Here is a 119,924-nt window from a genome sequence, read left to right as displayed (position 1 = left end):
ATTTGGTGATAAAAACCTCAACTTACACAAAAACAAGAATATCCATTGGTAACAGAACAGCCCTGTACTAAAAATAAATCATAATTTCACAGATCAACTTTGTGACTGCCAATTTTTTATAAATCCAGATTCCAAAATCCCACACTGAAATCCAAACCATGTGTTGAGATACAAACAAGAGATCTTACTTAAGAAACAATACATGTAGCAAAGGTAAACGTTATCTCATCCAACCTTCCTTCAATGCATTAGTGACACTGAATAACCTTTAATCTGATCTGTGCAGGTCAAGAAAAAGCCAATCCCAGTTGACATTTGGCAAAAGGCAGGATGCACAGCCTGTTTGCCAGGGCTAAAATGAAGTGAGCTGTACTGACAACCACAACATATTGTATACTGAATCTCTTCACTTCCAGTGTCAGTATCTGAGTGTAGCTGAACATAGAGTAAACCTACTCAACTATGAATGGAAATCCTCCATAAAACTGTAATCTATATCAAGACTTCTTGTTTTTTTTTTCTGACTGCACCTAGAGTCAGATGGGTTCTTCTGTTTCTGGCTAAGTATCCCAAAATACAGGGTGAGGAGCTTAGATCACACATCCATGACTTTATTATAACAAGATGGAGCTAAAAAAGAAGTTCTATCTTTGTCTCTTTATCTCAGAGCAGGTCTAAGAAGAGCTCAGCTTGGTGATAGGAAGTCATCAGGTGTAGGTTAAAGATAGTAATCACCTGCCCTTTGTTAACGCCATCATCCATGAGACACAGACACTGACCAACATTGTCACCCTGGTGACTCACATGACAAGCCAAGATGTCAACGTCCGGGGTGATGACATTAAAAAGGTCAGTCTACGTGGAAACAGAATCTATCTTTTTTGTCTTTTGTTCTTAAAAGTTTTCTATCAACATTGTAGTACATATATATGTAAGGCCTTTATGTGGCGCCGTAATGCTGCCACAGAAATACACCAAAAATGAAGACGAGCATACTCATAAACCTTGTGCACTGAAGTGGGACTATGACATCATCCTTTTTCCATCCACAAAAAGTCAGGCGTGGTGTTGTGAGATTTTTTTTTCACTCTCTGACCCTTTCTCCAAAAATAGCATTTTAGGGCTCCCAGAGTGCCTGTTCAGTGTGGATAAAAAAGACGCTGATACAGTTTTAAAACAAACAAGCCAAAACATGTGGATTGTCCTAAACTCCTTGTGTATATGTATCCTCAAATGGAGGCAAGGCCGGCCCAAGCCTTTGTGGGGCCTGAAGCAGAATTTTATTTGGGTCCCTGCTCCCACCACCTATAAATTGCAGTTGTGTAATTTAAACCAAAGCAGTGTCACTGTTGTTGTTGTTTTTTTTACCTTAGAGGGCTTGCTGGTGATTAGGGCATCCCGAGCTGCCATTTAGTTTACTTATAAGAGAAAAGTACAAAATAAAAAGGTCACCATTGCCTATCCAGATTCAGTTTCCTGAGGGGTTTGTGGTTATAGATTTAAAGAGTTACCATAGAGTTGGTTGACTTGTACAATGTCCATGGTGGTCTGCAAGGGGGGGGATATCGCTAAACCTTTGGTGGATTTTATACATATACACACATATATGTATATATATCTATATATAGATATAGATATAGATATATATACATATATATCTATATATATATAGATATATATGTCCACAGATTGCTTGAGGATTCACTGGCCCTACTATATGTATGTTTAAAACAAAAACATGAATCTGTCAGTTATTTTAATAGCTCAGCATTGTATGCAAGATAACAGGTGTGTTTATGCACATTTATATCACTCTTTTTCATTTCCACAATTATATTTCAAATAAAATCAATTTGAAGAGCCTGTATTCATGATTATAATTGTTGATATTGACACTCATATCAGTTCACAAGGTATGTTTATAAATGGCAGTAGCACGGCCATGCGACTCACTGTGTCCCGCACTTGTTTAAAATAAAAACATGAATATATGAACCTGTGTATTGTTTGAATAGAATAGTGTTGAATGCACAAAACAATTTAAAACTATATATAGTCCATGCGCCTGCATTAGTTTGGGGGACCTTGGCCTGTAAAAAGAATAGTTGCTGGTATCAAAACATGTTATGGTAACCTTTTGTCAAAACTGATAGTCCTGTATGTGATCCTTGTATGTGTTATATCCCTTATAACACCAACAGCAACACAACATTATCATAGAAATGAGCCAGCGAGTTTACTACATAATTCATGTAATCACAGAGAGGATAAAGCAATCATGCATATAATCAGAAACAATAAATGATGGTGTCGGGCAGAAAGTAATAATCTATTTGATACTGAGATGTTTTCAGAGCCTCTAATTTGAAGTTTGAAAAGCCCTGCTATATCAGTTCCAACCTGTGACACTATTAGAAAACAAACAAACACAAAAAGTGGAAGAAAGAACGAACATTGATGCTGATAATGTTCAGCTGTGAACATAATCTGTGTGGCGGAGTTCCACATTTGGTCAGCAGGTGGCGGGAGAAGGCTGACGATACGCCACACCACTGACAATGAGGCATGCATTATGTAGCTGAAAATGTTTGTTGTGATGTGATAAAAGTATAGAAGTGTGTGGTTTCAGACTAAGTGTAAGTTTTCAGTAAATAACCACAATTCAACAAAAAATGCTTTTAGGTCTCAGAGGGATTCGTAAATTGAACTTATGTGTCATGAACCGCAACATAATGTCAGCAGGAAAGATGTTGCCTCGGAAAAACCTAGTCAGCAGCAAAGTCCAAAATGTAATAATAATAAGCATAATGATCATAATCCTCAAAACAGAGCTCTCTTTGACTTTGCTCAAATGCAATAATACTGCAACCACTGAAGAATGAAACAGTGGCTGTCATAATGCAGCAGTTTGGAGATGTGCATCTTTGTTGTCACTACAAGTTTGGTTACATAACGGACTAAATACACATAATTATACACACACACAAAAGCAGAGTTTCTAAGCCTTACAACAATAGCACCACGTTTAAATAATCTGCATATGTTTTGTCATAGTATAAAGGAACGGGATTTTCATCCAAAACTTTCTTTGGTAGAAGTTCAAGGACTGGAATGATGTTTTTTGTGCTCCACCATATCAATCTTTTTGACATTTTTTTTATTAATGTATTTTCTGCATCAAAAATACTGACCTGAATGGCAGTCAAATTACTTTCATGCCTTTCAGCCAGTCAGTCACTATCTGCATGCACGTCACGGCTGCTGCTGCTGCTGCTGCTGCAGAGCTTAGCTTGTCTGTCTGTCATATATGGATAGCAGCTGTTGGTGTAAAGCACATGAGTACCAGCAGGTGGCTCTGTCTCTTCCCTTTAAACTGTGACCCACATCACAGCACTTCTTCATGAGCATCCCTACTGTAAGGCTTTCCCTATGAATATATAAGATAATAGAGGACATATTTAGACTGTGAGTTATTGTCTTCTCTCATATATGAACAGTAACACATGTGGACGCATGCAGAGCTCGCCCAGTACATAAGAGGCCCAATGCTAGATGTTCTGTACCCAACAAGTCAGATGTGTGTGTGTCTGGACATAACCAAACCCATCTGACTGGGTTGCTCCGGTAACAACATAGGGATACCCATGAATGATCAAACACTGACAACAATCTATGCTTCCTGTTGTAGTTTGCAGGGTTAAATCTATGCCTCATCAGGACTCGGGCCTAATCTTGACACGTGGGTGGTTTGTCGTCACTCTCATGTCATTGCTTGTATAGAGTGCTGTTGTAGACATGTAAACATCCTCTCAGTGCATATATCTATGTCTATATCTATATCGACACAGTGTTAAAGCCCCTTCTCCTTTTGTATGCCAGGATTGGACGACCACCTTCATCTGTCCTTGGAACCAGTCACTGGCATATTCTATTTTTTTTTTATCATTAACTCCAAACTTAGGCTCCTTTCATTATGGATTTTAATTTTATTAAATGTCCCATTAGACTGAATGTCTGCACTGATGTGGGGAAACATCAGCTTTGAAAGCATTTACAAGAACAGATGGCAGTAAAGAGCTGGCATCACAGAATATTTGTAATTTGATGTTTTATATCATTCTGTGTTATATTTTTCTTTCAGATTAACCTACTTTTTTTTGTCTGTGCACATGTGTTATTTTGCTGAATTCTATACAATATTTATTCATGTCAATGAGGCGTTTGTTGTTCAGTAATTGTTTAGAATAATAACAATCTAAGAAGGAGAAGCAGCGTAGCATTAGCATTCCTTGTGCCAGATCACTCCTGTCTCTCAACGGCGTGTTTTCTTCTTGTTCTTTCTTCCTTTTGTGGTTGCATAACTGTCAGGTAGGTTTTTATATTATAATGATGTGCACGCTGCGTTTTTCTCCCCCTCCGCTCAAATCCAATCACACCCTCCCCCATCTCAAGTACAATTACGTGATGGGTGACGTTTCAGCGTGCGGAGGAGGGCGCTGGGCAGGGACCACTTGGACCAAAGAGGACTAAACGTTATTTCGTTTCATCGCAGAAACAACGCATTGACGGCAGCGGAGCAGGCTGGCGCCTCGCTGAAGCAGCCGAGCCCATTGTCTCCTTCAAACAGGGCAAGCACGGGAAAAAAAAAACAGCTTTGCCTCAAACTGCGGTGTTTGGCCAGTTAAGGAGTGTCCAAGTGCGAGTAGGCATTGCGGGAGAAAGAAGGGGGCCGTGGACAGATCTGGCCACTCCACGAAAAATGAATCACAGTCAAGTTTTCATAATATGAACAAGAGCCGCGTTGTGTTGCGTTGCAGTTGACGAACAACTATAGACGCGCGTGCTGCTGACCGTTTCCCACCGCAGCTGTTCGCGCGGACTTCTTTTGTTCGCGTCGCCCGAGTCTCCAAATTCTAGTGTGCACGTTTGTGTGTGAGCCGCCGCCGCCGCCGCTGTGAGAGAGTCACAGACAGTCGCTGCCGGAGAAGAAACGACCCGACATGAATTTCCAGTCCGGCGTCCCAGTGTCCGGTATCACGCAGCAGTCTCAACCAGCCATGCCCACTCCAGGCACCGTCCCCGCGCCCGTCCCAGTGCCCCAGTCCATCCCGTCCCAGTTCGGATCCGGATCGTCTGCGAGCTCAGGAGCCGGACAGTTCGGCTCGGGGACTGTTTCGGGCCAGACTGCACAAGCAGGCGGCCCAGCGGGCTCGCAGTTTGTTTTGTCCAACTCAGCGGCCATCAGAGCCGAGATCCACCGGTTCGAGTCTGTGCACCCGAACATTTACGCCATCTACGACCTGATCGAGCGCATCGATGACCTGGCCCTGCAGAACCAGATCCGAGAGCATGTAATCTCCATTGAAGGTGAGTAGAGGGGGGTGGGGGGAGGGGGGGGATCACACTGGACTTCCATTCATTTAGGATTTTGGGGACAGAGGGGGTGTTGTTTATACGTGTGTGTGTGTGTTTCCTCTCCTTTGATGCACACTTGGAAACATTGTCATCCATTGGTTCACAGCACAGTGTCAACAATCACACTTTGAGACTGGGGGGGCGGCGGTGTAGCAGAGCTCATTGTCCTGCTGGAGGATTGAATTGCCCCCCTGCTCTGCAGTGAAATGTTCAAATGCGGTCACAAGAAGCAGCCCGTGCAAATGTAATAATAAGCTCCCCTCTTTAAAGAAAAAACTGGTTCTGCTGCCTTTAGAGGCATCTGTTAAAAAGGATTTTGTTTTTCCATGTAACCCAGTGGAGTGAGAGACTGAGGTTCTTATTTCTTTTCTACCCATGTCTGTGAAAGAGGATTTACCAAAATGTCAAACGTTCCATCAAAGTATAGCACAGTGATCGCTGTAAAAAAAAAAGCCCCAATGCAGAGACACATTCACACTCACATTTGTAACACCAGGGACAAGACAAGACAAGAAGGAATGATGGCGTACCCCAAAGGGAGGACGTGATAGACTGTGTCAACAGACAAGTTCTTTTTCACGCTGGAAATCAAGTCTAAATGTTATCAGCAGCCCAAGGAAGAGTGACAGTGAATCACACAAGTGTGTGGAAAGCTACAACAGCCTGTTAAATCCAAGTGAGGGTGATGCACTGACTGACAAATGTGAGCGTCTTCAATTATGGTGGCAGTTTCTTAACATGTTTCTTCTCTGTGCTCCTCCTCACCCACACAGACAGAGAAGCCTATACCTGTCCATCAGAATGAGCATGGTCCTGACAAACTATTAACTGCTTTCAAATCGAAAAATAGCAGTTTGAAAATACAACGCAGTTAGTAAACTGCAAAGGGGCCACTATTTTATTTTGTGATATGATCTCCATGATCAAACACATGCATGTTAGGAACAAGTCATATCTTTAAGTTCTCAATTTTGCATTGTGATATAGTGTAGTTAAAGGCCCACTTCACCCCAAAAAATACAGGGTTTTTATTTTTACTAAATTGAGCTAAATGTCATTCCCACAACAACAGAGGACGTCAGGATTGAAAAAATAATGTACAATTGACAAAAAGTCGACATCATAGTCACTTCCTTTAAAGAAAATAAAAGCCCTGCACTGTGTTTCTGTCAATTTTATGAGTAAAAGATCTGAAAAAAAATCTAATAAATAAAGAAAAACCTGCTCAAATTGAATCTGTAATCAAATGTGAATTAAACAAACACAGCAGCATCATAATGATTTCAAAGTTTATTCTTTATTTGACCAATTGAAAGCACCCTTTAATATTTTATGCTGCTATGTGGTAATCCACATTTCAAATTTAACATGGTGGCTAGCATTGTTGCCTAACAGCAAGAAAGTCAGATCCCTATTCTCAGTTCGACCGAGAGCCTCGCTGTGTGTAGTTCACATGTTCTCTCCCTGTGTGTGTGTGTGTGTTCTCTCTGGGTACTCTGGCTTAGATTAGGTCAGTGCAGGTAGGTGCAGATTAGGTGAATTGGACACTCTAAATTGAGATGTAAGTGACATTTATTTTGTCTCTGTATGTTGGCCTTGCGATGGGTTGATTACCTGCTCAGGGTTTACTCTCCTTTCGCACCCTATGTCAGCTCCTTGTGACCTTTTATGTGGAGGAAAAAGTAGTAGAATATAAATGAATGAATGAATTAATGGAGCTGCAATATCGCAGGAACAAAAATCACAATTAGATTCCCAACATTGTAAAACACAAGTGCTTTGGATTTATTGTTTCTTGCATTTTCGCTCTGTTGTTTGTAGAGATTATGAGTTGACAGTGCAAGAGGGTTGGTGATAAGATCGAAGATAAAATGCTGTGTTATTGTTTGGTATTTGACTGCCAATTGTGAATTTAACAAAGTCTACACTTAGTATTTTGATCATCAATCCCTATGTTTAGTTTCTATGAAGACTTGACAGCAAACCAGTGGCAAAGATTCATAGTAAAATGTGTTGTTGACTCCATACGTCATTGAATCAGTAGCAACTGGAGAGATGGTTTCCTTGGAGACGTTTCACCTCTCTTCCGTGAACTGAAGAAGCCTCTTGGATGTGAGAGGTGAAACACCTTAGAGTTCAGTTGCTACTGATTCAGTGTCCTTTGACGTATGACCTGGATGAATGAGAGTCTACACGGACGTGTTGTTGTATCCTAACAAAATATTAACGTGTACAGTGTATTGATTGACACAAAGTGTGCATGCTTCCTGGTAAATGCAGATTTGTCATATTTCATGCTTATCGTCAGATCTAAAGATTGTCGTAGAGACTCTAGATCAGGGGTGTCAAACTCATTTTTGTTCAGGGGCCACATACAGCACAATTTGATCTCAAGGGGGCCGGACCATTAAAAATAGCAAAATAATAGAATAATAACCTATGAACAACAAGAACTCCTTTGTTTTTTTCTCCTTTTTTTTGCATTTAATGAAGGATAATTTTACAAAACATAAGTGCAATTTCAACAATATCATGCCTAAATTTACTATTTACACAGCACACTGGATCTATAAAGGCACAAAGATTTAGTCACGGGTATCTGGGGCATTTGACATTACATTTAGATTAGTGTGAAATTTTAACAAATTCATACTGTGGGCCGGATTGGACCCTCTGGCGGGCCGGTTCTGGCCCCCGGGCCGTATGTTTGACACCCCTGCTCTAGATAGTCTTTCCTCTGTGTGGAAGAAACTGAATATGCAAGCAGCATTGGTTATTTACCGGGATATCAGGCAGTGACGAGACCAACTGGGTAGTTTTGGGTGTTTTGAAGAGGTAGACTGGGACAAATCACAGCAGATCATAATAGTATTCTTGATATGAAAGTACAAGATCAGCATGTTTCCGTTTGAGTAAAGGATACATGTATTCATTTTCCCTCTGGTTCCCTTAGTTTAGTTGCATAATTTACTCGGTGAGGGCGGGCGTTTTGTTGGGATAACACTGGGGCCTTTTATGAGTTATTTCTTGGATATATTTTTTTATAAACAGAAAGGAGGTGGCTCATTTTATTCTCTTTTTTGGTTCTTCTGCCTCGGAGATGAGCAAACTCTTGACCATTGTCGGTGTTCTTCCACTGCAGTGTCACATACACTTGGAAAGCATGGCATACTATACTTTAAACGTTTTAATCTATTCTTTAACGTTGTTGTCATATCTATAGGCAACCCCTGCTCTATGCTACACAAATGGCATTCTGAGATTGACATTGACATTCCAGACAGCGGAGTTTTCACGACAGTGAACGCAATCTATGCTCTGTAACACAGAGACATGAATACGAGTGGGATATTTGATCGTCAGCTCACATAAGCATCATAATCGGAATAATTCAGAGCTGATTCACAGTGCGGTTCAGTAGTTGAAGGTGCTCGTCTCTCCGTCGTTGCATTCTTTGCTATTGAGTGTTGCACATGAAAAATCTGTGATTCCAAAGTGATGCTTCTGCCAAACTCAGTGCTCACTGTTGTTGTTTGAGAATTGATTTCCCTCAGAAGGCTGTCACATTTTGTTTGTCCTTGGTCGCCCTGGGCGTAAAAACAAAAAATGATGCCGTGGCATTATGTCCACACTTGCAGGCGTACTCAAAGTTCTAAACTGAAAAACAACCCGATTCAAGCCCAAAGCGTTGTTTTTGTGAATGAGTTTACGGCACTGCTAATGTGTTGAAGGTCAAGGTTGGGAAAATAGTTTTGAAGTGATATTCCTGTGCATGTACTGTATGTCAAAGGACGTTGGCGATATTATGGCGTGTATTGCATTAGCTGAAGTGCTGAAAAGCATTTTCTTATGTAAGTGTAACCTTAAGAGGCTGCAACAGGAGACTGGCCAACTCATCTTCCCCTGCACTAAAGAACTGCAGATCTGTTCCTCTTCAAACTTGCATCATTGCAGAGTCTGTTGCTAAGGAACCAGTAGCTCATGCGTTTATCTGAAAATGCTGAAGAGAGTGAATACAAATTACAGCCTTTACAAAATGAATTCCCATTGTTACTTGGGTCTCACTGTTGTTTTGTGTAGTAATAAGATCTATTTTATGACAATGACACACCATGCTGGTTTTTCCTATAGTTTTTATGTCTTTTCACTTGGTTAGACAAATCACAACACACGCTGACTCGTTTTTCTCTCTCCTTTCTTTTAAATAATGTACTAATAAGAGTAATAATGTTGGAATGACAAGGCCCACAACTGTGTAAGCAAAATGTCTGTGAGAGGTTTTCGAGAGGTGGACAGCAAGTGGATTGCTTAAGTACTTCAATAGACGTATATCGCTGCATTTTCACAATCCTGTACGTGCCCCAGGACAGATATTTACCTTTGAGTGCCTGTTGCACTCACATATTTTTATGAAATGCATTGAACACCGCACACTTAAGATGGCTGCTTCATTGTGACGTGCACACAGGCACACACCAGCCTTCCCATGCTGGAAAACCTGTGCCCACACTCTCTGCTAGTCTGTGTTGTGTTTTAATTCTCCAACACACCACTTTAATTATGAAAATACACTATGTGAGCATACTGTGAATTGAGTGACTAGTGAACAGGGTTCTGGGTCAGAGGATAATGCAGCACTGCAGGATGCGGTTGTTCAAAAATGTTTGGAATTCTCTTGACAATTTTTTCGAATAATGAAATTACCAAAAAGCAACTGAATTTGGGACTTTGGTTGTTGTCCAGTTTACCAGTTGAATAAAACAGCCTTGTGGATAAGAGAACCTTTACTGACATAATGCTACAGTGACTTGAAGATTTCCACCCAAGAAAATATCAATCTCTCAAAGTAACACCATTATCGCCAACGCTGAAGTGCAGTGGTGTAAATAGGCCGAGCAAAGACTTTTCACAGGAGGCAGATTTATCCCCAATGGGATCATTTGCTCTCTCATCGTCCTCCTCTTCCTCACATATACTTCACACACTAGTACAGCGACATTAGATGAAGATGGAGCGAGAGATAAAGTGCCTCTAATTGTTATTATTTTGTTATTTGCACTCCGGTCAAAACTCCTCAGCTCCACTTTGATCACATACCCTGGTATATATATGCAGTAGAACAGTATTTCTGATTTTTCTGAAGTACTCGTACCACAGTTTGAGATCCTCATCTATACTGCTAAAATATAAGGCTTAATTTTGAACAACCCGCTCGTATGTATTCGCAATAACAGTAAGAGAAAGAAATGGAGCCAAGAAACCAGAACATATTCACATTTAAGAAGCTAAAACAATCAGAAATCTTGTTTCAATCATGAATAAAAGCTTCAAACCTATTAATCGATTATCGAAATAGTTGACATTTAAATTAGTCATTGTTTCATAACCGATTCATCGAGTGATTGTTTCAGCTCTAATCTAAACGTGGCTATACTGAGAAACACGGAGTGCGAGTCATAGTTTGGATGCAACTGACGTTATGTCACACACTGCAGTTTTAAGTACATGTTTAGGAGTATTTGCTTATCCAATCAGGAGCCAGAACATGTCAAAGAGGCGGTCCTCTCTGTTCCTGAGGTAGATGCCTCTCTGTCAACAGAACATGTTTGAAAGGTGACATAAGGAGAGGGAGGGGAGTGATAATAGTAGCTGTCACAGCAGTTTTAATAGAGATAGTTAAGATATCCAAGCTGATATCCTGCAGTCATCTGGGACTGCACCACGCCCCTACTGCTTCTACAATAATTGGAAGTAGCAGATAGGTACATTTATTCACATGTGTGAATAAACATTATTTGGAGATTTGTTTTTACTTAATTAAAAAGTGAATCAGCGGACTGTGAACTCCAGTTGTAGAAAAGTAATTTGATTGGAGGGATGAAGAGAAAAATCCACATCGCTCAGATATGGACACAGCTGCAGAGACTGTATCTATATTATGATTCCAGTTATATTTTTAGCCATTCATTTCAAAGTGGAGGAGTGTTCAATTAAGGAGACTATGCCCTGGGAATAGTGTTCTTTGGTTCCGTTTGCATTGAAGTTCAGATTTTCTAGCCTGCTTTATATTCCTGTCAAACCCGTATGAAATCCTTCTAGTTTTCCGAGGACTTCGTGCAGACGGATGAATGACTAATGGGCGTTTGTGGGCATATGGCGCACAAATCTGCCCGTAGTGTGTGCCACGTATATTGCAAAGACCACAAACTGCATGGATCGGCATTCGACGAGGTCTTTTAGCCGCAAGATGTCATTGTACGCCGTCTACAGCTGGCGGCGATTTCAGGACTCTGACTCCTGTGTGTATTTTGCGGGGATTTCCTTGAGCCAAGTATTATGATGTCGCGTTGTTGTAATGTTATCATGTATCTTGAGTAATTACTGCATAAGCTCACCCTGGCATTCATGTCTACAACATGCAGTCCAATGTCAGAGCAAGGGCAGTCGCCTAAATCCACTGCTACTCAAGAGGGGTTCTCGGGATTTCAAGAAAGGACTAATAAGAACCACACAATGGGACTTTGTGTGCTCAAATGGCACTAGGGATGACACAGAGGGATACAAAAAGCACACAGATTGAAGCCTCACAGCTCTCTGTTGGCATTGTGTGGCATCTTTGCAGCTCCCTGGTACACACTGCATCTTCTCTTCTAGCCAAGGAGGACACGAGTGCTCATCTATCTGCTAATCACAAGCCAAGAGTTATGATAATGCATCTCCCTCTCTATAGCTGCTAAAGCACGATTCATTTCCTCGTGACCACAGAGATGTAAAATGGAAATATCTTAATTAACGCTGGTTTTATTGGCCCGCCTGCTGTAATCATACAGTTTTAAAGTCGCGGGACGTGATGGCAAATGTAGTTTTGAGTAGGGCTTCATCGATTAATTGATTTTTTTTTTTGTTTGTTTTAAAGTTTTTCCATCTTCTTAACTGTGAATATTTCTAGTTCATTTGCTACATGTACAAAATGACATGGTTTGTGGACAAACAAACTACTCGATTAATTGAGCAAATAATATAACAACAGACTAATCGACTATAATGGAATATAGGCTCTTACAGGGATGTGTGTGTGTGTGTTTAAACATAAACACTGGCCTTGTCAGGACCAGTTGTCCTCATGGAGACCTAAACCTGGCCCTGCAGGGTTAGGCATTAACTGTTTATAGTTAAGGATAGGGATAATGCTTTGTTTAGGCTGTTCAGAGGAATGGAAGGCAGTGCAGTGTCCTAAGACAAATAAATGCACAAATCTGTGTGTGCTTTTGATTCAGACCAAACTTAGTGAGGACATTTTTGCTGGTCCTTGCAACTTTAAAGGGCTTTTTGAGGGTTACCATTTGATTTTAGGGTTAGAATTGGGTGGAGTTAGGGTAAGGATAAGGTTAGGCTTGTAGTTATGATGTTAAGGTCTATAAGTGTCCTTACTGAGAACACTACAAGAATGTATGTGTGTGTGTTGAAGTTAGCTGGACTAGACAGTTGTCACTGAGGGCCATCTGTGTCAGTAGAATGCTGCCGCCACTTCTGGCGAAGGGAATCTCCACAATGTGCTCATTATACTGTATTTCCAAACTGTATCTGTGAATATGGATCAGAAAGTGTTGAAATGTCTGTCACAATCACCAGCTGTGTCGTCGTACGCGGTATGTCGATGTAAAATTCTCTTAATGTGGAATGCCTGTGTTTATGTACAGCAGAGTAGAGTAGCTCGCTGAGTATTTACTAGTTGTGTGTAGATCTTGTGCCCAAATAAAGCCTCAAACAAATGCATCTGTGAAGCATGGAGTAGGTCCAACCGTGGCCCGATTCCGCCTCCCCCCATTTTCTCATTATACTAATGCACTTCCCTGTAACATAGCATGAGGATTTGAGGAAAGGATGAACAGTTGGCAGCACTGCACTCTTTAAATGTGAGGAAAATGAAGGTTTTTTTCTTACCAATCAGCATGTTTCATGTGTCTGTTTTATGCATACAGAAAAGCTAACTGAGGGAAATTGTTGCAATGACAAAACTCCACATTTGAAGTGTTTTTAGGTTGTAGTTCACCAAGAAGTACTGAAGTTGCAACATTCATCTCCCTGTACGTAACAACAGCCAACCTTTGCTGCGTCTGAGATACGTGTGTTGATAGTAATACTTTTGTAAAGGTTGTTTCTTTCTGCTGCCTCAGTCCTTATGCCAAATTAAACTAGAATAAAATCTCCTGACTCTAGCTCTATCATTAATGCACAAACATGAGTGTTGTATTCTTATATAACTATTTCTGCACGCACACGCACATATACATATCTATATAGTGAGGAGCATGTATCTTAAATACAGCATTGAATCACAGGGATGCCACTATTGGCGCGGTGGTTTTCCATTACTATAGTTCCTCCACAACACGGATGGTGTCGTCCTAGCACGAAACTGCCGCTACGCTGTTTTACATGCGACACATACTAATGACGAGCAAAGAAGTTGTTTTCAGGTGTAAATGAATCATTAGAATCGGTTAATTAATAAGACAAGTTCAGTACTTCCTGCATGAGCAGAGCGGCAGACTCAGTCTGACACAGACACTGAAATGAAACACGACTGAACAGGTTGTGATTTGGCTCATGGTTTTAGTATCGGCTTGGAACCTTGCCAGAAGAGGTACCAGGTACGATTCCTAATGGAAAAGCAAAAATAAAAAGTGGTCAAATCGAGCCGAATCGTGCTGGAACGGTGTGTTGGAAAAGTGCCACACGGAATCATAGGGATGCCACTATGATGGCGCATATCTTAGACTAATGGACTTCAGGGATGCACTTCATCTTGGTAAATGACTGATCCATTTACTGAGGTGGAAAGAACTCCTTAGCTGTGTCTCAAAGGTCTACAGCCTTGTTGATGTGATGCACATGGATTAATCTGAACCCCGGAAATGTGCACGACTCTCCCACGTCATTTGCCCAAGCGGGTCCGACGATTATACTCTCCTTTTTTTTTTTTTTTTTTTTTTTTGTTAATTTCTTATTCTCTTGCTGTCAGACTCAGATTGCCTGTTGCCCCTCTGTGCTTTGCAGGGCAAGGGTCAGGTTTGCAGCCATGTTTAATCTCCGAGTGCGGCGTGTTGAGAAAACACTCTTCACATCAGCCTTACGTCACTTGTTTATTCTTGGGAGTGTGGTAGTAACAGATTCACACCAGCAAACAGGGTTTGCACTCGCCTGACTTTCAATAGACACCCTGTTTTGTGATTAGCACATCCAATTTTGCTCATCAGCAGCTACAGAATGCTCGTTACATCCCCACTGAAATATGTTTTAACGCCGGAGCCGACTCTTGGGTGTGGGTCAGCAGCAGAGGTGTTCCGAGCTGGTGAGCCGTGAACAGAGCCCTGGTCTGACGTAGCGGGGGGCTCGCGGGGTCATGGTGTCGTTTCTGCGTTAGCCCTGCTGTCCTCTCCCGACTGCAGCACCATAGCATTGGCTTATTGAATGTGACACTATCCTCGACAACAGAATGTCCTCCATTGTGCCATTAAACAAAGGCGCCCTCTCTCTCCCATTGATGCACAGCTAATTTTTTTCTTGTGTTCTGAATGGGGAGGGGAGGTGGTGAGCAGGTCAGATTTTTTTTTTTTCAAAGGGAATGTAGAGTATACTCATCCCTGTCTCTCATGAGCAGTATGTAGAGGGCTCCTGCTGCTGCTGCTGCTGTTGTCTGTTTGTTTTTGTAGTCTGATTGTTAATGGATAGTGTAGGGTAGTTAGTAGTGATCTAATGTTTCACTGAGTCATCACATTTTTGTTCATTTTGTATCGCTGCCTTTTCAATACAGGACGAGACAGAGGATTAGTGTTTTCCACAGAGATATAGGAAAATGGTCACAACGAGACTTTTCCCCATTTTGTTTTAAATGACCATGTGATGGATGGTAATGAGGCAGCATACAGCTTTATTTTATAGCATTCACCACAGTATTTTATAGTATTCACCACAGAATACAAGCAGAAATTAAGCTTTTCATGTTAAAGCTGGCAGAAAAAAGATATTTGTCAATTTTAAAACGTGATTGATTTATTTTAGCTATTTAAAAGTGCCACTAACATTAACCTGCTTGTTGTTTTACATGTAAAATATCAGTGATGATGATGTCATGTCTTGAAACGTCTTGTTTTGTCTGAATAGCAGTACAAAACCCCCAAAGATCTTCTGCCTAAACATAATTTGCATCATTTCCGCATGAAGTGTGTAATTTATGTTCATAATAACAAACTAAATTGAATACGTGGCTGTCATCATAATGGTATATATTATATAACTACTGTCGGCACTCTGCAAACAATAAGAACGTCAGACATGTCTCGCCTTATTTTATTTTATTTTTTTATGATTTTAAGACTAAATTAAATTTCCCATATAGGCTCAACTAAAATTGTGCATCCACCATGCCCTATGGTGGAAGTGCTCACATTTCCTGCCAGTGGGGTAGGGTTGGAAACAGATGGCTGCTGACAGAGGAAGGGGTTTGGAAAGCAGTGAGTGAGCAACAGATGGAAATGCGCATATGCCTCCAAGTCCCCTCAGCCTGCCAGCAGTCCCGTGACTAACTGTGGGAAGATTCTGGCCTCATCCAGGTTGGGCATGGACAGAGAATCATGGTAAAGACTAAAGTGTCCTTCCAATCGAAATGGTCTCTGGAAAACTCACATTGGGGCGGATTCATACTTTATTTAATTGGGACGAATAGATGATTGGTGGCAGTGTCTCAGCCTGGAAAACAGGAGTGTTTCTTTTTTAAAAATTACATTTAAAAAAGAAAAAAAGAAAAAAGGGTGACCTTGATTTGGTTGTGTTCTGTAGGAAAAATAAGCTGCAGTCACATTTTCTCCTCGAAGAGAAATACCTTACTAGGGGACTATTTTTGGCCCTTAAGGAGAACATTACTTTGTCTGAGTAAGACATGTGGCCCAGAGGCTATAGTGTATGACAGTGTACAGCAAGTTATAGCTTTGGTGTTTGAAGTATTTTGCTCATGCTCTTGGAGAGCCGTGTAATTGAGAACACTCGCCGTATTTAAAGGTTGTGGAAAATTGAATGTAATTCCCCGAGGAGCTTGGGCACGTGTCGCATTTATTTCTGCATCACTTTGTCCTCAAGGACGTGTTTGTTTCACGTCAGGTTGTTGCAGTTTTCAGGAAAGTTGCTTGTACTGAAGACCTGTGCTATTTGTATCTGCGTGTTACTACACCTTCCGGAGCGCCCTGGAAAAATCAGACCTCTGTGAGGAGAAAATCAGTTCACATTTTCTCTCGCGTCCACCAACCCAAGGGTGTATTTATAGTAGTTATTGCTACGTGTTTATGTAACACTTTCTCATTTGCTCCATCACTGGGCCGTGGATAGGAAATCTTCACTACATATTAGGGATGTCACTTTTTCCAAAAATCCAAACGTTTGAATGAATATTACATGATGTGCTATTCCTTTAAAGATAGTCACATTTTCCCTGCATGCATGCATGCACACACACACACACACAGACATAAAGACATTATGTATTATCACGCTTACGATTTGTCACATGAGGTTGATGTAAGAATTTCATTTTGAAGACGATACCCGCTGTCAGTCCCACCGCTTATTGACCTCTAAATGGGAACATCATTTACAAAATTGACATCATGTTCGATTGAAGGAGACCTGAAACTACCGATTGAGACCAATAACTCGGGAGGACACATGGATTTTTTTTCTTTATGTACGGTCTATGGGTTGAGCACTCGTCTGTGATGCCTCCTCTGCCACTTCACTCAGAGGAGCTAACAGATGAGCTACAAGGTGAATCTGCAGACCCACGATCCACATACTGCTTTTCAGATGCTCTGTTGTTGTGATTGTCCGCTCAGAACGGACGGTTTAGGTTGCTCGCGCCCTCCATTTTCACTGCAATGTTATCACAGTCTGGGTTTTATGATGTCGTGAGGGCATTCAAAGGTGGTTCGAAGGTCAACCTGCGCTCACAGCAACCTCTACTACTACTTCAGACTGTGATGGGGCTCCAGGCTGTACTAAAACAGGTTTTTTTTCCTTATTCTTCAGAGTTTATTTTCAGTGAACTGAGAACGGTTAAAGTACTGCCAACACGAGCTTGCTCAGAGTATGCCTCTTGTCAGTATAGTATGTTTAACATGTGCCAGCTGACTGTTATCACACAGATCCTACATTCCTTTTTGTAGGTGTCATTGTTTTGATGGTGTTTCGACATGTCCCCCCGGCCTTGTGTTTGCTGTCTTTTCACAGCTCAGGCAACATGCCAGGTGCTGCTTTCCCACCTTATTTTTTTAAAGCTGGTTTATTGGAAAATACATAGTCATCGTGGGAAAAGCAGATTTGCAGTGGACCGCTGGTTTTAATAAATTGACGAAAATGTTCGAATCAATCCTGAAGCATCTGTTCCTCGGCTCAACTCTGGATTAACTGTGATATTTTGGTCCCTTGCTTTGTGTGTATCATAAAACTTGTTTGTTGTGTTGAGACGATTTATACTGTGGGAATCATTAGAGAGGAAGTGAGTGTGACTCCCCTATTTGCTGTTTATACTGCTGTTTCCTGCTTTCTGTGACTGGAATAACCTTAAGTTGTTCCGCTGCTGAATCCCCTTGGTCATGACCCAGGACTGATGGAGTATGTGAACTGCATGCACAGCCCCTCTTGGAACACAGCGGTTGCCATTTTGGACCCGACATCTGAGGGCCTCTAATAGCACAGTGGGTTGCCTCCAAGCTGTAAAGATTCTTCCTTCCTGCAGCTTTCTTTATGGTTACTCTTTTTTTTTCTATTTGAATTTATATTTGTTTCCTTTGTGTAATCTATCAATAACAATGTGGAGCTTTAAATAGACCCCGCGATGAATAGACTTAACGGTGCATGGACCAGAATACTGCCAGTAATAAATAATGAAAAAAAACAAAACACGTAACTCGCAGTAAAAACTGTGGAACACAGTTTATTATTGTTAGTTTGAAGCACATGATTATTTGTGGTGAGCAATAATCATAAGGGTCCAAGGCTACATCCACATTAGCCCCTTTTTGTTTTTGTTTTTTTTAAAAAAGCATTAGTTCTGCTCCAGATACGGCGGCTGTCCCCACCGACCCACCATTTTAGACGTTTGAAAATACTGCCGTCTCCGTTTTAGTTTGAAAACTCCTGGGTAGTCTGGAAAGGCAAAAATTAGAGATCTTTGAAAACGATGACATGGTTACTCACGTTGACTTTCCTGATTGGTTCCTCTTGGTCACTATTCAAGTATCAGCTGTGACCGAAAAGATCCTTGAACTTTGGCTTTCAGTGTCTTCACTGTAGTAACAGAAATCCTTGATTTTACTTTTCACCTAGTGGTAACCGGGAGTGACATCAGCTTGAACGGTTTTGAATGAATATATGAATTGCAATACTATTTGTGATAGCAGAGGGATTGCTAATTATTCAAATTTTTATTCGAAAAACATATTAAAAAATGATTGCTGTGTGCAGATCTGTGAGAATCAAAGATGTTCTCTTCAGTCTGTAGAATAAGATGTGCACAGATCAAGACTATAATTCATCTCAAATTATGTATTGTTGCCTCCTGTGATTTGAAAATTGCAGTCGGCTTCGATAAAATTTAGATGACTTGTTCAGCCCTTGTCTGAACTTATTGAAGTCTTTGTGATTTGACTGGCACTGTTTTTAAGTTTTGTAACCAGATGTTCATAGACATCACCTGCAACCAGGCACCTATTGCTTTATCCTTAATTTTCCTCTTAATGGGAACATAATTTACTACATTGACAACCCTGAAACTAGGGATTTAGACCGTTAATTCCTCAGGAAAATGTTTGTTGACGGAAATCATTGGAGAAGTGGGCTCGTTTTCACATAGACCTCCATTCAAACAGTTCCTTTTGCAACCAGCACAGTCATTCCCTGGTGGCTATTCAGTTTATTCTTACTTCCTGGTTGGCCGAGTAAACCGGCAGACTGCATCCACTTTATACTATATGTGGTCTGTGCTTTTTAACATTGTTTTTTAAATAAAACTATAGGCAAACAAATGCAGAGGAGAGGATTGACTTCCTGTTTACACCAGCTTGTAGTCTACCTTGTCACAAGATTTCTGTGGCTTCTTATGCAGGGCTAAAATGCTCGCCTGGAAGCAAATTGAGTTTTCTCCCAGTTTTGAAATAAACACAAAGTATGGGTGTAGCTGTATGATTGTATGTCAGCCCTTTTATCTTCTTACTTATCTAAAGCAAATAAGGTTGATATCTATGCCTGTAGGGATCTTAATGGCTTATGTGAGGTCGCATTTGTCCTGTGTTACAAACGAAAGCCACACCACATTAGTCTTAGTGTCAGATGACGTAACCGAATAAACTCTTAACAAATTGTTTATAAGTGTTATTTGTTGGCTGCCAGTTAAGACCAATGTAACCATGGAGATTGAGAAGGAAAAAGGTTTTACCAGAATGCTAGATGTGTTTTCTTTTATTTTCTGCTTATTTTTAATTCAGTATTCATGGAATCAGACAGTGCTGCAAACTGAGTTGGTATGTGAACCAACACTGCGCTGTGCCCGTTTGATACTCGATATGTTAAATGTTTCACAGCGCTGCTTCTCAACGGCTCTGGTTTTGGACGATGATATTTTATTTTCCTCATTGAGGAGCCTGGCATCAAAAGTGCACCGTTCAGCAGCTTGACTGACTCTGCTCCGAAGATGAGTTCTCCCTCGAGTTTGTGTTTGTACACTGGAAAGAATTGCTGGGATTGAATAACCTATCTTTAAATTATAATGGAGGAATTATGACACTTGTGTTTCCACACTACTTCTACCTCCAGCCCCGAGCATGCTGTTAGACCCATTCTTTTGAGAAAATGGACCCGCTGTTGTCTCGAGATGCACCCCGCTGCTGCATTAACGTATAGAAAACCCTTTGTGTTCTTTTTTGAAAGACATTTACAACACACGTATCCCTGCAGTAAATCGGTATCCTCAGCGACGACGCTCTGTTGACTCGCAGCTCCGTGGCCGTATGTACTCGCACCGAGAATGTGTTTGAACGTGGCAATAACTTGCATTACAGATGTTTTTCCAGGGCCCCTTTGAAGGTATTCACACAACTAAATTGTGGCTTTTCACATATTTGGCTTCAAGAGACGTCAGCTCACAAAAGGGTATTGTTTCCTTTTTTTTTGTCGGAATCAGACATAAAATCTGGCTTTGGTTTGAAAAATTGGCGTATAATCGGTGTCCAAGCTAATTCAAAGCCACAGTTTGTCTGTTTAAACAATAACAAAAAAAATCTTCCTGTGGTCTCTCCATGCCAATAGGGCTTTTAGTAAATAGGGCCCTACCTTTAGTGGGCTGGCCAGTGAAAGCCTGGGCATGATTAGTGGTCCACTCTGAAGAAAATCCTTGCTTTTTCCACCAGGATTTTCACATGTCACATTTAGGATCAGGCCATCAGAAATGTAATCTATGTAAACAGCAAAAATCGTGCCTGAAAGGAGTTAGTACGAGAAGTGAACTGTTCTACTACTGCAGTGTACGTGCTCTGGCGATGCAGCTCCGCTTGAGCGTGGTGCAGCTCTGCTGGTGGATGGGTAGGCAGTGGCATATGTTATGTAACAGTTGTAGGTGGCTGGAGTTACTCTGCCTGAGTGTGTGTTTGCAGTGTGCATGTGGTGGTGATCTCTGGATGCTTTTATGCCCCCCCACACACACACACGCGGAGGCTTTTGCCCCTGACCTCGACATGTGAGTGATGATGGAGATGGATGTGTTGAGGGTTGTTGTGACTGTGCTGTTGGGGGAAGAGGTGGTGAAGATGTTGTGACAGAGCCTCAAGGAGAAGGTGTCAGGCACAGTCACGTTATAGATTTCTCAAGGATTATAACTATCTTTTTTTTTTTCGTCGTCTTGGTATCTCTGCAGCCTCTGTGCCGATTATTGACCTCATATCGCAGTGGCTGTTTGCCAAGACCTCTTTGTTTGCAGTTGGACAAGGACCATAGTGCCTTCTTTCTGTCAAAGACTGGCTCATATCTCATCAGATATGGCGTATTTCCACTGGCTCTACTCGCCTCGGCACGACACGGCACAATTAGGTTGCATTTCCACTACAAAAAAAGTACCTGCGTAATGTGGCAGTGACTAGTGATGTACACCAAACTTCTGTAGTTGTTAGAGATTAACCCACATTTTGAGGATTGTTAAGTGATTTACAGTTTGGCACTGTCCAGCTTGGTTTGCGTGTGGGACGTCACTTCCTGTGACGGCACTCTGGCCAGTCAGTGGCCGTCAGTCTGACCAAACCGTGCCATGCCAAGGCAAGGCGGGTAGAGCCGGTGAGAATGTGCCAATAGAGTACCCAGAGAGCAGGTCGACCAGAGGATGTCAGAGTAGGGCTGGGCGATACAGACCAAAACTGATATAGCGATATTTTTTGTTCAAATGGCGATATGCGATTTTATAACGATATTTTGAACAAAACGGGTTAGCTCGCTAGCTCACGGGTTGGCCGCTCAGCTGAGAGCTGAAACGGCTGATAGCTGAAACCTGGCGTCGAGTGTGTACAACAGAAACCCGGAGACCAGAGCCTTGGTGTCGGAATCGGTAAACAATGCGCCGCTGATGTGTTTTAAGTCCACTTGGAGCCGAACTCTGCGGCTAACCGCTGAGCGGCTAACAGCTGGTGCCGCAAAAAACTAGCGACAACAAACAGGCATTACGTCACCAGCTCAACTTTTATTTCGTATTAACGAGTAACGAAGACGGTTAAGATAATATTCTCTTTCTTGGCCACTGTCCGCCGCGTTTGGTGCGTAGCATGGGTGGGAGAACAAGGAGCGTGATTGAGTAGCTGAACCAGGCTTGTAGACTCAGAGAGAAGCGGTCAGCTTTATTAAATAGCGTTTGCAAGGCAACATAAAAATAATATATAATATACTGCTATGGCGATATTGTCTCAACTACATATCTCTTTCAAAAATATACCAGTATAATTCATTCAAAAAAGTTATTGAATACATTCAATAACCATCATTTCTATTTAATGTCACAGGGAGATAAAGCAGGCACTGCAGGAAAGTCATGGCAATGCTCTCATTGGATGGTTCCTGTCTGCAGTCGAACTTGCGGTGCACGGTATTATGGCACAATATATATAAGTATATAGGCTTTAGAATGTATTATTGGATGTCAACAAACGCACCAAGATCTCCTGATATGACGAATGAATGACTAAAACAGTAGGCTGAACAGGCTGCTACCTCCTTGACTTCTATGCTTGCACCCTCCCGTCTATTATTATTGTTGTTGTTTTGCCTAATGAAGACAATCTGTTGCGACACAAGTATGCAAAATATGATGTTAATTTCACTACAGAAGACACTAATGACCTCTCCAGTTGGCTACAGGGAAAATGTTGTTGTTTTTCATCAAGTTGGACTGAAATAGTTAATTGGTGAGTGGAATTACTCCTCAACCACTTTGATAATCACTTAAACATATATTATGTAAAGTTTTTATTGACAATATTTTGTTGAGAAGCATACTTAAATCTGCCAAAGGCATCATCCCCTTTATCCGTCTCTCCTATAACTTCTCAAAACAAACCCCTGTAAAATGTCAGAGTGTGGAAGACAATATTCAGAACTACTGTTTTTATTTTCATTTTAGTGTTTGTATTTGTCACTGATGGATCACGAATACTCACTGCCTACGAGTGCGTCCAACACTGTATCCAAACGCAATCAAACTTGGTTACTTTTGCTATTGTTTTGAAGACTCCTAGAGTAGAAATGACTAGAGGTGGGTGTGTGTGTTATATAATGAAATATTGTGATATTTTGCATGGTGGTATTAATGTTGTAAGTACTGTTTACAAGCATATCATTTTTAACTAGAATTTTTTGTGGATTAGCAAAAAAATTGTAATTTGACATTTCCGTCCACTAGATGGTGCCAAGTGCAACTCTCACTAGAGCTGTTGTCCAAGTATATTGCAAAATATATGAGGTCGCAACTACTCGGTATATCACAATATCATGATAATATCGTATTGTGATGTGAATATCGTGATAATATCGTATTGTAGTGTCTCTTGCAATCCCTGCTTTTGTATAATAAAACAATTCTTTAGCTTGAGCCTTTTATGTTAACATTAGCCAAAGGGCCTAGTTTTATAGAAGCCGCCCTCTTGTGCCGCCATGATTCTACAGTAACTCAAACAGAACAACCAGCCACAGCCACTTACGTGGAAGTGTATTCCTCAAACAAGAAAGAGCTTCTTTCCGGTATTAGATGCCTCTAATTCTTTCCCATTTGACCTTTTAGTTTTGTGTAAAAGTGTTCACATTGTTTTTTGGATACTTTGCAGTTCGCACTGAAGGTTGTATAAACTGCAATCTTGATCTCTGTAGAATTTTAGTGATGGCATTTCTTCGGCAGATTAATTATCAATCTAAACCCACCCATCACCTTACAGTATGTCATAGATTGAGTTTTATTCCACAGCTCGTTGGTGTTATTTTTGTGCTATGTGTAGGTCACAGTGAGCGTCTTAACCATTGCATCCACGTCAATGCCGGTGGAAGTGAAGAAGCTATTATATGATGCAGCATGTGAATTAAGTGGCATGGCAGTGACTCATTGAAAATTCAACGAGCTGCATATAACCGATGCTGAGCAATGCAACACCTCAGCCTGCACTGACTCAAGGGCAGAGATCGCTACTGCAAAGCCAAACATGGAGTGGTTTTGGATGGCTGTGAGTTATTGGACATGCCGTGGAACTGAGCACTATACACACACAGTAGTTTGTCCTCAACATGGAAGCAGTTTAGTTTGTGTGGTTGTTTCTACAGAGCTCCACTCCAACATCCTGGATCATTTGTCCTTGTCTCCATCTGGAGAAAATAACACCCACTCGTACCAAAATGCTTTGGATCCCATGTTTATGAAGACTTTTATGGAGCTGAATTAAATTTTATAGGACGTTACATAATGTTGGGAGCCTTGTAGGAGCTGCCCAATATCAATCATATTCTGTTTTCTTTCCACACGTGAAGCTGTTTTCCTGGTTCCTCCTCGACTGACACTATGTGGACGGACAAAATTGTCATGTTGTGTCAAAAGCTTAAAGGAATACTTCACCGATTTGCATTTAGCTTTGTATTACTGGAATTGAAAAATTGTGCTTCCTAACCTCAGTTCCCCCCTGAATTGAAAAATAACTTCATTATTTTCCCTGTTACGTGCCCACCAGTGACACTTGGTGCTGTTAGCATAACTGTAAGCAAAGATGGCGGACACCTTTAACATTCTGGGAATGAGTCCCCCTGCGAGTGGGTCTAAAAAGGGTGTAATTAGTGTTTCAAGTCTCGGACCAAGGCTCGGACCAAGTGTCACTGGTGGACACGTAATAAAAAAAACAATGAAGATATTTCTCGACTCAGGGGAAACTGAGGTTGGGGAGCACAATCTTTCAAAAATACTACCCCTATTCTAGTAATACAAAGCTAAATGCAAATCGGTGAAGTATTCCTTTAAGTTACAGTTTGAGTGCAGACACTAACTCTGAGTAAGTGTACACACTGTGCAGAATGAAGACGTTCCATCTACGTCTAAAATTTGATGGGAAAATGTCAAAGCACATGGTGATAAATTACACCCTGACGACGTTTGTTTGAGTTTTATGAATAATTCATTGCATATACTCGCATTATTCATCTCCTTTATTGACTTATCATTGATAGATTGCAGTGCCGTCCACAAACAGTCAACAAAATAATTAATTCTCAAAATATATTGATTGTGACACTTATTAAAACACGACACCTTCTGTTGCTGGTGGTTTAGTGAGGAGTTTTTTGTAAAAAAACAACACGTTGACAGCAAACTCTCATTAACGATCTATAGCGCTCTCATAATAGTTTATTGTTGTATATAGTAATATTTAAACTTGAATGATGAGTGACCTGCAAGGTTTTGGATTTGATCACAGGTTTCTGGATAATCGGCATGCTACTGCGTTAGTATATACACTGCATATAGGAAAATAGATTTAATTTATTCATAATGAAAGCCACTGTCTTATTGAGCCACCTTATGATGTCGGAAGTAATTTATCTCCGACTTAACGTGAATTAATTACTAATTGATTTCCATTCCTCTTTCCCTTCCCCTAACGCCCTCGCTGCCATCGGACCCACTTGATGAATTCCCAATAATGTGCAACTCTGTAGGTAAGTCACGCAAACACCTGACATTATGAACTGGCACTCGCGAGCATATTGTGATATATTGTTAAGTGGATGGTCGGTTAGCCAGCCACAGTGGACGGTGCTTCACCTTACCTCACCCTACCTCTGCTCTGTGGATCTTGAAGCAGTCAAATCATTGACATATTGCCCTTTTACCCTCGGCATTATTAACAGCCAGCTGTTAGATTGTATAAGTACCTGTGGACCAGTAAAGCTGTGCTTTGTGGCAACTACCATCTGGACAACGTGTGTGACAGCAGGTAAAGTGGGGGTCACTGGACTGAATAAGAAGTACTAAAATATTTGCGTTTCATTAACTCAAGTGCCCAAAGAGTTTTAACTTTCGGACTTAATGTAAGACCCTTGAATGAGCCAATCTACCCATAAGGCCTCTAATATGTTGACTTGGCTGATTCCACATTCTAATCTGTTGAGGGATAATGTGCAAATTGGGGGCAGTGATTATTACCCTTTGGTTTCTGTACTCAGTAGATTTCCACACACACAGTGTTATATATCTGACATGTGCACTAAGAAAGGAAAGGAACATATAGCCTAGAGTGGGATATAAGCAGGGCAGTAGTGATGACGTATTGAGGTCTAAGGAGCACAAATCCTCCTATCTTCTTCTGGAACATGGGGATAGCTCATCGTGATAACCAGCAGACAGGATCACAGATGGGTTTGCCATCCTCTCAGCTGGCCTACTTCCTTGCCTCTCTTCATACAAAACAATTTGTCCAATCCTCCTGTTCCTGTTCTCTTGCTAAGTCAGCCGTGTAATTATTGTGTACATTTTGGCCTTGCTACGGCGGAACACACTTGTCTTACTGCAGACATTCCTCAGGGTTGGCATCGGCGGTGGTGTCAGCGTCTGTGGTTGGAGCCCTGTGTGACATAAGTGACAGCACTATTCAAGTATAAGGAAGAAGAATGAAACAAAACTCCATTGATATGGATCTTTTTTTAAATGCAGTGATTCCACTCAATTCCATGTGTTTCTACAGTTTCAGGCATTTTCTAACCCCTGTAATATAAAAAATAGAACATAAATGCTAATATACATGCGAACAAAAGCAGCCATAGAAAGAAAATGATGAAATATATATCTATAGAATTATATATAGAATATAAAGTATTAAAAATATAATATACATGTACCACAGATACAAAGAGAATAAGAAATAAATTAGAATCCTGTGACCTTTACCAGTGCTGATTTCTTTTTTTACTGATATATTTGAATTGTTTTCTCTTTTTCCTGGCATTTGATAAAAGATAACAGTTTAACAATAACAAATGATGCACTTGATACACTAACGATCCAATTAACATTTGATGTCTGCACTGCACTGCACTTACATATTTTAAATAAAAATAATATACATACACAAATAACAAATAAGTTTGTCAAACAAACTTTTGGATGAAAAAAAAGAGTTTTAGTTCACCTTTATTAACTTTCTGTCAACATAAATGTGTACAACTCAAGAAGCTTAAACAATCGGAAATCTTTTTTCGTTTTAATCATGAAAAAAGCTTCAAACTGATGAATCGATTGTCAAAATAGTTGTCGATTAATTTAGTAATCGATTAATAATCGAGTAATTGTTTCAGCTCTAGTGTCTTGCAGGAAGTACTGAACGATTCTGTGAACAAATCTTTTTAATCAACTGTTTGTAATGATTCAGTTGCACTGAAAACAACTGCTTTACAAGTCAATAGTCACTAGTTTGGGTGTATCGTGTGAAAAATGAAGTCACAGCAGTTTCATGCAGCCGTGCTATGATGACCTCCTGGTACATTGTGGAGGTACTAAAGTAATGGAAAACAAACCAAACCGTGTAGAGTAGAGCTGTGCTGTACCGTGCCATGCGGTGCCGTGCCGGGACTGTATAGTGGAAAATCGCCAATACATTTGATCACAGGAGGCAGGACAATTTATAGAGTCTGTGGAAATAGAGCATCAGTTTATAGTCGCTTCTAACTTGAAAAAGAATTTGCCATGAATCATGAACTGATAAGTGCAAGATAGTAATTTGAGCGCGGACTCGGTCATCTGTCATAACTGAGCACTGTCCGGAGCTTATTTATATTTTCTGGCCTGTGTGGTACAACCATAAGCAATAATATTTGATTTAGTGACATGATTTACTTTTTGAAAATGGTCAAGAAAGAATCCAAAGTGTAAAAATTGTGAAATAATTTACAGTAGTTTTGTTTTACTGCACTGATTTATACTTGGTTGTCATGTGCAGTGTTTTATGGTTCTTATTAAATATATTCAGTCAAGAGGAATAAATCGTGTAGCTCTTATGTCGTGTTTTAACACTGGGATGCTTGGGGGCCTTGGTCTGATTCAAATGTTTTTTTTTTAAGGGGCTTTTAATGCAATTAGTCTTATTTTGACAAACATCATGATTGTTTTTTTTTTTTTGGTAAAAGCAGATGAAATATGAAGGGAAAATTATTCATCAGCCTTTTTTGCGCTTATTTTTCATCTCACATGTGTGCACAGGCTAATGCGTTGTGTCAGTCAGAAGCAACATTTTACAGACTGACAGTGATCCGTACAGTTGGGCTACATTTGTGGGCGCAGACTTAAAGCTCAGTTTGGCTCGTGCAGAAAGTATCTGACAAGCTTCATTGACATGGGTTGTGTAGATTTGTGCAGTGGTTGGCCACGTCAGCATCACCAAATGCACTAAAATCAAATTACTTTTGCGCGACAGACTCTGGTGATTTCGAGGCAACTTCTGTGACGTTGGGTTATACTGTATATAAATAACATTGACGATGTGATGTAACAGCTGCTCTCAGCCAATGCCTTAATCCCACATTAAACTCATCTTATTGTGAAATCCACCTATCATGCACTGATCTTCCTAGTTGTCTGTTTAGTGTTTGTATTAGTTAAGTCGAAATGGAAAGCGTAACACAAACTAAATCTAAATATCACTGTGTTGCAATTAAGTTAGATTTTGTGTTACACTTCAGGTACATATCAGTATCTATGAATAACAAATCAAGTCATGTAATAGTTCCCTATTCTAATGGTTGCAGTAATAGATCTGGGCCGCGAGTGCTCAGCAATGTAGAGAACACAAACATTGAGATTGTTGGCAAATTGTTGTGTGATATAGACTCCTTATTGTACATACCAATGAGATCAGACACTACACTAACTTCAAAGTGTCTGTGTGTGCACCTGGTGCGGGTCCCAGGCCCAGATAAATGCAGAGGGTCGTGTCGCAATCCCAAAGTTTATCCGACGTAAAATGAATGCCAAGCCAACAATGCAGAAAGGAACAGTACGCTGTCATGTCTCCTAATTGGGCGCAGCTAATAACTCAACACCTGTAATTACAAGTCAACGCATAAATCTCGTTTCGCTCCTCAAGCATTATTGCAGAAAATAACACAATATAGTTCAATGTACTGAGCTGCAAGTGTGGGTTTAGGTGATGCCTGTTGTTATGTGCTGTGCTTGACTAAAGCATCTGGTGATGGGAGACTTTTGTGATCCAAGAGACTCCAGTCTTTCTTTGCTTTCTTGGCTTTCACAGCCCTGTTTCTGCAATAACTGTATAATCAAAGACACACAGTAGGCGCACAGGCACAGGGAGTGTAGGAATCTCTCTCACCTCCACCTCGGAAGAGTTGCTCATGGGTTTTACAAAGTGAATGGAGACATGTAAGATCTATGCCATCACACTTATTCAATCAGGAGAATTGTAAATCGTCTGGTACAGTCAAAACAGTCGGCTGCTGCTCATCTCTTATTCCTCTTTGTCCTCCACTTTCCTCTCTCTTACGCCTTCCTTTATGCCATCTGGAGGAGGCTGTGAGATGCCGGTCTCGTTTGTCCTCCAGCACTGAGGATTTGTAACTGTTCTCCGCTTCTTAAGTGTATGAATATTGAAGACCAGAGAAAAGTCTTTTTTCCTTTGTCACATCGGCGCTGCTCTTCTTTATTTCGCTTCGAGACCATCATTTTTTTTTCGAGTTGCGAGAGTTGCTACTTTTCTTGTCTCATCAACTTTTCCAAATTAAGGGGGAAGCCTCCGACTCTGTGTTTCCTACTGTTTTCAAGCATTCCTTCAGCATCACATAGTTGGGTTTTGGCTGAAGCATCTTTTGAAAGACTTCCAAAAACTTTGAGAAAATAGAAGCTGATGCAACTCTTTCCACGCTAGTTGAATTTAGCATTTTCAGCCAGATGATTCGTTTTGCTGTTCTTGGAGTGTGAAATTCTCTCTCTCTCTCTCTCTCTCTCCATCTTTTGCCATCTCACATTCACTTTGCCAAACAATCTGTACCACTTTTTTTTTTCTTCTTACTCAGACAGAAATATTTCACCTCTATTTCTCAATCATTTTCTGCAACAAATATCTAATATCTAAAGGTAATTTTGCCCACATGTTTTTACCTATAGCAATGCTTTTTAGTGTATGTGTGTATATATATATATATATATATATATATATATATATATATATATATATATATATATATATATATATATATATATATATATATACACATAAACCTCCTGTGCAGTTATAAATAAATCCATATTTTGGAGCACACTGCTGTTGGTTCTGTTGCAGCCAGTTTCCATAATTTTTCTAATTAACATCTTCAGGAAAGAATTAGTGCCATCTAATGGTGAGACTGCAGATTAAAAAAAATGGAGGACTATGTGAAGTAGCAGTAGTAAATTCATTGATTTATGTGGCAAGCCTTTTCTTCAAATCGTGAAATGGATGCTCTGGTCTGTTTGCCCTTTCCAGGCTGCTGTAGAAACGTGGCGGCACAAGATGGCAGCATCAGTAAAGAAAGACTGATTCTAAAGCTAGGAAAACCAAATGATTTTCATTTTAAAGCAAATAGACACACTGAACTTTAACTGAAGCGTGGAGAACGCCGAGCATCTGGCCTCCGTGGCCATGCCTGGCATGTGATGGGAGGATGAGGAGGAGAATGGGACCGAGCCACCGGATGTGTAGTCAGCAACCAGTCATCAATCTCTTCCTGATCTGTCTGTTCACCCCCTGTTCATTACCATCTGGAGAGGATGCCAGGGACTGGCCTGGTGGCAGAATTAGACTCACAATCTTGGAGCGCGACCAGGCCATAGAGGAAAATCCTGGGGGGGAAAAGGCCTTTTTGCAGTTCACACTTGTCTGTGCTGCGTCCTCGCTCTGCGGTGTTGGCCAGCAGCCTGCGGTGCTGACGTAGGCTGCCCTGCCTCTCGACAAGACAACATCTAACTCATCTGGCATCCAAAACATGCCCATAAGAGCAAATCCCCTCATTGTGGATTAGTCACTGGCTGTAGACAAGCATCAGCTCTGGGTTTATCGGTAATCAAGCTGCACCATGGATCGATGCTGTTAAACCTTTGCTTTGTATAATCTTTGCTTTTGCAGGTTTCATTCAGCAGAATAAAGAGGGCTTTTCTCCCTTCTTCCCTTCTTTGCAATAAGCACCTCATTTAAAGCAGTTAAGGTCAAAGTCGAGGTAGAGGTGCCTGTTCTCTTTCTAAGCTCTATTCCTTGGAGAGCACCGAACTGCCGAGAGCTGTCTTTCTCCAGGTAATGAGAGCGCCAACCACCTAATAACTGCCTGCAAAAGTAATGAGCCCAAAGATGCACGGAGTATGTGTGCATGTGTTCCTATACTGCCTGCTGTATTGACTGTCATGTGCTTCTCTCTGGGGAACGGGCATATCAAGCAAAAATGGTAGCTGACAAGCATGGGATATTTTTTGACGCTTTTCTACTCGCTGTGAGCTACAGAAAGGGACATTTTGTCTCTGCCAGTGCGGCTGATGAGCATTAGGTGGAATTCGGGCTGCGTGGAGCAATAATTTAAGTTCACTCAGTGCACAACTGGTGCCAAAACATCTGATTATCTGCCTTTTCCTCACCTCTACCACTACCTCGACAAACTTGCCATAATATAGTGGAGGCTACTGCTTTGCTTTCACCTTTTTAAAAATCCTGTCAGCTCAGTGTTTCTGCAGCAGGAAGAAACAAGGACGGGGAGTTATAATTGGCTGTTTGAAGGGAATTGGATGTTCGTTGCCAGTGTGTGTGTGTATGTGTGTGTGTGTGTGTGTGTGTGTGTGTAAATAAACAAAGTGGCCTTGAATTAGAGCCACGACTCTCATCCCATGAAAGGAGCTCATCCTCACTGATGATCTGCCTGTGATGGATCAACCCCACCCCTGGGTCACAAACATGAGGGATCCTCCGGTGAAATCACGGATCAGTGAAGTCCAACATGACTTCCATATTTCACACACTGCTAGAATTTAGCAATAAGTGGCCTCAACGGAGACGACTGCAGCCAGGGTTTTTTTGTAACGCAGAAGTCACGTCACCGTAACTTTCACAACAGTCATTTATTTCTTTGGTTAACTGTTCATTGACACGCTCTGTATTTCACTTGCCAATATGAATCTGTAAATGGAGGCCAACGGCCATTTCTACACTGCCAGGAAAATAGTTTGAGTGAGCACTGCTAAATCTTTGGCCAAGGATTCGTCAAGTTTAAATATGGTGTTAAAAAAAATAATGATAATAATGAGCTCATAAAATAATGTCTACATGTGAGTTTGTAGTCGCAGAGGCTGCTTTTAAGTGACACAGGACTGTGGGTTGTAGTATTTTGAACTTGAGCTACATTTCTTTGCTCGACTCCACCTGCACTGTCATACCATTTTAAGATCTTACAGTTGACATGACATTCTGTGTAATGTCCTGCTCTGTAATTAGGAAAGCTGAGTCAGAAACACAGGTTTTACAATTGGGCTGCAGTCGCCCGGATTTGAGTTAGGAAACGCATTAGTTTTCTAATGGAAGTTTCATCAAACTAAGCGTTGTTCTGACCTGAGGGCTAAACCGTACCTGAGCATTCTAAATCCGCTACCTCCCCATTTAAACTCGTTTACCAGCAAAGTAGTGCATTTTGGGAAGAGTGCCCATCACATGACGAACATAAACACAACCCCGCCGGTGGGCAGATTTAGGCCACGTCCAGACGGAAATAGCGTGGAACGTAAAGGATCATTTTCTGTGCCGTTCGGGAAATATCTCCATACCCAGGGAACCCCCTGAAACGACTCAAAACGCTGTTGTACACATGCCTGCACTGTAAATTACACCAACAACAGAAGAAGATGCTGTCAACAACATTAGATATAATAACAGAAACGGAGACCGAATTAACCAACCGGGGAAAGGAAAGGAAACAATGCCGGTTTGTGTAAAAGTATGCGTAGTCACCTAAACCCGTTTCCTTGTGGACGGCCCCTTAGAGTACATGGATTTCCTTTTCCACACTGTTCTGTCGTGCAACTGCAGCCACAGTAATCAAGGCCTCGCATGCCACTGTGGATTTACACAACATGTGTGCGTATTGTTTGGTCGTGTAGTGGTTTGTAAGAAAAACAGAATGGAGCAATATGGTTTGTCCTCCCATAATGTATGGTTGGTTACTCGCTGTGGAAGCAAGGTTTTCTCTTCTGCCTCCCTCCCTCGCTCTCTCTCTCTCGCTCTCTCTCTCTCTCTCTCTCTGCAAGGGTGAACGTGGGCGGCTGTACAGAGCATGACAGCAGTGCTCTGTTGAATGTAGACTAGAAAGAAGGGAATAAAGAAACACAACACCCATGGAAACACTGAGGCAGTCTTGATAGAGGTGCCTGTTTGTCTTTAGGCTCGTGGGTTCGCAGCCGAGTCGAGTTGCGCCACCATCTTTTTGTGTTGACACTCCCACATTTAGAGAAAGGTTGATTGCACGACTTATTTATTTGGAAGGTAACGTCATTAATTCACGTCAATTTTGTATACCCCCCCCACCCCCCCCGTTGACAGTGTTGATTAATCATGGTTGTTATCTGTCTGTGTTCATGCCACAGGATGTTTATATTCTATACAAGTTTTGTTACCATGTTCGCCTTTATGTAAGCTTCCCCTTCCTTCCGTCGTCTGCACCACGCTGCGATTTGTGCAGCGAGGGGCTCGGCAACAGTGACACTGATGAGCACAGCATGATTCCCCCTGTGTGCTAGTGCTTCAGGGCGAGTTAGCCACACCCCCTTTGACAGAGTAATGGCATGGGTATATTCAACAGCAGCCGACTTGAACTGAATATTATTTGGGATTGTGTCCTCGGCTGCGTTTCTGTCTTCCCTCTAACGGCAGATTTCAATTTCAGATTTTCGATTTTCTCTAACGCTTGTTGAAAACGGCGCTGGTGTGTCGCATAACTGCACAGCGCTCTGGCCGCGTGACATGCTGAGTGACGAGTGACTGTGCAAAAATCAGTGGAGAGTAGATTAATATGTGGACGGCCTGCATGAAATGCATTTAAAATGAGCTGCTTCTGAATTATCTCCACAATAGGTCATTATATATGTAATATAAGGGGCAACCTTGTCAGTTTGGATTATGCCAGCGTCAATAATCAAATGTGTAGTTTTTATCTTGCAAGAATGCTTAAATGACCAGTACCAGTACTAAACATGGAAGTTGCACAGCCTCCAAAACACTGGTCTCCCTTCTTGCCATTTTCTAAAATCAGGATTTATAATTTGTTTTTGTCTGATGAATGACTTGGATCGTGTCTTTGGCTTGAATCTCTGCACATATTAATTGCTTTGTTGGAGGCGGCACGCAGTCACTGGAATGTAAATGATGAACTTTTTGGAATGATCTTCATCATTTCGAAAGACGAACATGGGAAGTTTTATTACTTGTCATCATCTGTCATTGCGACAGCAGACAGCAGCGTTACAGCTGCAGTGTCTGTGTTAAATCACACGTTTCATCCGGAGAGCGAAGAGTTAAAATGTGAGAACGGGGGGGGGGTTTGCTCACAGAGGGAGACGGGCAGATGTCGGGAAAGATTCATGAATGAATGGATGAATGGAGAATGAACTGTTCTGCAAGTAAAATGTAAAATAGAATTTGTCTTGACACTTAAACAGGCGCAAGGGTTTTTGAGGTTGCCTAGGCAACTGGTTGCCTGTGCGATGGATGGGCAAGTGGGTGTGGAGTCAACAGGGATTTTGTGGGCCGGTGAGAGTGGAGGCAGGCGATTGGTGCACGCCGCTCGCCGCATGGTGTTGCTGATGATGTGACAGCACTGTTGACCCTCGTCCATCTGCCTGTGAAATGAGCAGGGTCACAACAATGTGGCAGTCGGGGAGTCTTTGTGCCACGCGGCAGCTGGAAACTGACAGTGGTTTGTGAAAACACCACAGTCGGGGGAACACCTGGTGGCAGGATGTGTCCTTTGTTCAGCCCCGGATGATTTTTAGTTTATTGTCTCATGTACCTTGTTGTGTAGAAGGTCACGTCAAGCTTTTCAGATCACACTTTTTGGCACGAGGTTTAAAATCAGCATATTCCAGTGATCAGTGAGTGGACGATTTCAGAAGTTCTAGTTTCTCGAATATGAAGTCTTGCCTCTTGTTTTTATTGATGGCAAGTTATTATTTTATTCAATAATTGATGATTACTAATCAATCTCTTTAAATTAGTTGAAAATAAAGAAAATTACCCATTAAAACAAGTGGCCCAGGCAGAAGTAGGCAAATTGCTTGTTGTATTCAACCAACAGTCCAACACTTATAAATTCATTTCTCTGAAGAAGCTGTTTCCATCCCATATTTGAAAATGTTTTAATTAAAGAATGATCTAAATAGTTAACTTTGATGTTGAAGAGCTGTTGCCTTTTAATTTACAGAATATTTAATCCATTAATTAATACATTTTCACTGACCAGACTCCATATTTGAGATGCTGCACATGTAGTGTTCAGTATTTAAAGCCAAAGGTGAGGGACCTTGTGGTTTTTCTGTTCACATTACTCTACACTGGAACCGCACTGACGACCCCGCGGACCACACTGTGGTGTCTGTGCTGTGCAATGCCACAACAAGCAGGTACGTGGACACAACAAACCACCGTAGGTGCATTTATTAATGCATGGTTAATGTTGCAGCCATGAGCCTCATTAGCATTCCATGTAAACATTTAAACTGCCCAGTTTGTTTGCACTGGGTAGTGTCTGAGTTAATAGCTAATTATTTACATAAATTGACAGCCTCTTCTGCTGCAGTTTCCTTCTCAGCCAGTCACCTCCAGCCATTTTGTTCTTTCTTTGAGTGAGAGGCCGCTCAACAGATTCTACAGAGGACACGCAGTACGTGGGCCACTACCCCACTGATGAGCCTCTTATGTAATAACTGTCTTCCATCCTTTCTCTGCATGCAGGTGGTGGGTTGTTTACTGTGAGCACAGGCTGGTGGTGTCTACTTTTTGTATAGACATGGTTTATTGATTATAGTTTGTGTTGTGGATGTGTGCATAGGTTTAGAAAACATGGAACAATACTAACAAGAATTCAGGAAAATATTCATGTAATGTATATACACCAAAATCAGATTTGTAGCTGCAAATGGTTTTTGACAATGGCTTTAACTATTTAGCATTTTCAAACTGCAACAGTGACCCCCTGTGGTCATGCTCTGCCACTGCACATATTCCACCATCTTTTTTTTTTTTTTTTGACCTATGAGGTGAATCCCAGTTGACAGCGGAACAATGAAGGAGTTCCACCTCATCGGATTGAAGAGAGGCTACTAAAGAGTTTCTGCAGCAGATGACATTACCCAGGAGCACCTGGGGGCCAGAAATAGAGGGTCTCTTTACTGTTGTGTTACGCTTGTCTCTGCACGGTATACGTGGGCAGAGCTTATGTTAGGATTTAGATGAATCTCCAGCGTTTATTGTGTCAAGGCAGTACTCAGTTGTTGGCTAAAGTCAGATTAGCTGTTTGTTTACTCTGTGCAGCTGTCCCTTCTCCAGAGCCTCTGCACAGATGCTATTATTATAATATGTATTGGTTTTTATCTCTGGATCTAGCCCTGTCTATTTGGAAAAATTCCCCTTGTACGACGCGTCTTCGGTTGAGAGATCTGGGACAGTTGCAACATATTTGCCAAGCGATTTATTAAATGAGTCCTTTTTTTTTTTAATCTTTGCAGTGAAGTTAGTTCTGTTGGATTTGTTTCACAAGCCGAGTCCATGACTGTGACTGTTGCGTGGCCTCCAGCTACTCTTGAATATGTGTGATGACACAGATGCTCAGTGAGAGGTGGAAAGCACACCTGCATGGTCTTCGCCTTAGCCACACGTTAGTATCGTAAGACATAATCGCTCACTTTCTAACGCTCACACGTCAAGCTCAACGATTTCAGGTAAAATAGGGAATTGGCATTTTTCTAAAATATATTTGTAATATAATTGTTTAATTAAGTAATAGATTAATAATCCATTCATCAAATAATCATTGCAGCTAATTTCTGTATTGCATTTTCGCATTGAACACAGACCAATTAAAAATAAATGATTAAATTCCAGCCTGTGTTAATTGAAATTGAAATTTTTAGCCCTGCTTGCATCCATGAAGTTGATGACTTTACTCTCGAGTAAGTTCAACCTTATAAAAACTTGGATATTACTTCTCTGTGCTGTGGATCCATTACAGCATGAGTCATGGGTGGACCATTAGAAGAAATGGAGAAACCAATTGGATTACAGGAGACCGAGCGGCTTCTTACATGTGAAGTGGATAATTAGCAGCTCATTCTCCCACATATTCTTATTATTAGAATGAATATTAAAATAGCCTATATAGAGTTTATTCATGGCCATGGGATCCTAGCAAGTGGCGCAAGTTACTCAGTAGTCTCAGTAGTGTTATCTTCACGGCGAGTGTACATGTGTCATGACTCTAACTCTGTCTGTGTTCAAAGTAAAGTCTACGTGCGGCTGAGGAAGTAAAACTCCGTTGCAAATCTGGTCAAATCCTCGAGAGCGGCTGCTTATCTGTTAAGTATCTTACGAGCAAACACGAATTTACCTCCTCACACAGTTTACTCTGGAAATTACCACCGAGATTGACAACGCGTACAGGCTCTTATTTCTTCAAAAACTCAAATGTAGCCTCGTGGGTTTTCATTCATGGTGAGACATCAAATATAGATGCCCATAAAAAACCTTAACAAGAATAACTCCTATCTGCTACGGCAGCCGACTATAAAAGAACAGTTCCGTCACTGACAGACTCTCTGTCGCCCGCATTTACAACGAGGACTGAATTAATATCCGCCTGTTTGAAAGCTTCAGGCCCCACAAGTTCATCACTGGTTTAATTTATGCATTAGAATAAAAATCACTTTTGACTCTATCTGATCAGCGCTCTGCTGTAATGTATCAGGTAAGTGTGATGATCCTGAGGAGGATCAGTCACCACGACAGAAAGGCTTTGTCTTCCAGCGCACATTAGGGTTGAGGAGATTAGCACTTGACGTCACTTCAGGGATTAAACAAGTGATGTCACCTGAATACATGCGTGTAGATGCTGGTTAGGTGGTTATGAAATATGCCACCGTCTGAGATAAGTGACATTTAATGGAGCGATGTATCATCTGTCTACCTTTACTTTCAGTGATTGATATGAAACCTCTATTCTTGGCTTGTTTTAATTTAAAGTTAGGCAGTTATAGTTGCTTCCAGGGTCTTAAATCATCTGTTTGTACCTGTTTAATGGAACCCAGTGCATGGCCTCATACTGTATACCACCACAGAGCAATGTCATCAAAGTACATAGATTATTTTATTGTGACTCCAGTAATTTTGGATCATACAAAATCCCTCTTTTATAACTCGTCAGGTCACACTCGAATGATGACAATTTGGCCACAGAACTTATTCCTTTTTGAAGATTATAGTTTCTTTGCACAGGACGAGGCTGCTTCATGCCACTTAAACAGTGGTTCCAAGAAAACAGGGATGTTTTGGGTAAACGGAATTCTGGCATTTACCCATATCTTTTATTTTTTAAGTCTTTGTCAGTGTGTTCGTACTAGTCAACTATGTACAGAGCCACTTCCCTAAAATAAAACATCAGCTTGAGAAGATTCATGCTTCTTTTGTTCACTGCTTGGCTGGCCTTCAGGCAGTTCAGGCCTGACATATTGGATGCCTTTCTTGTTCGGAACAATACCATAAAAGGTGCCGTCATGAAAGTCTGCCGTGAGTGACAAATATCCGGAGTTTTGTACTGTCATTCATAAAGTTTTTTATTTTATTTTATTTTCTTTTCTTTATCAGCCCTCCAAATACAGCAGCTCTGTGTCTGACTAGACTCACGCACACCACACGGGAGATAAGAAAAGGGAGTCTGACATCGATATAATGCTGGCCATCCTGCAGCTGTCACGTTGCGATGGGGAGCATAACTGACACTGCCGCTGTGCTGATGATCTCATTGGCATGCAGCCGCATGAGCGACCAGGCAGCCCGCTTCAGATTCGATACAGTCGACGGCGGCCCCTGTTAGTCAAAAATAACAGCAGGTTACACGAGCCTTTTACCTTTTGATCCCCACACACCGACCTTGACTAACAACTGTTCAAACAGCCCACGTCAGAAGTGAGGTAAATCAGGCTGGGATCCCTGCGACTTTTGGTTTTCTTTTCGCTTTGCACCACGTGGTTTCTTTCCACCATCACAGTGAAGCTGTTGAGTGCTGTAGCACCTTTCAGCAGGTTCCCCCCGCCCCTCAAGTGCTCACACCTGTCTCCTCCTGCCAAGAATCCAGAAATAGTGCACTGCAGCAGTGTGTCTCTCTGAGGGGTGGGTATCCATGTGACCTCAAACTATAGTACCTACGGAGATGCACGCGTAAAAATAGCAGAACTGTCGACTTCTCCAAGTCGGGCATTGTGTGTGTGTGTGTGTGTGTGTTTGTGTGGGTGGAGTTGGGGGGGGCTTCCCCCTGAATTGCATTAATCTTGGAGTGACTGCAGTTATTTATCACACAGGATTACACAGAAGAAAATCACATTATGGAATCACATCTTCCCAGAAGGTGTGGGTGCAAATGAAGGCGGTGAATCTTAGTAGATTTTGAAGTGGCAGTAATTCGTAATGGTCTAGTTAAAGAACAGGTCTCCCCTTCTCCTGGGGATGCTGCTGATGCACTGTGCAGTAAGCACGAGGACGGTGGAGGGCCGTGGGCGGGTAGCACCAAGCGAATGGATGGAGAGAGACGCAGAAGGTGGGAGGAGGAGAACCTGGAGGAGATCATGTTATTGTGTAATTTCTGCTGCTAAGGATTGTTTTCCAGGAGCTGAAGGCCTAAATTCTCAGCTCATTTGGCTCCTCCTTTCACTTGGATTACTAAGTGTGTGTGAGTGTGAGTGTGGGCTCAAACACAATTGCAGTTGGCATGCATTACAGTGTAGGAGGTTATGACACTTTTAATCTCAAAGAGGTAGTAATGTAAAAAAATAAATGCACTGTACATGCTTCTGCATACAATGCACTTGCCATTAAAGTGCTTTGATTGAAGAGGTTTCTGCTAAATGAAATAAACTGGGCCCCAGCATGAGCATCTCAAGTGCAGCTTATTTCTCTTTTGAAAATCATTAAATGCTAATTCATTGCATTGAAATGTAATCTATTTGACTCGATGTCCTTTGCTACACATAATTGCATGACGTGAGTGCATCAGTATTGTGCTGACCCTGTGTTGCACACATTTCATCACTGAAAACTAAGAGGTGGTGGTGGCGACTGCACCATGTATTTGCTTCACGGTCTTAACTGTACTTCTATGGCAGGTGCATAGCGGGACACTCTCCACAGAGCTGCAGGAGTTATTAAAAAACTCTCTTTGGTACAACTGATATTCGCTACCATTAAATTGACTCTATTCTGACACCTCCCGTAGGGCGCGCTCCCCCCTGTCTAATAAAGATGGCTTGTCAGCATTTGGAAAAATTCAATCTCTCGGCTGGATGTAAGTGTGAGCAAGTTCTCTGTAGTGACGCAAAAAAAAAGAGTCCTTTGATTGATATCAGTTAATATAAATTCTGAGTACATTTTCTATTTTTGCCTCCAGGTTGAATACATAGCGCTCGTCTCCCCTGTTTTGATCTCGCTCACAAACTCTCGCCCCTCGTACGTTTTGCTTTGCTGATGTGGTGTGACGAAAGCGCTTCTTCTTTTTAAATAACCCATATTTCTGTGTCATTCTTTCACAAGAATCAGTTGTCAAAACCTGACTGCGGTAAAATATCAAAAGAAGATCACAGAAACTGCATATTCAGCACACTGCGGTGGCCTGCAGAGAATCTGATCTTCTCATCAGCAGTGTTGATGCTCTCACAAGAGGAAAAAAACTAGCACATTTTTTTTTCCATATTGTTGTATCCCCTCCCCTAATGTCTGCCATTTTCAGACTTGGGTGACATTATATCAAATTGCCTCCAGCAGGGCTCATTTCTCAAAAGCTAAATTGCAGAAAAAAAGGGCTCTGAGCATCCGACCATCGCTCAGTGTCGCCATGTCCTTTGTAATCACATTCAGGCATACCTTGACCTTTTGTCCATGCCTACGTCATCCAGGAGTGAAGCACGATGAGATATTTCCTCCTCCAAAGCACCTTGCACATACAGAATTATACGTCATAATGTTTAAGGGCACCTAAAAAAATCTCAAGGTGGATGACATGTAGCTGCTCAATGGCGACTTTGACAAATGTGAGTTGTTACAAAATGTCAGTAATTAGGTTACAGATGTGGGTGATGGGGGACAACCTCCATGTGTTATTCAACCTCTGGAGATGATGACTGAGCCTGTGTCTGGCTGAGAATATTCAAGTATTTATTACATATCTATCATTCGTGATAGACGTTTGTAGTGCTTACAAATGACGAGGTTTATGTTATTTATTTATTTATTTTCACAGTAAATTGGTGGAGGAAATCTGGACACAGCAATTTGAATATTTTGAAAGATATTTACCCCTCGGTCTTTTCCGTTTACACTATGCATCATTAATAACCGCTATTCCACCGTGCCTGTCGCACTCGCGGTCCCGTAACGCGAGCTGGTGGAGTGTGACATAATTGCCAGTCACCTGTTGAACTTAATCTCCCAGAGATGCTTCACAGAATGAGGTTTTCAAATTTTCATCAGTCACAGATATGCATAACAATTAATCTCCCGTTGAATACAGAATCTATGATGCGCCATTATCCTGGAGCCATTCTCTGTTGAAGGAGTGATTGCATAATGGCTTGCAGAAAGCCGGTGGCACTAGATCAGGGGAGGAACACTGAGTCTTATCACATAGTTTTATTTTGTAAACCCATGAACTGCATCACCTTGATGGAAATAAATAAAGACTCTGTTAGATCCGTCAGCAGCTGCTCCCGGTTCATGTTATTAGCACCGGTGGGGGGGAATGATGGTATTCTGGCTTTTTGTAAAATGGTGTTGTCAACTTCATAATGAAGCTCCCAGCCTTTTGTCTCAGCATGTATGGGCGTCACAGGCACGGAGACAAAGGATGTGGGAAATTACATGGGAGCTTGTGCCCAAACGTGTCGCTATTCTTGGCCTTCGTTTTCTAATTGGAATGAAAAAACCTTCGAAAGGTGTAAAAACCAGGACACCTGGACAGATTAAACAATATTGTAGATTCAGTGCTTCCTCTATGATGGACATACACTCACCCGGCACTGCATTAAGTACACATATTCACCTGTTTGTTGATATCTAATCAGCCAATCATATACAGCGGTGTCGAGCGTTGCCGAGCGGCATCGTAAGGCTGTTGCTTCGCTTTGGACCACAATGTCTGCTGTTCAACATTCCAGGCATCAGGACGAGTGTCAAATGAATCCGTCATAATCAAATCATGTTTATTATGTTTAGTTCAAACACAACACAGTCAACATGGAATACTACGACAAGGTTGTTATTACTGTTGTTGGGGTTTTTGGTCAGACAGGGTGCCCCCAACAGTGGTGGACTCGGGGGACATGGCATTAGCATCACTTTAGCAACATTAGCAACTCTTGCTACAGTCAGCCATGACATATACAGACTCTGCTAACGTTTAGCCTAGCGGCTGGTTAGCTATCATGCATAGCAATCGGTTGATTATTTTCACATTTAATCGAGTAATCGTTTAGTCCAGAAAACGTTAAAAAATGTTGATCAGTATTTGTCAAACCTGGAAAAGATGATGTTCTCGAATGTCTTGTTTTGTCCACAAACCATAATAATGATTTACTTTTAATAATTTCTTTGCTATTTGGAGCAAAGAAATTAAGAATATATTCACATTTAAGAAGCTGAAGCAATCAGAAATCGTGTTTTAATAAGGAAAAAAGCTTCAAACCGATTAAATCTAAATCTTATACTTTATTAATCCCCTTAGGGAAATTTGACCCATTCTAGAATTAGGAGCAGTAGGTTGCCACACTGAGTAGCACCCGGGGAGCAATGGAGATTGGGTACCTTGGTCAGGGGTACCCCAGCCCTCCAGTTACAAGCCAAGTTCCCTTTCCACTTGGCCACGGGCTGCCCCAAAATTATCAAAAGATTATCAAAATAGTTGACGATTAATTTAGTAATCGATTAATCGAGTAATTGCTGTAGTCAATGCAACACACGTGTGAGTCCACTCTTGCTACGCACTCATTTACACATGGATAAGACGACTTGCTGAAGGACAAACTGAGCATCAGAATGGAGGAAGAAAGGTGATTTTAAGGTTGTTGTTTGTGCCAGATGGGCTCGTCTGAGTATTTCACAAACATCTGATCTACTGGGATTTACACATGCAACCATCTCTAGGGTTTAAAGAGAATAATTTATAATAAAAAAAAAAAGAAAATATCCAGTGAGCTGCATTTCTCTGGGCACAAACGTGCCTTGTTGATGCCAGAGGTCACAGGAGTGTCCAGACTGGTTCAAAATGATAGAAAGGCAACAGTAACTCGAATACTTACTTGTTAAAACCATGTGCAGCAGACCGTCACTGACCGCACGACATGTTAAACCTTGAAAGCAGATGGGCTCCAGCAGCAGAAGACTACGCCGGACACTTAATGTCTAATGATGTGACTGGTGAGTTTGAACAACACATTCATCCAGAGCTTGCGTAGCTGTTCGTAGTTGCACCTAAAGAGCATCACAACCACCTCATACGGAAATACAATGGCACAAGTTACTTCACTACGTTGTAACATCAGTTTGCGGTTGACTGATGCTGTGACTGACGGTTCCATTTATTTTAACAAGTGCAAGAATAGATGCAAGACATACACGGGGTGCAGGAAGGCAGCTGAAAGCCAGATGGTGCGGGACATGTTACATATGTTATCATCTGAAGAATGAAATTGGAAAAAGAAAGTGATATATGATCACATGAGGGCTGCAGATAATGTTTTTAAATGTACAGTACAACACTTCCAACTAGGCTTTTCAGCCCTCAAAAGCCATTCTGTGAACTGATACAGACGCACAATGTAAAGGAGTTGCATTCAAATTGTGGGTTTCAAACTTTGCATCACTTCCACCCTCTCATAGATAACAATAGTCTGGTGCTTTATGTTGAAGGAGACCAATTACCGCATATTATAGCAATCACTGGCAATTATTTTCAGTGAAGTGATTCACCAAATCCAAGCATATTTTATCCCAGCTCCCCGAGGATGACCTTAAAAGAGGCCTCTCTGTGCTACTCTGTAATAATACCAAAAATAATACTGATACTGCTGCCACTCCTACATTAAAATAAAGATGACAGAGAGCGATACTACATCAAAGCTATTGCATAAAAGTGAGTCAAAGGCAGGTTTTAAAAGATGACACCAGAAGTGAGCGGGGGTTTGCTAAACTAATGTGTAGAGGAGGAGGAGGAGGAGGAGGACTGGGAGCTACCAGCCCACACAAACCCGCCTGTGAAAACTGTGCATCTATATGCGCAGCTTCCTCCTACCTTCTCTCACTGGTCATTTTGTCATCATCATCAAACCATTCTGTTGGCTTGGTTTCCCAGTCCATCCCCAAATCGCCGAAATTCACATTTTTCTTTTCCTTTCTCCCCCAGTGCACCTTGTATTTCTTCAGCTGAGACATCAAAGTCCTATAGTAACGTTCAACATGTGTTGTTGTGGTGGTTGTGATGGCTGCAAAAAGCACATCAGGAAGTCTAGATTGACACCTGTTTAATAACTTGTACACGTTCACTTCAGGCATCAAAACACAAACAACACTGACATTGATCCGTGGCACTGAATGTTTAGTATTATTTTCTGTCTGAGCAAAGTGGGAAGATAAGCAGTGAACATTTTGAATGTCAAAGATTTTAGTAAGAGGGCTGAATGTTTAATCTATGGCTCAAGATTGCCTTGCTTTCACCATCTCTCTCCCATTCACCGATGCTTTGCTTCTGTGTCTCTCACACACACATGCTATGTAAATGCAGAAGCTTTCTCTCAAAACCTGAATTTTACAGACAGAAGCGTCTGGAATTTTTCACAGCCTCCCACAGACGTCCTCGAACCTATCATTTTCTCTGCAGTGGAGCAATAGTGACGTATGCTTGTCGCTAGTGCAGCTGAATTTTAAAAAGCTCTACACCCACGCTCAGTACCACTACTGCAAGCCTAATTATCATAAACTTTCCTTGCTGTCTGTAGCCCTTCTGCCTCTGTGTACGAGTCTCCTGCCTTACTCATTTGCCAACATTAATTCAATGTCGATGCAGAAACAAGGGTGTGAAAGGGGCTTTTGGTAAATGTGTGTCTTTTGCTAAATTGGCAGGTCATTGTGTAATCACTGTTGCCGTGTAATCATCTGGGTGTGGGGGGAGAAAATCAAAGAACACGTTTTCATCTTTAGACCGCGTGTGTGTTTTGAGTGCAGTAATGTGTAAAGTGTTCATTGCACACACAGATGCACAGATTGTGTATCATACCCAAACTGTTTACATTTATGTCTGTAGTGGCATTTGGGTAGGCACGTTGTGTCGTGCATGTTTATTCCGGGTTTTCAGGAGCAATGGGTCCTGTGTGTGTGTTCCCTTATCACAACATTCAGATGCTTCTGGGGGAGTTCACTGTTTTTCAGACCTGTTTGTGTTGTTTGCGGGGAGCAACAGTAAGTGTTAATTATGCCTCAGAGAGCTGAATAGTCACGCCCCGGAAAACATCCATGTTCCAGAGGAACTTACAATTAACAGTGATAATTTATTCCCCCCATTTCCTTTAAGATGTAGTGACAGATTTTCTTTATTTTCGTCCTCGACGTGTTGCCAAAGTGGCATGATCTGGCAGGGAATACCTATAGTAGGTGATGTCAAACTAAGTTGCAAACCTCTGTATTGTTCGTAGATAATAATGCAGTACCAGCTGGCAGTCACTGTAACAGCCAATGTGGCTCAACATTAACTAATCACTAGATTCAATATCCGGAGGATGTTGGATTATTGAGGGACGTTTGGACCTTAAATTACGTTATAATAATTTGAGCACAATTAGAGCAGGGAATAAATGAAACAGTGCAGACATTTGTGGAGTCTTGTACCAATCTAATGATGATGATCTCACTGTGGCTTGATGGAGCCCTCTCCAATGCTTTAATGAGCATGTGGGAAACTTAGGCTCCCATCCTCGAACGTGTTCACCCTCCTTCAAATAAAGCGAACTGCAGCAAAACTGCTAGTCAATGAATTAAAAAAAAGTTCAAAACAAGCTTTCAGTAGATAGCGTGCATAACTATCAGTGATAACTGATTTTTTTTCAGTTCCTACGAATGTTCACATCTCCTTTTTTATACATGAACCAAGTCTCATCATGTAGTGTTTCCTTCTACTGTCTACCGAGAAGCATTTTTTGATAGCAACCAGCTATTATCAGAAAACCAGACGATGGCATCAGGAGTAATTTTGCTAATACGACTCAAGCCTCGGGCGGAATCTGGTACAGGGTCTATTAGCAGTTCAGTGCCCATGTGTCTCGTCCGTGATGACGCTGATCACAGTTTCTGACTCGGCCCCAGATCAGACATCTCCTCAAGCGAGGACTCTTTTCTGGAAGCTGTGAATGATTTTCTTCACCGTCTCCATGTTGGGCTTCCTGTGCCACAGATTTGCGCCGACGTGATGTTCACGTGGGGCTATATTTAAAAAGCACGACATCAATACCTGTGAAAATCATTTTGAGTCGTGACGTGTGTTTGTGCATGTGTGTGGAGCTTTGTTGGTGTGCTCAGCCTGTAGATGACACAAGAGTCTTTCTACGTGGTACTGGAGGGTGATGATGATGATGAATGCTAATCAAGGGTGAGCTGTGATGCTGTGGTGTCCGACAACAACCTCATGCCCGTCAATAATGCTGATTATTTTAGGTCGTCTAATGTTCCTGTCACTGTGTTTTCCTGAGGAAGTAAACTCGCCTTCATGAAAGCGTGTGCATATGTGCATGGCTGACTCATGTCCGAACACTGACTAAGGGTTTGTGGGCTTTACTCACGATGCATCATGAGATCTGTTAGACTAACACCAGAATTTGTCTTGCATAGTGTCTGTGGCCTTATATAAACACAGCAGTGTTGCCAGTTTGCCACGTCTGCTGTTGAGACTTATTGATCTTTGCTAATAGGTTTTCAAAAATGATCACAACCCCTGGAAATTGCCTAAGCCCCGGAGGTAATTGTCTCTTACTACAGTCGGTGGCTGCGGCATGACGACGTCTCAGTGTGGTGATTTCGTTTGGAAAGTTAGCTCAAACTCTGACATGAGCATTTTGCTTTTTGACAATACTTTAAAATGCAATCTTCAAATCAATGTGAAGCTTCTATCTGTTGAGTTTATTACATCAACTGAAATTGCAAATACTGTTGAATAACCAGTGCCCTCACAGAATTAGATACAGAAAATACGGAAAATGTAATTGGGTTTTTTCCAATAAAGCCATACAGTAGTGCCTGCCGTGAATTAGATTTGTGTGTTATTTCACGTAAGATAAAACAGGCTAAAAGTTTCTAGTCTTTTCTGATTTAGTTTAGATAAGCTCTGTAATAAGTTTTTTTTTCCTAAAATGAAACTTGAAAATAGTAGAGTATTTTATCATTTATATTTACTGACATGTTTAGATTGCTATTAGAGTTGACAATGATAAAAATATATGATGCCGTCTGTTTAAAAGTACCAGGTTATGTGTGAGGTGAGTGAAGTAAAGCTCATGTCAGAGCCTCATTGGCAAAACAACACTCATAACACTCGTGTTTGTCACAGCGATGCATGCAGGAGATAAATGTCATTCACTCGCAATCAGGCAGATGTGGAAACACACTCAGAGAAGGTGGCTGGTAATTCAGGAACCTCAAAACATGCTCATCCAGTTTTCTGAAAAACCCTCCCAGCTGCCATCAAGATACGGTTACAAGAGGGAGAAGCATTGAGCTGTGGGACAGAGGAGGAGAGAGAGGAGCACACAAGAGAAGCTCTGTTACCTGGTCAGCACTTTGAAAAACCCCAGGATTTACTACAGCCCAGGTTCCCTCTGGATCGAACCACAACAAAGACAACAGGATAGTGGTTTAACTTTAATCCTATGGGTGTTTCTCATGCAGGACATTGCTTAAACAACACCTGCATTATGAATTACCACAGAGGAAGCGACTCCAAGTGAACTGTGACACGTGGTTTCTCTGGGCCATTCCTGCTGTCCGTCCAGCAACTGGAGAGGTTTCTGCTGGTAACTACATTATCAGGTGTGCGTGGAAGACGCATCATGGCCACAGCGTGATACAACTGCCAAAACAGTGTTTTTTTGGAATCATGTTGGACAAAAGCTACAGAGGACTTACACGCTGGATGTGAGGGGAGATTTTCCCAGCAGTGCCTTTAAGAAAGAAGAGAACAAGGAAAAATGATAATAATTTGGAGCGATGTGATGTTTCAGGCACCCTGATGTTTTCCTTTTGAATTGTTTTGTGAGTCATGGAGAAGGCCCTGAGGTTGTAGGTAGACTATGTTGCTGTGCTTCGGGAGTCGTAGACGAAATCGACACCACCATATCCAGTGGAGCGAAAAGGACTGTTTGCTTGATGATGAGCCCCGTATTATTTCAAACCCCTGCTACCTGGATGAAGGTAAAAAAAAAACCCCCAGCAAAGTTGGCTTTGACGATGTAAAACTTGGAGTGAGTCCATCCTGACTGGTAACATTTCATACTCTCTCACTGATAAGAATCATCAGTGTTGTCGATTCATACATGTTTTGTGTTGTTATGCTGATAAGGACACAAGAGCAGCAGTGGGTATGAGATGGCAAATATCTTGATTCTGCCAGTTAAAAGTAATATTATTTTTGAGTGAGTGTGTTTTCTTTAGAGGGCTGTATGGTGTTTATTTTTCTTCATGAGAAAAAGTTTTTCTTTTTCAATCAATTGCTGTAGAATTCATCTTCTGGCACAAAGCTGCCGAGATGCTTGAAGCTTCATAGTTATACTGGATTTCTGACTGAATGACGACCTCGGTGGGGCAGCCTGTGTTTCCATTTTGCTCTTTACTCTTCACCAAAAGCTCTCATGAGCTTCAAAATTGTTGTATATAATACAAAAATATAATGATTGTATTTATTTTATATAAATGAATAATATCAACATAATCGAATATAATACAATAGCCATATATAGAGTGATTTTATGATTAGGGATGGTCTAAATTGGTATTAAGCTGCTCTGATGGAAAATTACCTATCTGAGTACCAGATAGGTAATTTTTTTTAACTTTTTGACCACAAGGGGGCAGTGTTTAAACTCTAACATCACTTAAATGAAAGCTGCAGTGCTGGGTGGAACAAAAGTAAAATCTGGCTTCAGTCAGTCACATGGTGCTCTTTATGATCCTGTTTATTAATGCATCATAAAGCATCTCACAAAGACTTGAAGTATCTCCCGTCACCATTAGATGCTCCACAGTCTATTGTGGACACACACTGAGAAGCTGAGATTGCATGGAAATTAATGTCCAACGCAGTGTACCATATTCTTTAACATTAACATTAACTACCAATGCTTAAAAAGAGAAATTACAGTTTGCTCACAATGAATAGCTGTCGGCCACTCTTGGAATGAAGTTTAAGCGCTCCCACATTGTGTAGGCTGTGGAGTGGGAGCCACAGGAAGCGTGGTATGTAGTAGTTGTGTGGAGACTCTCATATTACCAATGCAGGTTCCGTTTGTAGTCGTGCTCTCTTAGGTGCTGTGGTGAGAGGCAGGCTCTTTTGGTATTCATGTTTTCCCTTTACACAGTATCTGTACCATATAGTATGTGCCACCTAAACAGTCTTAGATCATTCAAATGTTTTATAATAAATGAATAAAATACTTGGCAATTGCTCTGTCATCTTCTTCCATTAAATGTGGTAAGATGTGTCCGTAAAGTGTGATTAAGTCATTTAATGGCTGCTGTGGATTGTAGTCTTCTTTTGTTGACTACAGCAATGTGTTATCAGCTCTGTTTTCTCATGACCTCATGTTCACTTTAGTCTGCTCATTTCTCTGGGGGCTTCTGGCAGCTCGGGACGGTGTATTCAATGCCTGTGGGATCCACTCCTTGTTTTCCATGTTTCCAGGGGGTTGGAAAGCAGCTGAAAGTTCAAACAGAGACACACTCCCTCATGCTCTGCATGGAAAGAGCTCAGAGATTAAGGGGTTTGTCTGCACTGCCAACAACAGGGATCGCTCACTGTTCGTAACTTGCCAGAAAGGAAGGGTTATTCCTTTTTCTTTTTTTTTTTGTAAAGTTGCAACTTTTGAAGCCATCACAGATTGGACTTTGTTGCAAAACATTCTGTGGATAACCCGTTTTTTTCCCATCTGCTTGTACGGGACAGGTAGAACAAAGTGTGGGGGGAATTACAGCTGTGTGAGTCTGCTGAGTAAAGGAGCCAGAGGATGCAGGTGCCAGCAAGGCTTTGCTTTAACTTCTTTGAAGTTTTTTTCCCATGTCAAAGGTGACGGATTATGCCTGGCATAGGAAGTTAGTTCTCCAATGAACGACTTCATGAGCTGAATCTCAACAACTTCCTGGCAGAATGTGAACATTTGCCCATGCTATGCGCTTGTATTAGTGTGTGAATAAGTGATGCATGTGTGAATTTGTTTGAGTGAAGTGCCATGCTATTCTTCAGCAGTGGGCCAGTGGATGCTACCCCAAGGAGTATAGCCATTGACCAGCTGCAGCAGCAGGGAAAAACAGCGTATCACATCTCTGTAATCCTGAAGGAAACACAGGGAGATGTACCGGTGTCCATGCTGGGAATGGGCCAGATCACCCGCACCCTGGTGGAGAGTTGCCAGCCGGGAGCAGAGGTAATGAGTTTAATGCCAATGGAGAGCAGCCCCAGGCTGGGCAGGGCGCAACAGGAGCTCAACAAGTGGCCATCCCTGAGCCGTACAGGTAGACCTGGGAGGCCAAGAGAAGAGGTTGTTGTGGAGGAGAATGAGGAGGAGTTGGAGGAGGTGGAGGGAAAAATGAGGACCGACAGGTTTTCAAAACAACTCGCCAAGAACTTGGGGAACTCCTCACAACAAGGAAGAGATGTGGTAGCGATAACTGCTCCGACAGGCACCCATGAGCAACGCAATCAGAGCTCAGCATCACACTCTGTCACTGTTCATGCCAGAGGGCTTGTGTTTGGAGAACATGGCACCATCTCGAGACACAGCACTCTACCGCGGGCTGTGTTGCGAAGACCACATCAAGATGTCACCTCACTCAGGAGGAGAACGGTGAGCATGTATGGCGACCCAGTCGACCCAAACATTTCTCAACCTGAACAAGAGAGACTGCTACGCAGGCCTAGAAGTGTTTGCATCCTGGCAGGCCCAGGCCCAGTCCTGGCGGCACCCCAGACCCTTAAACCCCTAAGGAGGGCCGGGGTATTGGAAAACAACTTGTACAGGAGCAGGAAGGCTGAACTGAGGGCAGTTGATGGGCTCAATCCTGTTGTGGCTCAGCGGCCTTTGGTCTCTGCTGACGTGACCCCCAGGGTCCGTCAGAAGAGCTGGAAGCCCAGGCCTGTCAGCATGACGGTGCTGGAGCTAAGAAAGAGGGGTTCTGATGATGAGATTGACAGCCAGAGGAGCAGCAGCCACACAGGGAGTGATGGAAGTTTTCTCAAAGGGAGCTTCCGTTGGAGGTTATTTGGTAAATCACCACAAGATAAGAGCAAAGAGAAGGACAGTGACAAAGATAATAAATCTTCTTCCAAATTCAGCAGAACTGATTCTCCAAAGAGTACACTTAGCAGTTTGCGAAGGAGCCTCAGTCTGCGAATCAGGAGGAATCGGCCCCGGGACAAGGTTACTTTAGGGTCTGAGGGGGAAAAAAAGGAGGGCTCTTGGACTAAAGATACTGTCGAGGAGACAACAATGCCTCCACGGCCTTTCTCGTACCTCACAGGGAGAATGCTTCCAAATTCTCATGAGCAAATAGAGGATGGGGGCATGCAATACATTCATTACCACAGGAGAGGGAAGGTCAAGGTAATGGAGGTACCTCTCTGTCCAACAAAACTGTCCTCCAAAACAGTTCTTGAAGAACCAAGCATATGGCAGCTCATAGCAAATCGTTTTAGGAGGAAGGAACAGCAACACATTGGCAAATGTGAGCCCCAGCAGTCACAGAGCAAAAACACTAGCCAGTATCCCTTGGCTGGTAATAATAAGTCACAGCTCATCACCATAGAGACTCTGGTAGACACTGACTCCCACAAAGGTCAAGGTAAGACTCACAAGATTTCTTCATTTATTTCTCTGCTCAGTTCTACATTTCAGCCCCTCATTCACTGCACAGAGAAACGAGGAAATGTGCTTTCTTTTCTTTTTTTCTCAAAGACCGACAGGCAAATGAAAAACACATGGGGAATTGTGAGTTTGGATGGTGTTCAAAAACGTCTGGATCCAGAGTCCTTCTGGAATTTCTATTTTGGGTGCTTTATTTCTCAGTGCTCTTTGTGTGTGAACCGCCTGTTTGTATGCACTTACACAGCAATTACTTGGTTTTACACAAGATTTTTGAACTTTAGTAAATGAGTAGGTCAATAAAGTAAACCAGTGACTGATAAGAATTTGTTATAATGGGTTTGTTTTACAGTGGTTTGGCTGTGGTATAGCACAGCCCCAGCGCTGTCTCTGTGTCACCCAGACACAGGACGCGAGAGTCTCTATAATGCTGTCTGTTGACTTCACAGTGATGCAGCTGAAAGCAATAGCATTAAAGCAGTTAGTGGCTGTAATGGGGATGCATTTGGCTCCCTAGCAGGGCTAAATTAAGAGGGCTTACATGCTATAATGATGGGGAGAAGGGAAGACGACTTAAGCGCCGTGTTTAAAGGTTAACTCTGACAGTGGGTCGTGTTTGTCCAATTGCCTGGAAGAGCAGCGAACTGCGAATATTTGTAACTCTGAATTAATAGCCGTGACGTGCTACGTTTTCTACGCTAAGCCCCGATTTTACGTCTTCAGGTGTGATGGCCTAATTAGTCGACTGTGACAACTTAAGTGTCATGTTACGTACGTGGTGCATTCACTCTCATTGAGCCAACCTTTGAACTACTACTGCAGATATGTAATCATCTCACTAACATAAAGCTTGTAATAGGTTTCTGAGGTCAAACCTGTTGGTGTCTATTTGTACTTGTGCATAACATGTTTCCAAGGATACCTGTTCCTTTGTGGGGGAGTTTCGTCACATTTCTCCCATTTATTCCACTGCAGCCAGCCAGTCAGGCACTAGGAATGTAGGTGTGCCGATCAGCCTGAGTAAAGTAAGGTGTTCAATGCCCTGGGTGGGACTTGGTGCCTGTTGCTACCTGCTTAAGTGTTTGCTCCTAAATTAAATCCAGAAAGCTGAAGCTCAGCCCTCCCACAACTTAACACATGCACTCACACACACATGTGCATGCACTCAGTTTAAATGTGTCCTGACTCCTCATGATAACATTGGGGGAAGGGCAGTAACAGGGTGAAGGGGGTTTGAGGTGTACAGACTGTGTCCCCACCCCCACCTGTGGATGAACAAAGCCACTCTGTTGTACTTGTGGAAGCATGAGTGATCAGTGAACTGAGTGGAGAGATGGGGGCTCTCTGTTTATCTGAGTTGAGAGAGAATGGTCAGGAGTGTTGTCACCTAGTGAAGATTGATGTGCTTAGGGGTTGAACACACAAGAACAAGTTAAGGAGAATCCGCAAAAGTTGTGTATCGTTTCAGGTTTTTATCCACACAAAACCAGCATTTTGGGAAATTGGTCCCAGAGTGAAAGACATCTTAAAACATTGTGTATACTTAAGTTTGGGAAAAAGATGATATCATAGCCCCACATCTCTCTTGCTCTTGCATTCGCCGTCGCTAGCTTCATCGTCGTTGTCCTCTTCTGCTGTTTGTTTGCTTAATGGTAACTTTAGTTTTCTTTCCTTTTCCTTTTCGTTCCCTTAGTTTATTCTGTCTCTGTAATAATTGTTTGAATATAGCCTCATATTAAAATTAAAAAAAACTCTTTGTACAGTACACAACACGCAGGCTTGGCATATGTACTGTACTACAGCATTGAGAGTTTTTTGCCAGAAAACTTTAACTATAATTTGGAATATACTAATTGCTTTCAAATAAAAATGTTATGGCCTTAAAATAAGGTTTTTTATATGGGAGCTCTGTTATGTGATGACCATCATATTTCCCTGACTCGCTTAGGAAAGGGACGGTTAGTGGAGGAGTCGTGTGTTTGTTACAGTCTGCAGTCTCATCACCATCACTAATTCTTACACACCATACCTTTACTATCCTAATATAATTTGTATTTAAGCATCTGCTACTGTAAAATCTCCTGTTGGGTACATGTTGTGTTTCAGCAGGTGAATAGAATAGAAACCACTATTACCACCAAGCCTACAAACTGTTAAATTAGTTGGGAGTTTGGATAGCGCTCTAATATTTGTTGGTGTCTGCAGCCCTGTCTTTAATTCATGGTTCATTGTTTCCATCAACATGCTCTCCTGCTCTGTTTTGTGTCGTGAGACAAGATAAGCTAAACCTGACACATTCCTCTCTAAGCTCCACAAATTGAGTCAATCAACCTGAGCATTGTCCTGCAAGATTTCTGTGAAAACCCAATTTGTGCAGCTCAGGTTAAATGAGGATGCTGTTTGAACCACAACGTCCAATTTATTTTCAGGGGAAGTAATCAATGCTTGTCAGCAGACAACACAAGGCTTTAAGAGCTTAAAGTAGGGCAGGCCATCCAGGCTGCATTAGACTGGCAAAGCACAACTATTTTTACCTTGTTTTGTGCTTATTGTTTTTCCTCACTTGCCTTCTTTGATAGGTATAATATAGCGATGATTTGGCACCCAGTGGAATAGATGTACAAGCGCAGACTGGATTCTTTGCTGTGTAAATTAGAGACCAATGAACAATAAGAAGATGCTAGGGGACCATTTTTGTGAACATGTGCGTGAAAAATGTATTCAGACATGGAATGTTGCTTGGTTGTGAGGTTAGGGAAGTAGAATTACTAATTGCCATCTAAAATCACACACTGTAATTTATGACGGTGGGAAAAGCACGGCTGGAAAGTCAGTCAGAGTTGGAGTGGAAGTTTCGACCTCAAGGTTGTCCTCTCTCATCTCAAAAACCACTTTAGATTCACTGCACATAGACATGCATGCATGTGTGTGAATGTGCCCACACTTAAATAACCATATGCGCCGGGTTTTTGCTCACATTGCATTTTCTTTTCTCATGAAACGGAATAAGTGGGTGGACGGGGAGGGTTGTGCTTCACTACCTTCAGTCTGAGCGGTCATATTTATCCGAGTAGACATGAGCAGTGAAGTGAAAAACCTGACAAACAAGCTGGCAGCACTGTTTTCCCCTCACAGAAACAAAGACACTGGTGTCCTCTGTAAGCATCACACATGCTGGGGCATTCAGTTTCTGTCGGCATTCTGGGACACAGGGATGTGGCGATGCTCATATTTAAAGAGTGACGTAACGCGGAGCACATGGATTCAATTTGGGCTAAAATTCACAGGCGACCAAAATGGTTGCACTGCAACTGCTCCAGTGATGGCACAAGTCATGCATGATGCCCTGTATTACAATATGTTAAGGCGTTGTTTGTGAAAGGAAACGCACAAGTTCTAAAACAGATTCAACAATGTGTGTGTTGGGTCCTGGATAATCTGTGTAGTGTAATCTGTGAGTTTTAATGTCCTTTAAAAGTGGTGCTCTTTTGGTAATTAAAGGAATCAGCAAAGAAGTAGTGCAGCATCTTTTAGTGACACATGTAGTTTTTTTGTCTGTTTTTGTGAATGAGTCCATCTGTGAAATTCTGTTTTTGAGGATTATAAAACATAAGAAAACATGTGGCTGTTTTTGTTTTCAAAATATGGATTCATTTATTTTATTTATCTTGTTTTTCAGCTCATTTGTTATATGTTAATGTCGGGGTTACCACAGCAACTAAAGCTAAAGACCGGATCCTTTCAATGTGTTTTTCAAATTGTTAGTTATGACTTTTTTTTTAAACCAACCTTCCAATTATGTAGAGAAAACTTCCCATAATGTAAATCTGAATGTGAATTGTCATGTTAAGTACAGAGAACACATGTCAGAATAATGGGACCTGAACACCAAAACAGGAAATCCGAGGAAATGAGGCATCGGATGAAGCTTCTGGAGATATCATCTCCAAGAGCTTTGACCTGTAGTCAGTTTCCTGCACTTAAGCACCGAGTCATATTGTGTGTCTTCGTTCATGTCTTGACATGTCACACCTGCGCTGAGAGAGCTCCTCATGAGGCACGTGTTGTTTAAACACTACTCTGCACAAAGCTCGGTGAAAGGCCCCTCTGTTTGGGAATCACTCTCCTCCTCTCCCTTAACAATTGAGATATCCAGAGCAACACAAAGCTCTCTGTGGATATAGAGGTCAAAAAAAAACAGGCAACATTTTGGCTCCACTTGTAAGTAAAGGAGGTTTTTGACTCAGATCTGCTTATCTATGAATCACATCTACTTTTAACACACATTGTCTTTGAGATAAATATAAACGTTATTTATAGTGACAGTGGTTACGTTGATGTTGTCATTCTTCCACAGTCGCAAAACCACTATTGCTGCAACAAAGAGGCTTACTGTAATGATGGGTCGCTGTTCGGGGATGAACACTTTAATTGTTATGGTTTGGACATCTGGGTGTGGATGGGGGTGGGGGGGGTGGCGGAGCTTTGCACACCTTGTTACCTGGAGACAGGGAGTCTACACTTGTGTATTAGAGAGATAGAATCTTCTTCATGGTGGGTTTGAACCCAAAACAGGAAGCTGGCCTTTGTTCTAATAGCTGTTATGAAACAGAACCATGTACTCCATCTCTGGGAAACTGGCACAACTTGCAGAGTTGTCATTTGTGTGTTTTTCTTTACTTTTTGTACTACTACTTTCCATTGGCAGTGCTCTTTCCCAATGCCCCTTTTCTTTCTTTTTTTTCAAATGTCAACATGCTGAATCAAGCCTCTTAATAGCTGTCCTTTCTTAAGTGGATTATCTAAAATCCTCCTCAGAAATTGCACTGTGGTGAAACCTTATATTGAGGCAGACTGCATAGATTGCACTTAAACGGGTGTTTCACAATTCCTTCTTGGCAGTTGAGAACTTTTATACGTCATTAATACATAAACAAAACGGAGAAAATGAGAACTGAGCAAATTAGGGAGCGTGATGAAAAGATCTTTGTGAACTAGCCGGTGCTTTGTTTCCTTTTCCCTCCCTCTATTAAATCTTAGACAATACTTGTGATGTCAATGATGACTGTCTTATAAAGAACACCCAATGCTCCAAATATGACTCAAATGATTAATTAATTATTTTAAATATTTGCAGATTAAGGGCAAAGAAAAATATGAAAATATTGCGGAATATAATCAATGCACCCTAAAGATATGGCAAAAATAATGGTTAAAGTTTAGCAGCTTCTTATTCATGTTACCTCTTGACTTCAGGAGGCCTTGGAAAGCAAGCCCCTGCAAATCCACTCTGCTAAACCCCCTATGCAATCCCTCTGGATAACTTAAAGATGATAGTAAAAGGACACAGTGAAAGGATGCTAAACATTGTGTATTACAAAAATCAATCCTCGTGTGGGTTAACATGCGCTTACACTTGACAGGACTGTAGATAGATTTTGTCATATCTGTTTAACAGCTGAACAATCCATCGTGAAAACTTGTTGCACACAGGACAGCCTATAAACTGCAGCTGTGAAGACGCTTTGCCGCCATCCACTGGGAAATACTGTTAATAATGTATTGTCTGTAGCTCAGGTCAAGTGAGACACAGATGAATGGCTTACTTTCCAGTGTGGTCTTGACTTAACGTCTTTTCTGTCCTTCTCCTTTTTTAGACTCTTTCGTCAACAGTCAGGAATGGACATTGAGTCGGTCAGTGCCGGAGCTGAAAGTGGTGAGTATCGTTTCATATTCCTCACCGTCCCTGTGCTGAGTCGCCCCCCACGTGTTTGATCACACTGATAGTGTCATTGTCGGTGGGAAAGCGCGTTCTGTCCATGTAGCACTGGCTTTACATTTCACATGAGGCAGAGCGGTCGCAAAATGGGCTCATAGTGGGTGATTTTTAATGAAAGGCGTTGGCATGGAGATGCAGGGTGGCTTGCAGCAGGACGCGAGATGAGTGGCAGGTTTGGGCTTGACTAGTGACACATTCTGGGTCGGAGCCCACCTGCTAGTGAAGCACACACAGCCACTGCCAAATGCACAGCTTACATCCACACATGATTTAATGTCTTACACCTAAAAAGACGAGCAGCCTTAAAAAAAAATGTCTCGACACCTCCACTCTGCCAGTCGATATATTAAATCTGTGTTCATTGTTGTAAGAGAGAGAAAAGTTCAATGGAAGGGAAAAAGAGGGACGTCGCAGCAAGTTCAAAGACTAACAGGCTTCTTCTACCTGAAATGCATTTCCTTTTATATTTCCAAGGTGTTAATTGAAAGCCTCCACATTGGGGTTTTGGTAAGTGGACCTGTTGAGACTGATGAAGTGTTGCAAGAAAGCAATCATACCTCTAACAAGTTTCACACAATTGCTCTTCAGGTCATACAGAAAAGGAGTTAGTGATATGTTTGATTTTTTTTTTTTATCAGAAGTCTGGACCAATAATGGGAAAAGCCACCAAAATGTCTGTGCGACATGACTGTGAGCTGCACCTGATGGAAGCTCAGTTGAGGTCCAACCTTACCTTTATTTTCGTCTACCCTTCTGCAGTATTCCTAGGTCAGAGTTAAGCAGCTTCAAAGAAGACTAGAAGTTTTTGTACTTGTTTAGTGCTGATAGGGCAATTTGATTTCACGACTTTATACCAGCAGGTTTACAAAGCTGGGCAGTTAAAAGCAGCAGGAACACTCGGTCTGCTCGAGGTGTAAAGACGATTTTTGTTGACTCATAGCTTTCCCAGCACACAGACTACAACTTTTGCTAACTCTGAGCTTATTCATAGTTTATTCTGCCTGGTTGCCTTATGATAAGCGTATGTACTCCTGTAGTAGGTAGGGCTAGAAAGACACAAATGTCCCTATAATTAGAACCAGGCCTGACTTTAACACCCACTAATGATCTGAAAAAGAGGGCCATGGTGGGTGGAGGAGGAGAAGGAGGAGGAGGAGAGCGATGTTGTAGCCTTTGTTCTTCCCAGACATGCTGGCATCATCAGCCCACCCTCCACCATGCATCACCCTGAAGGCACCACTGTAGTTAGGTCTGGTCTTGACTCCAGGGACAGGAAGCAGGGACTGTTGCAGCCACATTGATGTTTGCTGAGGACTTTCCTCATTATGTTTCAACCTCACACTGCCTGCATATAGAACCGAGCCATTGCATTTTATTGTTTTGTTCCTTAACTACAAATAAAATCTATTCCTGCCCTCCTTATTCTTCCTTGGGTTTGTTTTGCCACCTTCCGGACAACATTTATTTTCATTATCATTTCCATGTGTGGAGTACAAATGTACTTGAGAAGCAAAAAAAGAGTTCCTTTTTTTTATTGTTATTATTATTATCCTGAGTAAAAGCATATCTCTGCATGGTAATTACAGCCTGAACAAATTCTTACTTAGGTATTTAAAAGTAAAACAACAACAAAATAATAAGCATAACAAACACAGTATCCCTGGACTTGGTTAGTTGGAGTTTTGACCTGGATGCTCTCTGCGTGGGAGGTGGGACTTTGTATGTTTGATGAATTAACTTATCAATACAATAATAAATTATCCCTCAAGCATTTCTTCTTTTGTTAATTGGACTTGATTCTTGCATACAAACAGTGTTTGTTAGAAACTAAAAGTCTATGTCATTGTTTCATTTATTTTGTGTCCTCATGCGGCCCTTCCTCAGTGAGGCAAACGTTCACAAAGATTTGGTATTTGTCAGCCAATTTTATTACCCTGTTCCTTGGACAATGGCTCAATTTTCAGTAATGGCGTGATTCAATTTTCGTTCCTGTGGAACCCTCCATTATGATTGGCCTTAAAGTTTGCAGCCTGACAAAAAAGGGCAGTTTTCTTAGTGGTTTTAAGACACATTTCAAGGCTTAGCTTTGGCAGATGAACGCCCAGAACACCTTGTACTCTGAGTTTTCCTTCTACAGATTCACCATTGTGGTCCTTTATGTCTATATAAGCTTGCGGGTTTAACCATTTACACCATAATCACATTCTTTTGCACTTGGCCTTGCAGGGCATTGTGGGAAACCTGTCCAGCGGGAAGTCGGCCTTGGTGCATCGGTACTTGACAGGCACATATGTGCAGGAGGAGTCTCCTGAAGGTAAGTGTCTGCTGGAGGTGTGTGGGTCAGGAGGTGGTGTCATACACACAAACATATAGACACTGAAGTTAGTTGTTCAATTTGGGATTTAAAAAATGTATATATGCATATATGTATATTTATAACAGGCCAAGCTTTAGAATTGTGTGTGGTTCAATGAAAAGATTTTCTTATCCTTTCTCCACTGCAGAGATGATGACACAACTTAAATACTCTCAGTAAATTAGGGCTGTAAAGGTCATTGTTAAATCAATAAGCTTAAACCAAACATTGCGATTTCTCGGGGACTGTAAATGGAAAAATGTTATCTCTGTCACAAACCTTTTACCACCTCGATGTTAGCCAGTTTACTCTCAGTGTGAGGTCCCATCTCTAGAAAAAAGACCACTTTTCAGTTTAAAGGAATACTTTAGTATTCTAGTATTTTTGAAAAATGGTGCTTCCCAACCTCAGTTTCCCCTGAGTTGAGAAATATCTTCATTCTTTTCTTTGTTAGTTCCCACCAGTGACACTTGGTCCTGTTAGCACAACTGTTAGCAAAGATGGCGGACACTGTTTACATTCTGGGAATGAGGTCCCGTCCTCCTGCGAGTGGCTCTAAAAAGTGAGGAATTAGCATTGCAGTTTCAAGCCTCGTACCAAGTCTCGGATGCATCTAAATCCAAATCTAGATCTAAATGCAAATCGGTGAAGTATTCCTTTAATTCATTAGTTAAAATGTAATAAGTAGAACGCCCCCTTCTGGCCTGAAATGTAGGCCCTCTGTATAGAATTCCACAAAGATGTTGGCAAACCCAGAGATGGCTGATGATCTTTGAGAGGGTTTGCAGTGTTTCATTTCTGTGTAATTATAGTGAGGATGAGACATGAAGTGCATAATTAGTTTCTGGCATTTTGCTGAACCAAAGAAGGAAAATCATCATAGCTAAATAAGTCCTTGAGAAATCAATGCTGGAAAAATGAAATGTGTGTTGTTGCTGTAATCGTGTGTGTGTGTGGTGGGGGGGGATGTTGTGATACACATACCTGTCTCATGATTAGCAGCTGCTTAACCACTGGCTTTACTTCAGTGAGGTCATTTACATTGTGGCTGTAGCATTTTTGCCCGGCGGAGAACGATTCAGCCATGACTGGTTTCTCAGTGTGTTGTTCCTGGGCTTTTGCTATGATATTTGAAAAAAAAAAAGAAAGAAGAAAAAAAAGAAGGTACTGGGGTGTGTTGCCATGGCAACACCGGATGGAGCTCTGTCGGATTGTGGCTCTGTGTCAAGGTCTAAGCCTCTTCGTAAGCAGTGTGTGTGCCTACTGCGTGTTAACTGTGCCTACCAACTCGCTGTCTCTCTGTAGGCTTCAGGGCTGTTAGTCGCCACTTTTCATGTGTGGTTGAACAACACATGTACGACATTCATCGTTCATTTTTTTATTAAAGTAAGAGGAGAGCGTGTCAGTATGCTTCGTCTGTTCCCAGCGCTGGTTTTTTTTTTTTCTTTTTGACGTGCTTTTCACTTGTCTCTAAATGAAGACGTCCTGAACGATTATGTAACTGAAATGTATATTCCCAATTCCATGCATGTTTTCACCATAGTCGTACAAATACCTGACTTCACAAACACACACACATATATATATATGTGTGTGCTGCCAGCTTCTGTACAAACTCTGAATTCTGATAAATCTGTTTTCTGTGTCATTCACAGTGTAATGAGATCCCCCCCCCATCTTATCCCCCCTTTTTAAGACATTCTCAGTGCTTTGTCTGAATCTCCAAAGATCTGTGAGTTCTTGCTCTTTGTTTCTCTCTCTTGCTTTCTCTCTTTCTCTCTCTCTCTCTCTCTCTCTCTCTCTCTCTCTCTCTGTTACACAACCAGCATCCACCTCAAATCAAGAGCCTGTGCTAAAGGCTGGGAGAGTCCCACATTTGCCAAGCAGGCTAAAGTGGACTTAACAGGGTGGAAGTGTGTCTCATGTGGAGATATGCTTTGCTTGCACTGACAGGAAATCTTCCTGCCTTTTCAAAATTACAGTGATGGGCTACTCTATTGTCCCCACAGCTCCTCTTTGATGCGAGATCTGTGCTTGAACGGCACGATATACAAGTCCTCATTATCTAATCTCATGAAGACTCGAGCTGGCCTACATGCTTATGTAATTCCTGGGAAAGAGTAACAGGTGTACTTTTATTTTCTTGCCTTCACACCTGCTGTCGACAGTTTTTGTCCACGATCAGAATTTGTGCGTTGTGAATTATTGGCTTTCAACATATTTTCCTCATTTATATTGTGTTTTCATTCTGAGCTCCGTTCTCTAGCTCTACAGCATTCTAATTCAATCTCTTTAATCTCCAGAGGATCGCAAAACTATTCGCATTATATGTGCAAATGCAATTTACTGTATAATTCTCACTGTGGTCTCTTGTTTATCTACAGCCAGTTTTAGCTAAAGGCAAAAAAAGATAGAAAGAATATGTATTAGAAAGGAATTGAAGAATAGGAAAGAGAAAGCCAAGGTTGCGTTACACTTATCCGCTGCCAAGTGTCAGCTCCTTTAGTCCTGTCCCGGGGGCATGTGTGACCCAAGACGCATCAGTTCAGAAGACGAGTTTTCTGCCTCTGATTTTATCTCCCGTGGTTTCCTTTCGTTCTCGTTTAATCTCAGAGTTTAACTGTGAAAATGGTCAAACACACAAGAGACACGAGCATCTAATAATAATAAATGATAATAAAATTTAAAACAAATCATGTTGGAATGTAATTCATGATTTTAAAAAAAATCGTTTAATTCCCCCAGAATTCAAGTAACAGTTGCCAATTTACCTCAAAGTATTGGACGCTGTGTTTCGTTTGTGGTGTCTTGTTTTGAAAGTCTCTGTTCGTTTTGGCTCCGCTTCTTATTCAAGTTTTTTGCAGCTCTAGATCAGAGAACACTGTGTAGAGTAGTAGAGTAAAAAAAACCAAAACACTTGTCTTTATTTTATTATAGGCAGGGACAGACAAATGTAGTAGTTAACTTAAAAGAAGAGATCAAATGAGATGCATGTCATGGGCACTGCTTTGATTTTTTGTTTTATTTATTTTTTTCTTTAGAAATATGACTCATTGTCTCGAGAATGTCCCCATACTTTGTTTATCAAGTGAAAGTTGGGTTTCTCCAGGACTTGTGGTGGTGCGGTGACAGGGGCACTGAACTGACTCCCTGAGCAGCTGTGCATTAGACATGCTAAAAGGCAATTTCTCGCCCACATAATTGGCTCCACAGAGACCTGTTTTCCTTTCACCATATGATCACAACAGCTACACATTCAGGTCTAAATCAAGAAGCTGCATTAAAGCTCATACACGTAACGCCAAACTTAGTCACACCAAGCTGAGCACTTTGATATTGAATTTTGTTTTATTTGCTTCATCGTTGTTATTTTTGAATGATTAATGAATGAAACCCCCCTGGATTGGAGTCGTTGTGTCAAGACAGACTTTGTGCTCCTTTTTTTCAGGGGGACGGTTCAAGAAGGAAATAGTCGTGGATGGACAGAGCTACCTTCTCCTGATCAGAGATGAAGGCGGGCCTCCGGAATTACAGGTAACACTGTTAATCCCTTTAAACTGTCTCTCCGTTGTTTACCACAGTTGCGAGATGAGTCATAGCAGAGGCCGTTGGTGCAAACTCCCATGCAGATGGGGACTTGTTAAGAGACAGACCATTATTTCACTGCAGGACGGTCTGAGGCAGTGTGACCACACTCAGTGGCTGCTCCACCAAAAGCACTTAAAAGGGCAGCAACAGATCAATGAGCGTGCCGAGCCAAAATCATTTTCTGTGGTCAAAGGGACAACGCGGCACATAATTGTCCTATTAGTATGTGAAAAATGGAGAGTCACAGAGCCACCGTTTCATCCAGAGTGGGCCACTGTTGATAATGTGATAAGACACCGTTCCATGTTTTCTTTCAAAGGGGATAAATTAAGGAAGAGATTGCTGCCTTGTTTAAAGAAGTTATGGCCATCTCTTTCTTTAAGTTATTCTTTTATCATGATTTCACAGGGTTAGTTGGGTTTTCCCACCTACTTACGAAACTTCCAGGGCGTCATTATGTTTCCTGATCACTCTGAAACGAGAACACAAACAGTGTTTTGATTATTTTTAAGTGGATATAAAAATATATAGTGATGTAAATGCAGCCATTTAATACAAGTAATGGAGTATAATAATGTGATATAAGTGACATTATGTGGAGTGGAGGCAGAAATAAGCATGAAATGGTAATACTGTAATACATTAGAAGTGTCTCAGTATTGCAATTAAAGCTGCTAAATTTAGTTTTTATAAAAACACTTAGTTGTGGGCAGTGTGAACATTTGAGCGCCCACGCAGAAGTGCCACTGAACTTCACGCTTCCACTCAGCGTGTCAGGATTATTTTATCTTTCTATCGTTTTTTTAAATGTTTTTATTTTATGAATTGGTCATTTTTTGATTCAGTGTCTTTGAACATGAACCCGTGTTGTGTGCAGATGAAGGATGAAGAAAAACACTTGCTGGGAACACAGAACACTTCGCTGCCAAACAAACACATTTAGTATCTCTCTGATTAAAAAAAAAACGTCACATAAACGGGTGGGATCCTAAATAAATACTGTTCATCTGCTGTGCTGTGTGGAAACGAGCAACTATTTTAAAATGATACAGCGCCGAGGTGATAAAACTGTATATCCCTGGTGTGTAAATACAGTCTATAACTGACTCTTATTGCTAAGTCATCACAAAATAATATAATGCAGGTTTAAAAACAGTTGATGTTATTTCCCACCAGTGTAAAACAATTGTCATGAGTGTCTTCCATTATTTAACTCTTATTATATTAGCAAAGAATAATGACTGTAAAAATATATTGAATGTTTTTCTAGTAATGTAAGATTATTAAATACAGTGGCTTTTTGTTGTTATTGTTGTTGCTACACCTGCAGGAAACAGACAGTAAAAAGAATAGTATAAAAGTATGAAGCAGCCAGTGCTCGGTGACGCGTAGACCCGCTATTGGCTTCATTCACAAGATTCAGTGTCTCATGTCACATGTGATCCCGGTGTTTTTAATGAGCACCCACAGATACCTGGCTTGGCAAAGGTCACCGTCAGAATTACGCTCGCCTTCACTTGCTCAGTGAGATCAGGGAATAGAAATGAGTTCAGCTCAGTTGTCGGCTGCCTGTATAATTAGTGACATAATTAAAGGCCTCCATTATGTTCCCACTCACTGGAGGCTGAGCAGAGTTGTGGCTCGCAAGCCTGATTCCCCCCCATTCATTCCCTATGGGGATCTGAGGGTGAGATGTGAAGGCTGAATGAAATAGTGGGGGAATACAAGGGAATAGTTATCACTTGATTGTCACCGTTAGTGCCACTCTGGGTTCTGCTTAGTCTCTGCCTTACAATGGTAGGTGATTAGGATTGATTTCCTCCGCCCATGGGAAGCCTCTCCCCGCCGTTGGATCGTAAAGTATACTACGCAGAGTTGATGAATGTATATGACGCAGCAAATACAAGGACTCTAACATTATGATAGCAGTGGGAAATACAGAAAAAACCGCCAGGATGCAGCAGCGTGTAATCATTCACTGTCACCTCACCCGGCTTTAAACAGTGTGTCGTGAGTGTTGCTACACTGCCCCCTTCTGTCCTCTCATGTGAACTTCAACTCAAGCGATGGCACATGAGTCTCACCTCAGCTTTATTTATATCCAGCCTCTCAGGAACACATTCAGCCCACAGTGTTTCAAATAGCAGGATGAAGCACAAGAAACACGAAATACCACAAAATATAGGCTTCATTCAGTGCTGTGCGAAAGTCGTGGCCGTACAGTGTCATTATTTCTCAATCATGTTAGGAAATATGCGCATGGAGCTTTAAAATAATACATTTGTCAGGAAAAGTGTCCATTATTTGACCTACGCGTACGTTTGAACAATAGCACGACTCATAAATCATCATAAACCTTTGTTTGTCTGACTATTTCATGTTGACAAAGGTCTATTACACCAGTTTATTCAAGACATGCTTGAGCATTATTTACACATGACGAGTTAAACTCCAAACGCCAACAATCCGAATTTGACAGACCTAAGCTGGCGGTGCCCAAAGGCTTTCCCACTTAAATTTATTCATTAAAAAATGATTAAAACTCCACGGGACACATATGGATTTACACATGTTCCCATTTTCCTGTGTCTTCACGTTTTGAAGTTTCACATGATTTCATCAGCCTCTCACAGACACACGCGGCCCATTTTTTGCGTGGAGAGGTGGCAGAAACGCCAAACTGGGGAAACGTGTGTGTGTGTGTGTGAGTGTGTGTGCGTGCGAACGTCGCCGTGTTCTAACGAGGCAGGTTTTTATTTCACAGTGCGTCAACAATCCTCCTCTGCTTTGTCTTCAGTTTGCTGCCTGGGTGGATGCAGTGGTTTTTGTCTTTAGCCTGGAGGATGAGATCAGCTTCCAGACGGTCTACAATTACTTTCTGCGCCTCTCCAGCTACAGGAACACAGCTGAGGTCCCCATGGTCCTCGTTGGAACACAAGGTGTTTGCCCTTCATCTGATATATTTAGTTTTTATGAAAACGTGGAATAATACATTCTTCCAGGACGTGTTTTCTTGCAAATAAACTCTGACATTTAATAATAAGCTGTCTAATGTGAAACCATCATGACCTTGTTGTGAAGTAGAACTCTGTAATTTGTACTCCGTGAATACTGAATAGTGACATACTCAACCTGGAGGCTGACAACTTAATCCACAACTTAGAATAACCCTGAAAAATGATGCATTACAATCTGATTACAGCTGTTTTTGTATAATTCCCCCCCTGCTCTCTTAGATGCAATCAGCGCTGCCAACCCCAGAGTGATCGACGACTCACGGGCCAGAAAGTTGTCAAACGACCTGAAGCGCTGCACGTACTATGAGACCTGCTCCACCTACGGCCTGAACGTGGAGAGAGTCTTCCAGGATGGTGAGGCAGACGTTTATTGAGATGGGGAAACAGAAAATCCTGACGATGGCATAGTTCAGTGTAAAGTGAACTTTGCTTATCTATCCTCAGATTGTACTATGTGAAGTTAGCAGTCTTGCACCATGTTTAAACAATGAGGCTGCGTTTACACTGATGCCCAGTTCTCATATGTTGCTTATATCTGATTTTTCTTTGCTTACATTGTCTTTTAAAAGTGACCCATATCTCAAATCTGCATCATTTCCACTGGTTAACTCTTGTGGAGACTGAATTTTTGAAAGGCTTAAAAGGCGAGAGTCATATGATTGTGGATTCATATCAGATTTAGTCTTCAGGGCTTCCTCAAGATCAGAAACACTGTGTGACACTGGCGCTCATTTATAATTTAGTCACTCCCACTTGACACATGGCCTGGCAATCACAGCCTCCACCTGTTGGGGGGGGCAAGAGAACACAATCAAGGGTAAATTGACAGTTTAGAATACATTTAAACAGAATATACCAATATAAAAATGGTTGAACACCTTACTGTTTAAACTTGATTGTTTCTAGGTTTTTAACAAACGTGGCCAAACCAACCACCAGCTGTATTTATCGACTAAAATGATTGATCTAAATGATTTTACAATACACACAATGTCTTCCTATTTAAAGAAAGGAAGTGACTGTAAGTGAATGTTAAAGGGTGATAGAATAATCAGGTGTGACCTCTGAGGATTAGGTTATTAGATCACTACCACCGTCTTGAAACACCATTGTTGTTGTGTCATTCCGTTTACCATGCAATTGATTTATCTTTATTTAAATGCCGGGCTAATTGGACAAGCACTTCATGCCGTTTATGAAATTTGCTCATAAATGCTCGGCTCAAATTGAGCAGTGTACATATGCGGTAATTCTCTCTATTCTGCGAGGCTCAGCAGTTGTGATTGGCAGTGAACAGCAGCGGAACATTAACAGACTCACTTCAATTAATGACGCAGGGCTCATATTTTAAATTAAATTTAATATAATTGGCAAACGGCCCCAAGTAATTATGGATGCGGAAATCACGACGTAAGATTTCATATAAATGTGGAGCTGTAAGCTAGAGACCACTTTGTGTAAAGTTGCCTTTAATTAGTGAAATATGATTTTAATGTCTCTCTGAAAAATCTGAAAATGAAGATTTCCCTGAATCCATGACCAAAGCGATTTGAATTTCATTTGAAAACTTGACTGCTTTTAACTTTGGCACATTATCCCTGAGGCTGCAACTCCTTTGAACGCCTGTCAACCTCTCACAAAACATCTGAATATGCAACGCAATGTTCGCTTTGCATGTCATTGACTGTTGATGCACAGGCGGGCATGTTGTCTTCCCGCCCTGTCTTAATTGCTTCCTGAAGCCCAATTTGAAATAATTAGAAGAGATGGAGTGCTGGCTGACTGGAGGAGTTGCTCTGCATCATGTGCTTCCTTTTCTGTATTTTTGCCGCGCGATGGTCCCAGCTGTCAGCGCAACTTCAAATCATCTCTCTTTTCCTGCTAATTCACATCACGCACCCACGAACATCACACCCAAACCTCCCCTCCCAGTCCCTCGCTCGAGTGTGCCGTGAATTAAATGAGTTGCACCAACTGCACGGCAAATCAGGTTGTTCGGATGGTAACAATAGTCTCATTTGGTTAACATCACACTGCAGAGGGGGGGAAATTGCAGCTACCATTTTGTGTGATTACTTCTCTTGGAAATAGAGGTACCTTTTTGCGTATGAGCCATTTAGCATTATGTTGCTTACTACCTGACTGGAAAACAAACGGCCCGAGGGGGTGAGACAATGTGTTCATGTGGCTCTATGTCTGACTGGAATTAGCTTCGCTTACTTTGGGGAAACAGAAAATAGTTTTTCTCTGTTTGTGTTGTAGAACACTCGAGACATGACCAGCATTTCTAAACACTGTTTATACCAGTGCAGACATAGTGTCCCTGTATTGACCTTTTTGTCAATACAGGGACACTAAGGGATTTGTGCCATTGCTTTGTTTACAATATACAAAGTAGATTAAATTATATTTTGATGTCTCTCCTTAAAATTTAGAAGATGTCTCCAAAGACAAAGGTACTGATATTTTCTTCTCTCCTCTCATAAGGGGGGGCGAGAACTTTAAATATAACAATGGTCCATCACATTCAAACCATTGTCAAATGAGTTTACTGCCTAAGTCTATTAGCTGCTCATGACTCCCTGTGTGTTTCTTAGTATAACCGTGTTTAGATTTCGTGTTGCCTAACGACATTCCCGAGCTGCACGTACAAAGTGATTGTTTTTCCTTTTTTCTTGTCAAGATAGAGGCAATAACAACACTGCGCCAATAAAGTGAGATGCCTGCAAACAGGTCAAAAAAACCAAAGGTCATTCAGCAGTCGGACAGTAGAAATGCCTCTTGTCCCCGTCTGCCCCTTGCACTGCTGCTGTATACACACAAACGCTCCCTCGGTCCAGTCTGGTCTGACGGGCTTACATGTCAGAGTCAGTTTTCAGATGAAGGACGTGGCGTACAGATGACGTTACATCGCTTCTATTTCTAAGAGCAAACCGTAGCGGAATAATAAAAACGGCGGCAACAAAAAACACTGAAAATCCAGCTTTAACTGCACCTTGCTGTCACATAGTACTGGGTTATAACATCTATAGTGCATGGTCTCTATACAGCCCTTGTGATTTAAAAAGGAAAAAAAATTTTTTTATGAACCTAAGTTATGTTTTTTTACATTTGGAAACAGTTTGTTTTTTTTGGCAAATCAAGCGAAGTGATAAATGTCCATTATCACAAAACATAAAATAACAGGAACAGTTAAGCTGCTGCTTGACAGTGATTCTACAACACAGGCATTATCCATTCAGAAAACATCGCCCTTTTTTTCCTCAAATCATTCAGCCACAAGCCCTGAAATGTAGTCTGTTGCTTTGGGAAGGGAGAGTTCTTACCATTTCTCCACAGAAACAGTAAAAGTGCCTCATCTTTTATGTTCTCGTCACTTGGAAAAAAACCAAAAACCAAAAAGAAAAACACACATTAACATCATATTAATTGCCACTCTCTCCTCCAGTTGCCCAGAAGGTCGTGGCCATGAGGAAAAAGCAGCAGCTGTCTATTGGACCATGCAAATCTCTCCCTAACTCACCCAGCCATTCATCCGTCCCTGCTGCGTCTATTCCTTCTGTTCACATTAACCAGGTAATAAAAACATTTTCATACACAGCAGCACTCTGTTTTACTGACTGATCATGAAGGTATCAATCCACAGTACATTACCATAGAGTGTTATGTTAGGTCACATTCATATTGCCATATCTGTCCGAAATTAACTTGCTTGTTTGTTGTTTTTTACTCTCCACTTCTTATTTCCTCCATATCTCCATATTTTCCCCCCTCGCTTCCATTCTCCCTTCTTCCTGTTTCTGTTTGGTCCTCTTAATCTCTCCAACTCCCCAGGCGGCCAACGGTGGGGGTGCATTCAGCGACTACTCCTCCTCCGTTCCCTCCACCCCCAGCATAAGTCAGCGGGAGATGCGCATTGAGACCATAGCTGCCTCCAACACACCCACGCCCATCCGCAAGCAGTCAAAGCGCCGTTCCAACATTTTCACAGTAAGTATGCGACAGCTGATGCAAAGCAACACCCACTCACACTACTAGGAGGCTCATTGCCAAGCACACTTTGTCCACCAGAGGGAGACAGCAGGTAGCTCAAAATGCATCAAAGCCACCTCTCCTGCCTCCGATAGCAGGTAATGAAAGCGTCTTGTTCACACAGCACTATGGGCAAAGGAGAAAAAGAAACTAATTATAGTAGTTCCCCAAAAAGAAATATCAAAGAAAACACTGTGGAAAAAAAACCATCAACTCTTTTTACTTCACTTCTTTTTTTTTTCTAATTGGACGTAGTGAGTGCACATGGATTAAGTTTTTCATCTCGCCCGAATCAACCTGGGCCCTCTGCGTCTTAATGTCTCAGTTCCCTCCCAACGCTGCTCATTTTTCTTTCTTTTTTCTTTTCTGTGCAGTGATGTCTTTCCCATTTGGGGAGCGATGGCAGCAACAAACTGCAAACATTTGCTCTTCTTGCCTTAGATAAACTTAAAGTCCAGTCTCTGGCCTGTTTACACTGTTTATAAGGCACGTGAGCCACTTTTAGGTGCGCAGCTTGAACGTAGAAAAAACTCCCAACGGCCCACTAAACTGACACTGAATTGAAATAAGTCCCCCAATCCTGAAATCGGCCACCGAGATTCACTACCACACCAGTAACCCGACCCCCCTGTCTGAATGCTCTACCCCCACCCCCCCACGTCCTGTTGTATTTTCCCTTTGCTCTAACCAAAAACACGTGTGTGCACTAACCACTCAAATTTCCTTAGCTGTCCTAAGCTTGTCTTTTTACTTGTAGCCTCTGCCCTCTTCCTCTGCCCAGTCTGCATCCTTCTTTTCCTCCTTTCTCTTCACTCCTACACCAGCCTCCTGACTCTCCTAATCTCACATAGCCAGACCTCAGTCTCTCCATGCTCTCTGAGGTTGTTGGAAATCCGACTGTGAATATGATCGAACCAATTAAGTAATTCTATGAAAACACTAAACAAAAAAAAAAAAAAGATTTAATGCATTTCTCAACCCACAACTCAACTCCGGTGTGCCAAAATGTATTTCTCAGTTTTTTTGAACTTTCACGAGACAGAGTTCAAGCTACATGAGATTCCCTCTTTCCTAGCTCCTCACTGATACTCCTCACATCCCTTCCCTTCCTCAAAAATGTCCCTTCTCCTTCACATGTCTTTTTCCTCCTCGCCTATTTCCTGTTGCAATCCGACCCCATCCTCTACCTCCTTCTGCCCTCTCCCCTTTCCCATCTCCTTCTGACTAACTCCCTCTGTAACCTCTCTATCCATTCCTTCCCATCCTCTGTGTCTCTTACCGCCTTCACCCTGTTACCCCAGCTGCTGTGGGAGCTGCAGACTTTGTGGCCTCTGAGCAGTACCGGCTGTGTGCTAGTTCCCCTTGTTGTCTCCCTTCCCCCCCGCTAGGTAGTGACTAACCATGTCCACCAGAGAAATGAGCCTCTCCCCGTCCGCATCATGGAGATGCCGAAGCACGCCACCTACCCAGTGTGGGTGCCGGAATGGCAAGCCGAACGGGAGTTTCAGCTCATGACCTTCTGAGGAGCGACGAGCCCTGGGTGGGAGGAGGGAGGGAGGGATGAGGGTGGAGGCAGAAACTGAGGAGGAGGATGAGGATGATGAAGGAGAAGGAGGAGGGGATGGAGAATTAACAGGGTGATGCGACATGTCCTCAGTGACACTTGAAGAGTGCGATGGGCTAAGGAGAGGAAGATTTACGATGCCAACGTTTTTTTTTTTTTGCCATTTTACAAAACGACAGAGAAAAAAAAAAGAGAAAATACTCCATCAACACAAGAATGTCAAGGATCGCCCTCTCATAGTGTTGTCCCTTCTAAAAAAAAAACAAAAAAAAACAAAAAAAACAAACTGACCTCTGTGTTAAAAGGTTCCTCTAAAAGTCCTGCCGACAGCTTGCCAGTTGCCATTCATATTTTCTAGCCTCACTCCTGTAAAAATATAAGTTCAGTCTGTTGATATTAGGGAGTTTTAAGAGAAGCGCTCAGTGGAAGGAAACATGCCTTAATGTCGCCAGGAAGACGAGTTTTGACGAGCAGCAGCAGCAGCAGCAGCAGCAGCAGCAGCAGCAGACTCGCCTCAGTCAACACGTACAAAACATTTTGTTGCTGCAAGAATTATACACTGTCATGGCACTGGCATTGGGACTCTTGAAGTTAACAATATGCTTGCAATGTGCAGTGAATGGAGTTAATTCAGTGTTGGAGAGTAAAAAAAAAAAGATTTTTGGCCCAAATTTACAAAAAGCAACAGAAAAGGCCCTAGATGAATCGTTTTAACAGGAAATGAGTTTAAGTATGTTATTAAAACTTAAAGCTTTACTACAGAAAATCTTAGCGCTCTGTCTACTCACCGCCATCATAAACCTTTCTTTCCCACCCAATCACATCTAGTCACTTTTTTAACCATATCTGTCCGCGGCCACTAGGTGTCAGCACAGTACATGTTATTCTTTCCTAGTGCTTCCATGGTCAAAAACTCTGAACAATCTTGTTTTGTAATGTCAGTGGTTTCCTGACGTCTACAGTCTGTCTGTCTGTCCCTTTTTGTGTTGAGAAGCACACTGTTTGAGAATCTAAGAGTAATTATGGCATTTTTTATACTTAAATTGCATCCCACCCGTTCATTTATACTCATAACCCATCCATTTATCAATGTCCGTCGTTCCGTGTATCGCCATTTCATACATCTAGTCCGTCGAATTGTTGCTGGATCTCAGCGTATGAAACAAAAACAAACAAAAAAATAAAAAATAAAATAACCATTTGACACTGTTTTTCAATATTTGCAGATTTGTGCTTCTGTTTCCAACCTTTCTTCAACAAAAAGGGCTTTCCAACTCCTTCCGAATTAGAAGAGCATGATGGTTTTAAAACAAAAGAGTCCCCCTGCTTTGCCAGTCCTGATAGAGCGGAGATTATTGGTTGAGGACTTAAAGGGTTGTCACTGCTTTAGCCTTGCTGCTTTCTTGCATTTAGGGTAAGAGCTCGCACTTTGTGGAATCCGTAGGACTTTGCGTCTGATGCAGGCTTTAAAGTTGAGCCCAATGCGAGCGCGTGAACTTGCTCAAACTAGGCCGTCACTTATCAGGACGTGAGACAGACTTTAGGGACTCTCCTGGAAACGCCCCGTCCATCCCCAAATTCCCACCCCAACCCCCCCTCCCCCCTCACTCTCATTCAGACATCCCACACAAAAACACGCTGTGCAGTCAAGTCACTCTTGGAACTGTTATCCAGCCGCCCAAAGGACACAACCTTTCCTTACATGACATCAAACTGCCTTTTGCCATAAATAAGGACTCAAGGACTAGAGGTGCCAAGTTGTTCTTTTGTTCTTCCTTTTAGATTTCCCGACATTTCTTTGGTCTGTTCTTTCTTTTATTTTCTTTTTTTTTAAAAAAAAAAACAACAACAACTTTATGATTCATTCCTGCTTTTCAGAGAATATTTGAAGTATTGAATGGAAATGTGGTATAAATGTGTTAAACATAGAGGTATTTTAGATCCAGAGAGTTATTAGGGGGTAATTTTATGAAGGCCTTCATAAAAAATCTGGGTAGTGTGTGTCAGGGTGTTAAAATATGACAGAGATAATATATTGAACGTTGCCATCAAATGAAAATGGGTTGCACCGACTTGTATGAATGTAGTTAAACTTAACATTTGAGTTGATTTATTTAAATTATTTAATTTATTTGCACATTTATTTATTTTTGTTTTGTGTTTTCTTTAGTTTTCGGGGGACAGAGATTATGAACTCTCGCATAATCGCTTTTCTATCATGAAGGGATTGACACAAAAAAAAATATAGACTGCTGTATATCTTGTATTGTATTTTATTTACGATGGTACTCTATACAAAGTACATGCATATAAGGAATATATGAAATAATGCCTTTATTGTCCATCCTATATTTTGTGGGAACTGCAATGTTTGGGTCAATCTGTTGAATATTTTGAAGTGAACCTGTGACTTGCTTTGTATGGTGTCTGTATAGAAGCTAAACAAGTCATCATTAAAAAGAAAAATAAAATGTTGGAACAAATATAAATGCCAGAGTTGGTTTACTTGAACTCAGAGTCTACCTCTTTTCCATTGGTGAGTGGACATTTCTCATGTTCTGAGTGAGACCATACACACTCATGTCTGTCCCTGCCTGTACCTCATCTCTTTATTTGTGTCGGGGTGGGAACGTTTTTTTTTTCATGGTTTTATTTCTATGAAAGGTCTAATTTACTAATCTAACCCCTTTTTTTCCCACAGTCCTAAACCAAGACTGAAAATGTTACTGCATTTTTGTTTGATTCATTCTGTAACATGACATTGTTTTAATCCCTGCATTAACATTTAATGTCCCACCAGGTTTTACAGGCCAGGAGTCAGAGGAAGCTGCATGTACTGAAGTTGCTCTTTAAAAATAACACGTTTTCCTTTCTCTCCCTTGAAACTGTGATGAACTTTGACTTATGATACCGCACTGCACAAGCCAGTTGTGTCAGTGCAGCTTTGCTAAAGGCACAGCTGAAGCTACACTGGTTATAGCAGCAGTTGGTCTGCAGGTCTCGGAGGGAAGGATCCTCCTTCAAAGGGTTTCAGGGCTGAGTCATGACTCAATGTGTGGTCGTCCTTGGTCTCCTCTGTGTTGAGATGTGTCTAGTGTGGTCTTGGTTTGGTCTCTTTTTTGATTCTTTTTTTTCTTTTTTCCTTTTGAACTTGCACGTCAATGTTACTGCTGTTTGTTCCGCTGGTCTGCTTGTCTGTTCATTTCGAGCTTCTTTTTGAGACTTTTAATTTGCAACGTCGAGTTTCTCCACATACGTATACTGCAAACACCTCACTCCACTGACCCCCACTCTTTTTCCCCTGTCCTGCACACATGCACCCACCCACCTACACACACACACACACACACCAGCATACTGTCCACAACTACTCTCAGAAACTCCCCTCACTACCCCCTCTGCCTTATCGTCTGTGCGTCGCTTGAGTTGCTGATTGACTTTCTTGTTTTCTTGCAGTCACGGAAAGCCAGTGAACAAGCAAAGAGCGTTGACAGTAAAACAGACAGCATAGGCAGTGGAAGGGCCATACCTATCAAACAGGTGAGCACTTTTAAGTCTCCTCTTTGTGCCCAAAACATGTTCTCCTGTGTTTGTCTCTCTCATATGCTGAGCTTTGAAGATTTCTAATCACACAAAACAATGCCCATGTTGGTATAGCAGTAGACATGGTGTTGCTGTCACCACTAGGTGGAGACATAATACAAGGAAACAAAATAGTAGTAGTAATAGTGTCAAGTGCAAGTGTAGCTCCAGAGAGGGATTTACATGTAAGCGCAAATCAGAAATTATCTTGTTTGTGTAAATCACACTGCACCAATGTATAGGTTTTATATTATTATTATTGTTATTATTATTATTATTATTATTATTATTATTTTTGTTTTGTGTTAATGGAAGAATGAGAACTTGTCTTTCTCAGATAATTTAGACATCCGTGTATTGAAACGCGTTCATTTGGAAGATATTATTCCAGCTCTGTCATCAGTTTCAATAATGAAATTACATTTTGGCATCCGGTATTATTACAATACCTTTAATATTGAAAAAAAGCATTTGAAGTGTGAATATTAATGTTATCATTGTTCATAATTGTGTGTGGGTGATATTTTCTCATAAACGTTCATTCATGCACATCGATACCATCACCTGAGATAATTAATTTGGCATAAATTTCATTTGATGTCCCAGTGGGCATGGTTTTCCTCTCTAGTCTAGATTTTACATTATGTTACTTACATTAATAATCAAAGACTTATTTGTATTTGCCCTATTTTATGTGCTTTTTTTTTTCTTTCCATAATTATTTTTCTTCTTAAATTATCTCTATTTTTATATATATATATATATATATATATATATGTGTGTGTGTGTGTATATATATATATATATATATACACACACACACACATATATAATGTGTGTGTGTGTGTGTATGTATATATACCAGATAGGTGAATACTAAATGACACATATGCGTAAGGGTACAGTAGTTCCTACGATACAACTGTCACATTGATTAGTAATCACTGATGATTGTGTGAGGGCTTTTGAAAAAGGGTCAGCACCCTTACATTATCCTCTTTACCTACAAATGATAGAAGATAAAACACTGAGCCAGACCTTTTTCCCCAGTTTGGAAGAAAATTGCTTTGGTCCAGCTGAAATAATGGCAGAATAATAATTTATCCAAGCCTACTCACTCAATCACAAAATCAAGCTATAGGGAAACCGCGGTGAAACAGATGTACAGTATCCATCAGATGGCGGTGGTCCATATTACAAATAAAATGTTATTTATATTTAATTTGTTTAAAAAAAACAAAAAAAAAAACATCTATTTGTGCTTATCTTTCAAATTAAATTATTCTTATTAAGGCATTTGAATTTCAACACTTTATTTCTGCACAACACCAAGAAAAGGGCACTAAAAATCTCAATAAAAAAGTTTTAGTTTGCCAAACGTGACATTTCTATTTGATCTCGGTAAAGCAGTTAGGTTTTATGTAGATTAGTGTAATTCCCTGCAGAACCTGGCTAATCTGCGGGCTGATTTTCAGATTAAAAAAGAATCCCCCTCAGAGCAATCTTTACTGTAAACTATCCCATTCTTATCTCATCCATTACAAGAGTCGAGGGCCAATTTCCTTCAGTGTCATAGCAACTTTTGACAAGATAACCAATCCCCCTCTTCTTCTTGTGGTGGTGGGGCGGGAGGAGGCATGAAGAGGGGGACACTGGTGTGACTGGCTCATCTGCAGGCCAGTCAAATGCACAATCAAGGAGATCAAAGTGTCAATGTGGCTTTAATTACCACTCCCCACCTTACACCCCCCACCCTCTCCTCACCCCAGTGGCCTAAATTACCCCACCCCTCTCTCTCTCTCTCTCTCTCTCTCTCTCTCTCTCTCTCTCTCTCTGTCGCTCTCCCTCCTTCTGGTCCTCACTCCTGTCACCCCTCCCACCTATTAAAATAGTGAGAGAGGATAACAATGCATGCACCACTGTGGAGCTCCTCAGCTGTGAGTGCATTCCCCCATCACCGACCCCCTCCTCACACACACACACACACACACACAGGCCCCCCCCCCAGGCCTCTTACAAAGGGCCGGCCTATCAGTCAGCCACAGTGGCAGGATGCAGCTTTTCTCCTGGTCGTCTGACAAAAGGGGGGAAAGACGTTATCTCCTCTGTGTAGATATGACAATTGTGTGGAGACACAGCGCACGTCTGTCTATCTGCCTGTTTCCTTATGTCGCACAGGCTCATTTATGTGTGTGCGTGTGTGTAAGGGAAGCACTGAACTCCACACACCACACTCTGATGTCAAATTACCGCGATGAGCCCAGTTTCAATTAATTATTTTAGAGTCAGAAGCAGAAAAACTCGACATAAAATCACCTCTGACATGGGTGCAATCTCAACTTATACTAATTATAAAACTAGTACAACACAAAATATAGATAACGTTAACAGAAAGTACCTAAAGTGTATGTGAAATATCAATCGCGGCCAAAATGGATCAGTGTTCAAATGACCTCGGAGTAATTAATCGCCACGTGTAGATATTTTCACATAATTGTCTTCATAGATCCGCTTCACGACGCTGATAAACACAGTGTACAAAACCCCGCACTGATTGTGTGTATAGATTTATGTATGCCTCAGTAAGACCACGACATGAGCAGCATATATGCTTGTAAAACATGCATTATAAAGTTGCTTGAGGACATGTGACCGGATCATTTACTTTGTATGATTAGAGGGCCATTTAAAAAGTGTTTACACTTCTTGTATTGACTAAATTGAGAGGAGTGGGAGAAGGGAACTTTATTGATTGAATGACATAATGTGTCCTTCTGGAGAATTGTCAGAGTTGTCCGTGCCAGTTACTGTATAAACGCATGACTTTTAGCCATGATTATGTAGATTGGTCTCGCTATTGAAGATAATATGCAAAACATACAAAATCATAATTAAATATCAAATTTCTTTTATGCCTCCCTTCTCTCACTGACGAGGAGAATTTGATGCTGATAAGATACTATTTGAAAATATTATCAACCCTTAATGCTCACCTGGCACTGATTTGTGCCGCAGGGAAATGACACAAGTGCCGTGGGAATAATACACAACTCATAATACACGTCACATCTTCAGACTTTACAAAATGCTTTTTCTTTGTCTTCTTATTTGTTGTTGAGTCAAAGTTATGATTCATTTTATATCGCATATTTAAAAAAAAAAAAAGATTATTGTGCAGAAATCACAAAATAGTCCTTTTTTATTTTCGTTCATAAAAAACGAGCCAAGGGAACTTTGAGCTTTGTCGTATTTCCACATTTCACAAATTCAATCCAAGTACTTTTTACTCAGTTGTGTTTTATATAGTCTTTTTCATCAGTTTGCCTATAGGTTGTGCTGAAAAAAGTCTATATTGCACATATTCTTATAGCCTCTCTATATACATTTTAACATAGTAACGGATTAAAGGGTTAATATAAATGAAAACAATTTAACTGTTTTATTTTAGTAGTTAAGGGATGTTTAAAAAATATTTGAGTCATATTTGATCATGGACTCCAGGAAAACAAACTTTTGCCCCCCCCACCCCAAAAAAGAGCGAGGGTTTGGATTAGGGTGATTGTCGGCAAACAGCCTGGTGCCCAGGTCACCGAGGGTCAGCTCTTCCTGATGTGTTAATCAGGATTAAAGCCTGCAGGATGGGCCTGGCTAGCAAAACACAGCCCCTTTAACCCCCCACCCACCATTCCTACACACACACACACACACAGAGGCTCTGGCTGTAAAAGCACAAGCATTCCCCCGGCTTAATCCTCTAATTAAGCGGGCCCCTCCTCACTGTTTAACCCCAGAGAGCCTCCTGGCCCGTACACTCAGCAGCATTTGGTCACCTCCAGCAGAGGAGCTGCATTGTTTACCAGTGGATTAACTCGGCAGATAAGTTCAACCTTCTGAGGCCCTAAAAGGCCTCAGAAGATAAAGTAGAATAGAATAAGACCCGAGTGGGCTTTGAAGAGCGGAGATCACACTCCCTAATTCCAGGATTGAGAGGTCTTTCAGAGTTCAGCAGGTTATGTGTATGAATGCAGGGAGGAGGTTTGGCAAATTGGATTGTCTCCCTCTCTGAATGGTCACTGAGCCTGAGGAACAATCAAACATGATATTCATGATAAAGATGAAAAATGTTTTAAAATGTAATATAATATGTAAAATCAGTAAAGAATGAGTGTTTGTGAGAGGATGTAATTACAATGAACGGGTCTCATTTTTATGTCTTGCCTTGTAATTATCACTCACATGTTGTTTGTTTGTTTGTTTGTTTGCCTCACCGCACTGAAAGAATTCCATGTAACCACCCTAACAAGTGTGTGATAACGACAATAACGATGCCATTTTATAGTATTTAACATCCATAATGGCTCATATCATCCACCATGCTGCTCTGAGAGGAGCATATGCTCACCGTGATGCCTCGTCTCTTACAGGGAATCCTTCTGAAGCGAAGTGGCAAATCCCTCAACAAGGAGTGGAAAAAGAAATATGTCACACTGTGTGATAATGGCGTCCTCACTTACCACCCCAGTTTACATGTGAGTGTGAACCTCCGCCACCCCCGCACCCCCCCCCACACACACACCTACCCCACACGCCTTCCCCATCTCTTTTTCAATCGCCTTTATGTGTTTGTTGCACCACTGTTTGCACTCGAGGGTACTGCCGGAGGTTTTAATGTCGGGCGGTTTCATTTCTGTTGATTCGATTACATTTACAGCCGCTGCTGTGGCGAACTGGATCTCAACCATATAGTCTGTCTGCGGATGTACATCAGCAATGTTAGCTAAACCTGTGACTTCAAGCCTCGTGTTAAAAAAGCCCGGTGTCCTAGTGGTCATCTCTGACTCCCCGCGGTGCACATCCCCAGCGCCGGCTAATGGAGACATGGCTGTGCTGCTGTGTGCCCGCTGCGCCCGGACTCCATGCTGCCGTGTATTTATAATGGTTCTCACTGCATGGCAGCAGAGCCTGACCAGCCTCCCACATCCATCTCTGTCAGAATCCCGCTGGGCCGCTAATACCTCTTAAACACTCGGCTGGCTGGCAGCGCACAGCCTGGCGCCACACTCGGCGTTGCCAGTCACTCTCAGAAATCACTTTGATACCCACCAATATTTGGTATGTTTGGTCTGCGTCGCCAGGTAAAAAATGAAAGATGTGTGCAGCGTCCAGTGTCTAATGAGACGGCTGCAACTTTTATCACAAGCCCAACAGTTAGACGTGAACCCTGTTTGTGGCCTTGTTGCACTGACAGTGTGTTAGTGGTTTAATTTACAAGCAGTTATTAGTAGAGCAGCGCTGTGCTACAGTGATGTATGTAATTGACTGAACGGGCTATCTCTCGATCATTACAGCTATTACGGGTCACCGGGACAATCTATGAATCTATGAATCTGTTGACTTTTGGAGAAAGGTGAAATAAGGGAGACAGTTACATTAGCACGGTAACAGCTCAAGCTCATTTGGAGCAGTGGAGCAGAGAAGGAGTAAGAAAGAGAAAAGGGGGAAGAGAGCGATTGAGGGGAGAAGAAAGGAGGGAGGGAGGCAGACTGAGAGTGAAAGAGGGGAACCTTTAATTTCGCAGTCAGCCAAGCCATCCACACAATCACCTTCTGTTAATTCTATCTGCTACATCAATTAAATTGTTTGTAGAAACTAATTGAATGTGGCTTAATCACACATCTTAATAGCTTTGCACGCTTCGATCTGGCTGTTAATTCCAGCAATAAAATGAAATGAGAGCGCTCACTGGGTAATTAGCGAGGAGGCTTGGGAAAGAAATGAGTGCTTTATGACACGGTAATAAAGCAGAGGAGCCGGTGGGGGGACGGCAAAGGCCGAGCTTGCCTCTATCTGGGTCTTTTTCTGCTGAGCCCAACGATTTTCACCTTGGCTTCCCACATTTGGGCGGTAGTCGCTTTAAACCAAATCAAATAGCCAAATTGAAAGAGAATGAGAATGTTTGCATACATTAAGCCTAACATCTTGCTATTTGCAGAGACGGCGTGGGCACAGGTGATGTATAATGGCTTTACAATAATTTTCCCACTATCACACAGCCTAAGTGGAGGGTCTAAGGTGGGTTGTGACTAATGGTGATGGAAATTGAATGGTCTCGTAGTTGGGTTTTCCTTCCACAATTCCTGGATTTGTGTTGGTCCGCCGTGTATAATCAGTGAAAGAGCTGGAATATTTGGACTCTAACATGTGTAGAGTTGCAGAACACTTACCGTTGTTATTCTCATTTCTCTACTTAACACAGGACTACATGCAGAATGTGCACGGGAAAGAGATCGACCTGCTGAGGACCACAGTCAAGGTTCCCGGGAAGCGACCACCGAGAGCGGTGGCCACCGTCGCACCCACGGCGAGTCCCAAAACCAACGGGCTGACCAAGGACCGCAGCACCTTGCAGCTGGGCATAGGAAACACAGGTACACACCACTGCCTCCGGATAAGACTAAAAGCCAATGTCATGAATGAAACTTTGGTTCTTTTGCATTTATTTTATTTGACGTACATGACATCAGTCTGTTTCCAAGAGCCAAGAACGTCTAAGTGATGAATGGATTAATCAGTTTAATGCAAATCTGTAATTCTGATAATAAGAATAAGTTGATGATTCAAGATAATAATTTGATGCTTTTAGTTTTGTGGTATGAGCTTTTTTAGCATTTTATCGCCACGACACGTAACCTGAAAGTGTTAGGAAATGGTGATCTTTTATTATTTAACTAATAAATAATCATTCGATCCAACCATAGCTTGAGATTTATGCAAATGACGCTTGTAGAAGCATCCAAATGTAGTTTGTCTTAGTTACATTTGTGTGTGTTTTGTCAAGTCTTGAAGTTGTTGTTCTGAAGTGAGTTACACATAAACATAACCTGAAAGGACAGACGTGTCAGGTAAACGGGGATCTGATTCACTCGGTGTGTTACTAAGTGTGAAAAAAAAGCAGTCGGCGGTACGTCGTGTAATGGTTATTCAATGAGTCTTTCATTACCGTGCTAATTTTCTATGTAGTCTGTTTGCGATTATTCATAAAAATGGGTCCCAACAGGTTAATTATATGCTTTTGATATGTTTCATTCATGCAAATTAGCTGCCTCATATTATTATACACAATGATGACTTAATGATCATCTTTGAGGAAATCTATTAATTCTCTAAATTATCATACAGGGAATTGTCTTTAAATCGCACGTCTGTATTTGAGAAAAACAACAACATTCAAGGTGTGGAGTTGTTATGACACTGACCTAGTTATTTTTCACCCTCTGTTGAAGGCGGGTCACAGTATCAAAGACAGTCTGGTCCTGACCCTCGTACCAGAGTTCCTCCACCTTACCAGTTTTTATAAATAGCGCCCTTTTTTCTCCCAGCACTCGGTGCCAGCGGAGTCTGGCGGGTGTGAAGAGTGGAAGTCAGTGATTGGATTTGGGGGGTTTAGGATTAAGAGTAATTAATACTAATTAGCAAAGTGATCCCCAGAGAGAGGTGGGGCCCTTCATCAGCTGTGAAATGGGCACAGTGTTTCCATCGCTCAGGCTACATCCAAGCGTCAGAGTGTGGGTACGGTGCCAGAGATGGGTCAGCGGGGACCATTAGCACTGTCCAGGCCAGTTACTATTAAACCTGGCCAAAGTTCTACCACTGCTGAACGGGTTAATCACTCAAAATCAGAAAGATGTAGGAGTTTACACAGCAGAGGACACTGGATCGAGGTTGCTTCATCCCACAAACTGTTAACCTTGAGTGTTGGGTTGAGTGGAGTCATCGGGGCAGAAAAGGGAGCATGAAAAACAGGCCACACAGGGGTTCTGGGAAATTTGTACCAACGGGTTTGTTTTCTCCCTTGATTTTTCTCTCTTTTTTTCTTCTGCAAACCATTATTTTCTCCTCATGTTCATGTCTTGGACAAGATGCCTCAATGACAAATTTAAGATGTTCACGTTCCATCCATTTGTGCATCAGGGAACAATGTGAGGGAGATTTGCCTTAATCTCCACTTAGGAAAAGAAAGGTTACAAATCACATCAGGTCTCTCTCCGGGTGGAGGACCCTCTTCTGATTATGCGATTGGGATTTTGATTTCATTAGACATGCAATTGATGAAGGGAACAAAGGGATAATTTTTTATTCACGGCATCCAAATCACAAGCCTTGTCTTTGCCTTTGGTAATTCATTCATTCCTTAGCTCTAAAGACCTTTATAATCACTGGGAGAAGAGGGATAGTGACAGAGGGAAGGAGGGGTGGAGTGGATGGGGTTGCTGGGAAGATGAAGAGGAGAGGTTGAGAAGAAGACGGAGAGTAAATGAGAGAACGCATGCGCCCAGGAGTTTGCCAAGCGGCCAGGTTTAATTCCTTTGCTGGGTGTGGAGCGGAACCATTTTAAATATGATCCTCCCTGTTAACACGCATCCTGCCGTGTCACCAGCGACAGATACATTGTGTCAAAGTATTAATGGGCCCAGTCGCTTTTAATCAATCCTGTGAGCGGGGGAGAGAGTTGAGCATGTAGAAGAGCTTCCTCACTCTGCACCACAGCTTTTTTTTAACATATAATCTGCCCTGGGTGTTTTTCTTTTGTAAATCTGTGGATTCCTGTCGGATACCCTCAAAGATTGGAGGCATACAGTGTCTTGTATGAAGTATAATGCATACAAGACGAGACATGTGATTGTTGAATTATCATTCAGGCTTCAGCTGTGCCTCATTCGTAAGGCACTTAAGGAACAAATGAACGTGTGTAACATACATTTACATTTGTAGTGCTTAGTCACTCAATGCCAGAAACTAGATATTATGTTAATCCAGCAATTTTAGGTGTGTCCACTTTTCTGCTCATTTGTTGACTAGTTGCCATAGTTTCCATACACTAAAGCAGCTTTCAATTAGTTAAATTGTAGAGTTTTTAACTCATTTGAAAATGGTAGATTTCAGCAAATAATATTTAAATAAAGAGTTTAGATGTGCTCGATATATAATATGTCCTGAGATCCCTTGTGTCATCATTTGAGCTGTGATTAAAAACTTAAAATAAAGCGGCCACTGAGGTCGCACTGACTGAAGCAGGTGCAAGGTTGTTTGCCGTGACGATAGATGTACTAAACATCCAACTTTTAGTTTAGTTTCTGCGCCATAAATGCAGACAAATAGGTATTATACATAAACACGTAGAGTGAGATGCACAAGTGCTCTCAATACTGCGTTCTTCTTTTTTTCCCACGTTGAATATTACCCAGCTTCATTTCTGTGGAAATTGCATCAAAATGTTGTCGCCCCCACAGTGACACTGTAGTATAAGAGCAGTTGTGTGGCTCTGACAAATTAATTTACATTACATTAAACTGAAGTGAAGAGGGGGGGAAAAAAAATCGTAAATTGAGTCAGAAAGTGAAATAACGTCAGTGTATATTTAAATAAGATACGGATTCAGGGGTCGTATGCCCCGCACAAGTGTGAAGTAATTATTGTAAAGTTGTTTTGATGCATATATTGTGTGAAATTACAGTATATAATTCAGGGATGGAGGGGTGCGTCTGGGCGGTGGTTGGGATGATGGTGGTGGATTACACACAGCAGCAGATGATGTGCTGCCCGGCCCACATTAGCATGAATGCTTCATTATCCCACTACTTGTACATAATGGCAACAACTCCACGGAGGGGTCAGGCCTCGTCACGGCTCATCAGCTCACTGACGGCCCGGCCTAAAGAGAAATGAGAAGCAAGGCAGCGCTGCTCCCCGCTAATCCATCGCCTCTACTTAACACCCCAGCCCCAGATAGCCTGCAGCACACACTACTATATGGCTTTTGTTATCTCTATATACACGTGATGATACTGTCAGCGAGAAATACTCACTATTAGAGTTGGTTCTTTGTGAGTTTCCATTAATGAGAAATGGGCTGGAGGTGACTATGAAATATACTGTGTCCATTTTCTACAAGAAAATAACAATTTACACTTTTTTTCTTCTGCTAGTTATTATGTTGTTTTTATTATAATTATAACATGAAGTATATGTATTCAGATCCATTATTTAATTAGATATAGTCATGTCACAATTTAAAGCAGTCTATTAAATGTAAAACTTTAAAATGTTAATGGGATATTATGTCATTATTAAATATAATATCAATTCCGATGTTAGCCAGTTTTAGTGTTTTGTGTTTGTGCCTAAATCACTTGGAGACCATGCATGGTGTAAAGTAGCAGAAAATGGAAATGCTCACATTAAACAAAGCATACAATTATTCTTTATTTATAAATTGCTCACCTCAAAAATCATCTACAGATGCTATAGATATAATTCATAGTCAGGTCGGATTCAAGAAGCCTCAGGAAACTTGTCAACAATATGTTTATTTCCTGTCATGTCTGCACATAATCATCTCCTAAATCATTTTGCTGTATTGAAACGTTATTTATATATATATTTTTAAATCACTGTATTCGGTCTCTGCAGCTGCAACATCCAGCCATTAAATCTGACCTGGGAATACAGTTCATAAGCCGCAAACAATACGGTGCAGAGCTGAACTGCACTTGCAGTCCACTACAGTGTCATCACATTAAAAAGGTCACACAGAGCTTTAGCTGGCTATATCTGCGTTCAGTGTACAGTGCTCTTTTAATGCCACCAGCTGATTATTTCTCCACTGTAATTACATTATCCTCCCCTTTATGCAGGAGTGGTCTCTGGGGACTAATGGATACAGCCATGTATAATTCATTAATCATTAGCATCCAATTTGACAATTAGACGTGATTGTTGAATTTTAAATATCAATCGAAGTTGCCTTGTAGTTTATGAGGTGTATTTCGTATTTTTTTTTTTAATTTCTCTTTTTGAAGGTGTCAAAGAGACAAACTTTGGGAATAAAGAATGTAGAAGAATCGGATATTTGTTAATATTGTGTTGTGAGAAATTAATTAAACGGCAACATGTTGCTGGTGTGTAATCTCAGATCACGGCTGGAAACAAAGCCACTCAGTACACACTAGTGTTTATTTGGTCACATTTGTAAATGGGTTTAATTCAGTAATGATACAGGCATCAGAAGCCTTTTTTTATAGAAGTCCAGAGCTTATTTTATCTCATTTATCCATCACTTTTTCTCAAAGAAAAGTTTCACATTTTAATTTTAGTACCCCTAAAACTCCCCGACTCTGTCTCTCCTCCTCCTCCTCCTCCTCCTCCTCATCCTCTGCTCTGATTTCAGCATGCTAATTTAGTCAGCGCTCCTCAGCATGATTCCCTCGCTCTCGCGCCCATTCTTGCTGCGATTCTGCTCCCTCCCCTCTGGGACCTGAAGATTAATATTCCTGGGCCCAACAAGATAATTACTGATACTAATTAGACATGATTATGTGAATTTGATACACTTATTACTCTAGATAATGAGTAGGACATATTATCCTAACAAGCACCCGTGCCGCTTAGTTTACTTTACACACGACCCACACACTATATTTTCTGTTATTGTCACCTCAATCAGAAACTGATATTCTCTTGTAATTATTGAATAAAAGGGCTTGATGTGTGATACCTACGCGGTGGAAAAAACACATTGTGAAGAAAATCGGAGAAGTCTCCCTTTGTTTTTCGAAAACAAAACCTTTTAGGGTCAGAGCAAAATCTGTTTGCCTCATTATGTTTGATTGCTTCAGTGCAACCTGTAAATGTGTGTAACAAAGGCAAGACATGTTATGAGTTTCACTGACAATCACACTTTTGTCTTCTGAGATCACCGTGGCATCACCTTTAATGCACTTTCACATATTTTTGACGAGGTTCAACTTAATCATTTTGATTTATCACATGGTTCCGTTCAGTTTATCGCATTTTAATGCTTAAACAGTTCATCAGATTCCCTTCACATGACTGTAAGTGTGTCTACGGAGTTTTTCAGAGTAGTTAGGACGTGTTGTAGCGGCTGCTTGTGAACAGGAGGGAAGGACCTCACATGGTGCAGCCTAGCCCATGAATTAGTAAAGAGAGCCAGGCGTCCGTGGCTTGCCTGATTGGAAGTCAGGGAGAGAACGCCTGCTGACGCCAGTGGAGATCGATGTGGCAGTCAGAGGGATGAGGCGAGATAATTAGCGTTCAGAGTGTATCTTGTTAATTAAGGGCTAATTAGAGGCAGAGGCAGAGGGAGAGGGCTTCTTGTGTGTGTGTGTGTACGCGTCTGTATGAGGAGGTTGTTTGACTGAGGGATGTGCACAAATAAGGTGGCAGCGGCATTAAAATGCTGTAGAAACTCCTTAAAAGCGCAATTACATCATTGTCACTTCTTTCGCGCGCCAAGAAAAACACTTCCAAGTTAAAAAGTCAAAAAGCTGTGGGAAAAATAAGAAGCGGGGGATTTAATGTGCCTGTGTCTGTCACTTGTCTTCCAGGTGCTCCTCACTCCAACAGCAGTACATCCCTCCAGACGGGCGGGTCGATATTCGGTGGCAGTAAAGACGGCATGCATCAACGCTCCTTCTCCGTGTCCAGCGCCGACCAGTGGAATGAAGCCATCAACACGAGTACAAGCAGCGGAGCCCGTAAGAAACTCCACCCTCTGCACATTCATCCAGTTCAGACATAAGCACCACAAAGTTCAGTGTTTTAAAACAAATGAGGTTTAAACTTGGGGTTTAGTTTGATGGAGATGCCATTTCGTGAATTTCTGACAGTTGAAACAAGCCTCATTTTCATAATGAGGTGATCAGGGCTGTGATGGCTGTGACCTTTTTGGCAGCAGCTCTTTGATAGAAGCAGCGTGTTACGCAGAGGAGGTGCAGTGTAGGTTCACTTGCTGCTACCGATGCAATGCATCACCTCTCACTGCCACCGTGTCACATTGCACCTTGTCACTGTAGTTGAGAGAAATAAGATAATATATTCACCATGCATGTCTGCCCCCACCCCGTCTTTACCTTCCGTCTTACTCTCTGCCCCCTCCTCTGTTTCCCTCTTTTTTCTTCTGAAGGGGAAAATGAATGCTTTTCGGGGGTACCATTCATCACCAGTTATTTCCCTCTCTTTGTGGTTGGCAGTAAAAAAGCACTTAAATGCACATCAACAGAATAACAGTCATTTCCATGCATGTTTGCACTCTGGTAGTTCTCATTAGCGCGGCGGCGGCTCCCTCCCTCCCCATGGGCTCCCAGGGGCCCCGGCAGTTTAAAGAGCGCACTTTATGAGCGCCGCTGGAGTCCAACTGCATGGCCCTCGTGGTTCCGCAGACAAGCCTGTCTCTCATTTGGAGCTGCCAAACGATCAATTCTGCCTGGACGCAGGCACTTCCATCACCCCCTACCCCTGTCTCCCATCAGCAGCATGCCCAAAGCAGAATTACTTAGATTCGTGGGGTCCTCAAATAAATGAGCGCGACTGTGCGTTGAGTGTGTGTGTGCGTGTGTTCTCGCAGAATATTTTTGTAGCTGTTTGCATGTGAGTTTTTTCCACAGAGCGTGTTTGTGTCTTTGTTATTATGTGAGTGTGGGGTAAAAAAAAAAAAAAACAGGCTTCATAGTGGATGTTTATGAATGTGTGTTTGGCAGCCGGTCTTCAGGAGACAAATAGGAAACCTTGAGCATTACGCTGTGGACAAATAAGGTGGCTGGAATGTCCCATTTTCATGATTGGTAAACTGAAAGCCCTCAGTATTAACATAGCTCATTAACCAACATCCAGTCCTCAACTAAATCAAATCCATAATTTGCCTCATTATTCTATTTTCTTCAATTATTTTCATGCTACTCTTAAGGTAACCACAAATGAGCTTGAATGAGGCAAATGAGCTGAGAAATAACACATGAAACATTGCGTCAAATGATAGATATGGCGTTGGTCCTGTGTAATCAGAGCGTCGTCAGTGCTGATAGTACAACACTTGTAATGAGCACTGGAAGCAGCGTCTTTGCAGCTTTGCAAACTTTCTCAGTTTCTTGTTGTCACGTCCCCTCACGACTGAAGAATCCCAATAAAAACAGGAGAATGCGTCTGCGGCGGGTTTGTCAGAAAATGTACACTTGATTGAAATGCGACCCTCTTTCATCCTAATGTGCATCCAATAATCAATAGAGGGTGTTCCACAGTGAAGGCTGCTCATGTTTTGCCATTTGAATTGACTTGAACCAAGCCCAATCACTCCATTATCCTTGGTGAAGGTTGCAGGTTAAAACAAAATGTGATTCTCAGATGCAAAAACAGCAGATTGATGATTCACTGGAGAATGAATGCATCTTAGCCATGTAACCATTTCCATATTATTTAAAGAATGTCCTCATTTATAAACCTATTGGCAGAAGCAGGGGTACTAACGTCTCTTGAATATTGAGCGCAGATTTTTGATTAAATCCAGGCCCAATTTTTCTATTGCTTGCATTCATAAAGACTCCCATTCTTAATGCACCAGATGCTTGTTTAGATCCTGCTCTCCTTCGCACACCTCAATCTTTGAGCCTGAATTAAAAGCGCGAGGCTCAAACAGCCGCATGAGCAATGATTGGAAGGCTGATGACGGTAACTCAAGTCATTGTCGTCGTGTGAGTAATGTCACAGAGTCAGAACATTACTATAAACCTGTGAACCTAATACGTCTGTAATTCAACAATTAAATTATTAATAATGATAATAATAATAATAATAATAATAATAAGCCTATGGTTAAATTATAACAACTGAAATGATACTTTCTTTAAGCTGATAGATTTGCATAAGAACGTTAAGAAAGAAAGTTGTCCTCAATTCATGTAGAAACAAAACAATGACAATGAAATCTTTAGTTGATCAACAGAAAATTCTTCAATAACTTCAGTAAATACACTGCGTTATGTGTTTTACACTCTCGTCACCACGTTTTTAGAGATCTTAGAACCATTGTTTTTCATTATGTTACTAAAGAAGATCATTATACATTAACAATGATCTTCTTTAGTAACATACAGAATGTCATACATTTGCCCCACTGCAGCACTGTTGTACGTGTGGTGGTAATACATGTTTAGTGGGTTTTTTTTTCGTTTTGTTTGCACATCAGGACACAGGTAGTTAACGCACAGATAGCCTTTTCCTGTGGCACAGTGTCTTATATGTTGGCCTCCCGGTGCGAGGGTGATAGCATGTGGGGCGTTTGATTTCTACGTCAGGCCGTAATGAAGTTTGACATTTAGTTTGGAGAGAGCAGCGGAGCGCGATCAGGCCTTGATTAGTACACTCTAATTGAGGATAATAAGGGGAGGCGGTGATTGTTTCTAATTTTTGCCATTAATTGCAGCTGTTGGTTTTGATTGAGGACAGGCAGGGCTGCCATGTCAAGGGGGCTGGCGGAATCATAGTGCTCCTCACCCAAAAGCCTCTTGAATAACAATGAAATGAGTCCCCCCCCCTTTTCTTCACCCTCTTTATCTCTCTCTCTCTCCCTCACCCCTTTTCCCCCTCTCAGTTTGGCATTGGTAAAGGCAGGAAGCTTTTAGTGTGAAACATGTTTAAATTGTCATCTCCATGGTGGCAGTATAATACACTGTAATCACAGGTTGGGCTGATACCATTCTGCTACCCAGGTGATCTTGGTTGAGGAGGAAAGAGACGCCTAATCCCAGTGTGCTTCATTACCCAGCTTGGTCCTGATGGCCCTCATACGCACTAATAGCTAGCTAATAATGCCAGAGTGAGTTCTTGGCTTGCAGAATCAATGCAGCTCCAACTTCATAATTCTCAACTTGTAAGAAATTACGTAGTAATCAGAACCACTAAGAACCACTTAAAGGCAGCAGACTTTATATGAATTATATAAACCAATTAGGGCTGTGTCATATGGCTAAAAACGCGCTATTACATCAGTCGATATTGATAATTATCCTGATAAATGTCAGACGATTAAGTTTTGTGTCCTGAGTCAAAGTTAAAGAGAAAGTTCTTTATGGACAGAAAACACAACACTGAGAGACGTGGTTAGGTCTCATTTGTAATAGATTTTTTTCTTTATCCCTGATGGGAGTCCTTTCAGCTTTCCCCTGTCTGGGTCGAAACTAACCCAGATCACCTGCTCTTTCAGTGATCTGCATATTTGATTTGGAAGAGAATTTTCATGCCCTCCCTGACGCAACCCTCCCATTTATCTAGATTTATCTATGAAGAGTACACTGGACTTGATTTAACTGGATGACTTTCTAGTAAAAATAATGTCAAGAAAGAACCATTTTACAAATTTGAAGCAAAATATACATTCAATTATAGGCTCTGTATTGATAGTTTACAGAAAATTGTTTCACAATACCTGAGTATGACTTTGAGGCTGATGTGTGCAAACAAAGAAAGGTATATCACCCAGTATATGTTTCAGGTGCAGGATGAGCAGGGCCGGGGTCATTTTCCACAACATTAGGGGCAGAAATTGATAATTAGAGGTGTTTATGACACGGTCGGGGCCCCCGAGGGGCCGCCCTCCCCTTTAACCTCAAGCGACATTAAACAAATGCTGGCTGTCACATTGGAGGCAGGTTGGAGCTCAAGTCTTCCACCCGCCATACGGAGCTACACTGGCGGGACAGACGCTAGGATAGAGAGGGAGGAGGAAGCAGAGGGTTGGGGAGGGGGGTTGCATTGAGGACCCCTGTGCCCCCAGCTGTCTGAGCCAGCTAATGACTCGTCTCAGGGGGGCTGTTGTAAGAGAGCAGGGAAATTGAAACAGACGCCTCGACTAAGAGCTGCTACATGTGTGGCTGTGTGCTGCCATTCAAAACACCAGAGAGCTCCATGTATGTAGTGCAGCCCAAGCATCAGTGTTATGTTTATTAATGTGACGACATATAATCAATATTAGTACTTTTTAGTAATATATCATCGTTTTTTTTTCTTTTACTGAAATACTAATGCTACTGTAAAGCATGGTCTCATGGCATCTGACAAATTAGAGTGGTTTTTTTTTAAATGGATTTGGTCAGTTTCCCAGTAACAACATCAATGTTATCATCTTTGTCATAATGGTGAATTTAAATCTAAGTATGGACATAGTTATGTGTGTCTCAGGTATTGCCTCCTATGTTTTGCCCATGTTCAAACAATGCATCCCCGAGCCTCTAAGCTCCACTCTTCCCTCATGTTAGCATCGTCAGTCCCCTGCTGAGCCCATCTTAGTCCTCCAAGACAGCCCCATCTCCCTAAAGGTAATGACCGAATTAGGCCTAATGTTGTACACTGGCTAATGGCACAGTGCCTCACATTATAGCATGTGCAACTGGCAATGACAACAGCAATAATCCCTGAGCCCCTTGTCCTCCTGCACTCCACCCCTGGGGCTGGGACGGTGCACAGGGAAATGAATGGAGTTTGCCACACTACAATGAGCTTTTGATGGGAGACAATGGAGGAGGCTGCCAGCACCACACAGGGTGGTAAGAGCAGAGCAATATGGGGCCCATCTACTGGCCCTCCCTCCCTGCTTCCCTGAGGCCCCTGGCCCCCACTCGCAGATTCATAATGGCATCCGGAGGGGGAGAGAAGGGAAAGTGATGTCAAATGTCAGGAAATCAGAGAGATGGCAAGCTGACAACCCCCCTCCTATCGTCCGATGCCTTCTATCCCTTTGCCCAACGGTAGCACAGGTTAATATCACATTTATAAAATCACTTACAAGAAACAAAGCCAGCTCTTAGCCCCCTGTCATTCTCTGACAGTCATATAGAGAGCTTTGCTGCGGGCTAACTTAGGTAACCATTTGTTCACTGAGAGCCCCATACCTGTGCCAGAGTCACACAGTTACTTTTGGAGACATTTTCAACTCTTACTCGTGAGGACACTGTTTTTAAAGTGCCAAAGCTGCCCCAGTTTTGCATGACGCTTTAATAATTTACAGTTTCTTCACTTGCAATTGAAATGCTCATTTGAATTTTCTTCATTCCTATGTATTCAGTTTGTCCAAACAAAGCTTGATTCTCCTTATACTACTAACCCATCAGTGAATTAGTATTTCAACTGCAAACTATTAACATGAAGCACTAATGCTTTTTTTCCCCTATCCATCTCTTTTCAGCCAATGGCATGAGCGATCCAGCGAACTCCAGTGTCGGCAGCGCAACGAGTCCTAAACTTGAGCCGCCTCCTTCTCCTCATGCCAACCGCAAGAAACACAGACGGAAAAAGAGCACAGGCATCACAAAGCCAGATGGCTTATCTGCAGGCAATGAAGGTACAAAACTTGCACTGCTGCACTAGTACTGAAATGACCAAAACTTCTGAAGCGGGAAAGAACAGGTGCCTAACTGGCCAAACATTCACCTATCAATGTAGGTTAATTTCCTGGGAGTGCAAGTACGTGGACAAATATCACTTCCAGATCTATTATGATGCACCCACACGTGATTTTCATTTATTTCTGGTGCGGAGAAACCTACACAACAAGCCCTTTTTACTGTTGGGAAATCAGTGATTTTTTAACTGGGAAACAGTAAAATACTCAGTGAATATCAGAGTCAAGGGAAGGGCCCTCTGTAAATGAAGAGGGAAGTGTAAAGTGCCCAATCTTATTTCTGTGCCCTTATTTATTTATTGTGTAACTGAATTAAATATTCAGTATGCCAATCATACGCTGCAGTCAGACATAAACTGAACTCACTTGGGTGCTGCACGTGTGAACACAAATGTCCACAGAAGTCACTCACTCCAGAGATTCTCTGGTTGATGTCCTGGTGAGATGCAGCAGATATACTCTGGAGAATCCACAGCTGATCCAATGTCTGGATCCTCTGGAGATTCTTTGCTGTGAACACATCTCACTCAAGTGGCAAAAGCTCGCGATATCACCTGGAAGAATCTGAGCTCCCACTTTTGAATCCTCAAGTCTTGTGATTTGACCGGTGCCATGGCGAGGGTTTTGCAATCAGAAATTCACAGACGTCTCGCCAGGCACACGCTGGATTATATCAGCTGTCAGTCACACTGGTGTCCACTCATATGTGCTGTACTTTGTCATCTATTTTCCTCTACATTGGAACATCATTTATTATATTGACATCATGTTCTTTGTTAAAGAAGACTTTATACTAGCAATTGAGACCATTATCCCCTCAGGAAAATGTTTACTGTTGTTGTAAATCAAGACTTCCTTTCCAATGTCTTGCCCCCTGGTGGCTTTTCAGTATATTCTTACTTCCAGGTTGTCTTCACCCGACAATGTCCAGTTTTTATATACCGTCTATAGTCTCACTCAGTCCATATCCCGCTGTGTTCTTCATCTGTCAACAGCAGACTCTGGAGAATGTCCCGACAAAAAAACAAAACAAACAAAAAACCTTTGCATGTCATCCGTGGTTCATGTCAGAAACGGCTATAAACACACTGATTGAGTTCATCCACTTTGAAGTCAACATTTCCTACATACTAATCAGGTTTCTCTGGTCATCATGAAGAAGAATATGTCATTATCTATATTGTAGATGAATACATCTATGAAGTACATAAGCGGTATGTGGTTCGGAACCTCAATGTGGCCCCCTGCAATGTGCTCTGTCACAGCCCCCTATTTCTTTTACCGTCGTATGAAAAGCTCCAGAAGCCGTTGCCCTTCTCAGCAGGGGAGTGGCAGTCGGCTCTCTACCCAATTAATAATGATTCCCCTGCCCAATGATGAATTGAGTACCCTAATTGGATGGCATTGTGAAAACACTGAGACGCATTTCAGAGGCCATAAAACTGATGTCACCGGGGCGATGATCAATCAACAAGATTGATACGCTGGATAACAACAACAATGGCATTGACACCTCCTAAATGGGGCCTAGCATTTATAATCATTATGCTTTTTTATCATGGTCTCTGACAGCTGCTCTTTAAAGTCTGAATGGGTCTGTTGACCACATTGTTGTCGAGAGGGAACATCATCAGCATCATGGAGATAAGTGCTGTGAGATAAGTGGGGCTGCACTTGGCCGGTCCGCCACGGTTCAGTGCTGTGCCCCTAAGTATTATCAAGTTACACGAGTGGTCTGCCAGTTGTCGTGTGACTTAGGAAAGTTTTATCATTGTTCTGCTGGCTAAGTTTTGGGAGTTTATCTATTACAATAAGTAAGTTTTCTCATTAAGCAGCCTTTTTCCAGGGCGGAACAACGAAATAGAAATTGCAGTTTGAAAAGAACGCAGATGCAGCAATTCAGCATCAATTTTTTTTTTTCATGTATATAATACAAAATTAAAATTTTGTATTACATATATGAAGAATCCTTAGGCCATCAACAACCAATTATTTTCATGATTTATCAATCTGTTGATTATTTTCATGATTAATCAAGTATTTGATTTGATAACATTTGCAAACAATGATGTTCTCAAATGTGTTGTTTTGTCCACAAACCTAAAGGATTCAGTTTTAATGATTTCTTTGCGAGATGGAGCAAAGAAAACCAGACGATATTTACATTTAAGAAGCTGAAAGCCCTACCCATCCTTGCTTTACAGTATAGTAGTTAATATGACTGTGTCATTTGTTAATGACTCAATTTTTAAAAACAACAACAAGCCTCACCCCCTCTCTCTGCATCGGCTCTGTCCTGTGAGTGGCGGAGAGGCAGAGCAGGATTTTGCTACACAGATGGAGGTCTGTGTGCCGTGCACCAGACAAAAGCTGATTTCAGACATGCACCGCAACCCTGAACTTTTCAAGACTTTACCCAGAGGAGCCGTAAGTGTGGACGCAAATGTCCGAATCGGTTTAACTGGACATTAAGCAGACTCTCTCCTGCCAAATCCCCCGTGCAAAGTCTGCGTAATGTTCGTTTGAGCCAGTGTACAAACAGATCCAGGGCTGAAACCATCTGACGCTGGTCAGAGTGAAAATACAACAGCACCATGAATGTATTCAACGGTGTGTTCAGGTTCCACACTGGTTTTCAGCTACATTAAACAGTGAGTCCAGCCATACTATCTTTTGACATTGTAATGTTATGGTGCTCTTGTTAGTATTAGTAGTAATCATATTGGGCATCATCCTTTATATTTTGACCTGTATCTACACAAGCAGAGTTTTATTTAGCACTTTTTAGCTCCTGGTGGGTTTTCTCCCATCAGACCTACACCTTAAAACCTTGAATGAGTGATGGTTGGCATTGTCAAACATTGGCACCTCTTATTGATGAATGTCCCACATTAGATGAAATAGCAGACAGATTTGTCCCGGACTTTGTGAGGAAGAAGGTTTAAGAATAATCAGACTGTAAAAAAAAAAAAATGGAAGATTGTGAATGTTTCTCACGTTATCAAACGTGCACATTGTTTTCTGTCTTCCTCACTGTTCCCGGTGAGGTTTTCTATTAGCATCAACCTGTCTGTTCTGCTGAATGCTTTGGAATACAGACGTATCACTTAAATATTGGATTCACCCACGTCTGCGGTGTGAGTTGCGTTTCCTGCAGAAATAGCGAGGGCAAGAGAGTGAGAGAAAGAGGGAGAGAGAGAGAGAGAGAGTTGGGATCCTTGAATAAATTGCTATCAGTTTGTCTCATTTACGGGGCAATCAGAAGCGTGCAATGCAGGCTGAAATTGAATTTTAGTTGCTGTGAAGTATCATCAATCAAAAGCCGCGTGAGTGTCTTAAGGTGAGAAATCATTTTGGCCAACATGAAATGTGTAGGATGTACATGGAGCCTAGAGAAACTGTTGCACCATTATTTCCAAATGTGGCACGACATTACTTAGCAGGCATCTTCTGCTTGGCTCACACAACCCTAGAACGAAGCTTAATGACTAACAAGAATTTCAACATAGCAAACAGGAAACACCTTTAAATAGGTTTGATTAACTCAATGCAGAATCCAGCTAATGGCCTTAAAACCTATATTTAGGGCCCTGTCTTACCCCCAATCCAAAGCAGCCCAAACCTCAACCTGTGCTGTTTGAGTTCCTTTTTAGTGCACTTATTTTTTGCTATTGCTAATCTACACCTGAGCATTTTTAAATTTGCTCAATTTGTGAACAAAATCCTTGCCTGAAGTCGGTGCTGCAGTTTGTCAGTGTTATTTTGCTCCTTGCGTCTCACTCGGTTTCACTAAGATTGATGAAAAAAAGGTCCATGTGTTATATTTTATATAAAAAGAAATGTCTTGCCTAACAATATACATTTTGAATGGATTTAAAGCCATATTTTGATAGTTTGTGAATTTGGCCACAGACAGTGCTGTACTTCCCACCTAGGATATGCACAACGGACACGGTCCCTAATATCCTATGCACTGTCAGAGCCGTGTGCTGTAATGAACTTCTCATGTGCTTAAAGAATGATGCAGGATGCATGGCGAGACAACTGACAGCCCCGTAATGTGTTTCCCAGCAGCCACCCGGCGACGAGCTCTCTCGGTGTGTCGCTCGCCATAAACCCACTGGAAAATCGATGGCCGATAAAGAGTTGTGTTCAGGGGGAGCCCCCTCTGATTAATGCAGACTGTCAGGGAGCATCATTAATGTATTTCTCTTTTAAAGAAAGTGTATCAAATACTCATTGTTTTGGGGTTCTGGCTCGTCCACTGTGAGCAAAGGGGGGGGCGCAAAGATGGAGTGGAGTTGTGAAGAGAGTGGCGTCTTCCTTATTCTTAGATATTTATGGGTGAAGATATTTTTTACCCGTGCGAAGGTCACAGAAATCAGGGAGAAAAAAAGAGCTAGATGTTTGCCTGGATGATTTTAACATAAAGGAGGTGTTAAGGTCTTAATTTACATCTTCATCACTGGATGTGATTTGATGCAATTTCAGCGAAACCCATCATCAAAGTTATTTTGCATTTTTGGAACATTTTTGATTAAAAAGACCTACAGTTCAAACAAATGATAACAATCCAGAAGAGGCATTATTAACTATAAACGCTTGTGCAGGACTGAGGTCAGTTCACTTAACTTTGAATAACTCTTGAATCAATTTAAATGAATACCTTATTTAATGAAGTATTCACAACAATACGCTTTAATTAAAACAATTTGTTTTTACTTTATCATTTTAACTGATTAGTTTAGAGTGGATAACAGTACTCCACTGGATTGTATCAGCAATTAGAGCAGGATAGTAAAATAAGTTTCATGTTTATTTTAAGGATGGTCATATACAGTAGTGGCAACGTGTGATGTGATCTTTATTCATGAATTCAGTTCAGAAAAATATGAATCCATGAGAGAGTGACCAGCAAACCTCACCGATGTATGATAAAACATATACACATAGAGTATGTTTTCACAAATTTAAACGTAGCAATGAAATCCTTCTTAAATTTAGATGCGTGTGATTCTACTCACAAATACACTATAGAATCGGCAGCATTGCTGCAACATATTCTGCTTAAATGAAAATGTGGACATCGAGCATCTTACACTAAGTAATGTGATTCCATTGTGATCAGTGGAAAGGTTGCTCCTAATAGGTGAGTGGACAATTTCGGATCAATCGACAATCAGAAAGAACCTTTCTACAGTATATAGTTTACCTCGAAACTTTCTCTACAACACTGTTATCCTCACCAGATGTTGTTGATTCTGACTCATTCACAGAACCAGAGCTCGTACTTCCTCTATGGTCTTCAGGCGCAAACCACGCCGCGTCCAGTTCTGATCAATAATCGCGGTGCGTTTGCACTGAGAGAGGCCAACTTAATCTAGTATCCTATTGTCCTGTACCTTAGTAAACTAAGGGTTAATATCCTCTGGAGTCCAGCTGAGGATTAGGAAATGGAGGTTTAACTGCCTGTGCTAATGGTGGGTGTTTATCTCAATACTTTGTTTTGTCACTCCCCGACTCGCTCTCATTTCCGAAAGCTGTCCCTGGAGCCTCCACTCTTGTAATGGCTTAGCTTTCTGAGCGCCACAGTATGGAGGGAAAGGAATAACAAGATTCTCATTTGGGCTCTATACACACTGCCCACAGATACATGTATAATTGGCCCTGTTTTCATTCTGCTCTGTTGTTAAATGCACTAGCTATTAGGGTAGTGGTATTGGTGCTGATTTCATGTGTTTGTTTATTGTTGGAAGGTGTGCTCCTTGTTTGTTTGAGCATGTGCGTGAGCCTGTAAAAGTGTTCAGGATTGTGTGTGTGTGTGTGCGCGTGCGTGAGTGTGTGTGTCAGATAGATAAAGAGTGTGCTCTATCTCTCTCTCTCGCTCTCCCTCTCTCTTCTTTCGGAGTTTGGTCGTGGTTCCCCCGGGGCCCCTGTCGCAGTAATGGCCTGCTCCTGATTGCTCTGATACAGGTTAGGAATATTGGCTTTAATGATGTGTAAAATGAGCAAGCAGTGCCTGTGACATTTACAGATGGCACCGCCTTGGCCTGTTCTTCCCAACTGCTCGTTAATTCACGGGAACGGCAAGCACTTCTTTAAGTGACTGCCTGATGCATGCACACGACACAACAAAACACATCCTGCACACCACAACAATCCCTCACCTTCTGCACCTCTGCACCTTGTCATCATTTCAGCCAAGTGTTCACAACAAAATGGATTTAAAAAAAACAGGGAGTCCTTAAGGCTAAAAGGTGTTTGAGAAGTCCTTTTCGGGGAGGGTTCGTAACACTAGTCTCTGGAGCTTTTTGAGAGGCTTAGACAGAATAGATGCTGTGCTTCTGCCTGCTGTATAGACAGTCCAGCTGGGCTCAGCACCAAAAACCCCCCGGGGTCATAATCTGGTCCACAAGTCCTCAGTGGTGCATCTGCAACATATACACCATGAAAGAGGGATTGCCGTCCTCAGGTCACCCTCTCATCTGTGTGTGTTCCTGTTTGATTTTCAGGTCAAACATATGCTGTACCTTTTTTGATGTACGGCACATCATTTTTAAAAAAAGGGTAAATGTTTCCTCTAATGACAGACGTGTAAAACACTTAGTTCTCATCAACGTTGCTGCTCGACGCTATCTTCTCATAATGTGCTCCTTTAAATATTTCCTGTGTTGTGGAGAACATCATATTTTGTTGCACAGTCACCGTCCTCATGTTGGTTTAATAATAATCTTGCAATTCCTGTGTTCCTTCCTCGAGTTGAAGTAACTCAAAATCTATTCCTCATAAATTATAACAACTCCATCAAGTGTATTGATTAACAACTATGGATTGATGTTCATACATTGTAGATTCAGTGTTGGAGCCACTCCAAATGGTCACGGTATACATTATATAGGAGGGTCATAAGGAGTAATGGTTACACCATTCTATTATTTCTATAACATTTCCTTTTTGTGAAGCATTAGTCCTTTTTGGCCCAGTAACATTATATTTTGCTTGATAAGCTCAGAGGTGTCGAAAATGTTGAGAAGAATCCCAACTAAATCCAAGTAACTCACAACTTTGACTGCAGTCAGTAAATATTAAAAAGCCACTTACCATCTATTTTTGTATCTTAAAGCTGTTATTTATCACTGAAGTTTATTAAAGTGCTGTTCTAGAAGCCGTTAAGTCACTGAGCAGTTGTCTGTAAATGGTGGACGACGGGTATCTTTATCTGTTACTACCTTTGCATGCCTCTCTCTGGCCATTACACTCTAATCTCCTTTTTTTATGATGCCATGTTAATTAAGGAAAATCATATTTCGCTCATTCTTCACAGTTGGGTTCCCTGTTGCCTTTAAACTGTGTGCTGCCTTGTCCGCCCACTGGCAGGGCTCTGTTAATTTATTTCTAATTGCCAAGGACTTGTTGATTTTAGGCTCAAAGACAGATATGGTCAGGAGGTTAATGTCCATGTTAATGTGACAAGGTGATCGTTCCTCTGCTCGCCACATTCTAACTGCGACCGTTGAGTAATAACAGACGCACTAATGGCCCTTTTACAAGCTCATCGTGGCAGGTGCCTGTAAGATAGCGGCGATACCCTTTAATACATTGTTCAGACTCAGATTTACTGTCTGTGACATCAACACTTTGACCTCAGAGACGGCTGGCATTTAAAGTAATAAGAGTGTGTTGGAGGTGGATGCAGTAACGATACCTGTGTCACGTATAAACCTCCCTGCTGCACCCGCACGGTCTCTTTAGTGAGGGAACTGTGTCTCATGTGCATTACTTTGCATGGAGAATAAGATTTGTTTCCCTTGTATACTCATCAGTTTAAAAAATCAGCCATCCGTTGCTTTTTTAATCTCCATAATGAAAGTGTTTTAATGCCTCCAATTTATTGCCTGGGCAGCCAACAGAATAATTAGCTTTGTTCGGATTTTTTTTTTTAGAAAGATGAAAACACAAGTATAACAACATTTTAGTCTGGGAGCCAGAAAATCTAATCAAATGCACGTGTACCTAAAGATACATTGGACTAGAAGAAATTGCTGTATTTATACCAATTAATCAGTTAAGAAAAAACATTTTACATAATTTTTTTTTTTAGGTTACTTAGCTGAAGGATGATATTATTGTTTCTCGTTCAAACACCAGACTTTTCCCACTGTAAGTCTAAATAAAGAGGCTCCCGAGTCTTTATTGATTTTCTGTGACCTGTAGTCAATTTCACAAACTAAATCAGATAATTGAAGTCGGTGTCGAGCTAATTGGATTATTGCTTTTCCCCTGAAGAGCTCGCCCTCCGCCGCAGCACAGGGATTGCTACATTAGTGGCGTCCATCACGCATCTGTCATTTAACTGTTACAGGGCTGTTGTCTTTCACCACGGAGGGCAAACGCATTAAATACGTGCGCGGGATTTGTCTGAAGCTCTTTTCCGCCATTGAGATCGTCAGTATTTTATAAGGAATGAAGTCGGTCAGTGTCAAGATGAAACTTCATGATAAATGATGTCAATACTTTGCGTAATTAATACAGAACAGTCAGAGCACATGAGCAGATCTAAATCCACAACATGTAGTGGATCAAATCTACACAGGGGGAAAAAAAGAAAAAAAGAACATCCCCTGTGTGTCGACTCGCCTCCGGTCCTGCAAACATGCTCTATGCAAATGAGATGACTATTTGCATAGACATAATTAGGTAATTACAAATCATTTGGCTATGAGCTCAAGCATGTGCGGAGACCAGAGACATTACACGAGTCACATTGTACAGTACACACTTAATGAATTGCTTCCGAACAGCGGAGGCATTACAGCATGTGTTGGAACATATGTTGTGTCAGGCGTCTCGTTTGAGGACGACAGGTGACATTTTCATAAGTGTTAGTTAAGCGCAGATCGCTGACGTAACAATGCACCGCTGATTCACAAAACCTCTATGACCATATATGAGTTAGAGCTTCTGTATATATATATATATATATATATATATACATATATATATATATATATATATATATATATATATATATATATATATATATATATATATATATAAAAGGAGAACTGTATTTAACTAAAAGATTATATGAGCAAGATTGGGATAGACTTTAATAGCATTTTGTCTTTCAAAGCATCTTTGACGAATGAAAACCAAAGCTGCCACTGTTTGTTTTGTGATTGTTACTCTTTTGTCTTTGTGACACAGTTTTGACAAATTGGTTTAATTTCCACCCAACAAACAAACAAACAAACACCCACAATCTAGTTTTGATTGTGGGTTAGATTCTAATCCGCTAGTCTACATGCTGGTGTGTCCTTGGCCAAGACACTTAATGAGCCGGCAGCGTGTGAATGGGTATGAAAGATGAGTGATAGAAAATGTGCTGTATGAAAGTGTGAGTAAATGGGTGAATGGTAAAATCTGTAGTGTAAAGCAGCTTTGAGTCGTCATCAGGACTAGAAAAGTGCTATATAAGTACAGACCATTTACCATCCAGCTCTGGCCTCACTCAGACAGTCCAAAGGACACTCGACAGAGCTCATAATTCTGTAGCCAGGTGTGACAATGTGAGAATAAAAACTGATTCAAATGTAGAGAAAGTCTTTGAGCTTATTTATTACAAATGTGCAGGCAGGATGAAACTCTCTTGTGACTTGAAAGAGTCATCAACAACGACAAAAGTGATTTCCTGAACCAGTAAACTCACCAAATGTACTCGAAATATAATTGTGAGGCAGATGTGGAGGAGGAGGTGATGTGTTTTCCTCAGAGCTATAGGGAGTCTCTGGAAGAGCACAGGCACACAGTGGTATAACACTGAGAGCTGAGTGAGTTTTTAAGGGGAGTGGTTGTCAGGATTTCTGCTTATCCACAGGTGGGAAGACTTTTAGGGACCATTCCACAGTGTGCTGTTCTGGCAGCGCCATGGAAAGCTCTCCTGACACTCGAGCGTTGTACATTTTGAGGAACTTCACTGTTAACCTCGTTTTCTGGACCCATTTAAAAAGAAAAGTGATGACGAGAACACAAACTGATGTTAAGGGAAAGATCTGTATACATTATATACAACTGAAATTGCACAATGAAATCACGAGGACAGGTGGAGGGTTGGTCAGAGCTGAACACGCTGCCACAAAGGACCAACCTGACCCAATGTGTCATGGTGGAGCCATAGTTTTTCCACTCATAGTGTTTATTTATGAACCACATAGAGTCCACTTCACACTACCGAGTGCTTCTTCACAAAGCTCTTGGAGACCCAGCTCTTCCAAGAGCATCTTCTGTCCGAGCACTTACCTTACTTACCACTCTCGCCCTGTGTCAGTCCACTGTTCCTATCTAGTGGATTTGTTTCCAGGACTTTGTGTATGTAGCTTATTCCTCTTTTGTAAGTCGCTTTGGATGAAAGCGTCTGCTAAAAGCTTAAATGTAAAATGTAAACTGGAACACGTCTGATCTAAATGCTAAAGACGTCAAATAAAAGGGCATTAAATCATAAAATGTCATTTGGAAAAATAAGTCATTTTAATGTGCTGCTGGTGAATGGTAATTGCAATGATCTTTAAAGTTGTTCGACTCTATCGAGAGAGAGAAAAGAACGAAGGAATCAAAAAGCATTATGTTTAGGTCTCATCAAACAAAGCAGGTGCCAGGAAAATCACTTGAATGTTGCGGAGTTTAACAGGAGCTCATTCCGCCGTGCGCTTGTGCAGAGATGGGCTTCAGTCACTGAGCTGTGGCGCTGATTTGCAGAGTCAGATCGCGCAACCGCCATGTGTGTTGCTCATTTGACTGTGTTCCCCTTCACTGTGGTGACAGGTGATTTGCTATCGTACAGATGTGAAGCTTAAAGAAGTCTAAACCTGTGCACGTGTGATGCAGAATCCACTTTGTCCCTTGGAACAGAACTATCACCCTGTATTTACGTATGTGCAGTTCTAAGTATACCTTTCCCTCTGTTTTGCAGAGCAAGAGGATTCCTTTGAGTTCGTCATTGTGTCGTTGACGGGTCAGACGTGGAACTTTGAAGCATCCACGTATGAGGAGAGGGAGCTGTGGGTCCAAGCAATCGAGAGCCAGATCTTTGCCAGCCTGCAGTCTTGTGAGAGCATCAAAAACAAGGTAAAAATACAAACTAAAATCCCAGGAGAAGTGGGCAACAGAGTTGGCAATTTCCCTGCAATTACAGCAGCGTCATTGTCCTGCAATTCTGCTGCTTCATTTACATTCCTCTCTTTTCCCCCCTTCTCTCCAACCTTTATTGTGCCCTCATCCTCCCACCGCCTCTCCTCGCCCTCTACAAGCTGTCACATGTGGGAGGCTGTCAGACAGGTGCACCGCAGTGTGGGGGATCCCTTATTAGAACTGACAGACATCAGAGATAGAACACGGCTTGTGTCAGCATGCTGGGGAGGCACGGCCTCATTTTCATATTCATATTTTCTCTGCCTCTGTCTTTTCCCTAAGACTTTGAAACACGTCCTTCCTTCCTCCCTCCCATCACCGCTCATTTATGATCTGAGTCCAGCTGTAATTGTTTGCCTTCTCTTACTCCTGCGGTGATTAGTTCGAGCTGACTTATTTCTTTCCCTCGTTCCTTACAGTCTCGGTTAGGTAGCCAAAGTGATGCGATGGCCATTCAGTCCATACGGAACGTGAGGGGCAACAGCTTCTGTGTGGACTGTGATGCACCCAGTGAGTATAAATCTTCATCTTAAACCCTGAGATCATATTGATTAAGGTTTTGCTCTCTTAAAACACTTAAGGTTATTATAGTATGAGTGTTTTAGAGTCTGAAATTTTTTTTAAAATTGCCGTCTTCGGACACAACAGTTACCTGCATTCATTTCCTTTTTTGATTGGTTCTTATCGACTGACTCAAATATGAGCTGTGAACAAAAGCTCACTTAAAACAGTTTTACCTACTTCCAGAGCTTTTAAGCAAGAATTAGGCTTCCTGTATGCACATGTCTCATGTACCTGATTGGTCATGAGAAGTTTTTAGGTGTATTAGTATGGACACAGATAACTACTGAAATTGAGCTAAAATGCTTGTCTGGAAGCAGATTGTTTTTAATCTGAAAACTTCCCTTTGCCCAGAGTTTTATCTAAAATCAAATCAAAATTCAAATGCTGAGGGTTTTTTTTAAAAGCTAATGTGATCAGTGTAGATGCAGAAAGTTATCTAAATAAAATTACATAAACTTAAGACTTCCTGCTTTTCTTATAATAATTAGAATATTTTTGGAACACATGGACTGTGCAGTGGAATCACAACTCAAAAAAAAGAGGTTAGCAAGAAGAAGAAAGGGGAGCTCATAAATCTCCGTTTGAGACTAATGAATAAAGCGTTGCTTGTCACTTCTCTGACTCCACTGTCATGATGCATTCCCGTACTCTCTTGCGCAGACCCAGACTGGGCCAGTTTGAACCTGGGTGCCTTGATGTGCATCGAGTGCTCAGGCATCCACAGGAACCTGGGTACCCACCTGTCACGTGTCCGCTCCCTGGACCTGGATGACTGGCCGGTGGAGCTCAGCATGGTGATGACTGCCATTGGAAACGCGATGGCCAACAGCGTGTGGGAGGGCGCTTTGGAGAACTACAACAAGCCAGGGAGCGACAGCACCAGGTTAGCAACCCCTCTGCAAATAAAAAGGTGCTGCTTAATGAAGCATTCAGAGATTACAGAATGAGAAGCCCCCAACTGCCTTCCCTCCATTAGCTGCCATTTATTAGCCACCCACATTTCTGCGCAGGCACTTGAAACCACAAAATGCTTCATAAGAAGCACCAGGGGTCCATAAGTGTCAGTCTATTGAGCCAGGAACCACAGTATTTATGTTTCAGTCAATCCTGTTCACAGTCATCACAATAACTCCAGCAGCACCGTGTTGGCATCTGCACTGTGTCTCTTTCTTCAGTTCTGGATGTAATAATCTTGTATTCATTTCCACCACTTTATCTGTTGTCCTTGCACTAACTCACCCCGAAACCCCATCATTCATGAAAGGAGTGTTGTGTGTGTGACGTTTCGCACGTACCAGATAGATGCCATGTCATGCTCCAAGTCCATCAACTTTTGTCACCTGACGTGTGAGCGCTAATCAAGAAAAGATCTCATCTTCTAAACCACATCTGAAGCCTAAGCCCATTGTACAGTGTGTAAAATGTATTGGTGAAGTCGCATGTTGCAGCTGAATATCAATGGAATTTGTCCATTGTGGGCTACGAAGTCCCAGCTCTTACATGCAGGTACACTTAAACACACTTAAATTGTATAATACACTAAGGAGAAAACATTTAATTTTCAATCCATCACTAGTAAATAAGAGAGAGGCTATTGATCTTGTACAAGACACTTCTTTTTTTAACTCTTCACTCATAAAATGTAGCCCACTAGCTTAAAACCCTTTAACACCCAAGCCTCAAAACGTACATCTGGCCATTTTTTGCTTATTGTACCCACAAAGGGGACAAAAAAATAATGTCCTGTGAGTAAGTGCTTTTGCTTTTGTTCTTCGCTGTCAGAAAGCGCCAAAAATGGTCTGATAGCCCAAACCGTTGCATAGTTACGGTACTGTAAAGAGCGCTTGGCGATACGTTTGGTGTTAAAGGGTTTTAACATAACATATATATATATATATATATATATATGTTTGTATTTGTATGTATTTATTTTTATTTTTTTTATTATCACACCTTCCACCACTTAGCCCATGCTCCCTTGCCCTAACTTCCCCTGACGGCCTGTGTTTGCTTTCCTCTGAGGAATCTGGTAGGAGGATTGTTTATCTCTCAGTGACAGGTGAGACCTGGCGTCCCAGTCTGACTAATGACCTGCTGTGTGGCTGTGCAGGTAATTAAGCACACCATTATGGTTAACTCCACCCCCAGAGCCAGGCCCTCGGGCCCCCGAGCTGACCTGTCACATATCCATCACACGGGGCTGGGTCATCACTCTGTCTGTCACAGCGAAGACTGTCCGGAGGCCCTGCCTCGTGGCATCAGACGGTTTTCACGTCACAGCTTTGAAACTTTGTCAGGAAAAGTCACATACAAATAGCAAGACATTGATGTTCATTATAACTGTGCAACAATCGATGCACATTGAAAGTCATGAAAATGTTCTAAAGTATGGCTTTACAGAGGACCAGCATGCATGTTTAGCTCTCACGTAATAAGTTGATGATAATATACTATATTATTAGATTTAAAAAGTATTAGTGTGTCATTCAGTGGAGTGACCATTGTGTACTTCCTTGATCATAATAATAATGTGATTTTCATTTCTTTAATTAATGGAACATTCTTATACCCAATGTTGTAAAAGTTAAAATCAACTTAAAAATCAGTGTATTTATTGGAAACAAAAATAAGATATTTCTACTTTCACTGTGTTAAGTAACCTCATCACAGTCAATGTTGAGGAATAATTCCAGTGACTAGCTCTACTACCTCCTTCAATGTGCGTATGTGCTTACACTTTAGGGCCTTACTAATGCTAATGATGTATAAAACCAGGAATAGGAACAGTATATTAAAAAATGATTATGTGTGTAAAGACCTTTTAAATCGTCAGTTGTGTGTCTCCAAGAAGACTGTCCTATCAGCAGTGGAGAAATTGTGAAACCTAAAATTCACATTTTGTATTGAAGAAAAACATATCCACAAAACACTGTGACATATCCGTGTTATCAGGAACTAAGTAAAGGTTATTATAAAGGCATACTATGAAGACCATAATAGCTGTTTGTGTACTATGGTTAGTTTTTAGGCGTGCACAAAAGGTGTGTAGTTTTGTTGTTTTCCTCTTAAATCCCCGCTCCACTTTTTGGCCAGTTCAGAGCTGAATGATGGCCTACAGTTATTTATTGAATGGTATCTGTGCTAAAGTGCTCCACCGTGGACTTGATGAAAGATTATTGATGTTGATTCCTCTCCCGACCACTGTCAGTCCCACGTCGCCTTGAGCAGGAAGGTTCTTCATTGTCTTAAAAATCCGATCTTGTCCCCGCAGCGGCATCTCCATTAGTTTTCACTGTCAAACAATAAATCTCATTTTCAGCGTAACTAATCCTCAGACAAAAAAGCTGCTTTCGTAAATATCAAACATGGCCACTGGTTATTGAGATGCTACTGATTTTGTCGCAGATAGAATATTGTAGCCTTGTGGGGCAAACGTTGATTATTTTTGCTTTATCCTGAATGATGAATTAAGACCATATGTTAAGACCATACATGTTTTTTTCGTCCTTCTTTCAACGCAATAATTCCTCACCGGACTTCTGTGTATGATTCTCATGACGCACATATGGAAAGATTTTAATTGTGTCACATCAGTGACATGAAGCAGCTTTTTGATGGCACCTAGTCAGGCAGTGAACGGCTCCCGACTCCCACTAAACATTAGTGACACCTAATCTAAACGATTCAGTAACTACCTGAATATCAACTCAGTGTCTGATTGAATGTCTCCTGCAAGACTAGTTTTACCCCTTTGCATTTTTGAGATTTAACTTAAAAGCATTCATCCACAAGATTGGTTTAGCTTATGATATTCAGGATCAAAAGAACACAATATACAGATTTGTCGTACGCGGATCCGCACAGCGGCGCTGAAATTACTGACTGATTACAGGCATTTCAATTGGAAACATGCTCATATAGTGTTGCACATGAACATGCATGTCAGCATCACCTGTGTTTCTTCTTTCTTCTTTGCCTTCCAAAGCATCACCCGTTATACTGCATTTTAATGGCTTCATAAAAATGCAAAATAAATAATTTGATTATGCTTTCAGCATCTATATAATCCATTACTGGGAAAGTATTTTTGGATCGCCGTGTTTGTGGAAAATCTATTTGGCATGATTCAGAGCTTACGGTTTTCCTCGTAATGAACTAAAAGGTTACTAATCATTTAATAAATGCTCATGCCGTTTGAATTAGTTAGAAATAGATTTTAGTCGCAAGCTCTCTGCCGCCTTTTTTCCCACACACTTTGACCAGGCCAAGCCACTTTTCAAAACCGTGCAAGCCAAAAGTTGTTCCTGACTATAACTTACACTAAATTAACAATTAATTAACCATGAAGACATTAGTTACAATTAATAACTCATTTACCCATGATGCCTCATTAGGAGCTGGTAGTGAGTGCGTCGGAGGCAGAAGTCATGTCTGTATGTGCTGCAGTTACATCTGCGATGGCACATTTATGGAAGCTCTATATTGAGGCTGATGTCTGCAGTCAGCATATTGTGTGTGTGTGTGTGTGTGGGGGTTTGTTGCTTTAATTAGCAGGGAGTCACTGTGTTTTGCATGTTACCTCTAATTGCTTGACATGTTCATGTTAGAAAACACCACACAACTATTTTGACGGATACTGTTGGGGGTGGGGGGGTCCAACTACCGACTGTACCCCACCACAGACACAATAAAACACACACGCACAAACACACAGAGAGACACAACTTCTCATTTGGGGGAGATGTCCTGGAGCGTGGACGGATGTGGACGGCTATCCCTCACTGACTCGGGCCTCTCACTGTCACCCTCTGTAGGCTCCGCGCCGCCCTCGGCCACAGGCAGGTAATAGCTCTGATGAGAGCCCTCCACTTTGTTTCAGAAATAATTTGCCACTCCTGCCGCCTGCAGGGGCTGCGTGGTAATAAAAATGAATCACTCCGCTAACCTCTCCAAACCTGGCCCCACTGCCGCTTTTAACCCCTCGCGCTCTGGCACTGGCGTCTTGGTTTCGTCCTCTCAAGCTGTTTGTTGTGTTTACAACATCGGTGGTCAGGCCACTGGACTCCTGCTAAAGGATTTCTTTCTCTCGCGTTGGCCTGTGTCCTTAATGCTAGTCCCTAAAACACAGAGCAAAGCTTCCCGGCGACTCACAGGTTAGGAGTGCTGAAACGCCAACTCACAGAAGAGCTGTTAGAATAGCCGGCCTTGCCAGGAGCCCTGGTGGAGGAAGAGTAATTAATTAAGACAAATTAATGACTGGGTCTTCCCCTGTCCTCCTCTTGCTCGGCTTCTCTCCCTTTCTCTCTTTTGCTCTCTCTCTCTAAATGAAACCCACAGGTCAGTAATTAGCCCTGTGTGGGAAGAATGGTACCGCAGCCTCTAATTGCCCACATGCCATCAGGTTTTGGAGCCAGGTAGATGTAGAGGAAGGACTGATTCATTATGACGGAGGCCATTCTACCACACAATTCAGTCTCAGCGTTGTTGCCGCTACAAGATCATCAATAAATGTTCTTACAAAGTGATTGGGCTGCTTATGAGAGTGGGGGGTCATACCCACATTGTAGAGCCACTTCACATTTCTGCATACACATGTGGTCATGGATCCGTTCATATAACCATGAGTCCAGCCTTCCACGTCGTACATGTACTCAGTTTCATATTCCATTCGAGTAGCAATGGTTTCTCTTCAGGAGTTTTCACTCTTTTGTATGTCCTTGAGCGCCGAGTTGTACCAGCGGACCTTCTAGCAGAAGTTTCCATAGTTAGCGTCTTCTTCATATAATTGTGCAAAGTGCTCGCGCTCTTCCGCACGGGCCATCGCGGATGACGGAATTTGCGTCACGAGAGTATGACCCGGCCCTTAAAGCGAACACGATTCAGAGACGTGTCGGGTTTGTGTAAAGCAGGCCGCATACAACACAAGCAGGGTGTGTGTGCGTGTCGCCTCAGCTTTGTGTGTGAGGCGAGGGTTCAGCAAGGGTTAACAGCATGAGCATTTAAAGGTATTAGGTTTGCTGGCACAAAACACATCCACTCCATCACGAGGGCTCTGACAACCTCATTAATGTCACAATATATTCAGCTCTATAGAGCTCAACGTGGCAACCCTCTGCTTGTTCTCTTTGGTCATCTGTTCAGTCCGCTTTCTGCTCGCAAGAAAAGCGGCATCTGTCCCACTAGTGGAAATATTTGTCTTAATCCTCTTGCAGCCGTTTTTCTCCGAGCAGGACATACCATGTCATCACTGTACCCGCTGGACCATAGGGGACCTTATTTAGCACTTTTTTGCTGCGGCGTTTACTGTGTTGCTCCTTCATTTCTGGCCCTTAGCAACCTTTGATGCTTTGGGGCCCAGCTTTCTTTCCCCGTTGTGTTTGCTTTTTTTCATCTGACGTTTTCCCTCTAAGCCCCCTCTCCGTCTTTCTGCTGCTGTCCCTCTTCCTTGCTCTCTGTCTCTTCCCTCCCCTCGGTTTGTGGAAGTAAAGCTGTTGGCTGTATGGGAATCGGGCCCATACAAGTTGCCCACCCCCACTGTGAGGTCTGTTCAGGCTGCTCAAACCCTAAGCCCCCCCCTCTCCAGCCCCTCAACTTCACCATTTCTCCCCTTCAGTGCGTCTATTTGATGTGTCTGCAGTGAATTTGGATGCTCCGGGAAGAGTAGGAGGAGCCGTCGAACTTTGATTGTTTAGCAGGACTGTGTATGTGTTTGAAAGATGGGATGGTGGTGGGACGGACATCCTCCTCGTCCTATGAACCAATGCACCTTTATTGCAGGCAGTCGGATTGGTCATTCTGTGGCTACTCCACCACTGGCTACACCCCCTGCGTCTCAGTTTTCCTTCCTATAAATTCCCGTTCGCCTTTGTCTTTCAGGCTTGACTAATTATCCTTGTTTGTACCTCTTTATTTGAATTCAGTCATGTGTTCTTGACTCCGTGGGCTGGGTTTAGGAGAATCATTCCGCCATTTGCCACTTAATTAAGTCAGGGTCAGGATCCATTCCTCAACGGAGAGCTGAAGGGACAGAGCTCTAATAGAATTATAAAAGAGGCCTTTCTCCACTGTTAAGGCTGCTTTTATCTAGGTGGGCTCTGCATGGGCAAATGAAAGGGGACACCAGGAATCCCATTTCCACTTACGACTCTGTAAGCATTTTGATGTTTGCCCAAGATTTCTTTGAAATAAAAGGCACTGAAAGCAAGTTAAACAATGATGCTCAGCTGTGAGATAACTCTGAATAATGGAGGAAGTTTGTGGCGAAACAAACAACACGGCCTCTCTGTAATTGAAAGAGACAGAGGCATTTTTATTGGGAACCTAGCACTGCTCCCTGTCCCCTAAGCAACAGAGAAATTTAGAAAAAGCATGTGCTCCAGCCGGGGTGGTGTCTCGTAACTCATGTCCGTGCGTAACCTTCATGTGCGTATAACAGTAACCATCAGTTGAATTTCCTTAATATCCCCCATGCTGTGAAACTTCACTCTCTTTTCCCTTGCCACCTCCCCTCCCACTCTGACCAGGCGTTTTGACATGCTAAATCTTCTGATTTTATTTTTCTTCCTCCTGTGGTGAGGAAGTGTCCTTTTCAAGGGTCTCAGTTTCCCCCCGACTGTCTAAACCCTACCTCTGTTTGGATTGTTGTTCTATTTCAAACAAAAGACAGAGGGGATTACCATTTCACTTCCTTCCACTCTTTCTTTCAAGTGGCAGCAGCTGGGGGATTTTTTTTTCCTTCTAAAAACCACTGCTTGCTTGCTGTCTTTCTTTTTTAAAAGTGCATATCTGAAAAAGAGCTGTGGTTGAGTTTAGAGCCCAGCATCAGTCGTGAGCGAGGCCTGGCTTTGGGCTGGTTTTGCAGCAGGGGCTAACAAAGTGTCCTCGGGGCTCCTTTCTGAGATGTTGACGTCTTCTTAATGGCTCTGCTCAGCCTTTTTGTTTTGCATGTTGGTGCTAACTTTCTGCCTCATTTAGCTCATATCAATTCACTGGGCTCCACAGATCCAGCATCTCATTCACGGCCAAGTTTTCCTGCCACACATTTTTGGACAGGCTTGGTTTTAACCGTGTGTTTGTTAAAGGTTAAGGTTACTTTATAGGGTTACAGAGTTTTCAGACATACTTTATCCTCTTTGGCAGTAAAAAAAAAAGAAAAAAAAAAGGAGACTTGTTTTCAAAGGGTCCACCGGAAATAAGAGGGGAGGGCGGGACAGCCCCTTCCTGCTCTGAGCCGTCCACTGATTCTAAGACCAATTGATTTGCTAACAGGATTGTCCTCACATAATGACTGAGTAGGGATTGATGGAGGTGTTACACCATAAAACCCCGAGCGGCTGCAATTGCCTGCCATTAGAGTTGTATTGTTGTTCACATAATAGCCTCAATCCTTAAGAAAAGATTTGCTTATGGCATAGCAGGAAAAAAAAAAGACTCGCTCCTCCACATTTCCTTCCTCCAGCTTTAAGACAATTTCAAGTTGCTGGTGGAAGTTGCTTTATGAGCTTCCAGATGTGTTTTGCAGTTCATCACTTTGTGCTTGGGTGGATGCTGATACAGACTTGCCCCTTTTACATCACATCTCAACTCCTGTAGTAAGAGCCGGTGTCGCGCTCCTCTCTGTGCAAGACAAACTGCTCTGTGAAGTGAGTCTGGCAGCTGACATACGAGTCTCAAAATGGTTGCTGTCTGTGGGGTGAGCTGGCATCCCCCGACATCGAGCCACTAAGGTCGCAATCAAGGAGCGTGGCGAATGTTCAACCACTAACGCAGTAAAATGGATGCTGTAATTGGAAATGAGCTATTTGGTGGATATGCTTGTCGTTTATTAGATTAATATCAATAATGAATATATTTCTTTGTTTTGAGATAGCACTCTGGAAATCCTGTCCTTGTCCTAATAACACTTTTGACGTTGGTAAATGGTAAATGGTCTTTATTAATTTAGCTGTTTTCTAGATGTGGACAAGTCAGGTTCAAGTCATGTTCTCCTTGTGTACGCGTACCCTTGGGTTCCTCCCACTGTCCAGAAACACGTTTCTCTCTATAATGTGAAGGATACAGTGGTAGATAATAGATGGATGATAAAAACAACTCAAGGATCATCGTGTGTGAAGCTGGTTTGTTTTCGTCTACCAACTCATTTTTCCAATCGCCACAAAATTCTAGAATTCTAAGACATGAATCGTTTAAAACCTGGACAAATAAAACTAAATATTGCTAATTGTAATTTTAATGGACCAATAATGATCACAACATAATGTCATATGTTCATGTTTCACTGCTCATCTAAAAGGTTTCTTAAAATATATATAATTAAATTGAACAAGTGTTTTTTTTGTTTGTTTGTGGGGTTTTTTTTGTGATTGCAAAGATAAACAAATTGAAGTGGATTAGATTGTCAGTCGGCACTGAGCTGCTGAGCCTCCACCCATTGATGGAGAGCCCCATGAGAGCCTTGTCACTCCAGCTCGCGTCACTGCTTAAACTTATCCGTACAGACCGTCTTCTTTCTGTCACTCATCCACAAACCCAAACAACAGCCTCTTTCTGCTCCTCTTATCACGCCGACTGACGGGGTCACAGGGTTAGCGCCATACTGGGCATGCTCAGACATTCGCATATTGATATTGATTTTATTTTTCCTTTTTTCGTATGTGGACAGTTTGTATGTGGGCAGAGAATGAAATGGGGTGAAGATGAAGAGCAGTAGATAGACGTAGTCTTCCCTCAGTCTCTATTCTCTGCTGCAGAATGGAGTGACGGAGCCCCACATCGCACTGTTCCTCCCTGGCTGCCATTCAGCCCCATCGATCTGACTCTGGGCCCAGCCACCCCAAGGGAGACTGGGGCTTAGAGACACACTGCCTCTTTTGTGGAGGATCCATCAGTTCAGACTGACAGCCGACAGTGCTGATAAAAAAAAAAAAAAACAACGTCCCACTCCTTCCTGTATTGTCCACAGTAGACATGCTGTTCAAGATGTGTAACCTTTAGAAAGCTGGCCAGACTATAACCGCCTTTCTGTCGACAGCGATCACTAAAAAGTGGAATATTGCCCAAAGTGTCGCACCCTCTGGCATTCACTCATCTCTCCAGCCAATCTCGCTGTATTTTTTCCCACTGTGCTCACAGGTGCTTGTGGTTTTCCGGCACTCAAATCATTTAGAAATGTCACTTTACACCAGTGAGTCTCTCAGGCCAATTACTCTAATACTTCCCCTGTGTGTCCTTTTGTGTTTGTTTTTTCTGCCTTTGAAATATGAAATACATTGTCATTTCTTTAACCCACCCACTGAATTGCAGATTTAGCGCGTTCGCCGCGTTTCACCCTGCCTGACCTGTAGCGTCCCTGTCATTTCCGTCTCTCCAGGGAGGAGAAGGAGCGCTGGATCCGGGCCAAGTACGAGCAGAAGCTGTTCCTCGTAGGGCTGCCCCAGTCTGACGTGCCCCTGGGGCAGCAGCTGCTTCGGGCGGTGGTGGAGGACGACCTGAGGTTGGTGGTGTTGCTGTTGGCCCACGGCACCAAGGAGGAGGTTAATGAGACCTACGGGGACGGAGACGGACGCACCGCTCTGCACCTATCCTGTGCCATGGCCAATGTGGTCATCACGCAGCTGCTCATCTGGGTGAGTGAGCGTCTCTGAATGCAAAAGGGAACTGGTCGGATGGATGAACAGTTTTATTGTTAGAATTGTGTTCCAGGAAGAAACGAGTTTAAGTTTGACAGGAAAGATTGTCACAAAGCCAGTAAAAGAGACTGAGGTCATGTATCCAAGTCTTATTAAAAAATGTTTTAGTACTTTTTGCCCTTTTTTCCCATCAGATTGCCTATAGGTTGTGCTGAAAGACATTCTTATAGTCTCTGTATATATGTTTTAACATAGTAATGGAAAAAAAGCAAAGGGTTGATGTGTAAAATGTGCGCGCAACTAACGGAAATACAGCAAATGTCTCAATTTCACCTATAATTATTACACATAAGCCACATCATTCCAACAAACTTCAGATTTAATTTCTTAATGGCGTTGTTGTCAAGGTTCCAGAAGTTAAACACACCGACTTTTTCTAAAACCTCTAAATTTGCAAATAATTAAGTAAATGAATGTGTGTAAAAGGATGGGAAAGCAGTTTTGGGGGTATTTCTGTGCCATGTTATGTTTGGACCTAAATGAAGTGACATCAGGGGTTTAAACATGTGATAATATCAAACGATGTGGTAAAAAAAAAAAAAGTTCTAATGGACAAGGGACAAGGGAAGGAGAAAGAAAGAAAACCATGGCACCAGATGGTCAGATTAGATGGAATGGAATGTTGTCAGTCACTCAAGCTTCAGTGTAATATTACAGTGATTGTTATCATTTACAGGAAACAGGGTCTTCTAACAACAAACACAACAGCAACAGTGCTTCAGCTTAGCAAAAAGGAGTGAGGATAAAAGGGAAATTCTTAACTAACTATTACAGAGAGCCTGCATTGCCAATATTAGTTTTAAACCGCCTTTTTTGCACTTTTTCTTTTTAAATATTCAAACTAGACAATGATTTATTTTACCCGAAAATGTCTTTTTACCAAATTCTTTCATTTGCTTCCACAGTACGGTGTGGATGTGAAGAGTCGCGACGCTCGCGGCCAAACAACGCTGTCCTACGCGCGGCGAGCCGGCAGCCAGGAGTGTGCCGACATCTTACTCCAGCACGGCTGTCCCAACGACACGAGCACGCTGACCTCGGTGCCCACGCCCAACATGAGCCGCCGCAACCCCAACATCAACAACAACAACGCCCAGTGTGAGCTCAACCGCAGCATAAGCATCATGTAGGACACTGAAAAAGGAAAGAAAATCCTGCACCCACCTATCTCTATCTCTTCCCTGTACTTCCTCCTGTTTCACACTGTGTAACCCAGCATAGGCAGCAGTGGAGAGACGAGTGATGGACCGTTGTTAATATTCCACTATGCTGAAAATAAGTGGGTGTCTGTGAGGTTCGGACATTGTAAATTGTTTGTTTTATATTATTGTTTTTTTAATTGTTTTGTTAAAACTCATTCAATCTTGATCGGGAAAGATCATGATCAGCTTTAAGCTTTGTGTTTCTTAAGCGTCAACCAAACAAATGACATACTTAGGCATTCATACCTACGCTACGAAAAGCATTTCCTTAATGCTTGAACATTTCCTTTTACGTCTCACATCCACCCCCACCCCAAGTGAGCTGATTTCATAATGAGCGTGAATGAGAAACTTCCTCGAAATTTTCAATCCTCGGCATAATAACGTGAAACTGTGACGAATCGTTGCAGAAGTGACAAAACACTGATGTGGGGGAAAAAAGAAACTAAATCTACCATAATATCAATGGCTGTTGGAGCTTTTAGTAAATGATGCATGTCGTCGACACAGCCATCAAACTCTTGACATACTATTCATATACAAAGGCAAAGCAATAATAGCTGAAGAGTCCAAATGATTCGGATATTTAATTCAAAGGAAAGGGAGCTTGGTTCGTCATAAAGATGTTGATTGTAGAATCCCTGTGCAGAGAAAGTGAGTCATTTCCTTAGCCACCCTTATCATGATCCTCCAGTAAAAATGTACATGACTATAAAGGAATTAAGGGGCATAATATTTTACGACCATTGAGCCACGCGGCTTTGTGAGCGTGCCTCTTCAATCAGAATTCATTCAAATTCAAGGGTTTGATTGAAACAGTGAAATTGCACCATTATCATGTCTTTGTTGGAGTGATTCTTCCATTGACTAGATTGTGTTGACATTGTTCCACGTAGATTTGTGCAATTTGGAGTATCCATTCATCTCCTGTGGCCAAAGGCTGTAAAAATGTTAACCCGGAGTGCATTTCCTCTGATATTGCTGTGAAATACATACAAAGGTACTACGTGTGTGTGTGTGTGCGCGCGCGCGCGACACCTGTGTGCTTTACGTCTTCGTCTGTGACTTAGTGTGCAGCAGAGAGCGACCGGATATTTCTGTTAATAAACGTTGGGAGGAAGGACACTGTGGAGCAAAGATGCTACAGTGAAGATCTGGGAACAGAACTGTGTTTTAATGTACAGTAAAAAAAAAGAAAAAAAAAAGAGTGAAAAAAAAGTAGTTCTTGTTCCATTACCTTTTTCCTTACGAGAACAGTTTTAATTTACACTCGACTGTTAGAGTTAATATGAAAATGCCCTTCGTCTGTGACTTAACCTTATAAACCCGTCCTTATCCTGAGAAACTGTCGGCCTAAAAGCAGGGAGTCAACAAAATGCATTCAAGTGACTGAAGCTAGAGAGCGATATTTAGGGAGTAGAAGAAGAAAAGGTCATTAGTTGGATTCTCTCTGCGTCGTTAGAAATATTCCACAGACATCATAACCTCATTGATTGTGCAGTGAATTCAGCGGTCACATTCAACCGCTATTTTAAAAGATTGGAAGCTGTCTTGATTTTATGGGTTTACAAATGCCGGATGTGTGTTTACAGAGCAAGTTATGAACTTGGTACCTTACATTTAATTTTGTCGTCGCTTTACAATGTTTTTTGTTGTTCACAAACTAGGAGGATAGTGAGTAGGTGCGACATAGTACGGACATCTGTGCATTTA

The 119,924-nt window shown here is 41.8% G+C and overlaps 1 protein-coding gene across 3 annotated transcripts; it reads left to right on the top strand.

Annotated features, from left to right (window-relative positions):
* The first annotated feature begins 4,469 nt into the window (after positions 1–4,469).
* Positions 4,470–118,522, top strand: agap3 (ArfGAP with GTPase domain, ankyrin repeat and PH domain 3). 3 transcript variants are annotated; one of them, XM_044053522.1, is made up of 18 exons: positions 4,470–5,367; positions 58,063–58,121; positions 60,411–60,498; positions 63,989–64,074; positions 66,926–67,067; positions 67,365–67,499; positions 70,594–70,721; positions 70,980–71,135; positions 76,198–76,281; positions 80,748–80,852; positions 82,580–82,751; positions 88,728–88,877; positions 94,355–94,510; positions 105,540–105,694; positions 106,177–106,267; positions 106,982–107,204; positions 116,691–116,946; positions 117,915–118,522. In XM_044053522.1, exons 1-18 carry the CDS (start codon positions 5,001–5,003, stop codon positions 118,137–118,139), a joined length of 2,778 nt encoding a protein of 925 aa, XP_043909457.1. In that variant the 5' UTR covers positions 4,470–5,000; the 3' UTR covers positions 118,140–118,522. The 3 variants fall into 3 exon arrangements, with proteins under 3 accessions (XP_043909457.1, XP_043909505.1, XP_043909372.1); XM_044053570.1 differs by lacking the exon at positions 4,470–5,367 and adding an exon at positions 48,054–48,746; XM_044053437.1 differs by lacking the exon at positions 4,470–5,367 and adding an exon at positions 50,254–52,385.
* The last annotated feature ends 1,402 nt before the right edge of the window (positions 118,523–119,924 follow it).

The sequence above is a fragment of the Solea senegalensis genome, linkage group LG1 (assembly GCF_019176455.1).
Source record: "Solea senegalensis isolate Sse05_10M linkage group LG1, IFAPA_SoseM_1, whole genome shotgun sequence".
NCBI classification, from domain to species: Eukaryota; Metazoa; Chordata; class Actinopteri; order Pleuronectiformes; family Soleidae; genus Solea; species Solea senegalensis.
This window is presented reverse-complemented; position numbering and strand designations above follow the sequence as displayed.

Bases quoted from the DNA above. Each gene is read 5' to 3' on its own strand.
- agap3 (XM_044053437.1), top strand. From the start codon at position 50,777: ATGCTATTCTTCAGCAGTGGGCCAGTGGATGCTACCCCAAGGAGTATA. The intron at 64,075-66,925 runs GTAACACTGTTA...CTTTGTCTTCAG, and splicing joins GCGGGCCTCCGGAATTACAG to TTTGCTGCCTGGGTGGATGC. The intron at 67,500-70,593 runs GTGAGGCAGACG...TCTCTCCTCCAG, and splicing joins GGAGAGAGTCTTCCAGGATG to TTGCCCAGAAGGTCGTGGCC.